This window comes from Filicampus tigris, chromosome 21, assembly GCF_054856515.1.
Source record: "Filicampus tigris isolate MCC_2025a chromosome 21, RoL_Ftig_1.0, whole genome shotgun sequence".
Classification (NCBI taxonomy): Eukaryota; Metazoa; Chordata; class Actinopteri; order Syngnathiformes; family Syngnathidae; genus Filicampus; species Filicampus tigris.
This window is the reverse complement of record NC_141237.1, coordinates 13130086-13266346: the sequence shown is the minus strand read 5'-3', so window position 1 is coordinate 13266346 and position 136261 is coordinate 13130086. Positions and strand designations below refer to the sequence as shown.

The following is a 136261-nucleotide window of genomic DNA, read 5'->3' as shown; positions in this document are numbered from 1 at the left end:
AATAATAATAAAAAAACAATGTGCGTGTCTGAGGTGAGCGTACATTCATTTACTCTCATAAAGCGACCGGAACAGCTATTAGATCATGGAGAGAAAAGGCTGTTGGAGAGGATTGATCAGCTGCCTGTGTATACATTCTCAAGATAGCCTATCAGGGCAGTGTCAATATTCCCACGAAAGTGTGGCATAAGATGGGGCCAAAGGCATCTGAAGAAAGCGAGAACATAAGAAAGAGATTAAAAACCAAGAGGGAAGGATAGAAATGCCTGAATAAAACCTAAGCTTTTAATTGTCCAATACACAGACACAATCTTGTGCAGGTAAAACAATGATGGGGTTTGTTCAACAACAATACAAATCTGTTCCATTTTACATTGATAACGTTCACGCGAGTGTTGAAATAAGAACTCTGAACAGTAAAATGTAAAAACAAAAACACACATACCTAACTATGATACTTCTGACATTGCTTTGCATTGAATTCAAGTAACTTACTGGTGTATATTCTTTCTGCCGGTTCCTGCCTTGAAAAAAAAGGCAAAGGTAGTAGTAGTAGTGATGATAATAATAATAATCATCATCATCATCATCACAATCATAATGATAATCTTCATCTTCATAATAATAATGTACTATTTGTTTTTTTTAACGTAAAGAAATAACACATCTGACACATTTCTCCCATGTTTTGATTTGGAACAGAATGTGTAATTTTCTCATTTGCATTTGTGTGCATGAAAATAAAATCTAACTACCGTAAAAGGATTTTGAGCTCTACTCTTTTTTTAATCACACTACTATCTGATCACAATTGTTCACTCTAAAACCAGTTGGGTTAAAAATAACAATAAAAAAATGGACCAATCCACTACTTGGGTCAACTTTCTGGGTTGTTTTCTGCAAAAATAACCCATAAAATGGGTAGTTTTATACAAAACAGCCCAATTTTTGGGCCCTAACACAACGCAAGAAAGTGGATCAAATTGAGCCAATTTGTGGATGAATCCATTGTTGACACATAATTGTTATTTTTAACCCAACCTATTTTAGAGTGTATATTTCGTAAAAGCAGAAGAAAATTGCACCGACTGCTCCATCTGGTTGAGCGCAGCCCCCTTTGCCCCCAAAGTCGTCACTGCCTTTCTCAACTTACTGTGTGTGACACCTGCAGCCTTTCTAGTCATTTCCCACCTCTTGGAATCCATAAAACACATGAAACGCTCGAGCTGTTAGTCGAGAATCGCTGACTCATGCGCCACGCCTCGAATAATCGCGGTGCGTCTGGGCAAGGCCGGGGAGCCATTAGATTCAAAGTGACAGAACCACGGGCCCATTAGGACTGGGAGAAGACAGATGGGATGAAAGACAAGCCCGCAGCCAGCGGTGGCTCCGCATGGTGCCACCGCTGTTTTGAGAGTGTCGCCTGAAATAAGGAAGGCCATTAATAACCTCCTCACTGTTGCTGTCTGGCGCTTCGTGCAAGGCGCATGGCAGCAGACTGTGTGAAAGAGACCTGAGGAGAAACACTTTGTATGTGCTTTGGCATTTGTGCACACTGTATACTTGTGCAAGGGTTGTATATTTGCCTTTAATTGGCTTGAAAGGCTCTCTTTTCACATACACACGTGTTTGTTTTTGTGCTATGTCTGTGCCACGGTGGTTGGATGGGAATAAGATAGTAGCGATGCATTCAGGGAACACCTCTGTGAGAAGTTATGGTTGCCAGTGGTAATGACTGTTTTCATTCTTGTCAAACCTTTACTTTGGCTTATGAACAAAACATAAACTTTGACAGGGAGGTTTTTTTTTTGTTTTTTTTTCTTTTTTGCACCTCATGATCCAGAAATATGACATGCACATAGCCACACTGTGAAAGTGTTTACCCAAAGATGAAGTGGGCACTTTGGTAAAGAGGGGGGGAGAAGAAGAAGAAGAAAAAGAGCATTTTTCCTGAGTGGCAAGGTGAGTCATATAATTAATAACTTATTTCAGGCTTACATGCTTTTAAAGAAAACCTCAGCCAAATCTTAGACATTCAATTTATATTAGCTACCCATGCCCAACGGGACAGACCCACCCAAAATGACAGCATGCATTTACAGTAAATTACAACTTGAGTCTGTTAATTCAAATTTAAGATCAAGTACTTGAAATGTGTCTATCAAAGAACAAAACATATATAATAAGCAGTATGACCGGTGCATTCTAATCTTGCTTTTGCCATGGATCATTTAAGCTATTTTACAATAACTTGAAATCTGTGTTAATATAGAGCATTATAGATGATGCCAACAATTTGAACAAACAACACCATCTGTCTCCCAGTTGAAAGCATAATATCATTTAATTGAAGAAAAAAGTTCATTTGTGCAGAATACAATATAAAAATTCTACAAAGTACAGCACATGAATAATGTTCACTTTTGATTGACACCGTAATTAAAGTATTTATCAGTGGGTTTATTATTGTGGTTGTATTTTGCAAAGTGTGCAACTATCATTCTGAACAAACATGATCAGCAAGATCAGTTCTGCTTTTAGGCGGATCGAGATGCTTTTAATGATCAAAATGGACATTAATTTGGACCAGATATGTGCCCTATTCAAATTAAGAGGATTCAGAAAAATACATGTAAACACAATGGCCTACTATGGGATTCAAGGACCATTTTCAGTAATGCTAGTCGGAATAGTCACAACAGTTCATAATACAATAAGATGCTTGCTGATGAAGAAGAAGTCGACCCCAAAATTGTCTTTATAATATTATGTTTTATGCCGCCTCACTAGTCCAAACACGACATTCTGATTAATATTGCATTTGTGGAATATGAGTTAAGCAGCAGAATCCACCCATTTTTAGCCATCTCTGGAGGCGGCCATTTTGTCACTTGCTGTCGACTGAAAATGACATCACAGTTGCTCAGGGCTCACGTAACAACCAATCACGTCTCACCTTTTTTCTGAAACTGAGTCATGATTGGTTGTTACCTGAGCCCTGAGCAACTGTGATGTCATTTTCAGTCAACAGCAAGTGACAAAATAGCCATGGACTAAAACGGGTGGATTTTGCTGCTTAACTCATATTCCACAAACGCAATATCAACAGAATGCCGTGTTTGGACTAGTGTGGCTGCAAATTTTGGGGTTGACTTCCCCTTGAAAGCCAAAGAACGTGCATCACACTCAAGGAGTCCACCCTTTGGATGCTTACTGAATTCAAGTGTCATTCATTAGATATGCTGTGAAGCCAAGCGAGCTTGACTGATCTGTTGCGGCGATTCGGACTCAGAAACTCACTTTGTGGCCAGTAAGTGAATAACATATGGAAATATTATTCTTTGCAGGTGATACTAAATCCATTATTGTGGCTGCTTAAATGTCACTCTTTAAATGTCACGTCGTGCAGCTATTCCAACGCCTTCACGGCTACATCCAACTGCTGCAGAAACTAAGACAACACTGTACTCACATTATAGTGAGATGTTTTGATACTCTGCAGCAGTGTATGGCTGCATCTCCACGCCCCCGTTAAATGACACTTCATAACTAATTCATACCGTATATGTGCACGGGTGGATTGTAAACATTATACTATAAGCACATTAGAAATGCTTTGGATCGATATTACAAAACAGCCTCACAGGCTACGTTTCTCAGAATCAGCTGCATAAATGAGCCGGGACCTTCCTGTCTAACCTTCCAGATGTGGGTCAGCTGTGATTGTGTTGACGATAAAATAACAACAATACCAGCGCCCGGGAATGTGGCACCACAAAGCCGAAGATAACAGAGGAAACGGGCCGAGTTTCAAAGAGGTTGGTCTGATCTGGGGTGCAATCAGATGAACTGTGTGTAGAACAAGCTCTTGTTTGTAGAGGAAAGGAAAATAAATGTCAAGAGAGAACTGGAGCAGTGCGCAGGACGCCCTGCACGACAAGAAAGGAAGAGTTTGAAGTTGCATGTTGGAGATAAACCATCAGGCCATGCATTGACAATAGGCTCACACACTCCTTTGCAGTCAGTCGTAATACAAGCTAAAGAATGTGGGATAGCTTGGGACGGAGCCTTGAGGGCCACCAGGTACAAGAATTACTAATAGAACCAGAAAACAAACAGCGCGGTTTTTCTTTATTGCTCTGATATTTGTATTTTATATTATTTCGGGATTTTTTTTTCTAAAAGTACAAACAAACACACCTCCCAATCCTTATTGTGATATGAAGTGGTTCTGTCAGTGATATTTATCTAAAGTTTTCTATGTATAAACATGTTCAGTGTGCATCTGTGCAAGCATTCTATTTGTAGGAAAATACACCTAACATTGCAACAGCTACAGTGGAACTTCCAAAATCATCACAATCCGTGACGCTGGCTGCCTTCCAAGTTTTTCTAATTTCCAAACAATGTCTCCCACTGGAAATAGTATGACGTTAACAAATGTGTTCCATCTTTTGCTAACATAAAAGCTTTATTAATTGTACAGGCAAAGCCATTTTAGCATTCAAAACTGTTATTAAACGGAAGTCAACCCAAACATATCTTTTTCAAGAATATGTTCTATGCAAATCCACTAGTTGAAACAAGGCATTCTGATAAATATTGCATTTGTGGAATAAGAGTTAATCCAGTAGTTTTTAGCCATCTCAGGCCATTTTGTCACTTCTGTCCACTGAAAATGACATCACAACTGCTCAGGGCTCAGGTAACGACCAATCACGGCTGACCTGTTTTCTGTAGCTGAGCCGTGATTGGTCGTTAGCTGAACCCTGAGCAGTTGTGATGTCAATTTCAGTCGATAGAAGTGACAAAATGGCCGCCCCCTGAGAACGGGTGGATTTTGCCGCTTAACTCATATATTCCACAAACACAATATTTATCAGAATGCCGTGTTTCAACTAGTGGGCCTGCTGGGAACATATTCTTGAAAAAAAAATGTGTTTGGGTTGATTTCCCCTTTAACGTTTCAAGGGAAGTTCACTACTGTATAAATCACCCTAAAATTCATTAAAGGTACTCATCCATGTGTATATAGCAAATTGAAAAGTCCCATTTTGACTATACTATAAAAATATGTCGTGGTGATTTATAGGTGTTGCTGAAATTAATAACATATAATTAATTGTATTATCCTGCCTGTGTAGAGATGCCACAAAACAACACAAAGATCAGATAAGATAAGAATGCCTTGAAAGAGAAAAACAAACTTGAGGAGTTAGATGCTCACTGAGCTGAAGTCTTGTGAATTTTGCTGAGGTCTTGTGTGATGTCACACACAATGATCATTTTGACTCTAACCTTTGTGGCTCATTTTTGCAGAAATTTGGGCTTCGATGCCTTTCTGTGACACAATTTGCACTGGGATGACAGAGTTCAAAATATAAAGACTTGCAAGAAATCAAGTGCCGGCAATACACTGTAAAAAAAAAAAAAAAAAAAAAATCATGGTGCAGGCTTGCTCGTGGAGTCTGACGTCATCATTGACCTTTTATGTATTTACAGAGGAGGTTTCAGTTCCACTCTTTTTTTCCACGCTCACACATGAGCCGTTGTAAGGCCAGCCCAGGAGGTAAAAGAGTTGCTTTGTCCCAAACCTGGACGGTGAGCTCTCGAGTGGTGCGCTTCTGCCAATCCCCAGGAAGAGCGCGTACAAGAGAAAAGTATCACCTGTTTTATATTAAACCTGTCAGATTAAATAAGAAGCCAAGAGCATCACAAGGGTGTGTTTGGGTAAATCTCCCGAGGACGTCCAAAACGGCAGCAAGGCACCACGAGGGCTGTTCAGAACCAATTAAAAGTAGATTTCATGACCACTTAGAGGGCCTCTTACTACCTCCTAAAAGTTTTGGTTGCCTTGGACGTGACTTTCCATGGATCCTCTTTCCCATTTGTAGCTGTGAAACATTTGGAAAAAGGGAGCAAACTCTCTCGCAGACTTGAGTTAATGCATTAAATAAATAATGACAAATTGACTAGCTGGCATCGGTGTTACATTATGAGGCATCAATCTTGGCAGGAGCGGCAATAAACTGGCACTTTAGAAACCAGGATCCATTTTTGCCTTCTGCGCTAGATATAATGATGCAACAAGTGTCATAATAATGCAAATGTGCAAGACAACAACTAGAAAGCATGTTGGCTAAAAGGCCACTTTGTTTTCAAGTGACATGTCAAATGCAGCTCATATTGAGAGCAATATACAGCAGCGGTCACATTACCATACTGGAGCTATATTAAGATATTAAACAGCCCTGTCAAATGACTCCATCTATCACTGCAGACAATATTGCCCTCTACAGGGCGCATATGTTAGTCATGCTTGGCCTCTCTTGGTTTTCTTCTTTACCGTGAAAAAAGGCTCAAGCAAAGCAGTACTCTCACTAGGCGTCCAACTATCCGATTTGGATCAAAATTAAACTGTACAGCTTCAGCGGTATCCGCTTCTTGTGCTGTGTATGCTTTGTTTTGCTTTTTTCCTTGCATTATAATTCTTGGATACATTTTTGGCCTGTCATTGCAGATGTAACAATATAGTTGATCTACCAAAAACAATGTCAGCATTTCTGGGCAGAAAGGTGCTCTTGCATGGCCGGCATACTCGTATGACATGTGTCTGGGATGCTCCGGATCGGCATATATTACAGTGTGCGCCACTTGCTGTCAACTTTCAGCAATTTTGCATGGTCATTGAAGAGAGGAGTGGACCATCATTCCACAGGCCACAGTCAATAACCTGATCAACTCTGAAGAGACCGATGAAGGAGAGCTGTTACACTGCGTCACCCCAGATACTGACTGGTTTTCTAATAACTATCAAACACAAAAACTAAACCCATGTGGACAGTACCACAGTGGAAGGACGATGCCATTTTTGTGAAAGGACGGACAACCCGTAAGTACGACTACAGCCTGAATAAAGACAACAATCTACAAGGAACAGTGGAGGTAAGCAATACAACAATCCAGTGTCTTCATTCCGCTTCTGCTGCACCTTAAAACCCAGCTGATTGTCATTCAGCAGATGTGGCACAAAAAAGGCGGAACACATACCGGTACAGAGAAACCGACCTTAAGTTTTGGCAGATTCTTATTTTAAAAAACAACAACTCCATAGCCGATGCCAAAAAAAGACCGCCGTGCATACTATCATCATACAGGATAAAAAAAACCCCAACAAACCACTGTATTATACTCAAATGCTATAAATATTCTTACTGGATTGAAATACATTGTTAAAAAAAACAATATTGTAAACAAAAGTGCAAAAAAATTCCACATTTACCCACTTAAATTTCCACGTTTCTGAATATAGTGTACAGTATCACTTATAATAAAAACATTCATAAAGAAATGACTACAGTGGTACCTCTACTTGCAAACGTCTCTTCATACTAAATTTTCAAGTTACGAAACTCCTCAACAGGAAAATATTGTATCTTCTTACGAAAGACATTCCAGGATACGAGAGGTAAAAATACAGTATGGGCTGCTACTCGCAGCTCCAGAGTTTCCTGAACGCAACATACGCATAGCTGCTCTGCCATTGGCTATTACCTAGCATCTTCCCGGCATCCCATTGGCTAAGAGGGACCTCTACCGTATGTGTCTATGTGTGTAGATAGACGGGTAGATAGATACATATGTGATAGATATGTCTATGCAGTGTCCTCGTCATTCGCCCCTCGGTTCCAATAGTTTGACGTGAATTAGAAACGAGGAAAAGAAAAAAAAGGATAAAATAGGGTTTTTTTTGTCCATACAAACAAAGCAAGAGATAATAGAAAAGCATGAAAAATGGATGTGTTTGGTTGATCTCACCAAAGAATATGACCATAATATATCGACAGTCGCCACGTTATTAAATAAATTCTTTTCAAAACGCCAGGCAAAAAACACTTCTGAGAGAGAACATGAACCAAAGAGGGCAAAAAGCGATGACAGCAATTAAAAGGTCAACGACCATCATTTTCACTTTACTCTATTCTTTGTTTTTTACATTATGCACAACTCTCATTTATTGTGCAATAATCTAATAGTAACATGTATTTGTTACATGTTTTGATGTATTTTTATGCTTTATAAAACATTTATGTCTGAATATTGGGGGGCTTGGAACGGATTAGGGCATTTACATGGAAAACGCGTCTCTAGTAACTAAATTTTCTAATTCTTCCAGAACCAATTAATTTCATAAGTAGAGGTACCACTGTATTTCTATACATCCAGTACTGTATAATAATCATACTAACAATCAGTATTGCCAGTTACTTTGAAAAACTAAAAGTAACGTAGTTACTTTACTGATTACTTTATTTGAAAAGTAGGTTAGATGTGTTTTGAAGCTAGATAACACTCTGTCGACAGCAAAGAGTATGTGATAAACCTTCATATTTTGGTGAGTAGACCAATCACGGCTCAGCTTCAGAAAACAGGTCAGCCGTGATTGGTCGTGAGCTGAGCCCTGAGCAGTTGTGATGTCATTTTCAGTCGACAGAAGTGACAAAATGGCCGTCCCCTGAGATGGCTAAAAACTACTGGATTAACTCTTATTCCACAAACGCAATATTTATCAGAATGCCTTGTTTCAACTAGTGGGCTTGTATAGAACATATTCTTGAAAAAAATATGTTTGGGTTGGCTTCCACTTTAATGACAGTTTTGAATGTTAAAATGGCATTGCCTGTACAATTAATAAAGCTTTCATGTTGGCAAAAGATGGAACATATTGGTTAACTTCATACTATTTCCAGTGGGAGACATTGTTTGGAAATTAGAAAAACTTGGAAGTCAGCCAGCTTCACGGAACAGATTGTGGCGAAGTCATGTTTTGTGATACACGAGTAAATACAGTCTGATTACTTGACTGGAAAAAGTGACATGTTAAATTAGTCGGTACTGGAAAATATGCACATTTTGGAGTAACATGTTAGTAACACGTTACTGGCATCACTGCCTAGCACAAGGGCAGTACTTCATTGTAATTTGGACTGACACCAAATAAAATAATGTGAAACTGAAAAAGACAAGATACAAGACATGACTTGAAATGAAGAACATGGCCTGTAATTTATCAAGCCTTTCAGCATGGGAACGCTGATTAAAACGAAGCGGTCACACAATTGACCTGGTCACTGATCCAAAACATTGACGAATTCAGTGGCCAAGTCTCCAAATTAACTTTAACGTTAAGGAGGAGGCGGAAAAAGGTGTGAATGGAGTGAAAACACAGCCCGTCCCTCTCTGGGGAGCGGAAGCTATTTACTCTTCAGCCAAATGGGGAGACAACGAGTGTGATGAGCTCTGCTCTTTCGGCAAGAAATGCAAAAGCAGCAGAACAAGGCTCAAGAGAAATGGCCCAGAGTTCAGAGCCACTGTGACATTGAACAGACCCCAATTTAGGACACAAAAGACCACCAGGAAGTGGATCCTCTCACTGAAAATGTTACTATTTCTTATCTATTCAAGGGTTCTCACTGCCCTGCTTTGTAAGCATCTGTTCAACTGGCAAATTACACTAGCAAAGCTTTCCATGCGTATGGGTGAAGTTTGTAATTGAGATTCACCCATGTCAAGGGTTAAAAATTTTTTTTTTGCAATGCTTGAAAAAAAGAAGTCATAGCTCGCTTTAAATTCACATGGAAATTGACTAATCATTGGATCTAGGTACTAAACCAGAATTGTGGAAAATCCAGTCTAATCTGATCACTGATCTGAAGTCTGACAAAAATTTGTCTGATTTGACACCCAAACGATGATGTTGAACTGTATGTTTTGTAAGGCAAGGCAAGGCAATTTTATTTATATAGCACATTTCATACACAAGGCAACTCAGTGTGCTTCACACAAGCAAAGACCACACCTACAAGCATTTACAAAGACAACAGTTAACATTTCAAAAGCAAAGTAGAGAAAACAAAAGCAGCCAACAAAACTACAACATTAAAGCGCATTAGCAGAAAACTTTAAAAACATTTAAAAGTAAATAAATAAAAGTGGGTTTCTAAAATATATAAAAGAATTTTTTAAAAAAAAGAAAGATTGATTGAGAAAGATTAAAATTGTCTAGATTACCTTCATCAAAGGTATGAGAAAAAAAGCAGTTTTTAACCTGGATTTAAAAGCATTTACACTCGGGGCTGACTTCACTTCTGTTGGCAGCTGATTCCATTTGCGTGCAGCGTAACAGCTAAATGGAGCCTCACCATGTTTACCTGAACTCTCAGTTCCACTAATTGACCCAAGTCTGCAGATCTCAGAGCCCTACGGGGTTTATATTCAATCAGCATTTCAGTCATGTATTCAGGACCCAAATCATTCAGTGATTTGTAGACCGCTAGCAAAATGTAAAATCTATTCTACACTTAATTGGGGAGCCAGTGTAAAGCCTTTAGGACTGGAGTAATATGTTCCGATCTCTTTGTTCTGGTAAGAACCCGAGCTGCAGCGTTTTGAATGAGCTGCAGCTGTTTGATGCTCTTTTTCTACTGGAGATGAAAGCACGGATACGTTTCTCCTGGTCTGCTTGCAGCATGCAACCCTTCAGTCTGGATATATTTTTCAGCTGATAAAAGGCTGATTTAGTGATTGATTGTATATGATTGCTGAAAGTCAGGTCTGAGTCTATCAGTTCCCCAATATTTCGGACTTGGTCTGTAAATGTAAGACATTTAAGGCACAGCCTATTTTTTTTTCGCCCAGACAATCTGGCATGAACTTGATATACCACCATCAGAATTTGAAGGTTTCACTGCAGTACCATTAGGCCTGAACGCTCTCCTCCACTTGAAGTAAAAGGAGCCTTTCACCATTACCCCGCTTGGTGAAGGACAGAGAGGCCCTCCAACCTTTTTTTTTTTTTATTTTCTGTATGAAGTAAATCACAAACATATCACAAGTGGATCCTCTGAGAGTTCATTCGACCTTAGCTGTTCCACATGGTGTGACCAGCTTCGAGCATGCATGACCAAGGACCCACTTTTCTGACAAATGGGCATATCCAGCTGTTTTTTTTTTTACGCCTCTAGGCTTTGACAGCTAATCAAAGCCAATTCCCAATGTGCCTATTAACATATCAGGCTGATGGTGGTTACTGTAAAAAGCTTCAACATTACCACCAATGTGCCCATGTGTAGGATCTCTTTCAATCGACCCTGCCAACATAAAAAAAACAAAAAACATGCTGACCTGGCGGCGGCACGGTGGTTGACTGGTTAGCACGTCCGCCTCACAGTTCAGAGGTCGTGGGTTCGATCCCGGCTCCGGCCTCCCTGTGTGGAGTTTGCATGTTCTCCCCGTGCCTGCGTGGGTTTTCTCCGGGCACTCCGGTTTCCTCCCACATTCCAAAAACATGCATGGTAAGTTGATTGGATACTCTAAAATTGGCCCTAGGTGTGATTGTGAGTGCGGATGTTTGTCTCTGTGTGCCCTGCGATTGGCTGGCAACCAGTTCAGGGTGTCCCCCGCCTACTGCCCAAAGACAGCTGGGATAGGCTCCAGCATGCCCCGCGACCCTTGTGAGGAGAAGCGGTACAGATAATGGATGGATGGATGCTGACCTGGCATCGAGATGTTTTTCTCCCGCTCACTCCTGCTTATCTTTGTGAGTTCATTATTTAGCAGCTTGTATTTGAATATTTGCCAAGTAGCGCTGTAGAGCTCATCAGTTTGGCTATCTTGAAATGGTTCCCCTTTTAGATATATTTAGTTTCACTTCACAGTGGGTATAAACAACATCAAATCACACTAGATAGTTGCTCTATATTGGAAAAAAAAAAGTCAACGGGCCCAGTATGAAAGTCAAGGGTGCCATTATTTTTGCACTTTTCTATTAGTGTTGGCTATCGCCATTCAGACTGAAAATCAACAAAATCCATGCAAATGTGAGGTCCGTCTTGGGCCATGTCGCCTCTACAAGAGTTGTATAAGGGAGCTCTGCATTTGTGAAAACATTTCTAAATAATAAATAACACGGACATAACTATTTCATCATAAGGTCCAGGCTCGCCAAAGTAACCGTAGTGGCCCATGTTGTTTTAGCAATACCAAGCTGATGCACATTTGCCTGCTTCGTCAATGACCTTGATGAAGGTCTCCCTTCTTTAGAGCGAGTCTCACACATCTCACTCACCTTGTTGCCAGCCATTCATGTATGTCAGGGCCATATGTTGGGCTGCCTGTGTGCGTGCGTGTGCATTCGTGCGCGTGTGTGTGTTCGCTCACATGCAACTTATTTACCTGGTCAAACGAACAAAATTGTTTCCACAGAACAAGAGTGAAATTTTACCACTGCAACAGCACCAATGCTGCTGCTACTACTACCACCATCACTAATAATAATAATAATAATAATAATAATAATATCCTGATTTGCAATTATTTTTATCATATTATATATTATAGTAACTTTCAGGCCCAAAGGGACAAAATGTCTGATTTTTGGCCTTCAGCTAAAGGAGCTACAAATCACTAGAAATACATATATACCTATACCTATATCCTGATCAAATTAAGCACATACAGTACAGACATTCAAGTTGAAGTCAACCCCAAAAATGTCTGTACAATAATATGTTCTATGCAGGCCCACTAGTCAAAACATGGCATTCTGATTAATACTGTGTTTGTTGGAATATGAGTTAAGCAGTAAAATGCACCCGTTTTTGTCTATCTCGGGGGCGGCCATTTTGCCACTTGCTGTCAACTGAAAATGACATTACAGTTGCTCGAGGCTCAGGTAACGACCAATCATGGCTCAGCTTCAGAAAACAGGTAGATTTGTCATTTGCGGACGACAGAAGTGACAAAATGGCCGCCACCTGAGATGTCTAAAAACGGGTGGATTTGGCTGCTTAACTCGTATTCCACAAACACATTATTAATCAGAATGCCATGTTTCGACTAGAGGAACCGCATGAAACATATTATTGCAAAGATTTTTTTGCGGTTGCGGTCTTCGAGAGAGGATGATGAGGTGCATGGTAGAAGTGGAAGACAGCCGCATCACACAAAGAGGATTATGGAGCCTTGACAAATCTGAAGTTTGAGGACACTTCCAGAGAGATTTGCAGACTATCTAAGACAAGCTGTTGGACGGGTGGCAGACTGCTCCGCCCTTGTGAAAATGATACAAAGAAAAAGCTGCTGAGTTTCACCTTGGGATACTTGACAGAATAGTGCTCCTCAAAAGGGCATCCATGTGAGAAAAACATACTTTTTCAATGAAAAGTAGGCCCCTACTCATGAATAAATGAAAGTGTGCACGCTACAGGATAACGCTACGCTTTCATAAAATGAAAACTGTGGCAACCTTCATCGACAGTGTGCCTCTTTCTTATTGCAATATTTGAGAGTGTAAATAGAGGATGTTTGATCCGAGCTCACGGCTGCTTATCTTACTCCATTCTATGAGCCATTTATCTTCTTTTTGTTTTAATCTATATAAGTAATGGCAGCCTGTCATATCAATACACAGTAGCTCAACCATCTGGTGTCTAATGCCAAGAAAATTCCCTGACCATAATTCAACAAACTGAGCCTCTCAGTCTACCCATTGCTTTGGCTGACATCAAATTTGTCTTCCGCGCATTTATTTTAAGTGCTTTTTGATTGCTTGTCCGCAGCATTGTGCCTGTAGAAGCCGCACGCCGAGCGTTTTGCAGTCTTGGTTCTTGCACAATATGTGTGATCATTTAATAGGGCACTGGACTATCTGCTTTTATTATTAGGCAAATCAAACTACATCAGTTCAAGGCAACCTAATAATGAAAAAAAAAAAGCAGTGCTCACACGCACACACATTGAGACAGTCTGAAATTGCATTTCCCTATTAGCGGCCTGTCTGGCAAAAAATATGGAAATGATATTCATACTCATACAGGCAATAACGGAAAGGCAAGGTACAAAGCATGTTACAAATTAGCCGCAATTCAAAGCCCAGCTGTAAATTTGCATATTTTCCTTTAATCATTGGCGCTAAGGATTTGACTGAAGACATAAAGTTAGAAGTTGTCTAAAAACGTAGCAATATATTTCATAGTATGCATTTTTCTTTCTTCTCCCATGAAGAGTCATTAATCATCTTTACCCAGACACACAGCGCCTGCAGACATATGTTTATAGACACTTGCAAAAATAATTGCGAAATTATGTCCAAACTTGTGACTGACAGCACTGATGCACTTAGTATAATGAGATTGACATTTTCATATTGGAAACACAAGTTAGTAGCTCTGGTAATTAATATTTTTTTGTTTCATATTATGCTCCTTTCACCTACCTTAATAAGATATCAGTTTGATGCTGTGCATTTTAATACCGCTGTAGATATAGCATAATGCACAATCACTTGCATTTTTTTGTGTTATTATCTTTGTACTGTAGTTCCTGTTTCATGAAGCTCTTGTATTGGACTTCAATGGATTGCCTCAGTTTGATATTTGAATTTTGTCGTATTTCCTGTTCGGCTAGTTAATTGAAGACTGTAAATGAGGATACGTGGTATAGAAAAGGGATGGCTGGATGCAATACAACAATACAATACAATTATAATGTAATATAACACAGTATAAACATTAATATTATAATACAAATAATTAAATAGTTAAACCTTTTGCTGCCACAGCATCTTGATTCATAACCCATCCCTCACCCGCTTACGTGTCCCAGATGGTGCGGTCCAGAATTTGCGCGGGCGCCCCTATCGCAATGAATCAGCTGACAAATGGTATCTCCCAGCTCCCTCCCTCCCGCCCAGCCTCCCTCCCTCCCGGAATGGACAGCGCCGCTGAAGCCGGGCAGCCTGATCGCTGACACGGGAGCAGGTTGCCCGCCGCTCGCTTCTCCTCCTGCCGGATGTCTTACGGACAGAACCTCGAGTGAGACGTTTGGCGAACGCAGGGTTTCTTTCATTTTCACTCGCTCGCGCTGGGGCTCTCGCAGCGTCCCCCGTCGACCATGGCTTCCAACTTCAACGACATCGTGAAACAGGGATACGTGAGGATACGGAGTAAGAAACTGGGGGTGAGTACTGTTGCACTTGCTGACTAGCCTGCAGGAGGAGGAAGAGGAGGAGGAAGATGTGCTTTGGCATCAAGGGCATCTGGGTTGGAAATTGGGTTTTAATTGCTCCCCTGGAGGACTTCCTGCTGTGAGGTCTTCTAGAGGAGATTAGAGAAATTGTCTCTCATGTTGGTGTAGTTCAAATGATTGACAGTATAGTAGAAACGACTGTTTCTATAATTCAGGAAGTTTACTGACTTCATGTGTTTGGCTGCACTTGTAATTTGTTAGGATATTTTAGAATAGCTTATAAACTATACATCAGCAGTGGGGAACATTTTTCCTGTCAGGGGCCATTTCATTTCTAGTCCCCTGAGGGCCACACTGAATGTGCGGCATTAAAAAAAATATGATGCCAACAACCACAAACATTTATGAGCATGTTGAGTTAAATGTTTTTAGGATTTTTTTTTCTTTTCAGAAAACCCCTGAGGTTGGATTTGTTTTTAGAAGTAAGGACAACATCCTCTGCTGTTCACCAAGCCAGCTATAAAAAAAGCCACAAAGTTTGGTACATTTTTGCCTCCATAAAGATTATAAATGAGTTTTAATCAACATTAAGTTTATTAAGACTATGTGCGTTATTGAAGTTGTAGTTTGCAGTGAAAGCAGTTTCTAATATTTTTGCTTTGTTAGGAACATTACCTGTACGCAAGTCATCATTCCATACAATGCAATATCTATATACAATAGGAGTTTAAATGGCAACATGTTGGACTTGTGTTTAGCTGTCTGTCTCAATGTCCTCAGGTTCGGGGTTCAAATCTCAGCCCCGGCTTCCCTATGTGGAGTTTCCAAGTTCACCTAAGTTGTGTGAGTTGTCTAAGAAAAAAACTCGAGCTTCCTCCCTTATGCCAAAAAAAGATGCATGTTAGGTTAATGACCAGCTAAATTGTTTATAGGTGTGATTGCGAGAGCAGTATAAAATATGGTATTGGTATTGTCTACCATTATCATGTAGTGTAATTCCACACCTTTGGAGAAGTACAATTATAAACGCATTGTTTAATTAATACCTGTTTGACCATGCCAATTCAGCATTATTGTATTTAAGAAGGCGGCTACTGTATTGTGACCAGCGAGTGTATTTCCCCGCACACACAATCTCCCGTGTTTGCTAATAAGCCTAACATTTAAAGTCTGATCATGTTCCATTTTGCACCACGGGCTACAGGTCTCATTAGTGAGGTCTAAGGTTGTAATTACCAACCTGGGGTGTACATCATCATTGTCGCCATAAAACCCTTTGCATTAGCAAAGCATCACGAATCGAACAGACATGATGGAGACCAACGGCTCGACTACTTAAATCAAAACGAACGACGGGCCGCAGAGTTATTCAATTATGCAGCCATCTGCTTTTGCTCATTACGATAACAAAGAGGCACACCTTCCCTCTGTTGAGGTGTGATGATGGAGGCTATGGATTGCGTCATCGCGCAGCTTCATTCCTCCTTCTTCTCATGCTCTCTTTGATGCCACAGTGATAGTCATCGTTTTTAACCTTCTCCGCATGGAGTGAGCGCAGAGCTGTTTAGGAGCAGACGGCGTTGGCTGTTAACATGCAAATCGGCGCGTATAAAGTTTTAGGGGATTGATTTTTTTTGCAGGGGCGATGAACTGAATGCATTTCTAGGGAGCGAGTGAGGCCGTTGGCGTCGCGGTAGCGTGGAGGTGTCTTTTCCCACTTCGCAGCCCAGCTTCTACTCTCTTGGCCGTCTGGCGTAGCATCAGATGAAGCCCTGCTGAGATGGCCTCAGAGGACCCCTGGCACATTTAGCTCTGGGCGCTGTTATGCAAGTGTGTTTTACACAGATTCGGCAAAGTTTCACTTTCGCACCGTCATCTCGCAGATCATGTCAGAAGATGCGCGACGATGTTTCCTACAACAATGACATGACACAAGTCAGCTATGTGTGTATAAACCCAAACATCATGTATTATTTTAAAATGACCTCTAATGACTCAAATACTCACTGCGAAGAGACCAGAGGAAGTTTTGGACAGTCGAAGCAGAGGGTGTGAATTGATGAGCAAACTAGGAATGAATATTTTCTCCTTGATATACATAAATCATAATTATATTTTATATACATATATTATGTATTAATTATACATTGCAAAACTATAGTAATCAGATTTTTAAAATTTTTCATTCAAAAGTGTCTGAAGGGGTTAACACAAACAAAATTAAGTACCCGTGCCACACAGCAATTCCTCCTCATTTCATCTTGATCCTCCTTCTGCTCTTTTTTGCTTTTCCTCCCTGCGTTTTATTGACAAAGTGCAGTCACAACATCACAAGAAAATGGCAAGTGGCACTGACAAATCTCACACAAATTAGCAGAATTGACAAAAGCACCGAGCAAAAGTTAGTATTTTTTTTTTGCAAATAATCGCAAACATTCCCAGACAGGTTCGGAGCAAATGAGAGTTAAGTTTGCATCCCAGAAAGGTGCTGGGTGTTTTCTTTTTAAAGGTCTCTTAAATATCACATTTCAAGGCAGTTGACCTTCTAATCCTCCCACCTTGCTCTCTAACGTAATGCTTTGCCATTCAAAATGCATTAAAAAAAATATGTATTTATTCTTTTATCAGAAGGAACCCTTGAGGTGTCATTACGAAGGATAAAAATTCATCGGCACTGTAATTGATCATTAGCATATTGCATTTCAAAGTTGATGTCAGCAATTTGTTAAAGCAAAGTTCGACCAAAGTTAAATGAAAATGTGTCAGGCATGCCGACTTCTCCATCACTGTTGCCATGATGGGTTAATTAATCATGATAAATGTTTCATTAGCATGCGCATAAAAATGCACTTAATTCTTAATCAGCCCCACTGCTGCTGTTGAGATTGCTACACTTATTTTAATTAAAATCAACTTTCTGCAACTTTTCCACCAACTTCAGAATCCTCTTGATTAACTGATGATTGTGACTTTTGATTCTGTAACTTTTCCCTGCATTTATTTCTTCACGTTTTGCATCTGGACACCTGTTTTGTTGCATGCTTGATCTATATTGCCTACAAGCAGTGATTAACGCTCTGCGGCACTTGCAGCTTGTTAAGGCTTTCCTCCCATAATTTGTCATGTAAATGAGATTTCCAGCCTGAGAGGAGTTAAAAAAGAGACGGTTTTCATGCTGCACATTTTTAAGGCCGATTATGACGTGTTCTTCACAGAATCGCAATGTGAGGAAAAACGTGAGCATTTGGACAGAATGAAATTATGTTTTTGTTTCAATGTTGTTTTCTGGAGCAGTTGCGGGTGAGTTGGAGTCTATCCCAGCTGAGAGGCACGCAGGGTCCACCCAATCTTGTATTAAGCAAATGAAAACGATACTTGAGTAAAAGTATCTTAACAGGAAATAACTATGGTAGAAGCTAAAGTCACCCTGTAAAATATTGCGTGAGAAAAAGTCTTAAAATGCATGAAATGAAATGTAGGCCTATTTCAGTAGTATAGTATAGAGTTTTGATTTCTTTGTATATTTTTAGCCATTTTCATTTTTTTCCAGAGGGCATCCATTTTGTCACTTGCTGCCAACTGAAAATGACATCACAGTGCCTAAGGGCTCAGCTTGCGAACGTCACATGATAAACCCAGAAAACAGGTGAGCTGTTACCTGAGCCCTTTGGCAGTTGTGATGTCATTTTTAGTCGACAGCAAGTGACAAAATGGCTGCCCCCGACTTAGATAAAAATGGGTGTAATGTCATGTCATGTCATCTTCCAAACCGCTTATCCTATATAGGGTCGCGGGGAGTTGCTGGAGCCTATCCCAGCTGTCAATGGGCGAAGGCAGACCACACCCCGAACTGGTCGCCAGCCAGTCGCAGGGCACACATAGACACTGTCACTGAGTGGGAATCGATCCCACGCTGCCCGCACACAACTCAGGCGTGTGTACCACTACACTATCAGCGGACCCAAAATGGGTGTAATTTTCCTCTTAATTCATATTCTACAATCATAATATTAATCCAAATATCGTGCTAAGACTAGTGTGGACGCATCGATCATATTATTGTAAAGAACATTTTTTATTGACTTTCCATATAAATTTTTTTTTTTTTTTTTTTTTTTGCATTATGCCTTCTTCATATTATTTTTCCCATTGTGGAGTCCAAGCTGCTGTGTTTCTAATATTTTGGCCCTTTCATATCGATGAACAAGGCAAGCAAAATATTGACATCTGTGATATGGTATATATTTCGACACCAACGCAAATAACAACCTACATGAAAACAATATAGCAATTTGAAGGCAGTGATTGCTGGGGAAGAAGTCTACGGTATGTGCGCAGCTTCAGTAGCTGCGTTCCGTGACTTTGCCCAAGTAAAAGTGAGAGTTTCCTGCTGAGAACAATACAAATTGGAGTGCACCACAGTGGCAGCGAAGTTGCCACGCCAACAGTTTTGGCCGAGCTCATCAGCGTCCGTCATTGATTGGCTCATTTCCAAACGTCACCATGTGTGAAGGTCGAGGTCACGAGGTCAGCGCTGTGTTCTGCGGAGCGATCAAATGATCAAACGGGGAACTTTCTCTCCTTTTTTTTTTCCCCCCGCCGTTTCTTTTCACCAACTTGACCGGAGTCGATTGCCTACATTAGCCAACTTCTTTGTCTCTTTGTGGGCAGAGGAGACAATGGTGCAGTGTTCGCCAATGCACCGTCAGTCTCACATATGCTGCTTCTTCCTCACCTCTTCTCCCGTTCTCTCACCCCCCCTCCCCCCGCCGAATTGTCTTACCCGCTGTACACCCCACTTTTCACAGCCTCTCATCTCTGCTATTTTATCTAGCCTCCTCTTTTCTTCCCCTTTATCTCCCTCCTCACCTTTCTGTCCTTCACTGCTTTACAGACAGCACAAAAGCATCCTATTCATCACCCCGCACTGCACCTTCCATAACCCCAACGGGCTATTCCCCCTGATACACTGCACAGCCACACACGTACACACACACACACACACACACACACACACAGAGGCAATTTGGCACGGCTCAACAGTGAAGAATTGGCACACACATGCATCCAGCAAACAAGAAAACAACCTACTGCTAGAGGACAGTCTATAGATTCTCAATTAATCTTAATCACCTGGCTTTGTACCATGCACTTTTCCTTTGCTCCATATCTTGGCCACAAGTTACAAAAACAAGTAAACGGGACCCCATGTGGAGGAAAAACATTTAATCTGGCAGTGACACAGCAGAACTCTCAGTACGAAACAAGCGATGCTATCAGTGTTGCAGAAGCGCTGATGACCTTTCAGTCGTTTGACTTTCAGTCCAGGTACTCGTTTCCTGGGTTTAGCTTCATTGGGCTGGATTGGAAAGGTCATCTTTTGAATATTTTCCCACAATTTTGTCCAATCGGTCGCAACAAAACCTCTCACTTTGACATTGAATTAAAGCACAATTCTGAATTCAGCCAACACCACGGTTCAATCATATTGGAGTTTTTAAGAGAAAGTTATTCACGCACATGACTTATGTTGGGTTTTTTTCTTGGTCATATGTGCCTTTATTAATGAATTCATAATTATTTCAGGGAGCCAGCAGGGGCTATTAAATCACTGCTGTGTTTTTGTGTGTGTGTGTGTGTGTGCGTGTGTGTGTGTGTGTGTGTATGGGGTGGGGGGCATTTAAGAAAAAAATTGTCATTCTTAAATATTTCAGAAGATAATCATTAGCCAGTTTTATTTTCTCACAAAGACAACTAAAGAAAATACAAAATGTGGTTTCAAAATGAAAATTATTTTTTAAGGGGGGAAAAGTAATTACTACTACTTCAGGACTTGGATGAGTTGCTGTGATTAATCGAACAATTAACCATCTAGTCTACCAGAAAATCCTCAAGGCGAAATGTCAGGTCACCAGTTTGAACCCTCAAGCACCACCACTGTGCCTATTTGCTGATTATTATATACAGTGGTCTCTCATTTATGTGGGGGTTACTTTCCAAAAATAACCTACATAATAATATAAATACATTTTTTTTTGTTTGTTTACAATTATGGCGGCACGGTGGTCAACTGGTTAGCACGTCCGCCTCACAGTTCAGAGGTAGCGGGTTCGATCCCGGCCCCGGCCTCCCTGTGTGGACTTTGCATGTTCTCCCCGTGCCTGCGTGGGTTTTCTCCGGGTACTCCGGTTTCCTCCCACATTCCAAAAACATGGAAGCTGATTGGACTCTCTAAATTGCCCCGAGGTGTGATTGTGAGTGCGGATGTTTGTCTCTGTGTGCCCTGCGATTGGCTGGCAACCAATTCAGGGTGTCCCCCGCCTACTGCCCGCAGACAGCTGGGATAGGCTCCAGCACGCCCCGCGACCCTTGTGAGGAGAAGCGGTATCGATAATGGATGGATGTTTTAAGGCTGTAAACCTCACCATTAACATTTTCACACATTTCTCTCATTTTCAACACGCTCAAGTTCAAAGCTTAGGAAGAAAAATAAATACATCCATCCATCCATTATCTCATTATATGTACCGCTTATCCTCACAAGGGTCGCGGGGCGTGCTGGAGCCTATCCCAGCTGTCTTTGGGCAGTAGGCGGGGGACACCCTGAATTGGTTGCCAGCCAATCGCAGGGCACAAATAAATACATTATTATTATTATTATTATTATTATTATTTTCATTATCATTGTTATTCTTATTATTTTCATTATTGTACTAATTATTAATATTATTCATATAATTTTATAACGCAACAAAGGACCAAACCTTTTTTTTTCACCCTCCTGTTATGTTGTGTGTCACATTTAGAAAGTCTAGGGAGGAAAAAAAAAAGATTAAAGATTGTCTGCTGGCCGTTTTTTCATAGCAAATATACATTTTTTGGGGGGGTTTTTTTGGCGGAGCGTCAGCTCGCCACAGCACCCACCTGTCGACGAGCTTTCCCGAAGGTCAATATAAGTAGGGCTGGGTGATTATATGATTGAGAATCGTGATATTACGTGACCAGCTGCGAGCTGTGAGCACCGTCAGATGGGGCGGAAATGTGCACGACTGCACCCAATCAGAGTCCAGCTTTTCCTTCACCTGGTTTGCAAGTTGAAGTAAACAGAATCCGTCCAAAAATGAAAGAAGAACCAGTAAACAGAAAGTAACCGAACTTGCAGCTAAACGTGCAGCTGATGGGCAGCCGTGACTTGGCGTAACCTTCCGAAGGTGACGCCATTTTGTCGCCGCTTGTGTGTCGGTATCTCCAGAGCGACATGGAGGAAGACGCCGTGCAAGGTATGTCGTCAAAACAAAGGCAATACAACAAATCTGTTGAACCATTTGAACAAGTAGCACTCAAGTGATGAAGTGGAAAGCAGGATAATGCGAGCAGAGTTTACACACCCTGCCCACGTAAACATTAGCAGTTTAGCCGCTAATAGCTAGCCGGCAGCCACCGACGCATTCCTTATTCCTGAGGGGTTCATTTTTAGTAGCTCACTGTTATTTTATATTGATCTACATTTGTTGTACTGTTGAATAAAACTGTTTGAAATGAATGAAAAAAAAAGTATGCTCATAAAATGTTGAATTACTCTATACTTATGATTGTTACTAGTACCTATGCTTTATAACTGGCAATTTAAAAGCATAAAAGCACCATCATACATTGCCATAGATCAAAATTAAACCCACTGGATAAAAATTACATTAAAACTACGAACGACTTGCTAAAACAGAAAATAGCACACTGCAAATGTAATATTAACTGCAAGAGTCAAGTAAAAGGGACAAATTGGCTGGTTATGAGAGTCCATCCATTATCTATACCGCTTATCCTCACAAGGGTTGCGGGAGTGCTGGAGCCTATCCCAGCTGTTGTCGGGCAGTAGGCGGGGGACACCCTGAAGTGGTTGCCAGCCAATCGCAGGGCACACAGAGACAAACAAACATGCACACTCACAATCACACCTAGGGGCAATTTAGAGTATCCAATCAACTTACCATGCATGTTTTTTGGAATGTGGGAGGAAAGCGGAGTACCCGGAGAAAACCAACGCAGGCACGGGGAGAACATGCAAACTCCACACAGGGAGGCCGGGATCGAACCCACGACCTCTGAATTGTGAGGCGGACGTGATAAACAGCTGCCCACCGTGCCAGTTATGAGAGTGCATTGGTCAAACCAAATAATCATTAAAAATACATAATACCTGTCCAAAGTTAGAAGATGTGGAAATACAATTATAGCAGTGGGAAGTGTGACTGTAAACAATAATCAGTTAAATAATAATCAGAAGTGTACACAACTGACGTGAACTGATGATTCACAGATAACGTTTTTCAAAACAGACGTTTTGGATTTGAGACAGCTGACCACTGCTACTCTTGAATGAATTGAGTGACCTTTTGAGTTGGTGTTAAAAAAAAAAAAATCGAACATATTTATGTATTCTATTTTTATTTATTTATTTGTATTTATTTCTTATTTTATTTTTAAGCATAAGCATTTTTATTTTGATAGTATATCCGTTTCCTAATACCAGATTTATTGATTTATTGTTCATCCCATTTGGCATAATCCACAGAATATGCATTTTTAAAAGAATTAAACATGCATTGTGTCCGCACAGTAATTGGAAGTGAATCAATACATTCACATTTCATAAATATTTATTTGATCACAACAAAATCAAATATGCGGACCTTCATTCACCCTAAAAATATGCACAAAATGTTTTTGTGTTGTTCACTGTAGCATGCAAAACAAGAATTGATCTGGTCTTGACTTTGAACCACTTCTTAGAGTCCATTCTCCTAAATCATCACAACATTATGATAGACCATGCGTTCAACAAAATCCCTGTTATTATCTTCAACTGTAGGAAAACTATTACACGGGCATGCGAGTGCAAACAAGACCACATCAAATCTTTGATTATGACTCACGCCAGAGCTTATCTACAGGAGGCTGGCACAAGAATACAGCTTGGTAGACTGATAAAACATTCACATTAGTTGAATTATTTTTCTTGAAGTCCTTTCCTGAACCCCCAATTTGCTCCATTACTACCCTGGTCCATACCGCTCTCTGTATTAGTAGCTATCAGCTCTTTTATCACTCTTTTGTTGGACTCAGCTGTTTCGACTAACAAGTGGGTATTTGTGCTCAACCAACTGTGGCCTCGACATGGACAGTGCATATTGTCACGGTGTGTGTATGCTCCCCTTTGTTGGCTCAGTAGCACCCACCAAAAACAAAGGGCAAAGAAAAAGAGAATAACGAGCCCATTGTCCAAGATGGCACAGCCGTTTAAGATAGGCTCTTGCCACGACTGCGCACTTACCATTAACAATGACAGGCCGTCTAGATTTGTGCACGTAAGGGAATTTTTCTACCCAGGAACTGTGCTCCTCTGTACAGCATAGAAAAGACCGAGTCAGCAAACTTGCAGCTGTAGGGACTTTGCTTTCTAAACAAGGACAAATGTCACTAATGCGGTATAATAAAATCCGTATATATCCATTTGAGAAATTCCTTCTGATCGCCATTCTATGGGCCACCGTTTTTATTTGCGCTTCATTTTTGTTAAACAAACACCAGACAAACTATCCGCCCTTGGCCCGGATGGATCACATTTCTAACAGGATATAGAAAACACAGTCCAAAAGTCGTTATTCTTACTGATTGATGTGCCTCTATTAAAGAGTCGCTTTCTTGAATAAATCTGTCCGGCCCACACTTAAGAATTTGAACCCAGTGAATCCCGAAAGGCTTTTGTAATTAGTGATGTCGACATCTGGAAAATCTTGGCTGGTTTGAACAACTGTTTGGTTGCCAGCGTATGTCATGTTCGTCAAATAACTGGACTAGACTTAGCATTGAGGCTACGACATGGCTCTCGCTGTCTCTTCTATCTTACTTTTTGTATCTCACAGGTTTGAATCCCTTCACAAGCGCATCACGCCAACTCGTCACCATCCATTACAGCTTTTGCTGTAATGTTTTTCAATGAGCAGCTCTGTAAAGTGCTATATGTGTTAATTCGACTGGAGAAATGACTCCTCACGACTATGTAATAATAGCACGAAAAAAACAACCGTATACTGTATTTTAAAACTTCAACATGTCAACATTGTTTAATAGTAATGAGTTCTGTCTGAGATATAGTCAACTTGTTTTTCCTTCATTTCCACCCCCGCATCTAAGTTTTTATTGGCCATGGATTGTAGTTGTATGCATTGAAAAGGTTATGCTAGTGACTTGGTAAAAATAGTGCTTGCCTTTGCAGCTTTGAGCCACATCTTCCATTTGGGACTTTTGCATCCCCAAGAAAACGCTAACGCTAAAAGCTGCCTTGTGGCTACAAACTTGACCGAGAAACAATGTTTATGACCAGGTGGGACATGGTGTGGCTGCTATTGTTTTCACGCTGTGGGAGTATAGCCTGTTGGGTTTCAGGGTGTCCTTTGGCAGGTTTTTCGATCGCAGATTGTAGGCCGACTGATCTAATCATCTCTGCAAGTCCTAAAATGTTCATTTGAAAGTAGGTTGGAATATTTTAGTGTAAGAAATTAAATCACAGTGGACCAAGAATGGAACCCCGGGGGACTCCATATGCGAATTAAATACGAACGCTTCGAATGGTTTCCCATAAAATAGCCAAGGAGCATTTAATCTTTTAACAAACTTGATGAGCATGTCATCAGTAAGGAAAGTGCATTTCTTTTTGATTACATTTCCTTCCTGTACCACTTCTTAATAGTTCTTGGCTCAGTAACAGTCACTCACAGTTTAATGAATGATGTATAATGTAAGCTGAGTGATTAGGACAATGAGTTTTAGTTCCCGACACACATATTTCACCTCCCACGCAAAACTGTGATTTTAAAGTTCTCGCTCGTAACGTATTGCTACATCGAGCGCCTACACTGGAGACGTACCTTTAAACGATCAGACTGAGAGGAATCTATCATGCTTCCATTAACACCTTCTCTTCATCCTCCTTCCCTGGCCACCCTCCACTCATTAATCAACACGGCAACCCCCCGGGATTCACTCGGCAGTCAAGCTCATGTTGGCGTTAGTGTGTTTCTGCACGCATTGCATTCTTGTATGTTTGCATGTGTGTACCTAATGTGCATTTGCAGACTTGTTTGGTTTCAGGCAGTATTCTGTGACATGACATACTGTAGGTGTTAAAGAAGGGTACATCAGTTATGGGATGTTAATCCAATTTATTCCGATTTTGAGGGTCAACTGTCATCATCACAACATATTTTGTTAATGCTATAGGGTAGTCATTCACAACCAGTGTGCCGGGGCAAGTTAGTGTTATAAAATTATAAAATTTCACTTAATTGGCCAAGAGTATTTATTTATAACAAATAACGTATCTTTGTTCACCCATCTGTGCCAGCGATTTATAGAGACAAACAGAACAAATAAATAATCTTCTATTAGATGGCAGAAAGAATGTAACTGGCAATCTATTTGTTTGGTGGCGTGCCTTGAATTAATTTTTTTTTTTTAAATATATGCCTTGGCTCACTAAATGTTGGGAATCACTGATATAGGGGACTTAAATTGCAGTTAAATCGCAAAGCGTAAAACTGCTGCTAATTGCGAATAGCTAAAAACAATAAAACATGCTAATTTCATGACTCGGACAAGTATAAAAAGAAATGAACCACTGTCAAATGTACAAAAAAAAAAAATAACGCTTAACTTCACACTAGCTTCGAACTTCCAGTGTCTATTTTTGTTCTCCTCTCACAAAAAGCAGTTAATCCTTTGTTGTATTCCCATTTTATGGACTCTAAAGACATATTTTTCCCATTGGCGTTAAATATTAGAGACCCTGCTGTCAAAAGGATATTTCACGCTGGGCTTTTTGCCAGACTGATCAAACTGTTTCAAATTCGGACTCACTGTCATCCTTTGAGTCCATATTCCAATAACTTACAAACAGCCTACTGCATTACATCTGTATGCAGTGTATCAAAAGAACAAAAATACCCTCTCCCCTTATTTTTAAATCACCTTTGGACTGTATATTGAGATCCACCGCTGCTGTTACCTTTCATCAACCTGCTTGCCAAGCATATTCATGCGTAGCCAAATATAGCCTCAGTTTGCCTCTGTCTCCCTGGCTTTAATCCACTCAACATGGTAAACATAATCATGGTCCTGCTCGGAAAATACTGTCAAGATGAAACCTGAGCTGATTTACATGCATTCTTGTTGCATCATGTACATTTACCCACTGTTTATTTTCATGCGGCGCTAATTGTTAGGCCGTGTATTATTAATGTGCTGGCAAAACCTTGACCTTGGGTTTGTGTCTGTGTGGGATTGAGGCAACCAGTGAATGTCACCTGTCCACGTGGGAGCTTTGTTTGTTTCTGTTTGTTTGGAGATTAGTTTGCACCAGCCTCCCCACCTCCCTCTTTCTATCTCATGGGAGTTCTTTTAATAGTAAGGAGGTGACAGTCTATCTCTCTGCTTGGAGTTTGGTAGCCGCCCAGCTCCGCTCCGTCTTGAAACTTTGCAGCTGACTGCAGAGTGTTGCATGCACAACTGCCTTCTCGTTTTGTTCATATCGCATCATTCTAATGAGCAGAAATGACCTCCGAGTGTTGCAACGACTGAGGCAATGGCTTTTTCATATTTCTGCGCCGATGATTGTTCAGGGAGGGAATTTTGAGCAAGGTCTTGCCAGGGGAAATGGAGCACACAATAGTAGCGTTGGCAGCGGCGTTGTGAGCGGATCATTCAAAGGTCATGAAGGAGGAAAAAAAAATGGCTCATGAGAGTTGTAAACATTTGAAAACAGAAGGTCATTGGGAAAAGTTGGTGGGCGATGCAAAAAGGTCATAATATGCTTATTTGCAAGTTGATAGTTTACACTAATTTGAAGATGTATGTGTATTTCTTGAAGCCTCATCTCTCGAAAAGGCAGACTTTGATTAAATAAGTCAAACTATTTTTTTTTTTTTTTTACCACCATCACAAAGAAATGCATCATTAAAACATTGTGATTGATTGTAGATTTTTGGATTTCATTTAAAATGTTTAAGTAACTATTTTTCGACTGTAGGATGAAGGAATTTTAAACTTTTCATGTTGAGTACCTCCATTTTGAAGGCCTTTAAAAGTGTTTGGACAACTGACTCACAGTAGGTTAATTGGCTACGTATTCTCCATTCTCTTGCTACTTGATAGCAGGTTTTGAGTTGACATTTGACAGCTGTTTGACTTACGCTGTGATTTGTGATGGACAAGAAGAGCCAAATGCAATCGAAGGAAAGAAACAGCTCATGATCCAAAGCATACTACATCATTTGTCAAACACAGCAGAGGAGGCCTGGCATGTTCGACATGGGCATATTGATAGAATATGGATTTGGATGTGTATACAACATTGGGTTATACAGTAGATGCATTCCTCTGTTGATTCATTGTCATAGTTTGAAATGATGCTTTGTTATTTTAAAAACATTTTAAATGATTGGGAACATCTTTCTCTGAACGTTCTGAACGCCTGTTTTTATATTGAGCTCAATTTACCATGTCTGTCATGTTCTTCTTTAGATAGCAAATGTTAGAACTATGGTTAATTTTGTTAATGAAAAAAAAAAAAAAAAAAAGACAAAAATATTTGCGTGAACGCATTTTTTAACAGACTCAAACTAGGCAAAACGAGACGAAAACATCCATTAATAAACAATAAGTGGGATTAAATTAGTATTCATTTCGTGCGCTAATAAAGACGAGACGAAAATGTAGTTAAATAAATATAAATAAATTAAATAAGAACTGGGCTAAAATCCATAAAACATTTAGTTCACAAGCAAAGACGAAAATGATATGATTCCTCGGAGTCGATAACCATTCTGTCGATCAAGTGATTCGCGGCAAAAATAACGCTAGGTTGAGTGGCGAGTTCTCGCGCGATTCATGGCAAAATGACGCTAGGTTAGTAGGCGGTGAGTTGCTGGTCACGGCAAAATAACCGGCAAAAAGTGAAGTATGAATAGTTATGCTTTTGCATGGGGCCCAGGAGAAAGAGAAGTTGTGAAATATGGACAGATTTACGCTATATTGACGTGGAGGGAAAAAAAATGCTTGATTTTGAAGGGAAGGGATGTGGGCAGAAGATAGCGAGAAAAAACCTGAAAAGACACATCGCAGTTCACCACAAAGACATTGCGGTAAGTTAACAAAAAGTTTAGTGGTGGTTGTTTAAAACGTATCATTAAACCAACGGCTATAACATTCCAACAATAACGAAGAACAGACCGCAAACTACTGCTGGCTAACGTACTAGCGTAGTTGCCGGTTAGCAAGTTGAAATTGTACTACTGAGCTGCACATGAATGCAAACTAAATCTAAAACTAAAACAATAGATGTAATAAAATAATTTTCCACACTTAATAAAAACAACTTGAACCTACATTTTCATACATGGCATAGTCTAATGTGGTTATTAAAGTCAAATCGTCTCTGTTTTGAACGTCTGGGATTACCAGAGTTTTGTGATATCAAAAGTAGAGGCTGACATTTTTTCGGGAATCCCGTGGGATGGGAGTCAACTTTATTTTAAACACGGACTTGGGACGCTAAAAATTGGACGGGAGCGGTATTATTCAATAGGAACCAAAAAAAGCTCTCAAATAGATGTGCAGACATTTGTAGTTTTCTTTCCATAAGCGTACACACTAACGTGAGCCAAAAGAACTACACGACCCACAAGGAAATTGTGCTTTTGGACGCTTAACACTCGACAGAACTACAGCGGTACCTTGACTTGTGTTGATGTGATTACCGGTAATCAACATCAGTTTCACACAAATGACCAAATTTTTAACAATCAATTCATACCTTATTACACCCAGTTATGAGTTTAGTAGCCTTCATAGTTTGTAAAAATGCAAAGAGTGAAACAGATTGCACTCCAAACGTTCAGTATTGAACTGCACTGCTCGGTCAAAATGGAGCTCGTTTGGACTTTAATACGAAACGGACGAATTGATTTGCTTAGCGTTTGCTAATGAGCAACGATTTGAACTACAAACCAACTTTTCCCCTTGCAATGAAGACATCAATGCATCAAAAATCCATAACCCATTAATAATTCCCGTGGCAAAATGAAGCCTATTTATTACGACGAACTTTTCACCCCTGGCTGTTGCCGTCGGTCGCCGAGTCATTAGATTAGGATGTAGCCCATTTAACAAAGGGGTGTTTAAAGTTCATTGCCCACTCGCGCATTTTGCTCCCTCCTATCTTCCCAGTGGTTCCCTCTCATTTCAGAGCAATATCTGTTGGCCGAAGTGATAATTGCATTCCTCCATGATTTCATGCTGGGACACACGGCAACACTGAATCGCAGCCCACGTCCTGCATAAGGCAGCGTGTTCTTTGTGAGGAAGACAGACACAAACAATATGACAAATTCCATTCGACACTATTCTGTGACACGAAAGCGCTCTTGTCACAGTTTCTTCTTTCGCACACGCGCGCGTGTTTACTCGCCGGCGTCATTTTTGATTTGCGCGCTGAGTCAAGTTAGTTCCAGCGAGGACAAATCTGGCTTGCTTGTGAGCCTGCTTCTTTCCCAGCTATGTGTATCGGAGGAGCAGCCCAAACATTAGTGAGCAAGTACCTCTTCAGGATTAATCCGCAAGGGTTGGTGGGGGCGGGCGGGGGGAATGAACTGCAGCAACGGATGAGGATTACTGCTTTTTGGGCCTCCGATTAAACTCAAATAACAACAACTACACAAAGCACCCTGAAAAACACTCTAGGTTTCATAATGTCCTGTTGCATATTCAAACACTTTGTGGAGCGGCACACTGTGTTTTCGCGGACTTGATTTATATGATAATCAAGTGGTCAGCTAATGAAAATTAGGTTGCGTCATGCAGCAGTCCTTTCATCCTCTCAGTTACCATATTCTTTTTTAAAGGGGAAGTTAACTTAAACAGATTATTTTCAAGAATATATTCTGTGCGTGCCTACTAATTCAAACACGGTATTCTGCTCAATATTGCGTTTATGGAATATGAGTTAAGCAGCAAAATCAACCTGTTTTTAGCCAGATCAGGGGGCGGCCATTTTGTCACTTCTGTCGACTGAAAATAACATCACAACTGCTCAGGGCTCAGATAACAACCGATCATGGCTCAGGTTCAGAAAACGGGTGAGCTGTGATTGGTCGTTTCCTGAGTCCTGAGAAACTGTGATGTCATTTTCAGTCAACAGAAGTGACAAAATGGCCACCCTCAGAGATGACTAAAAACGGCTGGATTAACTCTTATTCCACAAACACAATATTTATCAGAATGCCCTTTTTCAACTAGTGGGCCTGCATAGAACATATTCTTGAAAAAATAAATGTTTGGGTTGCCTTCTCTTTAACAGAGGCTAATTCTCATGTCGGATTTCGGGTCCACAGTGCAACCTTGGACTTTGGACGTTGGAATGCTGTTATGTACCCAGAATATTGTTTTTTTTTTTTTTTTTTTTTTTAAATATGAGCTTCTTATTTTACAATATCGTTAGCTTTTATACAGTATCGTGAGCGTTTTATATATCGCCAACATCCCCGCAATATCGTTATAATTATCGTATCGTGACATCCCTACCAATTATCGATGCCTAAATGCCATTTAAAACATTATTTGCGCTATATTTAATGTTTTTTGATGGCAAAAATTCAAGGGTCAGCTGTAGTTGCTCAATTGTTGGTTCAAAAAACTTAGCAGCCTCAGGCAGTGCAAGTACCAACATCCTGATTAATAAGCCTTTGCCCTCGCTGCTTCAAAACCCTCAAAGAAGTTTGTGCTTTTACGCATTTTGAGTACACTCTCATCTTTTATGCATCGAGTTCATTTGAACATTCAGCCTTGCTAAATGTTTCACATCACCGGACAACTCATCCCAGTCCGTTTTAAGAAAATAACACTGTAGCAAATCGTTGCCGTCCCTCTCTCTTTGCGCCAAAGCCAAATCCGTCTTTGTCTGCGTGTTATTGTCGAACTTGTGCATGGATTAAATGGAAATTGCTGTGTGTTTGGCTGTTTGTGTGCGCAGAGGATTGCCTAGTAAAGCAGTAATACATAAAGAGGTTTTGGATGAGGGATGGCTAAAGAGCAGGCAGTTGTCATGGCGATGACTTAAAGGGAAATTATTCCTCTGTAATAATGTTTTATACATGCATGCGAGCACACTGTGGCCTCTTGTAAGTGTAAGCAAAAGATATAGATGCTAGCTTGGCTGTAATCAATAATGAATAAAATAGGTTGTAATAACTTGAGGTGAGGGTAAATTATCGGCTTGTGATGCCCACGGTGTATGCCTTTCTTCCCGCTTGTGTCTCTCTTCGGTAATCTGCTTTATTTTTTGGTTTTATCTGACAAACCCAGCATATTAAACCAATAAAATATATAATCTTGTTCAAAAGCACATCTAGAACTGCCATCATCATGGACCACGGAGGACTCAACCTTGGTCTTTGCTATAAATATATTTTAGTACAACCAATAAAAAAAAATGTCCTCACACTCCGGCGACAAAATGTAGCACTAATATAGAACATCGTTTTAGTAAGACTGATATAAAATGTCGCCGTCGTACAGCGGGAACTCTAAATTCGAACAACCAAAAGGTGTGTGAGTTGAGATTGGAAATAAGATTTTTTTTCCCATCTCGATTATGAGTGGATCGACTCGTTTTTGAATCAACGCAGATTTCATGCTTTGCGGGGCGTCGTTAGCCGTCCAGTGTAAGGAGTGGGGGGGTGCTACCGATTGGCTCGGCAGCTCCCGACTGCTTGGACGACCATCAGATGAATGAATAACTGAATATCTTGGTCAGCCCAGACAGTTATCTCACTGAAGTCTAACTGGATTTCCCAAGCTCGGACTCACTTTCCCCTCACTGTGCTGGTGCAAAGTATGCGAAGGGCCGACTACAATCATGCTGCTTTGCCTCTATATTCACGTCTGTCTCTTTAAGTTTTCGGCACAGATAAAGGCACTCGCACACACTTATAAGAAGCACGTTGCTTTGTTGTTAGAAATGTCAAATTTAAGTTTTCATAGTCATACGTAGTTTGAAAGCATGTTTCCAGCATCTACAACACGACTCAAAACATCTCTTTCTGTCATGAGCAATTAAATATTACAGAATGTAGTATTTCTACTAGGGATTTCACAATAGTGTCCGCTGATAGTGTAGTGGTACACACGCCCGAGTTGTGTGCGGGCAGCGTGGGATCGATTCCCGCTCAGTGACAGTGTCTATGTGTGCCCTGCGACTGGCTGGCGACCAGTTCGGGGTGTAGTCTGCCTTCGCCCGTTGACGGCTGGGATAGGCTCCAGCAACTCCCCGCGACCCTATATAGGATAAGCGGTTTGGAAGATGACATGACATTTCACAATACTGTATTGGAAATAGTGTGATATTGCGATATTAAAATCGCCACGATATATCGTCGTCGTCATGTCATGATATTAATAGCAGAAAATCTGTTTAAAAGCCCAAGTTGTTTTCCATTTGTGCAGTTCCAGCACCGTCTGGTGGTTAGTTTATTAGTGCAATTTAATTTGATTCCACCTGTTTAACATCCACGCTCATCGCCAGATGAAGGGCAACGTAGCACATTTGAGTTCCTCCACAAATTGACCCGATTGACCCGTGTGTGCGCATTAACAAGTGCTGTTATTCAGTACAAAAACAGAATACTGTATAGTGATTTTTTTTTTTTCTAAATGAGCTCTCTTATTTTTTTAATTTTTTTTTTTTACAATATCGTGAGCTCATATACAGTATCATGAGCTTTTTAATCTCCCCACAATATCGTGCTAATTATCGTACCGTGAGGTTCATATCGTGATATTATCGTATCATGACATTTGTATAACGCGACATCCCTAATCTCTACCCATAATAATGTAGAACGACTGCACAAATTTCCTCTGGCGTTGTTTTGTCATGTCAAAATCAAATGAGGACTTCTAGATGTAGACCGTGTGCAACCTTTGTATTAGCTTGTTTGTGAGTGGCATTCACATGCAGTGATTATGAAAATAAATTCAGGTACGTGACCGGGTTGTTTGATTCCAAATCACGTATGGAATGATAACAAATGCAAGGTTGCAGTAAGTTGTCGTTTGAGGATGGGTTTTTTTTATTTAAAGTGTACCACAGGTAGTCGATAAAATGCTGAATCCACCAATGTCAGAGGGTCATAATGTCATGCTACGGCTATTAATTCATTTTAAAAGCATCATCTATTATGAATTCACATACCGAGATACGATCAATTGGAATTCCAACACTAAAAAGCTGCACTCTGCACTTCTGCGCGGTTTTTCCTTTAATGAATGATTCGTGTTCATTTGAACCTGGCACATTTTCCAATAATCTGGTCACTGTGGCTCTCTGGGTCACATTAACTCAGGACAAGGATTTAGAGATTCAAGAGTGGCAATTATCTTTTCAGCAATCTTTATTTCCTCGTGGTCCTCATTTCTTTCATGTCCCCTTTTAAGTTACGTAGAATTTTTTTTTTTTTTCTGAATCGATGACCTCTCTCTTTTCTTTTCTTTTTTTTTTTTTTTAAACCATCTGCCCTTGTAGTCCTTGTCATACTGGACCCTTTTCTTTCATTATTTCATTGCCACATTGTGACAGGGATCCTTTGAATCGTGCCCCATAGTCACACCAAGGCCCTAACAAATGAAATAAGGCTCTGCAAACGATATTTTGGCAGTGGGTTGGCTCATGCATGTTAGATGAGAATGCCTAATCATGCATATAAACTGGAGAGAGAAGTTGGCAATGGCAATGACAGAAGAGACACGGGGAGAAAGTGAGCTGGGGGCGATATGTGTTCTGATGTGTCTTGAGGAAGGAATAGGGGGCAGTGATTACTTGCTGCTGAGGTAGCACTGCATTACACACATGAGGATTTGGAATGGCCCAGATAAACTAATCTATGATTAACTGGAGCACGGCTGGCTCGCCATCCTGCCAACAGCTGTAGTCGGGGGCGAATTACACAATTATGGGATGTCCAAACATTTTACATGCAGCGTAAAATATATTTAGGTACACGGGGGGGGGGGGGGGGTTGCGTGTGTTGTTGGCAGGTTGAGTGTTGCGTGTGAAGTCATAGGTGACAGTCGTACCTGGGGAGCGGCGGTGCTAATAAGGCAAACATATTTTGTGACTGCAAGATAAACGACGAAATGTATGAGCAGGTACTTAACAATATTCCCATGATGGATTATGTGGAGAGGGGAGGCGTTCATTCTTATTTTCAAATTATGCATTTTTACGAATCCGTCTGAATGTTGGGAACTTTTGCCACTCGAGTAACATATTGCGCAAATGATGCCTGATGTCATATTGTGCTTCTTTAGACAGCAAACTCCTAGTTGAGACTGATGCAACAGTGCCTCTGTTGGTCGCAGCCATGTAGTGCACTTAGTTGTGTAGTTCCACATAGTCACCCAACTCAAATATATTTCTCACTTCACCTACTAAGTACCAGAATTGAAATGGCCTAGATTCTGCCCATGTACAGAACGACAGGCTGAAGAGAAAACTTTAGGCTCTCGTAACCCTACTAAAGTGCTAACTTTTCTACATTTGAACATAGCATTTAACATTATATTTACCACCTGCGTTGAGATCCAGTGCCTTTGAACAATTAGTGACGTAACGATTCACTCAAGCCCCGATTAAATTGTCAATTTCCAGTTCACAATTTCGATTGAATTTTAAAAAAATCTTTTTTAAAAAACAAAATCAATGACTCATTTTAAAGCCAAACAATGTTTTTATTTTAAGATCTGCATTTTGTCCTTGTTACATTCAGTAACTTTACAAAAACATTTAAAATGAACTAACAATTTAGTTTAACTACAATTTTGTCTTGTTATCAGTGTTTTTCTAGTGCCAAAATAAACATGAAAATAAACAAATGCACAGTAGATTTGACTGTTAGCATCACAAATCCTTTTGTGATCAACATTTCGATAACAATTCTTTTATTTTTTTGCATCGATTTCAAGCAGTTTAAACTTATTTTAAGTAGATTTTCAATTAATTGCTATATCGTTATAACAATTGCCGTTTCAAGCTTCTATTGTTGCAACTCAATCAGGATGATTGCGAAGAGCAGAAATGTATGCATAAAATATGTAAACTGCTGAAACAGTGCAACAATTGACACGGTTTACCTTTGCATTTGTTTCCGTTCATTTAAAAATATCCCCACAGTCGACATGCTAATGAGTTGCTTCCCATCAAGCCTAAGAGTTTTCTGGGGCTCTTGTGCAGGGTATTTTGACTATTTTCAGTGAGTGCAGTAGCAATCATCTTTAAATTATACTTTGCTGGGCACAGGAATCATCACGAGGGTAAAAACCCTTCCCACCTTTGTCAGATTTTCTTTGAAAGATCCAAAGAGGAGGCGGCACATTTGTGCCTCCAAGGTAATGCATTTGCGTTTCAATATTCACTCATACACTGGAGAGTCCAATAGACTGCTATTTTTATTCTCCTGTGTGATTAGTCATTCACTTCAAGAGGACTGTCATTGGAAATCATTCTCATCTCTTTCGACAGCTCCTCAGTTCGTCCAAATGATGAGTGATTTGTCTGTTTGGGATGAATACGGGCCATAAATTATTGAGAGGGGAGACAGTTTCTCAATAATTGCACAAGTATGTGAAGTGAATGAGACTTTGTGTTTTTGAGACCACTTAAAAATGATTAAATGGTTTCTAAATTAGACAAGCCACACCCTCTTCCATGTGCTAGATTCTGATAATACAACACTGTATATGGGGTCTAAATTGAGCTTTCAATGATTTATTGCTGCAATTATCATCCGCAATACGGTACCGAAAGCAACGTTGTCCCAGACGCAAGGAAAAGCAAAATTGTTAAGAATTGTATGGATCGTGTTAAATTGATTATTGATTAATCCTGTCTTGAAGCAGTACAAACAAAATGGAGAATATGGTTTGGCTACAGCTAGCAGAGGCCTTGTTGATCTAGTTGCAAACATTTTGCTGTCTAAAGAAGTTAACAATGGGATGTTGAGCATACCGTCACGACATTATGTTGCGCAATACAATACTGGCATCAAAACAAGAGTCAAACGATAAATTGATTGTTTATTTTCCAAGATCAAGGCAATTTAATCAAATGCCCATCCCTAGGATCCGCCTCATTGATTCTGCAATTCAACATGTTTCTACTTTAAACCGTCTTCTGTCTTTCCAGATTTTAAGACTTCATTGACTTCTCCTGGCTGAATCCTTGTTTCACTCAGGTGAAACTAAGCATCAATAAACTGCTAAGTGCAGTCTAAACTCAATTGGAAGGTTCTGTATTGTTATTGACACATTGTTTCACCTCGCATTTTAGACAATCCAAGTCTTCTGGTATAAATCAGTGCATTGTTTCATTATCAATATGAACTTCCTTTAGTTTGTGGAGGTATTCATCCTGAGATAGTTATTTGGGAACTGGTATGCTTCCCAGTTCTAATCACGTTTAGGCTACAGCCTACCTTTTGTGAGATGTTTTTTTTTTTTTTTTTTTTATTCGTCTGGTCGACCTGGTTTTCATGAACCTGCCCTACTTTGCCAAATGCCTCCTGAAAAGTATTTGCCTTGCTTCAGACAGATCTCCCCTAAAAGTGAAAAGATTGTCCTTGAAATGTTCTGTGCAGCTGGCTACTTTCACTGATGCCCATTTTACATGCTGGCAAGCTCGGCATGCTGATGTTGTTGTTTTTCCAACAGTGAAAAATCGTCCACAGATGCACCTCAGAGCTGCAAAATGACTCCCCTCCCTCACTATACACTGTATACAAACCAAATGACGACTTTCTTTGTTGAATTAAATGTATATCTTTGTGAAATCACCTGAAGCGGATTTATATTTTTCTCCCTGATATGAATCAGAATTAAAAAGTTGACATAAAAAAAAAACAACAACTTAGTACTTTAAGTTAGGGCTGTGCAATTAATCGAAATTCAATTACAATTATGGTGATTACACTCCACGATTACGGAATTAGCATAATTGTAAAAATGATTATTAACATGCATCTATTTCCAACGCACACAAGCAAATCACAATTTACATTTAAACATTTTCTTGTTTTATACCAAAAAGGAAATGATCGTTTGAATAATGGTGATTAATATTTTTTCATAATCGAGCAGCCCTACTTTAAGTACAATTACACTTGAATCAATGTAGCTATCTATGCAATTACAGTACTCCCCCCCCCCCAAAAAAGCGTCAGATGTAGGTTTTTAGTCCGGCATCTTATTTACGAGCCACACACATACATGCATCAAGAAAACTCATTAAACTCGAGTGTTGAAAAAATATATCTTTAATAAATCATTCTACGATTGTGATAATTAAGTGTGAAATTTTAATGACCCAATTTGTATTCCATTGTTGTGTGGGTACATCCCATTGCTCGGAATGTAAATCTGCTCATTATTTTTGATGGTTTTGACCCGCTGATTATGACCCCCTGATTTTTGCTGTTCACTGAAATGCTCGTCTCATCTATTGGGTCACATTGCTAATGTAGCCAGCCAGAGACTTCAATACGTTGGCTTACATTTCACCAGCAAGTTTGTGTTGACTGGGAGGAGAATTTTAATGACAAACCTCCACCAAACTATTAATCAGATTTGGGGGCCGGAGCCTACTAAGAAGATGAAGGGGAAAGGTAAAGTTGTAGAGTTCATGTTTATTTGTTGAGAATGTCACTGCCAAATGCCGCTTCTTTTATCTCGTCCCAAAATAAGCACGGAAAGGACTTCTGGAACGCCGCTTGCTCAGAATTGAATTCATTCAGATTGGTTGGTGGTGTGGATCGCTAAATTCAACGGACTCCAGATTAGCCGGCCAACAAACTGCAGATTTTGTGGCGTTCAGTTTGTTCCAAGTGTCAAGGTATGCATATAAGGGTGAGAAGGGAAGACATTATAACAGAGGATAATAACAACCATGGGCGAGTGGCACTATGCAGCAACCACAAATATTTTAGGAGGTAAAAAGTCATAACGTAAGCCAACATTTCTGAAGGTGAAACTCAGTAGATGATACACGGCACGCAATTGCGACTACCAACATAATAATACGACAGCTTGTCAATAGAGACAGACAAAGACTGAGTGAAAATGCACATTTGCTCATCGAGACAGCTGCGGAAGACAAAGGGCAATTGAAAGAGCCGATTAGGTGATACAGAAACGGCATAACAAAAAGAGACCAGAAACTACAATTAAAGTACAAGCAAATTTCAATTGTTCTCTGACGGCGTTCTTTTTCTGAAACGTTTCACGGCGGGGTCGTTTTTGAGTAATCGTTCACCGAATGGGAGGAAAGCGCTCGATGGCCCAACGGTCTAAGTTGCTGTTGCTTATGTGGGCATCTATTTGTTGTGCGCTTCTTTGCAACGATGTGGGCTGTTCTTTCAAGGCTGGCTGAGTTGGCCCCTGATCTATTATATTCATCCAAACCACATGCAACCTTGATGTAGGCCCAGACGTATTTCCAAGACAACGACTTTCCCGATAGCAGCGCTACTTTGTAGAACGTTGCGGGTTCGCCGCTTGCCAAGCCGTTCTCCTTTGGCCGATGTAGCGCACGGTTATACAAGAGGGGTGGAGGTGGAGCTGCAGAGAAAAACTCCAAATTATAGACCAGGCGCATTTTATTTTGAGCAACGCTGTTCTTTTTATCATGACTTTGTTTTCAGAATTTGACGCGCGCGCGTATATGCACGCGTTTTTGTAGCTTGTGAATTGGTTTTCAGCGCCACGCTGCGTGCCCCACAATGTTCTGGCATTAAATGAGTCACATCAAACCAGCAGAGCCTCATTCACATCTCTGTAATTACAATCAGTGTAAGACCCACCAGCAGCCTGAGAGTAGGTCTGCCTTGACAAAGAATTGACAACTGTAGAACAGACAAAATTAAACCCTCTCCATTCATACCCCCTAGTTCCTATTATGCACTAGCTATTTTATTGAGCTTCCTTTTGTGCCGGTGTAATTACTTAATCTCAGCACTCCTAGGGTGAATTACTTTGTGCGGCGTGCAGGGCTCCTCTGACTCCAGCTCCCACGAGGCAATGTAGGATTGCATTTACTGCTTAAAAAGCACAGATGGGTTATTGTTCATTGTCAGTATGGATATTCTTCTTGGGTTCCTCTAAAAGCTGATTAAATTTTTGTGGCAACCGGAGAAGTACAGTCGGAATTAAGATTTTAAATCATTATATAATATGGAATATCGTCACAAAAAACACTTGTGTCCATTTTTTTCCCCCATTTTTCCTATTTTTACGTGAATGGTGTTTCCGTGTCACAGACACCGCATTAAACATGACTTTTTTTTTAGTTCAAAAATGTGATATTTTTCACAGGACAGCGATGATATGTTCTATGCAGGCCGACTAGTCTATACATGCATTCTGATTGATTTTTTGTTACAGATTATAGCTAAATCCACCCGTTTTTGCTAGCTCAGGGGGCGGCCATTTTGTCACTTGCTGTCGACTGAAAATGACATCACAGATGCTCAGGGCTCAGATGACGACCAATCGTGGCTCAGCTTCAGAAAACAGGTGAGCCGTGATTGGTCGTAGCCTGAGCCCTGAGCAACTCTGATGTTATTTTCAGTCTACAGCAAGTGACAAAATGGCCGCCCCTTGAGATGGCTAAAAACTGGTGGATTTTGCTGCGTAACTTATATTTCACAAACACAAATGATTGGACTAGTCAAGGCGCATAGAACATATTGCAAATAATTTTTGGAAGTTGACTTCTTCTTTAAAGCATCTTATAAAGCCTATGCAGGGATTGATCCACAGTGCATTTACAGAGTGTTGCGTGCAGTATTTTTCTGTTGTTTGCTGTTGATAATAGGCCTGGGCAACACTTAACTCAAATGGAGGCCCATCAAGGCTGACCGATAAGGACCCAGGGATCCACTCCAGTCAATTACTATTAAAGTGCCAAGTTGAACTCAGCAGGCCTTTTATGAAGTACTGCAGCAGAGTAAACAAATTAATTGTGCGTCTATGGTTTCTCAACACAACCGCATGGCCCGAGGAAAACATACATCTGGCAGAGTGATAGCAGCTGTCTCCACCAGGAAATAGAAGGATCATGTTCTTAAACATAGAAAACTACCATGGACTCACTGTAGGCTACTACAGTGTTGGATCTCTATCAGCTTTTTGCACATTGATTGACCATTTGGAGAATGCTGTTTCAAGTAGAAATCAACCCAAACATATTTTTTTCAAGAACATGTTCCCAGCAGGCCCACTAGTTGAGACACGGCATTCTGATAAATAGTCTGTTTGTGGCATAAGTGTTAATCCACTCGTTTTTAGCCATCTCTGGGGGCGGCCATTTTGTCTTCTGTCGACTGAAAATGACATCACATCTGCTCACAAGGACCAATCACGGCTGACCTGTTTTCTGAATCTGAGCCGTGATTGGTCGTTGTGAGCAGTTGTGATGTCATTTTCAGTCGACAGAAGACAAAATGGCCGTCCCCAGAGGTGGCTAAAAACGAGTGGATTAACACTTATTCCACAAACGCAATATTAATCAGTATGACCAGTTATCAAGAAAATGTATCCAGTTGTCTATCCCTTAATACGGTACTCCAGATCATTTCAAATGGATTACACAAAAGTTTGAGGTACATCAAACATGAGGTACATGTTGTGTATTGCGTGCAGCAATACACAAAATTCACGATTCGGTTCCATACTTTAGTGTCACGGTTCTATTTTTGATATTTTTTTTATGAAGGTACCGAACAATCAGTGTTATAGACATAACGAATTAGCGTTAAGTGATATCAATAACAAAATTCGTCCGATCCGTAACAATTGGTATATGGTATTTGCTATACACATACGCATATCGTTGCACCCCTAAACAAAAAGTGTCTTTCTTTTTTTTTACTTGCCATTGTTGAAACTCTTGTACCTGGTGATAAACAGTACAATTTGTTACATTTTGGTTTTTCGCAAAGCAAAAACAAGAGATGTAAACACATTTTTAAAACATTAGAAGCCCTGACATATTGTTGATAAATTGACTCGATTTGTTTCTAGTGGAAGATGAATAGAAACATATGTCTGCTTGTGCTAAGCTGTAAATTTGACCTTCAAGGCAAAGAAACCCTGCACTCAGTATTTGTCTCATCTTCAGCTAGTGGATAAGGCAGAGTGATCCAGTAATCAATACGATGTACAATAATCTGCAGGCACAGTGTGACTGTGTGCGTGTGTGTGTGTGCGTAATGTGCTTTGTGCAACACTTGAACCACTGCGAAATGAAATGAAGCAGGACTTTCATAACTCTCTAGTTAAAAAGATCTTGATGCATCCAAACACATTTGATCCATTCATGATTTACTCATTAAATGTGGAGCTTCAATGAATAAACAAAATATTATTTTGAAATAATTCCCCGCGAGCAAAATAATTCTGCTAATGAAACATGAATTCATCTCATGGCCATTTTAATTTTGGATGACATTCATGAATATACAATTTAAGGTTTAAAAACACTTTATGTAATCCAATTTTGGGAGAAGGGATTCATATACAAATGAAAGCAATTTGTTGAAAATGGCTGTAAACAACAGAAACTACGATATTTGAATTCGATTTTTTTATACACCAAGTGCACTAAAGTCCGATCTGTTAATTTGATTGTTTGACCAAGGACAGCCAGTCCAACATGCACATTGCCTACAATCCGTAAGACTTCCAAGGGTTCACTTGGTTGTATTATGCCGCTTGAGCAAAATAATCTTTCCACTGTGCATAGAGCCCCCCCCAACCCCCCAAAAAAAGCTTTGCACACGATTTTACCCAATACCCAAGTATTACTATACGCTATATGATAAAAGCATATAGCGTCTTGGCTTTATTTCAGGTAGTTAACTACAACCTTTCTGTTGGCAGATCTTTCGAAGATGTTGGCTGGTATTCAAAAAGGCGTCCAGTAAAGGGCCACGGCGCTTGGAGAAGTATCCTGATGAGAAGGCCGCTTACTTTAGGAGTTTCCACAAGGTAAAAAAAAAAAAAAAATCACACGGCTGAGTACAAACGATACGAATATTCACATTTTTAGAAAAAAAAAAAATATAGTCTCTGTCTGTACATTAAATGAAACTATTTTACTACCTTAAAGGACAACAACAGATACCCATGAATAAGTGTATTCCCCAAAATACAGAAATAAGTAAGAGATCCCACCTCAGAGTCAGGGAATTGAAATTTTTGAAATATTCCAGACTCACAATGTTCCGAGTCAAGGTCAACCGCGCCCCGGCCACGTTATACACAGTGTTGATGGTTCACAACTTCGCCCTGCTGAGACGTCAGATGGTGGATCAGAATTTCCTTGGCCTGCCAAAAGTACCTGGTACGACTTCTTAAGCCACGTCAGACTGGCATCGCCACCCCACCATCGGATCCAACCCACCACCAGGTGGTGATCGGATGACAGCCCCGCCCCTCGATTCACCTGAGTGTCCAAGACTTGCGGCTGCGAGTCCGATGAAACGACCACACAGTCAGTGCTCGAACTCCAGACAAAGGTGTTCTGCTCCTGGTGACGTGCGGTGAGATTCAAGGCTGTCAAAGTCAAATTTACAAATCTAGTACGAATCTAATGACCGTATAGTTTTTGGGACTATTTGATTGGCAACAATTTATCAAATAGGGTTATACTGATCTCCTTTTTAATGTCATTTCAAATAACATCAGCAAGCGCTTCGATCAAATAATGTTGTATTCTATTTGACAAACTAGACAATAAAGTGCCACTGCATACAAGAGTATACAAGAGCTCAACGTAATTGCCAAGACTAGAATAGTCTGTACTTTCATTACTTGCAAGAAATGCCAGTTGCTGTTTGGCAAGGAAGCAGGTGGCATTGATGAAATATTTTAAAATCTCTCGGTTCTCTCTTACCTTCACATTGTGAATGCTAATGTTGAGTCTTCGTTGTCCGTCCAGTGCTAAGTCTATCCTGGAATTCCCAAACGTCTTCAGAGCGATCTGGCTTTGAATGTGAGTGGTGGACTGCTCAGATTCAAAATCTAAATCAAACCGTGTAGGTCCGGCGTTGGTCTTCCTTTATGTATTACCTCCTGCTTTGATCGAAAGTCCATTTTGAAAATGGAGTTTCAAAATGTAATCCTCCATTCTATAGTAAGGCTAAGTGGGCGGGGAAAACAAAAAAACGAATGATGGGTGGCTGCACTTGACCCGCTACCATGCAGTAACTTATCAAATGGCTGAACCTTTCGCCGCTACCGAGTCATGCCCCCTACCGTGAGGCTGGAGAACTGCAAGCCTCAGACATTGCCTTTTTTTCGCCGTTATGAGATCGCACAGGTTAATAGAGACGCAGACAACTTGTTAATAAAAACGCATGTACGTTTTTAGTTCATATACCAAAGGTACAAAAACAAAACAAACTTTATAGTACAAACCACTGTATAACTGACAGCACGTCACCGTCTGCTACCAAGGGAACGTATGGACGCACTTATGTTTGAACGTGGTGTTCGTTACGGGCAATCTGTGATGAGCCCAGATGTCCATTAAAGTACAATTGTGGTTTACTGTTTCGGAGGCCTCGGGGGTGTTCTTAACTTGTCTTTGACTTAGGAACTGTAATCAGTAAGACATCTTGAACTGTCTGACGTTGTATTGTCCTCAGAAAGCACGATAAAGTAGAGATGACGTGTCGATCCGCCCTTTGCCTCCATGCACTCTGATTGAAGCCGCTCTCTGTCCACTGCATCATGTTGTCACATGGGCCGTCCCGTGTGGTTCCGCACAGCCCTCCACCGCCCCACGGGGCTTCTCATACAACCGGTGCCCAAGTGAGCGATGGGCATGCACATGCACCAGTGCACTTGGTAATGCTTCCTCACAAAGATCAAGAAAGGTCCCGTCTGAGGGCTTCATTTGACGCCACTGTGATTTGGGAGGAAATAGGCTGCACTGGTGGCTGATTTACACACTCAACACAAAGAGGATTGGCTTTCTTCACCGCTTTTCGCCCCATCTCCATACTCTCTCACTCTCTTTGCCTGAGTCGGTACAGACAAAAACAGAAATGCTGAATATTTTTAGCCCCCCCCCGAAAGCATGTTTTGGGGTTTTTGTTTTGTGCCTCTCTAGTCTTCCTGACGATTATAAAAAAGAAAAACAATGCTATGCTGGAATCTAAGTGGTGCAGGCAAAGCATATTGGTGCTAATATGAGATTAAAGTCAACACCTTTCAATGCAAGAAAAAAAGCATGAAACATGAAAGTCGGCAGGGATGTGAAATGGGACTCATCTCAAATGATTCCCTTTTTTTTTTTTTTTTGCCTGAGGCTGGGAAGGGAACCAAATATTTTCCTTTCATATTCTGATACAAACACACACGAGTAGATGGATGCTAGAATTCACGGCTCGGAAATTCCCTTAGTTGATGCGTACTTTGTTTCCGCTTACCTGAGGACACAACATTGTATCTACACGTACATAAAATATTTTCATACCCTCTTGGAGGACGATAAGAACACCCAAATTGCATTTTTTCACATTTTTATTATTCCCTCGTAATCTCTCTGTAACTTGAATCACAATCGTAGCCTGTCTTTTCATAATTTATTGTATCAGAAAAAAGAATGTGTGGTCTGCAAATCTTGTCTATGTTATACAGTCCAGGCTTTTAATCTTTAAAATGTAGCCCAGCTAATTCATTCCCAGCCTCCTTGGCAAAAGGCCTGCAGTTGGACTACAGTAATGTAATATGCGTTATTGTCAAGGCTGAGTCATGTAGAACAAAACAGCCTTTAAATACGGGCGATATTCAAAGAAATATCACCTTTTTGTTTTGTGTTTTTTCCATTCTCCATCGATCTCCGTCTTAAGGGATTTAGATGCATTTGATTGCACTCTTTATTATGAAATGGTGCAGAGGGGATGCAGGTAGTCATATGGGGCCTTTAAAGTGGATGTACGCGTATGCCTTGGATACTAGATACTTGGAGACATTGTTTTTGTGCAAAAGCCTCGAAACTACAATTGCGCTTTCAACAGAGCGGCACAAGAGGGTCAATTAAGCGTCATTGCCGCCGTTGACTGCGTTCAACCGAATTAATGTGCCGCTGCCAATTCTGTCCTGTTTAGATCACTGAGCTCCATAATATCAAGAACATTAGCAGGATGCCGAGAGAGACCAAGAAACACGCCGTGGCCATTATATTCTGTGACGACGCATCCAAGACATTTGCCTGCGAATCAGGTGAGCGATTTGTTTTGTCGCAAGAAATTTACAGAGATTTACAAAAACATTCTCTAGTTGAATTTACTGTATGTGTTGGACAATTGTGATTATTTGTTTACTGAGTTCTAAAAGGAGCGTGCATTGTGTGTGTGAGACCCACAAATGAAAGAAATATAATACCACACCCAGTTGATTTATTGGTAAAGATGCTCTAAAATGAATTCAGAGATATGTTTTGAAATGCTTTATAGAGGTTTGAAGATAATTGCTGAAAAGAATGAGAACTACGCACGTAGCACGTGGATTTTTTTTGGGCATGGCTAAAGCGGTTTCTAGTGATGAAATTTGCAAGTCCCGCCTCCCACACTATATAAGAACTTGAGCACCTTTATGTGGAATAATGGTTTTCCTGCACAATTGGAAGTGACTTAGTTATTATTACTAGGCCCATTCAAACCACTGCAGTGTGCAGTGAGCTAGCTAGCTAGCTATGCCGAACAGCCCTAAAATGCATCTATCATGGATGCCACAATTTACAGAACCGCTAGGTGTTATTTTATTTTTTATAGACAGTATATTATATTTCACAAGCAAGGAGGTGGTACCGCAGAGAAGACCACAACCTTGGCGCCAGCTGAAAGAAGCCCCAGAAGTCTGTTAGCTGGCGAGCTAGCTGGTGGCTAGCGCCTCTAGTCATGGCATGGAAAGCCCCACAAGGATATATTCCAGCCATTTTCGCGACTCAAACATGTAGGGATATGTAGGCATAAAAAAGAAGCTGGATGAAGTAGCACTTATTTTTCAGGCGTGGTTTCACACATTTAGTGAACACCCCCAAAGTGTTTGTGAGGGGAAACAATGTTTTGATTTTTCACAATTTTAAAGTCTCATTTTATATCCTTGATAATTTAGTTTAAATTTAGCAGCGTTGTTAACAACACTCTTCGCTGTGGTGTGTCAAACTTAGAAGACATGTTTACTTTCATTTTTTATGGACTTTAAGAATTGTGTCGCAGATTGCAGAGGGCACAATTTATTCAGGCCTATCTAGTTTGCTGTCTTTATGAGATGTTGTACATATTGATGGATAAATCAAATTAGATAAAGCAAATTAGTGTAGAACAACTTCTCATGACTATACACAGTAAATTTCGTAGAGTTTTACTCTAAAAAGACTATTTTGTGTCCCACTAAACAGTCAAATTTCAGGGTAAAGTTTTCAGCCTAAAATTTTACTCTCAAGTAAAATTTGAGAGTAAAATATTCAGCGTAAAATTTACTCTGGGAATTTCACGCTGAATATTTTACTTTTGAATTTTGTTCTGTTGACTGGGTCTTTTTAGCGTAAAATGTACTCTACGAAATTGACTGTACCTTTGGTTTTATCTTCTGTGTCATTCATGTTTCTCATTGAGAGTAGATTTGTACATTGATTTGCACTTTACAAGTCAGTACATTTATTTGCATTCTCTTTTATGTTTTTATACAATACAGTGCTATTTGTATTTATTGAAAATGTAAAATACTGATCCATGACTAAACTGAGTTTTTAGCTTGGTTATTGAAAAAAAATCAACAGTTTAAGTCAAGGTACCACTGTACCAGATTGGTATTAAAAAAAATGCTACTCTCGATCGAGGAAATCTGCTGTCCTATATGCTGCCACAGCTAGAATAATCATCCTTTTTTCATAATACATTTTCCGTATTTTCTCTCTGTGCGCATGGTTTGTTTTCTTGGGTTCGCCACCCACCGTATTTTCCTCATGCATAAGCCTGCGCCCTGCCTCTGTTTGTTTAGCTCCTTTTCCACTCGGGCCTTAAAAGTGCAGGAGGCACTTACAGGCCATAGAAACTCCGAAAGAGAGAGTGTGAATCGGGGGAGGTATTAAGTAGCTGCCTCCTGTGTGTAAATGTAGTTATGCTCTCTGATGTCTGTGAATGAAGCGCTTCGGGCACCGACAGACCATCCGCTCACCCCGCTAAGCTGTGCAGATATGTCCCGCTGGAAAGGCATAATGCAAGAGAGTGCGGCATGAATGAAATTGAAGATACTGCCACTGATACACACATACATATGATCTAATATTCTTTGATGAAGAGACACAGAAACATGACGGCGCTGCGTTGCTCATGCACTTCCATATGTGTCTCCGTACACATCACTGACCACGGGTACGCATCCCGGAATCCCGCAGGGATTTGGAGTTAAGGAGCTGGCAAAGATAAACAACTGCTGCTTTTGCCTCATTTCATACATCGGTGGCTCCCACCAGAAGCTCACAAGAGACAATTGGAAGTCTTCTCCAAGGAGAACGTGATCTGTTCTGACTCATCGGGAAAGAAAATTGGGATTCACAACCAAAACAACCACAGAAACGTACTCGTTTCGAATAATGAGATAATTTATCCATAACTAGCCTGGTATTAAAAGAAAAAAAATCAGTCCAACAATAAATAACGTGGTGGGAATTTCATGTTTTTCAGACAAAACTTTTCCCCTTCTATCTTTCTTCAAAGACTCTTTCCCGTTAGTTTTACATCAACTACAGTATTGAGATGCATCCCTTAATCAGTAAATTAATCAATCAGGTTATACCCATTAGCCCCTGAATTTAAATTCAGCTTCACCTTTCTTGGACATTTTGGATACTGCCTCTGACTGTGTGAACTGTTTGAGAAAAGCTCGTTTCTGTCCAAGCATGACTATGCAACGCTGCACCAAGGTGTTTGGTGCGGAGGAACCTAACGGGGAAATATATTTGGACTTTTTTGTAACAGTAATGGCTTTGAGACCCCATCATTTGTTCACATACTAGCATCGTTTTTCGAAAGGGTGAAAAAGAGTGTTTTTCAGCATCTTTGGCTTCCAAACAGTTTCCCGTTTGCATTTCCACACAAATTAACAAGCTCAAGACTTCATTTTGTTTTTATCGAATTTGGGAAATAACTTATTGAGCGCCCAAGTGATGATTCATTACTTTGGGACTGTGGACACATCTTGACCAAGGTGAAAGGGGGAAAACTTGCTGGCTGTTTTAAACTGTCACAGTGATGAGACTGATTTTACTTGAGCTCAACTTCAATGCGGGGAAGATTTTATTCTGAAATTCATCTCACTGCAATTTGTGCCCACAGTTTTATGAAGGACATCATTCATGATTAAGTGCACTGTTGGGTCGGGCTGATGTATTGTTTCGTCATCTCTTGTAACTTAACTTTTTCTGCAAATAGAATTAACAAACTAGTAGCAAATATTGATTTTTAAAATGTAAATACCAGAGCTGGGCACTTGACCCTTTTTTGCAGGTCCGGCAACAACCCTCCACCCTTGACCTGGGTACCCTTCCGGCCGCGACCCCCCGCCCCTATTCATAAAAATGATCACCCCCCTGCCCCGTTCTGCCCCCCGGCCCAAAAAAAAAAGTGTCCGTGACTGACGCCGCCGCGGGAGAGATGCTAATGGCAGAAGCTTTTTAAGGATCATTAGCTGACTAATTTACTTTTCGAACCTGCTGTGGACACGCTTCAAAATGCGCCACTAGTACTTGTGTACATTGCGAGCCCCGGGGTTGCTTTTGTCGTATTGTCGGACACAAGTTGTTTTGAGTCGGGGGGGGCGTCGCTTCAAAAAGACAAGAGACAACAATGGATATCGTGCCTACTACAACCATAAAGGGACCGAGATGACTCGACTATGCATTTAATTTTATTGCCAAACTAGTTTGCTTTTGGAGCAGCAACAAGCTGCGTGCTGCATCCTTTCTCTCCTCTCTGTGTGGGAAACTGTATGTCATCGCAACATGTGACATAATGGACCGATCAGAGCAGCAACAATTCCTGATGGGTGTGTGGCATGTGTTGCAGACCTTTTCGCCAACAGCACAATGCATCGGTCACGTGAATCAATGCGGCAGTTGTCGATCGCCCCGATGCGGGAGTAGAAAGAAGCCTAAAAAGAAGCCTAAAAAGGCGCCTTTCACTGAGTAGGCTGAGATGAAATTTGGCCGCCTCGCGACCACGTCAAACGCATGAGGGCCGATTAGTGGGCCGGACTAAAATCCACTTCCGGCCATGCTAATAGTCCAGCCATTTTTTTAAAATTTGTCACCCCCGGCGCCCAAAATGGGCATCCGGCCGGGCCGGAGGGTCCGACTGGTCCGACCCAGGGACGGACTGCCCACCTCTGGTAAACACCCATGTGCTTAGAAAAAAAAAATCCAGCAACGCTGTTGTCAAGATTTGAAGTCACCTCGAGTCGATTTGAGCGGAAGTAAGAAGAGGATTGCAAGTGTGTCTGCAAGTTGAAGACTGACAGTTAATAGAACTCTAGGTTAATGTGTTTTTTTTTTTTTTTTTTTGTGGCATCATTAATTATTCATTTTTACAATAAAGCGGTTAGTAATCAACCACCGGTTGTCTTCCTTTCATTGTCTAAGCAGGCGCTACAGTATATTGTCTGTCTGATGAGAGAATTTATGGTTGCTTGTAAACTATTGTTGGTACTTTTTCAGATGGACGAGCATTAGACAGACATGCATATTTTGGAAATGACCGCGTGACTTATTTTTTAGTAAAATATTTCCACACACTGGAGGCACCGCTGCAAGTTTGCTGCGCAAAGCCATGACCTGTTAATTTTAGAGAGGCATTTGTTGTGTTTAATGTCAAAACATGATTGGCTAATTATTATTGTTATTGTTATTATTATAATTATTATTAAAACCTGATATAGGCTAATAGATAAATAACAAGAGCGGATTCGGAATCAGTGCAAAGAAATTCTTGTAAACAAGCACATGTGCAAACCAGTAGTCCACCGCCAGCAATCCATCAATTTTCATTTATAAATTGCATTTCATGCATCAGTGTGTAAAACATTTAATACAATGCAATAATATTACAAACCAAAAAAAAGTACAGGGGTTTGTAGAGGGGAAGTCAACCCTAAACGTTTCAAAAATAACATGTTCTATGTGCCTCCACTAGCCTAAACACGGCATTCTGATTGATATCGTGTTTGTGGAATATGAGTTAAGCAGCAAAATCCACACATTTTGTCCATCTCGGGGGGCGGCCACTTTGTCATTTACTGTCAACTGAAAATGACATCACAGTCGATCAGGGCTCAGGTAACGAGCAATCACGGCTCACCTGTTTCGTGAAGCTGAGTCACGATTGGTCGTCACCTGAGCCCTGAGTAGTTGCGATGTCATTTTCAGTCGACAGAAGTGACAAAATGGCCGCCCCCTGAGATGGACAAAATGTGTGGATTTTGCTGCTTAACTCATATTCCACAAACACGATATCAATCAGAATGCCGTGTTTAGACTTAGTGGGGGTGCATAGAACATAGTCTTGTAAAGAAATTTTTTGGGGTTAACTTCCCTTTTAAATTTTAAACAGGAAAAAAAACAATTCAATATGGTTTCCTACAGATTTTCATACTTTGTACCTGCTGTAAGGCAGTGTTTTTCAAACATTTTTGAGTCAAGGCACATTTATTTCATTGAAAAAACACTGCGGCACACCAGCAGCTGAAATTGTGAAAACATTTAACAATATAAGTGTTATATTGTTTATATTAGCATTTTTTTAACTTTGAAGAATTACGTTATATTATAACGTCTTCAATAGGGATTAAATAAACACAAAAATTGATACTTAGTGTGAAACCTGGGCCTGTTTGGATACACGTGCGTCACTAATTCGCTTGTCTCTAAAAAACAAAGACAATTAGTTACCTGCTGCTGCCACCTGCTGGAATGGAAGAATTCAACAATGTAGCAAAGACATGATTACGCTGCCGGGCGCTAGACCGCACAGGCACACAAATGAGATAATTTCTCACGGCACACCTGACAATATCACACTGATGTGCCACGGCACACAGTTTGAAAAACACTGCTGTAGGAGATGGGGACATACACCCTTATCAAATGCAGTTATGGCTTTTGAAGAAATTGTCGATTTCTGTGGCAATGTTTACTATATTGCTGTAATAATCACCGGAAAACATAACAACACATAATGGAGACACATGTTGCTTTACCAAGTTGAAAAACAAATACATAATCATCTGATGTGATTATATCAACTCGTTATTTATGTAGCTGCTCTGGTAAACATTCTCAACAGAGATCATGGATCGGATTACGTTCCGTTGTTGTCGATGATTGCTAGCCTAGCCTTAATGCATTGGATGCTAACCTGCGGTCATTACAACGCCGTGCTGTTGTGTGGCCACATGCAGAGCTGGATGCGGAGGAATGGTGTAAGCTGCTGAGCGTGGAGTGCCTGGGCAGCCGTGTCAACGACATCAGCCTGGGCGAGCCAGACTTGCTAGCAGCGGGGGTGCAGCGGGAGCAGAACGGTGAGTGCCCAATTAGCGCCCGCATACACGGACAACCTCTTCTGCGTAGAGCAGGGCTGCCACTGTTCAATTAGGACTGCCTCGCGACGACCCCTTATGTCAATACCGTCCCCGTTTTTACGCTAGTAGATTTTTGTTCAGCTTCCGAAGTATGTGCCGTGGGGAAACAAGAGCGCGTATCTGCGTGGGTGCACAGGTCACACAGGCTGCGGTCAGGGCTCTGTTCCAGGCCCTAATGCGAAGTGCTGCGCATCACTGGCCTCCCTCGTAATGAAGCTTGTCACCGAGATGGATGAGATTATGCTTCCATAGCTGTGTGAAATAAACGTGCTGCTCCCCCACATATTCCGCTCACAGGAAACGGAACGGAGCTTATGGAGTTCGGAAAGAGGGAAAGGCAACAGACAATCATAAAAAGTGTGCCTTCAGTAAACATCAGCTTCAGCGTGTGATCATTGTCATTTTCAAAATGACTTGGATGTCAAATTTCATGGCCCCTCATGACATCGCTGTTGCCGTGACAATACAATCCGTAAAGTTACCGCTGTGCGGGAGAAGTGAAGTCAAGAGGCAAGAGCCTGCAGTCGTGTTTCAATTAGTAACCCCCCCCCCCAACCTCACCGAGCTGCAGGAGGCCATCATTAGATCAGAGTAGCCTAAAAATACACCGAGCTACGACATGGCTATTTTCTATCCACTGCAGACATATGGCTTATTTTGGAGTCATTGAGTGTAATTAGTGAGAACCCATTTAGATTATTGAGAAGCCCCCACTGCCTCTGACAGCTGAATGGGGTGGAAGAGGGAGGGAGTCATGCACATCTTTCCCAAATCTGGGACGGCCGGAAGGTAATTCATGCAATAATATATTCATCGTAATTAGATAATGTTGAATTTGCAAGCGTGGTACCAGTCCAATGTTTGGGTACACTTTTTATACAATATATACTGCGGGGTCCTGACTGTACGGCTGTGTCGCTCCTACAACTCCAATGTAACCCAATTTGTATAAATTGGAACACAGTCCCGCGGTATCATAAAACTATGCTAACACAATAGTTGTACTCAACATTTTAGGTTTACTATATTTTCACGTACGTTTCAAAAAGGTTTCTGTTCAAACCTTTATCGAGGTTCCAAAAAAAAAAAAAAGACATTTGATGAACACTTAGGCCTACTGCGCAATTATTTTCAAGTTGGTGCCGATGGTGGTGTTTGGAGAGCTAAGCATTGTTTTAGGTGGGACATTTTCAGAACCACCGATCCATATCAACAGCAGATGTATTACCCTCCTGCTTTCTATACATTAATTAATAATTGTAATTATTTTTAAATTATATAATAATTTAATATTCTCTCTCTCTCTCTCTCTCTCTCTCTCCCCAAAGGACAGTTTTCATACATGATATTATATAATAATATTATATTATAATATTACAATATTATAATATTTTGGTTAGGGCTTTACATGGGACAGAGAGACACAGTTTTATGTAAGATTAAGGGCTCACTCTGACAAATAATCCATCACTCATCATTTTGTCTTAATCCATCCATCTCTCATGCGAACGTTTTGTAAAATTCGAACAAAGCCTCATCCCAAAGAGGTTTTAGCTTTGATGTAGGATTTGATATTTACAAATACACAGCTGTTTTATTTTCAGGAGTGAATGAAAATGTGGATTGTGCCAACACTGAATGATCTGTTTACCATTGAGGCTTCCGCAGAGGCATTTTGATGCAGCTCTTGTGACTTCAATTATTTACGTCTGATAGTAAATCTTCGAAGGGGAGAATATCTGTGCGTGTTTGGTGAGAGTAAATATGCTCCGACTTGTTCAAATATGGGAATCGCAGGCCCTGAAAAATTGGAATTTTTCCACTGCGAGGTGTCTTTGAGAGGAACTGAATATTTTAGTGGGGAATTATGTTATTTTGCAAATACATTTATACAGTACTAAAAAAATAAATAATTGCTCTTAAATTATTATGAAAATAATGCGCCATATTTCTACTTTTACAGTAGCCTAAGGGAATTCATTTATTCCACTACAGATGGGGAAGGTGTCTCTTAGTTGGGAGACCTTTATTAGGAATAATATTAATCAATATTGGTAGTATACTGCAATTGAAGTGAAACTGGAGTTTAAAGCCAAGAATTGAAGCAGACTGGACAGAAGAACACGTGATCACGTCATAGTGACACCTGTGACTGCCTCCACATCAAGGTCATCTGTAGTACTGCTAGGAACGTTGACAGCAATTCATCTGAAGGACTCTTTACGTGAGTCATCTATTTTGGAAAGACGATGTCGACGCTGTGTTAGAAGTGCATCACGGCTTTTGAGTTTTTGACGCTACCAATGTTGGTTGAGTTTTTTTTTTTTGTTTTTGTTTTTTTTTTGCTCTCCACTGTAAATTTCAGTTTTACAGATGCCATGCCGGTTGTGTTGTGATAAAATGATTAGGGATGGACCGATTGTCGGCCAGGCCGATTATCGGCACCGATATTTGGCTTTTTGACGAATATCGGCATCAGCCTTTTTTAAAACTCTGCTGGCCGATAATAAATCAATTTAAAACTGTGGAAATCAAAACAAAGATATCTGAAAGTTTTACGTTTCTGTCATTTTGACATTTTCATTTTCTGTCTACCTGGAGCTATTGCGTAAGTTTTCATCTATCCTTTTTAAGACATGCTGACAACCCTGGATGCTCCCTGAATTTGTTGTGAGAATTTTATAACAGAGATGTTTTTTGTCTTGAAAAAAAAATGTCTTGAAATAATAATAATAATAAAAAAATTAACATTATGCAAACCTGAAACATTGTTCAATAAACATGTTTAAAGGGGGAAGTCAACCCAAACATATTTTTTTTCAAGAATATGTTCTCAGCAGGCCCACTAGTTGAAACACTGCATTCCCATTAATTTTGCGTTTGTGGAATATAAATTAAGCAGCAAAATGCACTCGTTTTTAGCCATTTTGTCTTCTGTCGACTGAAAATGACATCACAACTGCTCACAATGACCAATGAGAGCTGAGCTGTTTTCTGAATCTGAGCCTTGATTGGTCGTTGTGAGCAGTTGTGATGTCATTTTCAGTCGACAAATGTGACAAATTGGCCGCCCCTAGAGATGGCTAAAAACGAGTGGATTAACACTCACTCCACAAATGCAACGAGTGGGCTTGCATGGATCATATTCTTGAAAAGAAAAATGTTTGCGTTGACTTACCCTTTAAAGACGTTGCAACAAAGTTAAGAGTAAATTTTTCTTTAGAGTTTAATGCCAATATTTTCCTTTTTACTGAAAATGAATATCGGCTCCAAATATCGGTTATCGGCCTCCTTGACTACTGAGAATCGTTATCGGCCCTGAAAAAAGCATATCGGTCTATCTCTAAAAATGGCGGCATAAGTCAGTTAAGGTAATCATTCCGCTTATTATTTTCTATTGTCATTTTTATAGTTAAGTGGGCGACGTACCCATTGGTTAAATGTACATAGAGGTGACAATTTGAAAGACCCTCACATCGATTTTCTTTTGAACCTTTGCAAGTCCCTAATCTTGCCATTTATTTTTAGAGCGTTTCAACGTGTACTTGATGCCCACCCCCAACCTGGACATCTACGGGGAGTGCACCATGCAGATCACCCACGAGAACATCTACCTGTGGGACATCCACAACGCGCGCCTCAAACTGGTCATGTGGCCTCTCAGCTCGCTCCGCAGATACGGCCGAGACTCCACCTGGTTCACGTTTGAGTCCGGAAGGTGCGTGAGCTTTCGAAATATATACCGTGTGTCTTGTCGTGGTATCGAAAACAAGTACTTTGGAAGTGTCAGAAAAACTTCCCAACTAAAATGGATGTTTAAAGTTCCCAGGATATCATCATGTGCTGCCGAGGCCTTGGGGCGACGGTTTGACTCAAATGTACTCATGCATGCATGCGCGTGTGCGTGCTCTCACATCAGCGCGTCTCTCTGGAAGCGCGCAGTCAAGCGTGCGCTCCGAACAGCGAGCGCCGTCAAAGTGTGTTTACTTCCCCCTCCCCCACTCCCCCCGCCCCCCCTTTGTGTCTGCGTGTGTGTTTCTTCCGGGCGCAGGATGTGCGACACGGGCGAGGGCTTGTTCACGTTCCAGACACGAGAGGGAGAGATGATCTACCAGCGCGTTCACTCGGCCACCCTGGCCATCGCTCAGCAGCATGAGAGGATGATGGAGGAGATTGAGAAAAGCTCTCAGGTACATTCATACTATCTACGCTTGTTAATGTCACGCAAAGGTGATTCACATTTCACCTATTTCACTGTTTTTTTTTTAAACATTTGCATACAAAATTCTAAAAACAAATGACTTTGAATTACAGTTCACACACTACACTGCATGTATGTTGCACATGGTCATTAAGTACTTGACCGAGCAATGAAGTGTGTGCCGCTTATTCGAAGCTAATGTTGTTAGCTAACGCTAATGAAAGGGGGGTAGCCCGCATTTGAAAATGTTAAGATTTGCAAAGTGTAGCATATTGATTTGTTTGTATGTTTTCTAACATGTTCGAGAATTATTAATAATTATTGTGAGGGATCATTGACGTAATCAGTGTCTTCGCATATATGACATTAATTACGCTGGTCAACAGAAAAAAAAATATATACAGATGGCTTTATGTGTCCCTAAATATATTGTTGGCGCTGATTTAAAAAATGTCTTTCCTTCTAACACATCATTATTAACTCATTTACTGCCAGACATTTTAAGACCCCCTTTTGCGCTAACGTTTGAAAAAAAAAATAGAAAAAAAATATATAAATACATTTCTGGGACTGAATGGCTGGACTGTGAAAAGACAGGTAAATTCGTCAATGGCAGTGAATGAGTTTGTACGTTTATAAATGCTTGCGCAATACTGATTTGACCATGTGTAGTCATTTATAGCTATGACGTTTCAGTAAAAAATTCCACCTGTTGCTGAACCTAACCCTTACATCATAAATATTTTACTATATTACATATTATTATTATTATGAAAACATGTACTAGAGAAAATATAAGAGTAAAATTTGTCCAGAAAAATTAGCTTATAGAGCCTTTTTATTTTTTTTTAATTCAGAAGTGTGTATGAAACTGGTAGCCCTTCACACTAACCAATTAACTGCGGTAGTCAACCCAAACATTTTTTTTTCAAGAATATGTTCCCAGCAGGCCCACTAGTTGAAACAGGGCATTCTGATGAATAGTGCGTTTGTAGAATAAGTGTTAATGCACCCGTTTTTAGCCATCTCTGGGGGGCGGCCATTTTGTCTTCTGTCGACTGAAAATGACATCACAACTGCTCACAACGACCAATTTGCTGACCTGTTTCCTGAATCTGAGCCGTGCTAGCCGTGCTATATCACTGGCGTCACTTATTTCAGAGCTCCCACGATCGTCTGCATCCGCCGTTACGGCTTGAAAAAATTCCGGGACAGCCGCCGAGGGCTCACGACACCACCACATGTATATTCTGATGCACTTCATTGGCTAAGAGACCGAGAATTGGATTAAAAGAATACGAAAATGACATATACGCTCTCCTGGCTCTAATTGTAGAAAGATGCAACAGCGCTCCCGGCTCTAGTGGTAGAATCGTGGTTCTCAAGAAGCTCTCACTTTCAAAAAGGTGACACCATTTCTTCATGATAGTGCCTCTGCATGATTGTGTTTTAAACCGCGTCTGCGAAAATGGCTTTGGATTTCCCCAAAGCCTAGCTGATCATGAGTGATGAAACGATGCGCGGGGGTGGTTATTAAGGACAAATTAGCCCCACTGTCACTTAAGAGTTGGGCGGAAGTGCAAAATGGCTCGCTCACAGACACGTTATCAAAAATAAGAGGGATAACAGAAGGTTTATTTGGTTGTTTGATTTCACACTCGATTGGTTGGGCAGGCACGGCACAGACCCTTTTCACATAGCGCAGCTCTAGGAAAAAACACTCTTTACTAAGTGAGCCCCTCATGAGCGAGCGGTACATGACGGAAGGAAAAGAAAAAAAAAAAGGAGAAACCTTGAGTAGAAGCGCAACTAAGTGTGGGGTGGCCGTCAGCCAGAAGAAATTTGCATTTAACGATTTTTTTTTTTTTTTTTTTTTGCGATTTAAGGGTGCTTTTTCTGACAATTTGGTTGTACTCGATTTAGCAGGTTTCACAGCTACTAATATTGTACATAGACGGCTGGATTCCTGAACGTAAATGTCCATAATAATCCAAGCATTAGACTTAATTTTGCAGGCGTACCTAATGTCCAACGAACGTATCCAGAAGCCCTCGGACTCCCCGCTGATGCCATCCTCTCCTTCCATTTCTTCCCTCTGCCCTCCTCCTCCCCATCCTCAGTATTCCTTTATTTATGTGGGCCCGCCTCATGTTTGATGAGCCTTGACCATCTGGCCGAGCACTCGGACCCCACCATTTGGCAGTATTTATACATTTTTAGCTCCACAAATCAACTGACCTCACATCCCGTATGTAGCAGCCTCTGTGACGTCATAGCGCCGCCCTCCGCGACTTCTTCAATATTCCACATGTTCCGTGTCTGCGGAAGCAAACAGTATGACCCCCTTCCTTGTCAATCTCCTTGCAGGTGCGCTCTTCAGAGACGCTCAGCAAGTCCATTTCCCTGCCCCGCAGCGCCTACTGGCAGCACATCACGCGGCAGAACAGCGTGGGAGATCTCTTCAGTTACCAAGGTGAGCGCATCAACTTTGGTCACTTTCGCGCTTATTCCATTTTTTTTTCACGTTTTCTTGGTGAGTGGTGGTGGGGCAGGCCAGCCGCCACTGGTACAAAGCCAACTATTCAGCTTTCCTTTTCTTCCACGAAATCTTACAAATCATTCATTCGTTCAACTTTGACTTACGCTAATGTGAATCATCTTTGCGAAATCTGTGTCTTGCACTGACAAAGAATCACAATCCTACTTAGTCCAAAAAAAAAAAAAAAAAAAAGCCTATCAGTTAGGGATGCTCCGATCGATCGCACCAATAATGATTGTCCGATTTTCGTGAAAAAGGACGTGATCGGCCTATAGGATTAAAGCCTTTTATTGCCGTTCAGAAAATCCCATCACCCGCAGCTCATGCTTCGCAGCCTACAGCCATGAGAGACCAGCCTGCGTGCAGTGATAAGAGAATGTTAAAAACTGTGTTACTAAAAGCTGTTTTTTCAATTATCTTTGTGACTGAATTAATTGTTGTATTGTGCCAGCAACGGTTTTGTATTTCTTCATGCTTTCGAAAATATATATGGATTTTTGTCAAAATTACGGCAATAATATGGCTGTTTTTTATTTCAGATAATATTGCAGAATAGCAGTCACAATAAACAAACGGAAAGATATACAGATATTGCACATGATCGGAATCGGTATCGGCCGATCTCACTCATGCATGATCGGTATCGGTGTCATAAAACCTGATCGGAACATCCCTACTATCAGGTTAATTATGTACCTTCTGCCATCTAGTGGAAGAGGATTCAATTTTCTGCATGTCATTACACACCACTGGCAGAAATAAGGTAAATGGAAAAAAAAAAAAAAAAAAAAAAAAAGATACATTATTTGAAGTAAATAAAAAAATAATTTTCAGACCAATTAAGCGAAATTGGATTCCCACAGCACACCCGATGATCACTCATGGCACACTAATGTGGCACAGCGGTTAGCAATCACTTCTCAAGATTCGATTTTTGTCTTAGTTTGAGTACATTGGTGGTTTCGTAGCAAGTGTTGGCGGTTGCTCATTAACAACGGTCCCCAGTCCTTTTGGGCAAGAACAGCCGTGTGGCAGTGCACCACTGCGCGCAAGATGAATATCCAATCAGCACAGCCAATTTGCTGAGTCATCCTCTGATTGCTTTTAAACAGGTCCAGACGACTAATTAAGGCAGAACACACACTTGTTTATTTCTCAGCCTGAGTGAACCTGCTCGGGGCAACATTTGATTTGACAACTCCATCACATATACTTGCAATTTATAATAGAAAACTACTTCAGAAAAACATATATACAGAGATGGGCACTTTAGCCTTTTTTGCCGGTCAGTCCTCCGACCCCGTCTGTCCTCGACCTTTAAAAGCGCTTCCATTCTCACATTCCGTCAGTTGAACCACTAGAGGGCGGACTATGCCTGTGCAATGTTACTGCAGGAAACGCACAGGCAGTTGATCAAGGCGGCTCCGTGGTATCGCAGAAGAGAACAGTGGTTTTGCTTTTTAAAAGAACCCAACACAACACGTAAGTCGGTACTTGACCCGGTTAGGAACGAATAGAGGGACGGACGAAAACCCACTTCCGTCCTTGCTTAGTCTGTATTTTTTAAAAGACTTCTCGTCCTCCGTCCGTCCACAAAATGAGTGTCTTTCTGGGATTTAATCAAACAATTAAAATGTTTTAACTAATTAACCGCAACACTTTCCATAATTAATCGCGATTAATCATATTTTTCAACTACAATTTTTTACAAAGCTTGGAACCGATATTTACTTCAGTAAAATCTTGGAATTGATATGGGAAAATATTAAAAGTACATTTTGATTCAAAGACTGTTCTAATAGCTTGCTTTGATCCTTGAATACGATTCTTTTGCAGTTTTTGAGCCGACGTGAGACTGACTGTTTTCTGCTGTTTTCTGGTGTCTATAATATTTTGTGTTTTAATTTATTGCTTTCAAATTGTTATAGTATTGCTGTTTTGTTGTTGTAATGTAAAGTGCTTTGTTACAGTTGTAGCTGTTATGAAATGTGCTATAAAAATACATTTGTATTGCATTGTGTTGTATAAAACACAACCGTTGAACGATACGCCAAAGACGAACAACTAATATGGTATTTGAATTTGGCTTTTCAAAGTGTGCAAATTATTTTGGATTTCTCCAAATGAGCCGTCGAGCAACTTTTTAAAGTAAAATGACGTCAAAGTCCGTCTTTGCGACAGTGACTCTCCTCTAAGTTGGGCTGCACAGTGAGCAGAAGTCAGCTGCTACAGGAATGAAATAAAACTGAGTTAACTTTTTTTTTTTTTGTGCGTTAATAAATTAAAATTAATCTCCATAGTTAATGCTTTAACTTAACTGTATATATATATATATATATATATATATATATATATATATATATATATATATATATATATATATATATATATATGAACATTCATATATATTAATGAAACTTTTTTTTCTGCTTTGTCTTTGCTTGTGCTCAGCATTGTAATAGAGCACTTAGTTGGATCACGCGGGACTGATAGCAAGAAATTTCACAGCGAGGAAGTAGGTCTCAAAGGGTGACAACATGATAAGACTCATCTGCCACCGGCGACGTGGATCATAGCAAAAGCAAAGTATCGGGGGATTTTCTTTCCCTTTTTTGTATTTGAAAGGGAATGCGTAAAGATGCCAGGATATAGAGGGAAATAACTAAAAATGTATGATCCTCTTGTGATTTTTTTTTTGCAGTATTTTAATAATTATTTGTATATTTACATTACATTTTAACCACTTATTTATTTAACTAATAATAAAACCGGTCCAGTGTAGGTTAAGATACTTAAGTAGTCATCATCAGGAGCAACATTTTTGCCTCCCAAACAGGCACCTGAATAATCCACTATTAAAATTTTAAATAAACTACAACATAAAAATAAAATATGGATGGTCACCAAATTGCTTATTTTTTGTTGAGGTTGATTCAAATATTCACTGAAACACTGAAGGGAAAGCGTGATCTTTTTCGATACATGTATAATGCAAAAATATAAAAATGTAAACGTCTGAGTTCCACACTAAAAATGTAAATTAAAAAGTCTTTGCATCATGCTTCACAGAGTTTGATGGGAATTGTTTGAGTACTTTAATGAGCTCTTTTGCCAATCTCATCAATTTCCAATAAACCGACGCCCAGTTGAATCAGTTCATTTAGTTTTAATTGCACTCTGGATGTCCATTATACAGTACAATATTGTTTTCCACCCTTACATTCATCACCTGTCTATTTGTGTACCATGGAGTATTAGTGGCACAATAAAAAGCAAAGTCATTTTTTTAAGATAAAAAAAATAAATGCAAGTGAATTTCAAAATCCAATCACACACATAATGCATCTGAGCCGAGAAGCCACTGGCTTTCTCTTGATACATTTTGATTATCAACAATATTAACACTTCATTCAATCAACCGGTGAACATTCATTTCAAATTCCTCATAATCTGATTATATTATGTAATTATTTTTGAGGGTTCTTAAAAAGTTGCAAATATGTTCACTGACAGTTTTTACTTGTCCCAAAGAGTTTTCTCGTCACAAAGAAATTTTGACCATGTTCAAACGTTCATGCAAAGCCAGTAAAAGTCAATGCCGAGGGCTTCCCGAGTACTCAACATCAACAAACCTCAATTTAGCGAACGCTTCCGTGAGCGATAAAAATTCACCTGTAGTGACTTCGGGTTGGTCCAAACTGCAAAGCTGTTGAACGCTGATGAACTCACGTCCGTCTGAATGCGACCTGAAATGAAAAGAAAATGTTTAGTGACTTTTGGGACACCCTGTATACACTTTAAATTTCAATACATGGATGTAATCTTCATGCCTTGTATTGGACATCCAATACAACAACATCCTTACAGAAATAGATTTTTGCAGATCACTACTTCCTGTTCTGTATGTGACGAGCATGCTCGATTGAATATATTAGAACGGGCACTTAACAGCCCTTCATTTTTAAAGCAGGGTGGGCAAACTTTTGTGTTTCAAGGGCCACATTCGATTTTGAAAACCGACTGATGTGGATGAGGTTAAAAAAGATTGAACGTGTCAATATGTGTAGATACTTTATTTGAATCCCATTTATTTGACTTACGATTGAATATTATGTACTTTTTAATCAAATAGAAGAGGTAAAATAATGTATTTTACTAATATTTTAGAATGCGTTATCAAGTTCTTTTGATAATAACCCATGTTTATTATTTTTTAGATCATAGAAATTATGTAATGATTCAAAAGTATACGTGTAATACTGTATAAATAAGATAAAAGGTAAAAAAAAAAAAAAAAAAAAAAAAGGTTACATTGTTTTATTTAAAAATAAAGACAAAGTTTGACATTTTTTCCATCACATTTTCTGTGAAACCAACCTCATACTTACCCCAGTAAAGTACCATCACAAGCAGCCTCGTCTTTTTCTCTTTTCTTTTAGCGAGCAGCATGTCGATGACGTTCATCCCTAGAGCTCAAACCTTCCCCAACTTTTTGTCCCACGAGCCCGAACGGGAAGCGGAAGAAGGGAAGGTGGGAGAAGGGAGGCGGCGCCAGGAAGAGGCACCGTCGCCCTCTAGTGGCCGAGCGGCCACTTGCAGCCTGAGGCCGCGTCAATGACGACTGAGGCTGGGCTGACTGAGGACACTTGTTGGAGCCCAACGCCACTGTAGACGCTTATGTACAAATGTATGTTATTGTATGACGTCATTTACAGATTTGGTCGACCTTGTTTTGTATGTTGTGTGACAGAAATAGCGTCTTTAAAGACAAACCCTTGTTTAAATAAATGTCCTTTTTATGTCAGAGCCGGCATAAGAACGCGTGACGTCATGGTGAAGTGTCCAATAGAACACCTTATTAAAGCTGACATATCAGTCTCATTACACTGTATTTAAGATACCGCACATTAATGCCTAATTTCGATTTAAACTAGCTAGGTATTTGTTTATTATTGTGATTGTAGTTTGCACTGGAGACTACATGTGGCCGCTGCGTCCTTTAATCCGGCCCACCGGAAATACCAATTGAAAATATTGGAAACAAGGCATCTGAAATTAGTGATAATAATTTGTATTGACTGTATAACACACCTTTCAAGGGACCCAAATTAAATGAATGTTATTATTGAAGGGAATTAAAAAAAAAAAAAAAAGCTCTATTAAGTTGAAGTTTTTGCACATATAAATACAATTTGTAGATTAATGTGTTTGGTGACAAACAAAGAACATGTAACAAAAAGTACAGATCATGCTAGAAATGCAACACAATAATAAGTAGTTTTGCTGAGGAAGCCAAGTAAAATCAAAATACATAAAAGAAATTGCCCAACCCAGTCTACACCCGCCCCTTCCTCTTTCCATTTTCTGTCCTCATGTAAGAAGTGCCTTCAGACCCACTGCGACCTCTTGTAACCGTCTTATTGTGGCTTGTTCTAGTGCACATGAAAGTTAGCACTGTCACGCCCGTGACACACCTGCTGGCACATTCATATCTTTTGTGCAAAAAACAGAAATGATGACATCATAAAGATTTTCAGTCCTTTTTGTGGCAATTTATTTGAATGTTATTATTTAGTTTGTGTCGAACTAAAGCCTGTAGGACTGGATAGAAATGTACAAGCGCTTCATTGTTCCACAGTTCCCCCCTTGTGTCACTTTATTTTGTGTGCGTGTGTTTTATTTAAGCAAACCTGTAGACATTATGTTTGTTTTAATGTATAGTCAGATTACATCAATAGCACTTTGATTATGTTGCCGTTTTCACTCAATGTAAATATGGGTTTTGATGACAGAGGTAATAAACTTGAATGTTCTCATGTAGCAGTCGTCTTCTCACTCAAGTCTTTATTTTGTTTTCTCCGGTCAGAACATGTGACCTGGACAATGGTACACACCCTTCAAAAGACAAAAGGTAGAGTAGACAGTCACTGAATACGCGGTGCATCCTTTTAATCATGATATTCTTGAACGTGACGGTACGGGAAAAGAAGTACAAAGATGGCTGTGTTGTTCCACGTCTCAGTAGACTTGTCCACAAATTTCGCTCGCCCACCACCGCCGCCATTGCTATAGGAGAAATAGATCATAAAGGTTCAGTGTGTTTGGCGTTCGCGGCAGGGATAGAACTATAAAATACACATGATTTTACATGCTCTCTCAATAGCATAGCCAACAAAGATGTCATTGAATGTAGTCATGTAGATATTTTATCCATCTATTTTTTGGGGGGATTAAAATTTGGATATGCATTATTTTACTTGGTCATGTTGCTCTGAATGTGGTATTAAGGTGTTCAAATACACGGTTCCGTTTCAACTGATCCTCAATCAATTCTTTCTTCGCTGATATAAAAAAAAAAAAGGTTGGGTGAATTAAAAATTTCAAGGCAACAAACAATTCAACTAAATGTTTTAAGTTTTGCTGTTGCGAAAAATGGTTGGCCCTTTTGTAGAACACCAACTTAAAGATAAATCTAAAATTGCTTGCTTTGTTGCGCTAACTAACATTGTTGCCATAAATATCAGTAAAAGATTTTCCAACTTAAATTACCGTTTAAGGCCCAAAAACTAAGTTTTAGTTTTAGTAACCCATTTCTGAGCAAATATGACCATTCGGACGGTAAGAGAGAGTTATGTAGTTTTCCTGGCATGTAAGGTCCATTAGTGGCAGCCACCCCAACATTGTTCTCAAATAAACACATCACAGATCATTATTCATTCTTAATTATTTGCCACTTATTTGCACCCACGTCACTCATTCAGTGCCAGATATTTTCAGACGTTCCTTTACGCTAACACTTAATAAAAAATAGAGAGAGAACAAGAGAGAGAGAAATAAATGAGTACCTTGAGTTGAGTGGCTGGAATCTTAAAAAACGTATAGATACGTCTTTGGGATTGAATGCTTAAATTAGCAAATATAGTGCATAGTTATAGTAGGAGGTCTTACCGGTGGATAAGATGGGTGCAGCTTAGCTCTGCTCTCTTCTCGTCTGCTCTTCTTCCTGTGGTGTTCATCAAACGCAGATGAGCACAAAATACATTTCATGAAGTTTCTCTATTAAATGCAATCCATTTGAACACAAGACACACATTATAGACATATTATAGAATATACTTGGTCGGCAATCTCATGTGCTCAAAGGCCATATTTGATTTGTAAAACCAAGTCATTCAGATAGCAGATTAAAAAATAAAAAGTATAAAAAATATTGGATAAATGTTCATTTTAGTGATAAATGTATGCCAATTCTTGTTTTAAGTTTATCTTCCTGACACTTCCTATTGTTTTTTACCTATTATTTAATAAAACTAATATGTGAGGTAAATATTGTATCTGAATACAAACTGTCTATTTTAATAATAAAATAATTCAATCCTAATTGTTATGCTTTTATTCGTAAATCTATTTAATCATAATTGACTTTTTTAATAAAGTAAATGTTAAATAAATCTTACATGCATATGTACAACAGTTTATTTACCGCCTCAAAAATGGGTTAAATTTTCTTTTCATTTACAACCAGTCAACTATTTATTTAAAAAAATATACGTTTTAGAAATACTTTTTTTTTTTTATTCCTACTGCTATTACAACTGCTAAATCAGATAACCTTTATTAGTCCCAAAATGGGGAAATGAGCAATATTTTTGCAAAGAATTTGCTACTGCTACTACCACTACAAATAATAATAAATATATTTTAATCAACCAATCTGAAAGTGGAAAACATTCAAAATTAATGGAACAAATAATACAAGATAACCCTCATCACGTAAATACTTGATGGGTTGGAATGGATGGGAAAGAAAACCAAACAAAAAAAAAACGTGCCCACTTTGCCCACCCTCTTACCTGCGCCTCAACAAGACGATGAGTAGGACGGTCAGTAAAATCAGTCCGGCAGTTGCAATCACCAAGTAAACATACATCATAAACACGGACAGTCTGAAGCCACCTGAGAATGACACGACAGTCAACATTTGTCCAAAATGGCAAATAACATAAACGCAAATATACTCATCGGCAGCCAGATTTCACAGATATACATCCATACTGTATATCGCCCTAAATTTGAATTTATAATACAATTTTTTTTTTTTTACTATTTACTCATTCTCTGCCACTGACGTATTTATTTGTCTTTTCAGAGTCCAGTCATTCAATTCAAGGAATTTATTTATATTTTTTTCAAATTTGATCAAACGTTAGGGTAAAAGAGGGTCTGAAAATGTCTGGCAGTGAGTGAGTTAAATATCTAGCAGTTTTTGTTTGTTTGTTTACAACATGCGGTAAGACTCCACACATTCATCTGTGAGAGTGTTATATCGTTGTTGTGTGGAAAAACACTTATGTCCAATTTTGGATTTTTTTTTAAATGTTCACATTAATATGATGTCTACAACGCGGAAACACCATTCACACAAAAATTAGAAAATTGAAAAAAAAAAAAAAAAAATGGGCATAAGTGTTTTTCACAGGATAGCGACGATATGCTTCTGTGCTGCTGTTTTGGTTAGCGACTGTAAAAAACAGAATTAAAGTATCCGTGTGAAAAAGACATCCTCTAGGAACTGCAATGATTAGTTACGACACATTTTTTCTGGTGAGCGAAGGGAGGCATCTATTTTTTATAGTCTTGTAACAAAGCCATCAATAAAACATTTGACAAGGTTCACAAGTTGAAGTTCGAACTTTTACCCGGCGATGACACCGTTACCAAGACGGTGTTAGTCTGCAGGCCGGCGTCGGTGCTGAAGCTGCAGCGGTACAAGCCGCCATCTTCCCGCACGACGGGACTCAGCTGCAGACTGACATCCAGGCTCTGCTCGCAGCTGACCTGTCCACGCTCGCTGTAGTCTTCCATCAGCACGCCGCCGTCCACCCGCTTGCATATGCCGATGATGACCCACGCTTGGCCCGGCGCCATGTGCTCCACTATGGCCTGGTGCACGGTGGTGCCGTTGTGGGCGTGGTTGCACTCCACGGTTAGGTTGCTGCTGGCTTCTGCCGTCACATGCGCGTCCGCCTCCATGACCTCGGCGCTGTCTTCTTTATCTTCCTTCGGGGGCTCGTCTACATTCACAGGAAGCAACTTAACAAGGGGCTCGTCTACATTCACAGGAAGCAACTTATTAATGGGATATCCCATTTGGCACGACGGCAAGTAAAGGACGCATTCGACCGTTACCTAAATCCTCCACCTGAATGTTTCTGATCCAGGGACCTTGGGGGAATGTTTGGACAGAGCAGTGATAAACGCCAATGTCCTGGTGGGTGACGTTCTTCATGGATATGCTTCCGTCCATCGGCGTGCTCCTCAAGAATTCGATCCGCTCCCGGTAATGGTAAGTGGTGGCGACTCCGTACTCTGGGTGGAAAACGGCTATGGAATTGGTGTCTGGGTCTTTGGTCCATGACACCATAGTGAGGTTTCCGTCCCAGGGGCACAAGCAGTCGAGGATCATCCCCTCCTGTAGGTGGATCGTGACAGTCTCGATCTCCGGGGCAGTATCTGCACAAGCTCCTTCATTTGGTTGAACAACATGACAACTTTAGGAAGAGTCAAAACTAGGGTTAGAATAGTTTGGGATTTTTCATTATCGGGAGTTTTTATTGCATTTTTGTTTTTTTAAATTCAGCTCGTTTTAATTCGTCTTTAGAGCAGGTTTGTTCATTTTTATTTTTTCGAAAATAGACCTTGGGAACATGCTTTTTTGTTTTTGCCGTACAAGAATAAAATATAATTGCACATCCACTACAGTAGGTGGCAGCAGTGTGCTAATTTAATTATTTTGTCTTATTCAAATCTTTTCTGTGATAGACTAAAAAAAAAACAAAATAAATTATTCTTTGTTGTAAGTTGATCCATGGTTCTATCTTTTTTTTGCTTTCTTCTTTGTTGATAAGGATACAATGTAATGCAGAGGTGTACAGTACTTAATAACAGAAAATAACAAATACAATAATAGCATTTTCACTCATGCAAGGAGCAGTTCATACACTACACGTGTGTGTGTGTGTGGTGCAAGGACACAACCAAACAAAAACAGTGTATTCCAGCAACCATAGTCACTTGAAAGTGGCTCTGGATCTTGCCCAGCTTAGCTGACCCTGGTATGGTCATAGACACCTGCTTATTATGTAAAGTAGTCCCATTTTAGAAATAGTTGGATAACTACAAGCCTACTTTAAAAGTCTTCTAATAAAAATGACTTTACTTGATTTATGGGCTTATTTTCTTCAATTGGATATTCCACTCTACCTAAAGATAGTTTTAAATCAAGGTGCACAAATGTCCCTGATCGACTATAATAAACTCAATATGGTTTGTGAATAACGGAAACTGGGATGGGAAAATATGGGATCAAGCCCCGTCTCAAACAGCAAATATTAGTGAGCAATTGACACACCCATAGCCAGATTAAATGAATGAAGCACCTCCAAACCTAGAGGAGTTGAGACTGAATCAACAGTGCCTCTGCTGGTTGCAGTAAGTACTGCACGCTGTTTTACCTCAATAGTTTGAAGATACAATTAAGTCATTCACTGCCATTGACGTATTTATTTGTCTTTTTCACAGTCCAGCCATTCAATCCCTGGATCTTATTTATATTTTTTTCAAATTTTTTCAAACCTTAGGGTAGAGGTGGGTCTGAAAATGTCTGGCAGTGAATGAGTTAACCAATAAACAAATGCACACAGTAACCAAACTCTTAATGATCAACAAATTGATTACCGGGCTGATCCCTAGTTTTAACATACTTGTGATCAAACTAACACAACCACAATCAAAAATATGGATATAGTAATTTGTTGTGTTTTTTCACACAAGGAGTGAAAAGCACAAGATTTGAATAAAGCAAACAACAACAACAACAACAAAAGTGACAATAGCGGTTGCACACGGCTGAGCTCAATGACAACTAACTGTTAGAATAATTATCGACTATTTTGATTCTGATAAATGACTTACAATGAAAAATAAAATATTAAGCAGAAGGAATGATGAGGTAAGAACTGCCGTAATATTTTGCATTCAAATAAATTGCGCATTTAGTTAAGCACTCTTGTGATTAAAACCAAACAAAACAGCATTTTTTGCTCCGTACCTTGAAGAAAAGGCAGTAAGACAAGTGCCATGAAGTACCAGCGCTCCTTTTGTACGACTTCCATCTTGGGCCGGCCGAGGAGAATGAAAGCTGCATTGATGAGACGAGCGGAACGGCACCCGAGATGCGACTGCCTGCTCGCTCTTGGGCCACAGAGACACAGCACACGCTTCATGTTAGCTTGCCGCTAGCTCATCGCACTTGCACACACACACACAAGCACTTTATCAGTCGGGGTAGAAAGGAGCGGGTGGGTGATCTTACGACACAATCGAGCAGACTGGATGCAAAATTGGCGGAGCAACATGATTGAACTTGTATCGGTCATCACAGCAAATTCTGAACAGCAATGGCACAAAAAAAAAAAAAAAAAGCAAAAATGCTACATACCAAGATGGATGGGGGGGGGGAAAGTTGGAACCATACAAGTAGCCCATTTCAGCAAAAAAAAAAAAAAAAAAATCCTATGAAAATAAAGGTGTATAAATACCATTTAAAAGTTTAAAAATGCATGATGATAAACTAATTTGATTTTATAGCGGTTTATAATTATAAGGGTTAGCTGATTTCATCTTTTTGTATGAACCCCCCCAAAAAAAATGTAAAAACAGGATTTAGCTACGTTACAATCAACTGTCTCCATCCTGACTACTGCCGAGGTGCCCTTGAACAAAGCATCGACAAACTACAACCCCATCCTTGTTCCATCTTTGTTTGATTAGGGATTAAAATCTGCAATATGAACTAAAAAAAAAAAAAAAAAAAAAAAAAATCTTGTCTGAAGTATAATTAAGAAGTAGTCAAGTAACTTAAAAATGTTGCCCATTGGCACTTTAATAAGAAAACATTTGCTAAATATGGAACATGGCAATCAATATACAAAATGGAAATCATGTGTTCAGCAGCTGGGAGAGGCTTTCAAGGCACTTTGACAAGTAGGCGCATAACGGCTCCTCTTGGTTCTCAGCATCTGTGATGTACAAATGAAATGAAGAAAAAAAAAAAAGGCTTAAAGAGATTCATAAAAATATTCCAGATCAGTGGCGGGCATACGAATCAAAGCGAACACGTACCCTTCTTCGACATGCGGTGGGCTTCTTCGATCCTCAGTCGAACCGCGGGACACTTCAGAGTAATCTTGGCCTTGGAGGGGAAAAGAAAAAAGAGGAGGACATTTTGTGTAAAGTTGAAGACCAGCATCGTTTTTATAATGTAGACTTGATCATGTGGAGGTAAAAAAAAAAAAAAAAAAATGGTCAGCTGCATTATAAAGACTTCCCAAAATTCATCCTGCTTTTATTTACACTTGGAAATAAATGTATGAGTGTGTGTGTGTGTGTGTGTACCCGTTGGTTATTATGAAGCAATGCCCAAAGTGCAGACGCTCCTATGCAGCACATCTCCATTTCCTTACTTTCCAGACAGCAGAAGAGAACTGTCATAGCTTTGTCTGGAGGGAAAAGAATAGAAAAGAACACGCAAAGTACGATCAAACCAGAACTGACAGACGCAGGACAGCACACACACAAAAAAAAGATTGTTTTCTGGTTTTGGGTCCAAAATAGGTGATTTGAGTGAAACCAACCCATGTTCGACTGCTTATTATTAAAAAAAATGAATAAGGTAGAAATAAACTTTATTATAAGGAAGTAATGAGGATTTCCTTTCAATGTGACCACAAATTGACAACAATTGAAGCCCTTTGAGCGTTTCCTGTGATTAAAGCGGAAGTCGACCCAAACATATTTTTTTCAGGAATATGTTCCCAGCAGGCCCACTAGTTGAAACACGTCATTCTGATAAATATTCTGTTTGTGGCATAAGTGTTAATCCACTCGTTTTTAGCCATCTCCGGGGGCGGCCATTTTGTCTTCTGTCAACTAAAAATGACATCACAACTGCTAACAACAACCAATTACATCTGACCTGTTTTCTGAATCTCAGTCGCGATTGGTCGTTGTGAGCAGTTGTGATGTCATTTTCAGTCGAGAGAAGTGACAAAATGGCCGCCCACAGAGATGGCTAAAAACGAGTGGATTAACACTTATGCCACAAACAGAATATTTATCAGAATGCCGTGTTTCAACTAGTGGGCCTGGATCGAACATATTCTTAAAAAAAACATGTTTGGGTTGACTTCCGCTTTAAGGTCTATATAAACAAATTTAATTTGTCTTGAATATGAAATCTGGGCCTGCTTAGTTGACCACAAAGCTAATATTCTGTTATATCAAAGGCAACAGGTTAATTGGACCTTTTGCCATTTAGTGGAAGACTATTTTATTGTTCCATTTATCACTACGCGTCAGTGGCATAGGTGGAAGAACATACATACATTAATTGAAGGAAATAAAAAAAATTAAAAAAATCGGAATCACTGCAATAAGCAGCCAAACAAAAGGTCAATCAATGCTCATGCAGCTAATGAGTCCAAATAGTAATCCCCTTCCTCCCCTTTTCATACCGTTGGCGATGACATGAGGCTTGTTAGCGGGACAAAAGCAAAGGTTGTGAAGGGTGAGCAGCGCGCCGCGCCGATGCGGCGCCAGCTCGACCAGCACTTCCAGCGCACCCGTCACCCGCAGGATACTGTGCTGGCCGTCGTCCGAAAACGACAGATTGACCAGCAGGCTGAGCCACGGCCCCATCGGGCCGCCCGAGCCGCCGCCGACACCTGCGCCCCTGGCTCCGCCCACCTTGGTCACGGGCACCGAGGTGAAGGCTTGCAGGAAGTTGTTCTGGGAGAGGAAAAAAAAAAAAAAAGCTATTGAAAGCAGAGAAAGAGAATATTTTATACATTTTACAAATCCCATTTGGCCAATCAAACGACAGCAGGCTCCGCCCAACCACTACCTTCTGACTTCGCTAGCACAAAGCTTACCTTCTGCAAGACTCCCCGGCAGTCGCGGGACATAACCAAGTTGGAAAGCAAGGAGAAGGAAAGCTTCTGGATGGCGCTGTTGTCAGGGGCGACGCCTGAAGCCAACTTCATGATGGAGTGCATTAGCGAGCCACTTGTGCTGCCTTTCGGTCCGGACGCCACACCTGCCCCCCCGCCACACACAGAGCTGCATGCTGGGATGTTAAAAAAAAAAAAAAAAAGGATTACAAGTCTGAACAGGGGAAAATCAACAATTAATTCATCAAGTCAAACCAAAAAGGTTTCGAAGTATTACTCTCTTCCTCGCTTTGGGTGGCGGTTGGTTGCTATGACAACGATAGTAACACCATCCAGCAGCACCAGAGTTGCATAATAATAATAATCATTTCAAAAACAAGCCGCCCGGCTGCACGGCTGCCTGCCCGCCGCACCAAAACATCTTTGCACGGCTGCACGGTTGTCTGAATGTGTGTCATAAATAATGAAGAGGAGAATTTCTGCACGTAGACAAAATATTTTCTCAACCTTTGCGGGAAGTCTAGACCCTGAGTAAAGCTCATTAATAACACAAGGCCAGTGAGTTTGGAGGAGGTCATACATGATAACTGATTGAGTTTTTTACAGTGCTATCAATTTAATTCAGTTTAACAGCGGGATATTTGGAAAAGTAATCAAAAGAAAAAAAGAAAAAAAAACAGCGCGATTTAAAATAGTTTTGAAGTAATGTTTTTTGTTTTTTTTTCCCAAGCCGGCAACAGACTTGTTGAATGATGCTGCTGATTGGACCACCAGGCGACTTGTTGGTCATATTCATTCTAGTAGCGTTACATATGTATGCTAATGTTAGCCTCGGGCTCTCTCAACACCAATCAAGGAAAATCTTCATTATGGATCTATTTCTCGCGGTTATATAAATAATTTGCAGCCAAGTAGGGTTGTTTTTACCACATTTCGTTTTTCTTTTTCTCATCTTTTTAATTTTGACAATTCTACGCCTAAAACAATGTGTGTCAAAAGTATGCACGGATTCAAACCGACTGACGGCAAACAAGGCCTTAGATGAAAGGCTTGAGATGAAACATTCGCTTTTGTCTCCGGGGACAAAATGATAGCCGGAGGGCGGCTGGCGTAACATTAAGCCTAACTGCACGCAGCCTCAACACAACCTGCGCGGAACGCGAACCCTCCGGGGAAATACCACCGGCTGACTTCATTGCTTTCCCATGCCTCGGAGCTCTGTGCTTATATGGGGGTGGGGTGGTGGTGGTGGTGGTGGTGGTGGGGGGGGGTCGCGGGTGGGGGTCTACAGTGCCGGCCCCCGCTGAGGAAGCGGTGCCAATCACATCGAAATAAAGACGCGAAACAGCGCCAGAAAAGTGTCTCACAAGTCTCGCAAATAAAACTTCCGCTTTCCCTCGCACAAGTGCCCCGGCGCGTGCACATCAAAGGGACCACAAGCTATTTATCAAAGTAACATTTCCCAGTTTCCTCCCTGTGAATCTTGCCTTTTCCTCTACTGAAAAACTCCCTTTTTCTTACAAGCCTCTCGGCGTTCAGACTTCCAATTAAACCGGAATACTGATTAGCGAGGCAGAAGAGAGAGGCTCCAAAAATCATCTCCCTCTGGTGTTGAAACCTGCGGTGGCGCGCACAGCTCGACGGCGTCTCCTCGGCACACTGTGGCCATTGTGGAGCGTTGGCCTTGGCACTGGGACACGCAACGCTCGGTGGACAATGAGCGCATTGGACAAATATGAAGCCAGGCACAGAAGACACAACCGAGACACAAGAAACCTGCGGGGCAGTCGGCGGTGTAGACGCAGAGGAGCTCCAGCACCGCCTCCATGATGGAGTCGTCCAATAGGAGCCAAGGCCAAAGGGCGTGCGACGCCAGTGTCAGGCATGTATCTTTGGCCAACACCTACGCAAACGGAAAGCACAAAACCGTCATACATTGAAACAGGGCATTCGGATTCGTATTATGTTATGGAATATAACTAAATCCACCTGTTTTTAGCCATCTCAGGGTGCGGCCATTTTGTCACTTCTGTCGACTGAAAATGATGTCACTCTTGCTCAGGGCCCCGCTGACAACCAATCGCGGCTCAGCTTCAGAAAACAAATGATCCATGATTGGTCGTTACCTGAGCAACTGTGATGTCATTTTCAGTCGACAGCAGCGACAAAATGGCCGCCGCCCGAGATGGCTAAAAAGGGGTGCATTTTGCTGCTTAACTCATATTAATTATATTGCCTTGTTTCAACTAGTGGGCCTGCATAGAACATATTCTTGAAAAAAATATGTATGGCGTTGACTTACTCTTTAAAGTATACTTGATGTGTATAATCACACGAAGGCCAAATTCACTAGTTGCGCAAAGAAGCACCCACCCCCACCGATATAACCTTTTTTTGCTCTGAGTGTGACGCTAGCTAACGAATGCACTGGATGAGTAACTCTTTTAGCTTGTGAAGACGTGAGTGGAGCCATACACATTTTGAGGGGGTTGGTGAGCCTCATTTACAAGCACAGCGTTGGGTACTCAGAGGAACCATTTTAAACCAATTAGCAGCAGGGAATTAAAAGGCAAGACACAGAGGCTCACTTTGCAATCGTGGTTGTGGTAGATAGCGCTCCGCAAGATCTCCACAGTCAGCTTAACCTCCTTTAAGTAGCCTTCTTCCTGATGATGTGGAAAAACACAGTTCAAATTAAGCACTTGCACGGGCATGCACAATACTTGCTAGCTAAATGCGTGTGGACAATCACACCTCAGTCAAAAAGTGCAATCACGCAATTCCTCCCAGAAACAAAGTGAAGACAAGAAATGAGCACAAGTAAAGCTAGAATTAGTATCATATAACAAAATTCTTTTACGCTTCTGCATCAGTATTATAAATGCAATAGGTCACCGCATAGAGTTGTCGCAGTTCGGCATTCGCAGTCAACTATTAGCAGATTTATTTTGGAATCTATCCACTGTTATTGTTACCCCCAATAATTCACTTTTTGATTAAAAAAAAAAAAAAAAAAGAATTATACCCTATCCCCCACTTATTGATGTTCTCTTTCTCTCCCCACCACTTGTTCTCTCTCCCCCCCACTTGTTCTCTCTCTCCCCCTCTCTCCCCACCACTTGTTCTCTCTCCCCCCCACTTGTTCTCTCTCTCCCCCCCACTTGTTCTCTCGTTCTTTCTCTCTCTCCCCCCCAACTTGTTCTCTCTCTCTCTCTCTCTCTCTCTCTCTCTCTCTCTCTCTCTCTCTCTCTCTCTCTCTCTCTCTCTCTCTCTCTCTCTCTCTCTCTCTCTCTCTCTCTCTCTCTCTCTCTCTCTCTCTCTCTCTCTCTCTCTCTCCCTCTCCCTCTCCCTCTCCCTCTCCCTCTCCCTCTCCCTCTCCCTCTCCCTCCCTCTCCCTCTCCCTCTCCCTCTCCCTCCCTCCCTCCCTCCCTCCCTCTCTCCCTCTCTCCCTCCCTCTCTCCCTCTCTCCCTCTCTCCCTCTCTCCCTCTCTCCCTCCCTCCCTCCCTCCCTCCAAAAGTGATTTTCTTAGTTTAGATAAATAAAACAAACAAACAAGGACAACAACATTTTGGAGGTGGGAGTTGAGTCAACTTGAGTGCACTATAAAAGTTTTTAAGTAGACCTTGAGCCATCAGCTAAGTGTTTCAAAAGAAAAAGGTAGTAGCTACATTTATGGGACTGCAAGGTACTGTCTCCAGTCACTTTTTACGACTACTTGTAAATGAAATTTGTGAAAAATTCCCACTTTGCTGCTATTTTTGATCACTTCAATGTTCTGTCAGCATGTGAGTTGCACCTGGGAGAGTGTGAACACACCAACACTGTTTAGGGAGCAATACACAACTTTACAGCAAAGGTCACATTCAGTTTTGATCCTCACCTTTTTACGGTGGGAAGGTTTGCCGTTTCGGACGGACTCCAGGTTGAGCTGAGAGTGAGTCTGCTTCATCTGCTCCACGCAGCTGTCAATTAATCCCGCTGTAGCAAGCGCACACGTCAATCCACCCACATACACCCCACCCACACATGCACACACACACAAAACGACAGTCGTTACATAAACAGAGAAAATATAGGAATTTCACATAGCGCTAATAAAATAGCAGGGGGTTGTGAAAATGTGAAAAACAGACTAAGATGAATCATTTCAGAACTTTTTTACACCATCAATGTGAATTGTACCATGACGATTTCAAAACAAAGCCTTAAACAAAACAATCCAACGAAGGTTTTATGCAATCATTTTCTTGCATTTGGGATGATTTACAGTTTACAACAATTCCGTTTTGTTTTTTGGTCATGTGCAGTACTAAAGGTAAGTCAACCCCAAAAATTTCTTCACAAAAATATGTTCTATGAACCTCCACTAGTTTATACATGGCATTCTGATTGATATTGTGTTTGTGTAATATGAGCTAAGCAGCAAAATCCATTAGTTTTTGTCCATCTCAGGGGGCGGCCATCAGGTATTTTACTGCTTAACTCATATTCCACAAACACAATATTAATTAGAATGCTGTATTTTGACTAGTGGAGGTGCAAAGAACACATTATTGCACAGAAAATTTTCGGGTTGACTTCCCTTGTAAGTTACACGCCTTTCAGAATTATTATTATTAATTTTAAAAAGTTCAAGTTTATCCATTTATCCAGTCAACCCAAACATATTTTTTTCAAGAATATATTCCCAGCAGGCCCACTAGTTGAAACATGGCATTCTAATTAATTTGGCGTTTGTGGAATACACGATAAGCAGCAAAATGCACTGGCTTTTAGCCATCTCTGGGGGGCGGCCATTTTGTCTTCTGTCGACTGAAAATGACATCACAACTGCTCGTAACGACCAATCACGGCTGACTTGTTTTCTGAATCTCAGCCGTGATTGGTTGTTGTGAGCAGTTGTGATGTCATTTTCAGTCGACATAAGTGACAAAATGGCCGCCCCCAGAGATGGCTAAAAACGAGTGCATTAACACTTATTCCACAAATGCAACGAGTGGGCTTGCATGGAACATATTCTTGAAAAAAATATGCTTGGGTTGACTTCCGCTTGAATGACTTCAGTGCCACCCTGTTCTTGCCAAGACACATAAAAGAGAAATATATAAGAAGAACATGGGAGATTGTTGTCGCAGCTAGCTAGCTCTTGTCAAGAATTCCTGTGGCTCCTTTATGTTCCTGTAGGCCTCTTTATAGTCTCCTTGATCAGTGTTCTTTTTTTTTTTTTCTTTTTTAATTGCAATGTTCACATTATAGCTTATATTAATTAATAAAGTGGCTTAGTGTTAAAATGATTCTTCTTGGTCAAATTTGGACAACACAAAAAATGCTTTGTAGACATTTTATACCAACAATAGGAGTGTGTTACAAAAAAGGCATGCTACCTGTAGCAGCGTGGTTCTGTGCAACAGCGTTGCTGGCCAGTAGAGCCATCAGAGCTCTGGCTGTCAACTTTTTAAGTGGATCCTGAAGAGTCCTCCTTTCAAAACTCTACAATAAAAAAAATAAATAAAAAAAAACAGCACCCAAGCAAGATATGCGTGTATTTTTTTTTTTGGAAGCATGACCGCACAGCTTTGTACATGCTGCTCCTCACCTGCAGCAACACATCACAAAGATGGCTCGCTGGCGGGCCGCTCAGCACGTCAGCTAAAGCGGCGCCGTGGTCCGAGTTCAAAGGCCTGACTGCTCCTCGCCTTTTTGTCTCTTCTGCGAAAATGCTGCAAAGGAAGTGCAAAGCTCCTTTGTGCAGATGGGGCTCCGCAAACTTCTCATGCACGCACAGTGAAAGTGTTCCTGTACACAAAAGGAGGACCAAAGCCCGGAATGAACAAAAAGTCGACAAACGATAAATCCGGTGGCGAGACATCTTCATCCGATATTTAGTCATTATGTGATATTGCACGCTGACGCATCATTTCATCCACGCCAAACTGCCATAAACAAACCCTGGCATGAATGCAGAAAAAGGGCTCAATGTTCATCTTTTACTGGATTCATTAAAAGTCCCTGCTGTGTCATCTATCTGGGGGAGCCATGAGGAGCTGAGGTTGTTTAAGGACTAGTAAGGGAAGACAAAAGGCATAGTTGTGATGCAAACACAAACACGGGAGGAAATACTGGACTGGGATCTGTGTTCGGAATGTGACTAGGCACCAAGCGTATTGTTACTCCCGCCACAAAATTACCGCAGTCTAAAATAACACAAAAAGTACCATTTCAATCAGTACTTTATTTTAATTTCTGTGTTTTTTTTTTTTTTTATGTAAATGAGTTGCCCACAAAATATATCCGAAATATTTTTCAAATTGAATGATAACTTCTCTTAAATGATTGTAAAATCGTGTTTTGAATTTATTTGTTTGGTGTGGGATCAGCTCTTGCAGCTTTTGCAAGTCATCCTCACTCCAATTCTTGTTATGTATCTGTCTTGCACAAATTTAGATATGTGTTCCCAACGTTTGGGCTCTCCTAATTTTGTGATTATCTTTTTTTTTCTTTTCACCCGAAAAAAAAGGAAGGACATGCCATTTTAACTTCCATTCATTTTCTACGGCGCTTTTCCTCATTAGAATCACGGGCATACCTTCGTCCGGGGCATCCAATCGCATGGCACATAGAGACAAACAACCAGTACCAGTCACACTCAGATTCACACCTATATACTCTTCAACGAACATAACTTTTTTTCGAATCTGGGAGGAATCTGGAGTACCCATAGCAAACCACTGCAAGCATAGGGAGGACATGCAAACTACACACAGGAGGAATTCAAACCTGAGGCTAACCACTTGGCAACCATGCTGCCCATTTTTAATTTTTTCTTCTTTTTTTTTTTGCATGTCCATGCCTTCCTCTTTTGACACTGTCAATCCTCTCCAAAGGGGAGCTAATGCCTTATGATTACTGCTATGACAGCTTTTCTCATCCATCGACTTTTAACACATGCATAACAGTACCTGTGAACGTCCGCCAGTGTCTCCCCAGTGCAGAAGAAACAGATGGGTACACAGTACAACTGTCCCTCCTCACCAGAGTAGCCATGAGCGTAAACACATCCGCCCAACATGCGAGGACATTGTCCCGCATGCCTGCATCTGGGGTTTAAACGTGACATTAAGTCAAATAAATAGCTAAAAAAAGACTAAGAACAGACGGACTCTTTATGAAGGCTAAAATGACGTAAGCATACATATAAATAAATAGCAGCACGGTTTATGATGATTATTAGGGCCGCACCTAATCCTTCCGTGTTGAGGGTGAGTACTGCCACAAGGGTGGACAACAATTGTTTCAGGAAGTCCAACTGGCCAATCAGCTCATGATTGAGGGAGACACAGGACTGCAGCAGCTTGGAAAAGCCAGACAGGAAGTGAAGAAGCGTGACGAGCTGAGCATGCACAAGAAGAAAAAGAAACAATTAAATCCCAAAAGTGAAGGTGTCCACAGACAACCCACTGACACTTATATTATATATATATACACTTATATTGCATATTATTAGGCCAGAAGTGGGACGATACAGTTCTACTAATGCGCTGAACTGTGTTACTAGTGAGGACAAAGAGCATCCTAGTACGAGGGCCTTAAAGTGAAATCAACGCGAACAGATTTTTTTCCAGAGTATGTTCCCAGCAGGCCCACTAGTTGAAACACGGCATTCTGATTAATATTGCATTTGTGGAATAAGTGTTAATGCACTCGTTTATAGCCATCTCTGTGGGCGGCCATTTTGTCACTTCTCTCGACTGAAAATGACATCACCACAACTGCTCACAACGACCAATCGCGGCTGAGATTCAGAAAACAGGTCAGCTGTTATTGGTTGTTGTGAGCAGTTGTGATGTTATTTTCAGTCGACAGAAGACAAAATGGCAGGACGAAGGACCAGAGATGGGTAAAAATGAATGCATTTTGATACTTGAACTTATATTACAAAAACGCAATATTTATCGGAATGCCTTGTTTCAACTAGTGGACTTGCATAGAACAAATTCTTGAAAAAAATATGTTTGGTTTGACTTCCGGTTTAAGCAACGAAATCCACCCGTTTTTAGCCATCTCTAGGAGCGGCCATTTTGTCACTTCTGTCGACTGAAAATGACATCACAACTACTCAGGGCTCAGGTAACGACCAATCACGGCTCAGCTTCAGAAAACAGGTCAGCCGTGATTGGTCGTTAGCAGTTGTGATGTCATTTTTCAGTCGACAGAAGTGACAAAATGGCCGCCCCCAGAGATGGCTAAAAATGGGGGGATTAACTCTTATTCCACACACGCAATATTTATTAGAGGGCCTTGTTTCAACTAGTGGGCTTGCATAGAACATATTCTTGAAAAAAAATGCTTGGGTCGACTTCCGCTTTATTGATATCAAGGATGTCAAATAAACGCTCAAACGGCCTTCCATGCTGTTTGATCTTAAAACTGCTTTTGATGTCACCTGACTCTTGATGTCTTCTCTTTCTCCAGGAAGGATGTTTGGTGCCTTCATTTCACTGAGGCAATTCTCAATTGGCCCAATAGCCACCAAGCTAAGGGAAACGAACATATAAATATTGAAATGTATCAGAAGATCTGAATTTGATTCTTAATTCAACAAATTGAATTTAGCCACTTTACCCCGCCAACGCTTTCAAGAGCTGGTTCTGCCGGATGGCCGTCAGGGTAAAATCTGGCAAGATGGCCAGCAAATTCATCAGCAGGCCACAGTGGGCCACAAGAAGGTCAGGAGTAACCATGACGACAGGCTGTGTGGACGAGGGCCGGCATGGTTGGAGGTCTTGAGAGGCAACAGAGTCGCTGGTGTCAATGTCGCTTTGGCCTAAAAGAGATGTCATACAGCCACTAAAAATGAGGCGACAGATAATGCGATAGTAATTGCAATTGGTTGCTGTTGTGGACTACGCGAATGATTGGTTGCCAATGTGTGTGTGAAAAAAAGTCTCATTTGAAAGAACATAACAGTAAGGTGTATTTTTTCCAGTTGTTTTCGTTAGCTAATTTCACTTTTTTTGGGGGTTGTTTTGTTTTACTCACGCAGGACCTGTTGTCAGTTCGGTAATGAATATCCTGTCAAAATTTTGCCTGCAGCAAAGCTGCGCCCAATGTTTTTTCATTCTCTCAGTATGTGCACTATGGGCGAGTTAAAAGAGAGAAACTATTTTGTGTGCAATGGTTTTTTTTTTTTGTCATTGTGCCCAAGTTATAAAATGAGCATTGTATATACAGTGCATATAAAAAGACAAAACACTGCTGTTCAAATACCAGGTTTTTGTGATATGACATTTTTAGACCAAAACAAGTAACTTAAAATATTTTTGAACCATGAATGTGCCCTGTAACTTGTGCAAAAAAAAAAAAAATCTTTTTGACTGGGGAAGTAAACACATGTTAACTGGGACTAAGCACACATCTGTCACCACTTAAATTGCCTTTGATTATCCCAAAATAAATTCCAGATCTTCTAATAGCAGGCTTTTATTGACAGTTTTTTTCTCTTTCTAGCAGAAGGATTTCGAACTGTTCGAATAATCCCTTCCACCTTGTCTATGGCCCCAGGTCCATTTGATGAAAAACACCCGCAAAGCATGATGCTTCCAACACCATGCCTCACTTTATGTATGCTGTCCTTTTGCTGTTGATCAGTAATGTGTTTGCACCACCTATTTTCGGGAAATATGGCCAACAACTAAACTTTAAAACATTTCCCACACGTGCGTTTGGATTCTTTTGCTGACTCCCATTTAACATGAGTTTGAATGTGATTTTTAATTCTGAACACAGACATATCGCAGTAATAAGAGGGTGTGAACAATTGTCCAACCGCCTGTTGTCTATTTTTACTTCCCCTCTGAACAATTAAAAATAAAAATAATAAAATTGTACTGTTATAGTTCACATTAACAGTGGAAAAAGTTTTGAAATATATATATTATTATTTATTTTAATTTTTTTTGTACTGAAGCACATTCCAGAGTATATATTTTTACTGGGATGTCTTTTCTTTTACTTTTTAATCAGTACTTTAACTTAATGAATCTTAGTGGAATGAGAGTTAATCCACTTGTTTTTAGCCATCTCTTGGAGCGGCCATTTTGTCACTTCTGTCGACTGAAAATGACATCACAACTGCTCAGGGCTCAGGTAATGGCCAATCACGGCTGACGTGCTTTCTGAAGCTGAGCCGTGATTGGTCATTATCTGAGCCCTGAGCAGTTGTGGTGTCATTTTGAGTCGACAGAAGTGACAAAATGGCCGCCCCCTGAGATGGCTAAAAACGGGTGGATTTTGCTGCTTCACTCATAGTCCACAAACACAATATAAATCAGAATGCCGCGTGTCAACTAGTAGGACTGCTATTCTTGAAAAAAATGTGTTTGGGTGTTTTTGCCAACTTTAAGAAAATTACAAAGTAAATATTTCAAATTCACACACTTATAGTATTGTCAGGGATTTCAAGAGCGCAAACTCTGGGGTACCTTGCGCCATTAGCCTGTTAGCAGAAGCATCTGCTGTGAAGCTCATGGGGGACGCAGCCCTGGAGGTCTCAGACCCTGAACCTCTCACCTGTAAGAAACGACATGGATTTAAATTCAAATGTTGACTTGTGTGTTAGTGGGTACACACTGAATGGAAAAGAGCAAGCTAACCGTGGTGCTCGACGTGGACAAGGAACTGGGAGGTCTGCTGGAATTTGCGGTCGGTGCTGCTGCCGCGGCACTTCTCCAATACTGCAGAGAATTGTCCGAAACTGGACAAGCACAAACGGTGCATGTTGGCATAGATTCATAAACACTTTTTAAGGTTACATTACATTACATTACATTTCATATGTCAGCAATAAACTGAATTTTTACTCGTAAAGGTGGTTAATTGAGGAAAAATACATACCGTGGACGGGTTTAATGAACAAAATGAAGCACATTCTGTATGTTTGATTGTGGCCCTCTTTTTAACAAGTCATAATACAATACCATACAATTTTATTTGTATAGCGCATTTCATAACAGATAGAGCTGTAAAAAAGCACTTTACATACAATAATAAAAAGGCTGCAATACAACAAGTGGAATCAATCTTTAAACTTAAACTTTTAAATGCACATGCCCAGTTGTTCAAGCCTTCAGTCCTTTTTGCCATCTGCCAACAAGGAAAAACTAACAACATGGTGTTTGATCCATGTATCGACCAACACATTTTGTGGTTCAATTAGAATTGGAATTTAATTATCATGCTGTGAACATCACAAGACCAAGACGACACGAACAATTGAGCAACAATACTTGTTGTGAATTTTGCTGTGTGAAAAGCACTGAAACATTGAACAGTTGGACATGTTCATTTACAAGTTTAGAGAGTACAATTTAAAGCGAAAGTCAACAAGAACATTTTTTTTTTCAAGATTATGTTTTATGAAGGCCCACTAGTTGAAACATGGCATTCTGACAAATATTTCGTTTGTGGAATAAGAATTAATCCACTCGTTTTTAGCCATCTCTGGGGGCGGCCATTTTGCCTTCTATCGACTGAAAATGACATCACAATTGCTCACAACGACCAATCACGGCTCAGATTCAGAAAACAGGTCAGCCGTGATTGGTCGTTGTGAGCAGTTGTGATTTCATTTTCAGTCGACAGAAGACAAAATGGCCACCCCCAGAGATGGCTAAAAACGAGTGCATTTTGCTGCTTAACTTATATTCCACAAACGTAAAACTAATCAAAATGCCGTGTTTCAACTAGTGGGCCTGCTGGAAACATATTCTTCAAAAAAAATTTGTTTCACTTGTGCATTTTAGGGTTTCTCCTGAAATTTCATTTTAAGCCCAAACAGTTTTTTTGAGTAGTGTTTCAAATTCCAGCATCAAGCACGACACTTTATTCCTGCTTACGTGTGCTTTGGAATTTTTAATCATACTCTTACTTTTTTTTTTTTTAATAATTATATAAAGATGTACTGTAACACGTACATACAACAGATATACAGTCCGTAAAAACCTACCAGTTGAAGCACCATCCAGAGGCCCAAGTTGACTGGCGGCCCCAGCAACAGGTTTTTGGAGGTGAAAAGTGTACCTGCCTCTGTGACAGGCAGAGGCAGACACAGCAACGTGCTGGAAATACTGACAGTGGTAAAGCAGAGCCTGGAGCGCAGGAAGACCAACCAAAGACACGCCGGACACCTCATTGTGGACGCAAGGGTGCTGGCGGAGTGACAAACAGAAAGATAAGCACAGTAAGTGTGACGTTTATTTTGAAAGCTGGCGGTCGGCAGAAAACCTACGCAAGCATGGAGGGAATATGCAACCCCAGCGCCAGAAGTGCGAGCCAGATGCGCTAACCACGAGCTCGCCTCGCTGCCCTGAATTTTGCTCGAAATGTCTTCACATTTGAGATTTTCCATCGGCAGATTATCATAAAAATGTAATGCTAATGGTAAAAATATCAAGCTGATGCGTCACAAAATGACGCCACTTTAAAAACAACAAGATGGGGCAGCATTTCTCATGTGTTGAATCTGTTTCCAGACCTTTGTGTTTGTCAAAGAGAGAGCTCACAGTGGTCATGGTTTATTCATTTATTTGTCTCTTTGGATAAACACCCCCTCTAAAAGAAATATCTAAAACGCCATTGATGTTCCGACAGAAATTCTAACTTTGGTGTGAGTGCTGGGGGGCCTGAGAACCCGGCAGTGCTTCAATTCAAGCAACTCCCCTTGCCCTGAACCCCGTGGGGCTCAACAAGAGAGGAAATGGGAGTTAGGAATAAAAGGTTTCGAGGGTATAAAGAAGAGGGGTAGGGAAAAAAAATTAGAGAGACACAATGAGAGAAAAGTGTTCATGGTCCACAAAAAGCTTTTTAACTAGCTGGCAGAGCTGCTGACCTGCCAGCGGGAGTCCTTGGCCTCTTCTGTATTGGCAGGCATGGGCATCACCAGGAGGTTCTGCAGGATAAACGCAGCCTGGACACACAACCACAGCGAAAAGGAAGAAATAGGAACTGAGTGTGTCAACAACAGCGCCCTCTGCCAGCCTTTAGCTGCTATTACATGACTATGTTAAAAAAAAAAAAAAAAAAAAGGCAAAAAGCTATGAATGAATGTTCACGTTACGCTTAAAGCTTTTGGTTGAAACATGACATAATGGACTAAAATGTGCAGTAATGAAGGTGCAGCATAATTAAGTTAGCATCCGTTCAGAGTACAGCTCAACAAGTCAAACTCACAGCTCAAAACTGGGTTTCTTTACACTTTTTAAACTATTATTTTTCACAGCTAGAGCAATCGTTGGTTCTGAAATATGGTATTAGGACTTTTTCGGAAAGAACATGAAAGGCGAGATCGGACACAAATGTCATTGTTAGGGGTCACACCCAGCATTATAGCTGCCAATACATTCATCGATTGAGTTATACAGTGCATAGGTTTGTTTTTTTTCTGTAAAAGCAATAAAGTGAACGCCCACATATTCAGGGTTTGCCATTCGTGAATTGCATTGTTGCCACAGTTACCTTGACAAAGTTACTTTGTTACTTTGATGATTACTTATGATTCAAAGTAATGTAGTTAAGTTACTGATGACTTGGTTTGTAAAAGTAACTAATTACTTTATTTGTGTCATTCAACAAATAAAAAGCTGACAACCAGTTTTGACGATACTTCATTGGAGTACATTTTTAACAGTGATGTTTAAGAAAAAAGTTTCTTTTTTTAATTTTGCCAGTTTTTTTTAATTAAACATAAAACAAAGGCAACCTTTTTGACTTAAACGTCGAAGTCAACCCAAACATATTTTTTTTCCAGAATATGGTCTATGCAGGCCCAGTAGCCTAAACACGGCATTCTGATTAATATTGCGTTTGTGGAATATGAGAAATGCACCCATTTTTAGCTACCAATCATGGCTCACCTGTTTCCTGAAGCCGAGCCACGATTGGTCGTTATCTGAGCCCTGAGCAACTTGGGTGTCATCTTACGTCGGCAGAAGTAACAAAATGGCCGCCCGAGCTAGGTAAAATGTTTAAGTTGACTTCCGCTTTAACATAGTTCATTATTCAGATTTGAAAAAAAAAAAAAAGAGTCATTCTCGACTTAGTTTAACATAAATGTTTTTTTACGGCAGTCTGTTTTGGCCTGACATATTTATTTAACTTAACATTGTCATGGCATCAAACGTAACATTTATTGTAGAATGTACATTGTTTAGAAATATAATGATTACATTTGGGGACCACCGTTTTCATAGGGTCGAAATATGACATACTGTACTTACTGTAAAAATGGATATGTTTGGGTAAGGTTACTTTCTAACACGTCACTGGCGAATTCATTTTATGGGAAGTTGCAACCTATTTTGTTGGCTGTTTTTGTGCTCAAGCAATAAAAGCAACAGAGACAAGGAACCGTGTTGAAGTGAGTTGAGGGGTTTCATTTAGACAAAAGTAGTGCTTTGGCCTCATTTTGTGCCATCTTAATGCCAGCTACAATATTAACATTTTTGAGTGATTCCTTAACTCCTTCCCAGCTCCGCTCCATGAATAGTGGGCGTTCGCTGTACTTATTTTGATGAGGCTTTCTGGACAACTGTGCTTAGTTTTGGATATGTAACAAAATAGGAACATGAAATAGAAAGCAATTTCTCTACCTCTCTCCGGACCATGCTGCTCTCATGCTGATCAAGCAGGATGTTGAGCAACGTGCCCCACAGGCCTCCGCTGATGTTCTGGCAGCTGGCGCACAGAGCCTGGCACCCGCTCTCCATCGAGGACAGAGCGGCGCCTAAACCCAAACTGGCAAATCTCACCTGCGGGGCAATTGGGAAGGATGTCGACAGAAATTCAATTCATATAATAATAGGGATGTCACCATATCTGCAATAACGTGATATCGCGATATTGAAATCGCCACGATATATCGTCGTCGTCACGTTGCGATATTAATAGCGGCAAATCTCTTTAAAAGCCATTTTCCATTTGTGCAGTTCCAGTACCCTCTGGTGGTTAGTTTATTAGTGCAGTTGAATTTGATGCATGACTGGCCAAGCCTATTTCTTTCTGAATGCTGTTATGTACAAAAAGAGAATATTGTGATGTTTTTTTTTTAATTTATAATATCGTGAGCTTTTTGTATATCGCCAACCTGATTATCGTATCACGCGGTTCGTATCGTGATATCATATCGTGACATCCCTATATTAAAATGAAAAATAATTCAAAGGAACCACACACATGAATGAACAAAAAACATCCCTCCATTTTCTATACCACTTGTCCTCACTGAGTATCGGCGGAAGGCGGGGTCCACCCTGGATTGGTCGGCAGTCGACGGCGGGGATGAGCAAACATCGATTCATCATTTTATATACGGCCATGACGGCAACCCATCGAGACTTACGATGGCGCTGAGCTTACGAGTTATGTGCGAGCTTATTTTGGGCAACAGAGCGAGAATTGATGCGACTCGCCGTCACGCACTCCTTTTTCTTTATAGTCTAACCCCTTGTGATGCTCTTTTGGGGTTTGAGCCGGTCCCCGAAAGCCAAGAGTCTACAAATGATCACTTTGTGACAGAGAGAGTTTATGAAGACGAGCTGGCAAAACAAGCAGAATACAAAAGACCCCGGCTGACTTTATATCTCCTAAAATGCTTCCTTTCTGAAAATGGGAGGCACGCGAAAGCCTTACCTCTTGGTCCCGGTCCACCCAGAGTGGGACAAGCCAGGCCAAACCCATCTGAGAGGCATTTGGTTCTTCAGCGGAGCTCTCGTTCCCCAAAGACCACATGGAAACGATGTCCTACTCCAGACGTAAGGAAAACATTTGGTTGCTTGAAGTTCATGTTTTAATAACGTGCAGCCTTGCGCTCGCAGAATATCAATAAGCCACGTTCCCCCTCAAGGTCAAATTCAAGCACTTTCAACATCAGTATTAAAACCTTGCCGCATGAATATTTAGAGGACTTTACTGTATTTAGTACCCTAAGTCATTTGATCCCTTGTTCTAGCATCACTGTGACGATAATCGGCATTATTTGTCATATTTTGTTACATCTCATGGCGCATCACAAAAAAAACAAAAAAAACAAGACAGTTTAAGCATTTAACTCATTAACTGCCAGACGTTTTCAGACCCTCTTTTACCATAACGTTTGAAAAAAATTGAAAAAAAATATCAATAAGATCCTAGGATTGAAAGGCTGGAATGTGAAAAGACATATAAAAACGTTTTTGGCAGTGAATGAGTTGTTTGGGGAGTCTCATACATTGCTGGTAGAGATAGATGAGGAAAGATACATTATTAGTAGAAGATAATTGTTATTATTAAGTGATAAATACAAATTTTCAGACCAATTACGGGAAATTTGGCTAATTTCCTGGTTGGGATTTATTAGCTGCCTTTAAGATGGCAGGAGGTGGTTATTTGGGTAATAATTGAAATCAAGATTATTCAAACAATTGTTTATTATTTATTTATGTTTAAACATAAAAATTATTAAAGACAAATTCATGTAAGTAATTTCCTTTTGGAACAAAATAAATGTATAAAATCAGTTATTGTAAAATTAAAAAATAGGGTGCAAATGTATAAATTCAAGTATGATTTCCTTGTGTGAACAAACTGTGTGTTGGATATAAATCAATAATGATAATATTTTTACGTGCCAATTTTACAATCGTGGAGCGTAATAATCGTAATTGTAATTGAATTTCGATTAATTGCACAGCTCTAATGTTTATCACTGCGTCGCACTGTTTTCTAAAATTAGTATGATGCAGTAATTCGAAATTAGAACGCCAATAACACACAAATTAAATTACTACCACTCAGGCAGTGTCAAACTAAACTGAAAGTTATCATCCTTTCATATTTCATACAATTGTATTGATAGCATTATATTGTGCACGTGGTCATAATGCTGTGCCTGGCAAGTGTGCGTGAACTATTATGTCATACGATATAAATCACTTTCAAGTACGCTATAATGTTGCAGCGCATGACAAGTTGACGCACGCGCAGCTCACCTTTTCCTTGCTCTCTGTCATCATCTCATGAGACAAGTGAAGCAAGCAGACGACAGCATTCTTGGTCACGCCTTTCCCCATGAACGACATGGAGTTGCCGCCCCACTTCACGTAAAACGAGGAGATCACCTGTACGGACGAGAGAGGTCTGAAAGTTAGCTCCAAAGTTCGCTCATTCCGACACCAAAGTAAAACAAACACTAGAGATGGACCGCTATGTTTTTATTTCAGGGCCGATACCGATTATAAGTCGTCACCGAGGCCGATCATCGATATTTGGAGCCGATATTCATTTTCAGCCAAAAAAATAACATCTAAAAAAAAAAATTACAACTCTTAACTTTGTTTGAATGTATTTAAGATAGTGCTGTCAAGCGATTTTCGTTAATCGATCGCGATTAATCGCATTTTTCAACTACAATTTTTTTACGAAGCTTGGAACCAATATTTACTTGAGTAAATTCTTGGAATTACTGTGGAAAAAAAATAAAAGTATATTCCGATTCAAAGACTGTTCTAATAGCTTTCTTTGATCCTTCAATACGATTCTTTCCCCTTTAAAATACAGTTGAAAGATACACCAAAGACGTACAACTAAGATGGTATTCGAATTTGGCTTTGCATTTTGGATATCTCCAGTGAGCCGTCAAGCAACTTTTTAAAAGCAAAAACCACATAAGGTCCGTCTTTGCGACAGTGACCCTCTAAGTTTGGCTGCACAGTGAGTAGAGGTCAGCTGCTACAGGAAGTAAATAAAACTGAGTTAACTGAGTTAATCTTTTTTTAGTGCGTTATGAAATTTAAATTAATCTCCATAGTTAATGCTTTCATTTTGACAGCCCTAATTTAAGCGTATGTTTATTTTTCTTTTTTTTTTCAACATTTTTTTTCAGATTTTCAAAATGTTGATTATTAGAATTTTTTGCCAATATACACCTTTGTTACAAAATTCTAACAAATAAGGGAGCTCCCAGGGTCATCAGCCTGTCTTACAAAGTGAAATGAAAACTTAAACAATAGCTCCCAATATTTTCCAAAAGAAAGATCTCCAAAATTTCCAAATGACACAAATGTTGAAATTTCACTTTGTTTCGATTTCAAACAAAAACAAAAAGGTGCAGAATATTGCCAGGGTCAGTAAAATCTCTTATAAAGTTAACTGAAAATTGACATGAATAGCTCCTTGAAGCTAACGCAGCTAATAAATGGATCTATTATCGGGCATCAGATTTGAAAAAAGGCACAGATAATTATCGGCCCTGGCCGATAATCAGTCCATCCCTAATAAACACCACGCTGCTCAGTTGGATGTCAGCATATGCTCATCACGAATGCAAAAGGCAAGCTTTAATACAGCCGAGACTAATTATGCTGTTTTTGATGTACCATCAGAATGCGGGACTGCACTGAAGAGCAGATGAAGAGCCAAAGAGCCAATCGCTCAGGCAGTCTGCGCAGCTTTAGGGCTCTTCTGAGCCAGAAGGAACGCGCGCAAAAAAGGTGCGTGCGCGACAACTAAGCCGGCGAGTCGGGTTTGTGATTGTAACGCGGGGGGGGGGCGGACACCAATGACGAGGAAACAGCCCTCACTCGTTGCGTGATCTTCATTGATATTCACAACCCACACGGGCAAAGTGCTATGTTAACACGACAAGCCGTTCCGCGGGGGCTTTCATTGTGGTTCGGACACACGGCTGCTGCGCAAGCTGGTGCGCTGCTCCGTGTTACGGCGTCATTTAAATGGGCTGTGGAGCAAGTGAACAGATGGGGCGGGCAGGCTTGATTAATCTCATCAGTATCTCTGCGTTGTGCCATATCTAATCAATGAGATTTTTTTTTTTTTTAAACCAATTTCAAGTCCCATGACTATCTTTTCACTTGGTTTTAATTAGTTCCTCAGAAAGTACGCTGCTTCTTAAAACAGCACTGTAAATTCGGCTCTGTAAAGTGTAAACTCTCTAATATCGCTAATATAAGAAGCTAGCTGGCTTTCTTACTGCCATGCTATGTAACCGGCAAGTCAACAATTGCAGACACAAGCGCACACACACAGCGTGTGCTTGCAACATAAAACATCAAACTACATTTACTCAGTAGCCGCATTGTTAGTAAGACTCAGAACCGAATAAAAAAAATCTGCCTTTACAAAGAGCAGTTTTCAAAGACTTGACATGTATTAATGTCAAATATTAAGGCTGGAACGATTCCCTCAAGCTCCAATTCAATTGGATTTTCAGTTCCCAATTTTGATTCCATTTTTTAAAATCTTTCTTTCGAACAAAATGAAGGACTCATTTTCTAACCATTTTGTCCTGGTTATAAACAGTAACTTTTTGTTACTTTACAAAAAAATCCCTTGAAAATTAACAAATAATTTTGACTGTTTAACGACATTTTTGTTTTATCAATGTTTTGTTAGTGCCGGAACTAAACATGAAAATAAACACATTTACACTGTTATCATGACAAATAATTTTGCCGACAAAATTTCGATATTGATTCTTTCGATTCTTTTTTAGAATCGTTTTTAAATCGATTTTGGATAAATCGTTACATCCCAATTAAATAAATAAAATCCTATTAGGCTTCTGAATTTTATATGCTATTTATCTATTTGAGAACAAAATATTCATACATTACATGAAATCCATGCCTCTGTGACAGCATCAATCAAAGTCAACATTGTCATCTTTTTGAAGACAGACCTTTTGGATCTCATTAGATGTGACAGTGTCAATTTATGAATTATCTGGTGAGTGGATGGCCCCAGACAAAAACACACACCTCTAGCAGGCCGCTGAGATATTTGGCGCAGAGGGAGGCGGGCGACAGGTCAAGGCAGTGCATGCTCCAGCCAGACTGCGCCGTCAGGCTGACGATGCCCTGTAGCGTCCTCTCCAGGCTGGGGAGGCCATAGAAGTGTGGGGCGTCAGACACCCGCAGGCTCTGAAGGAAGCGGAGTGCCAGCTGGCTCTTGAAAGGGCCGGCTAGTGCCAAACATAGCCTGCAACGACATCGGCCAGACAAAGCAGAAAGTATAGACATAAAGAGCTAGTAATGGAGGATGCAGGAAGAAAGATCAATGCTATCGCCTTAACCCATTCAGGACTAAAGCGCCTGTCTCAACAGCTCCCCAAAACCTAAGGTCGGCTCTGGAATTACCCTCCCAGTTCTCCCAGATATTCAACACTTACAAAATGGTTCATATCTCGGCCCTGTAGCAGACAGAAACATAATTCCAAAAGAATTAGAGAGTTTGGACGTGGCTTTCACACAGAAGAATTTATAATTATTTACTGTTTCAATCGAAGATGTAAAAATAACGTGTCAGTGCAAGAGAAGCGCTATTTTAAATTAAAAAAAAAAAAAATCGAGTGGTAATTACCATCCTCTATTCTGTTACAAAGACGCAAATATCGTCATTGTCTACAAACCATATCATATCACGTTCGACTGGTTCCACTGGTCATGCTCGTCGTCGATATAGCACTGCCGTTACTTATCAGAGCTCTCGGCGATGGACGGCGTCCGCCATTAGCCTACCTACGGTTCGAAAAAATTCCACGACATCGTCCGCGGTCTCGCGACACCGTCACGTGTATATTCTGATGCATTAAACTGGCTAAGAGACGGAGAATTGGATTACAAAAAGACGCAGACGTATCTGCTCTCCCGGCTTTAAAGGTAGAATGACTCAAAAGCGCTCTAATGGTAGAAAAGTGGTTATGCGCTCCGGTCCTTAATGGGTTAACCTTGTTTTGGACAGAATCTTACCTGTCCGAGGTGTGTGTCAGCTGACAGAGCACGTTTTTAAAGAGGCTGTGGAGCTCTCGCTGTAATTTCTGGCTAACGTGGTTCTTCACTTCCTCTGGCTCCTCTGGGTGTTGGCCTGGGCTCACAGTCTCCACACCAGGCAGCAAATTAAGGAGGGACACTGTTTCCTAAAGGAGTAGAGATGTAACGATTAATAGAAAATTGATTAAAAATTGACTCAAACGATGAATCGAAAAATGTATTCATCGATTCAAAGCGACTGATCGAAAAATCGATTCAAATCGAACTCAGACATCTCAGCACTTACAAGTCAGCAACACCTACAAAAGACATAACATACCTAGGTCATTTGAATATAGTAATTTAGAGCGATAAAAATTGATGCCTTTATTTTTTTTTTCCATTCCAGATGCATACCACATTTGAATGTGTAGATCAAATTATGCGCTTAGGCCAAGCATCGTTGCGTCTGTGGATGGCTGCAGCACCACACCAGCGCACAGAGACAAGCATGGTGGCGAGTTTTTAAAAAATCGAATCGAATCGAAAATCTGGAACTGAAAATCGAATCAGGTCTTGACTGAATGGTTACATCCCTATAAAGGAGTGAAGAACAAATAAGTGGAATCAGTACGAGAACTAAATCCATGGATATGAACCCACGCTATCGCAGAGGCTTGGGACACCTTCCCGGCCCAAAAAATGTCACAAAATGGTACCAAAGCTAAATTGTTATCATCGACAAACAGGGAATAGGCGAGTTTTTAACCAGACAACAGATAATTTGGGGATGCACATTGATTTTGGAACCACTGCGGAGATAAAAACGGCAACTCGTTGTTGGCGGGATTTCAGTCTGCTTTGACTACTGTAGCGGTGCCCTTGAGCAAGGCAACCAATCCCCACCCGCCCAACTTAAGAAATGCAGCAGCATGTAAGTTGAATTTCAACATAAAGAATTCAAATAAAAAATGGATTACACACATGCTCTCACTCACGCACACAGAGTGTGGAATTGTATTCGTAGAATTGGAGGAAAAGAAAACCACGCGTATGTGGCTCAGTGAATTTATTAGCATCCTTCCCCTGAGTCTGGCCTTAAGTGGTGACAAACTAACATGAAGACAGCTCGACTGACCTGAACAAGCAGCAGAGGCGTATATTTCCACTACATAGCCTGTTACAGGGTCACTCAGAGTTCACTGCTGCGAGCGCAGTTTTGAACTTTCACTTTCATTTTTGGGGCCGTTTGCGTTTTGACCATGAGGTTGCGCGTTCCAAGTACGCCGCCAAAAGAAAATTGGACAGTGAAACATTGGATTTTTGTTGGACCTGACTTATTGGGAAAAAAATGAGATATTAATAAGAATCTGATTCAATTCCGAAACTAACAAGTGCTAGCCGCACATATTTTCCTCCAGGCAAAAACATAAAGAACATAAATCCAAGCCCAGGCAGTCATCAAAGCCGCGATTGTTCATGCGCTTTTTTTTTTTTGTTTTGTTTTTTTTGGCGAGGGAGTAAAATATTTAACGTTGGTATTGTTGCTTTGATTACAGGTACAGTATATCACCATCTGTGCTGGAGTGAACAGTTCAACTGGATTACCAGAACAGGGGTGCACAAACCGCTGCTTTGCTGAGGTTTTCGACCCCCGAAAATATGCTGCCTACCACATTGAGAAGCAGCTCCAACATCCAGCGCAGGTCCTTGTCCTCCGGGTCAGACCAGTGTGTGCGCGCATGTTTGAAGTATGCGTTCAGAAATGCAACCACGTAAGCCAGCAGCCTCTCATCCTCCACCGAGGCTGGATGCACCTGGAGAAATCTGGTGGGGGGGGGGGGGGGGGGGGGAGTTTCAAGAGAAAAAAAAAAAAAAAAAAAAAAACAATGAGAGAGCGTTCAAAAGTGAATCCATGTCTTTGTGTCATTATGGCAATTTAAAGCAGATGCACACAATTTCAAACAGTTCATACAAATTTAAGGGTTCATTAATCGTATCTCCCTTTGACTGCTTTATCAATGGATGGAGAAGAAGAAATTGCCCTGCTGAGCCATGAGGACATTTCATTCATAATTGTCGCCCCACGCAGTTCTGCAGAGTCGCAGAAGCAGCCAAGATAATGGTAGTCATAAAAAAATGTGACTTAATTAGCTTCATTCATTCAGCGAAACAAGACATACTGAAGGCTATACGGACAATATATTTAAGCCACACCTCTTAATTCAACTAAATCAAGGATTGGACTAAATTCCACTAATTTTCTTGTTTTCGGCTAAATTCATGAACATGATGCAAGGATGAAAAAAAAAGTATTTTATGAACATTGAAATGATTCGGGCGGGCAGAACATTTGTGAGCTGCCTCGCAGTTCTGCGTTTGAATCTTGGCACCGGCCCACCTGTGCAGAATTTGAATATTCACCCCATCCTTAACTCATTCACTGCCAGACATTTTCAGACCCTCTTTTACCCTAACATTTGAAAAAAAAAGAAAAAAATATATATATAAATATGTTCCTGGGCTTGAATGATTGGACTGTGAAAAGACTAATAAATTCGTCAATGGCAGTGAATGAGTTAAGTGGTTTTTCTCGAGTTACAGTCCTTTCACACTACAAAAACATTCATGTTGTGTAGTGAAGACTCGACATTCTCCAAAGGAGTAAATGTGAGTGTAAATGCTCGAGTCTGACAAAAATATTGATCACGATTATTTTGCTAATAATTGAAATCACGATTATTCAAACGATTATTTATTTCTTGGGTACAAAACAAGAAAATGTTTAAACCTAAAAAAAAATATATATATATATATATAGCGACAAATACATTTCTTTGAAACACGATAGTTATGTGAGTTCATTTTGGACCAAACAAAATTTATAAAATGTGTTATTATAAAATAAAAAATAAAAGTGAAAATGTATGATAAGTATGATTTCCTTGTGTCAACAAACATAATGCTTTGGATATAAATGTATATTAATAATCGTTTTTTTTAAGGATTATGCCAATTTTGTAATAATGGAGTGTGATAATAGTAACTCTAATTGAGTTTCGATGAATTCGATAATGGCCTTTTTTTTTTTTCCAATTGTTTGTTCAGTGCCATTGACTGGTGACCTGGGCGACAAACAGTAGCGAAAATGGGGCTGATTAAGAACAGTTCTTCAAGACATTTGTACAATTCTGCCCCCGGGACCCAACCTCAAGTAAGCAGAAGTGGTTGAGTGCTCTTTTACACTTAAATTATTATTAAATTTCATACAAATAATGACATTTTAATTTTTCGACTTTGGAGGTTGCAATGTGTGTGTGTGTACCTGGTCACGGCAGCCTGCCAGTTGAGCGAGTGCAGCGTTTCTCCACACCTGTAGGTGGCGGTGTAAGGAACGGACATTCTGTCGATCGTCAAGTAGACGTTAAGCCTGGAGAGGGCGGCGATCACCGAACTGTGTCCCTCCGCCATGACCGCAGCCTGAACGCAGTCCTGCAGGGCGCTGGGAAGGTGGGTTGCTCGTAGGGATGCCACCTGGGCCTCCGAAAGCTTCAGGTCGGCATGGAATCTGAGGGATGAACAACGACGCACGATGCATAAACCGATAGCGTGAAATGTAGCAATCAAGCTAGTTGAACTCATTCACTGCCATTGACGTATTTATTAGTCTTTTCACAGTCCAGCCATTTATTCCCAGGAATTTATTAATATTTAAAGAAACATTTTTTTTTTGTTGCAAACATTAGGGTAAAAGAGGGTCTGAAAATGTTTGGCAGTGAATGAGTTAAACTGAATTGGAGCCATGCCCGTCTGTTTCAATTCGGCCTCATATCAGGGAACGATATCAAACATTTCAGTACAAATCTTCACAGGAGGACACACAGTGGCAACGTCACTCGTTATCTGGAACATTTTGTATTCTGTGTTTAATGTTACATAAATATTTGTGTATCCTGATCTTTAAATCCATCTGATTTACTGTACTCAAAAACCTGTTGATGCAGAAGTGGGCCTTATTTGGACACAGTGAACTACTCTTGATTGTGGGGGATACTTTCCAGATCAGGTATAGACCGATTGTCGGCCGGGTCGATTATCGGCTCCGATATTCAGTGTTATATATCGGCATCGGCCTTTTTAAAATTCTGATGACCGATAATAAATCCATTTAAAACTGTGTTTACTTCTAGGAGTATTTATTTCAATTTTCAGTTCACTTTATAGGAGATTTTACTGACCCTGGGAACACTAGCACTTTTGTTGTTTGAAATCAAAAAGATAAGTGAAATTTGAACATTTCTGTCATTTTGAAATTTCGGAGGACTTTAGTTACTGTAGAAAACCATATGGTGCTATTGTTTAAGTTTTCATTTAACTTTTGAAGGCATGCTGATGACCCTGGAAGCTCCCTTTTTGTTCGAATTTTACAACACAGAAGTGTATTGGCAAACATTTATAATAATAATACAATTTAAAAAAATCAACTATGCAAATCTGAAAAAAAATTCAATAAATATATGCTTAAAGACGTTTAAACAAAGTTTAAGATTTTAAAAATTTTTTTAGATTTTGACGCCATTATTTTCCCTTGTGCTGAAAATGAATATTGGCTCAAAATATTGGTGTCCTTCACAACCAATAATTGTCATCTGTATCGCCCCTGAAAAAAAAAAAAAACATATCGGTCTATCTCTATTCCAGACCCACCTTATGTTTGGTAAAACACGTTTTAACTCATTCACTGCCGTTGAAGTAATTATTAGTCTTTTCACAGTCCAGCCATTCAATCCCAGGAATTTCCCAGGAAAGCACCTCCCTCATTCTGTCTTTGCGTTTACCTGATCTTCCGGCATGCAATAAACAGCCAAAAAGTATATCAGGGGGTGTGGCTCTCCTTTCCCACATGCAATGGGAAATCGCTCTAAACCACAGGTTTCCACAATATAACGGAGCATATTTCTTTTCAACGCAAGTAAATGGCTATAGCTGCATAATAGGGATGTCACGATATCCAAATGTCAAGATACGATAATCATCACGATATCGTGGGGAGGTTGGCGATATATAAAAAGATCACGATACTGTATAATAGCTCACGATATTGTAAAAAAAAGATTTTTTTTAAAAGATGATAAAAAAAAACCATCACAATGTTCTGTTTTTGTACATAACCGCATTCACAAAAAAATAGGCGTGGCATCAAATTAAACTGCACTAATAAACTAACCACCAGAGGGTGCTAGAACTGCACAAATGGAAAACAACTTGGGCTATTAAACAGATTTGCTGTTATTAATATCGCGACATGACGACAACGATATATCGTGACGATTATAATCTCGCGATATCACGATATTGCCGATATTGTGACATCCCGACTGCATAATGAAGAGAGAAACATCCGATGTTAGGCATAGCAGCATAGTGCATTACTCAGCGCTGTTGCTGGAGCCACAGGAATCTTCAAGCAGGTTGTCTATACCGCAGCGCCATGCAACGTTCCAGACCACCTGCAAGGCTTGACGGGCAGGGGCTAAGATCAGCAGATCTGAGGTGGGCATCAGGACGCAACGGTACGGGCTGACAGCATGATGGCTCACAACCCGGAAAGGAATGTTGTACCTTGATGGGTAAAATAGACAGTTAAGTTAGACGCAAACAGTTGTGAACAAACAAATGAAGATTGATGGCAGCAGTATCAAAGTTTACCTGCGAACTACGGACAGCGGGAGGGAGAATGTCGGGAGAGGGTCATCGTTGGGTGACTTGTCCGACCTGCCCCAAAAATTACAATAAGAGGTCATGCCGAGGGTCTGAATGGATCATATGACATACTGGAAGCAGAGGTTAAAACTCACCATATTGCCATGCTGCTTATTTCATCAAAGAGCAGCAAACTCATTAGGACGGCAGCCTCGCCCCTGTTGTTATTGTTTGCCTTCATGATTAGAGATGCTATGCAGAAAACACAGCATACATTGTTTCTTTATGTAATGCTGTATTCTAATTTCTTGATATGTAAATTTGGGGTATTTGTTAGCTGCAAGCTATAATCATCAAAAAATAAAAATAAATAAAATGGTGACATACTTCAATCAGTGCACAGTAAATCTATATTATGTATAAAGCATATAATTAATATTATTCCACTATATTATTATTTATTGCGATGCAGCCCTCTCTGTACCATAATAGCAGTTGAACTAAACTCATTCTCACTTCAATTAAAACGGCTTTTCGGTGTCGTACAATCAGCGATGGAAACATGTCATACGACTTCTCCATCCATCCATTATCTCCCGCTTATCCGAAGTCGGGTCGCGGAGGCAGCAGCTTCAGCAGGGAAGCCCAGACTTCCCTCTCCCCAGCAACATCCTCCAGCTCTTCCGGAAGGATCCCAAGGCGTTCCCAGGCAAGCCGGGAGACATAGTCTCTCCAGCGTGTTCTGGGTCGTCCTCGGGGTCTCCTGCCGGTGGGACATGCCCGGAACACCTCACCAGGGAGGCGTCCAGGAGGCATCCTAATCAGATGCCCGAGCCACCTCAACTGGCTCCTCTCGACGCGGAGGAGCAGCGGCTCGACTCTGAGTCCCTCCCGGATGGCCGAACTTCTCACCCTATCTCTAAGGGAGAGCCCAGACACCCTGCGAAGGAAACCCATTTCGGCCGCTTGTATCCGAGATCTTGTTCTTTCGGTCATGACCCACAGCTCATGACCATAGGTGAGAGTAGGAACGTAGATCGACCGGTAAATTGAGAGCTTCGCCTTTCGGCTAAGCTCCTTCTTCACCACGACAGACCGATACAGGGTCCGCATCACAGCAGACGCTGCACCGATCCGCCTGTCGATCTCCCGTTCCATCTTACCCTCACTCGTGAACAAGACCCCAAGATACTTGAACTCCTCCACTTGGGGCAGAATCTCATCCCCGACCTGGAGAGGGCACGCCACCCTTTTCCGACTGAGGACCATGGTCTCAGATTTGGAGGTGCTGATCTTCATTCCGACCGTTTCACACTCGGCTGCGAACCGCTCCAGCGAGAGTTGGAGATCGCGGCTTGAAGAAGCCAACAGTACTACATCATCTGCAAAAAGCAGAGATGCAATACTGAGGCCACCAAACCGGACCCCCTCGACACCTCGGCTGCGCCTAGAAATTCTGTCCATAAAGGTTATGAACAGAATCGGTGACAAAGGGCAGCCTTGGCGGAGTCCAACGCCCACAGGAAACGAATCCGACTTACTGCCGGCAATTCGGACCAAACTCTGGCATCGGTGGTACAGGGACCGGACAGCCCTTATCAGGGGGCTCGGTACCCCGTACTCCCGAAGCACCCCCCACAGAACTCCCCGAGGGACACGGTCGAACGCCTTCTCCAAGTCCACAAAACACATGTAGACCGGTTGGGCAAACTCCCATGCACCCTCGAGGACCCTGCTGAGGGTGTAGAGCTGGTCCACTGTTCCACGGCCAGGACGAAAACCACATTGCTCCTCCTGAATCCGGGATTCGACCTTCCGACGGACCCTCCTCTCCAGCACCCCTGAATAGACCTTGCCGGGGAGGCTGAGGAGTGTGATCCCTCTGTAATTGGAGCACACCCTCCGGTCCCCCTTCTTAAAAAGGGGGACCACCACCCCGGTCTGCCAATCCAGAGGCACTGTCCCCGATGTCCACGCGATGTTGAAGAGACGTGTCAACCATGACAGCCCCTCAACATCCAGAGCCTTTATGAACTCCGGGCGGATCTCATCCACCCCCGGGGCTTTGCCACCGAGGAGCTTTTTGACTACCTCGGTGACTTCAACCCCAGAGATAGGAGAGCCCACCTCAGAGTCTCCAGGCTCTGCTTCCTCAGTGGAAGGCGTGTCGGTGGAATTGAGGAGGTCTTCGAAGTACTCTCCCCACCGACCCACAACGTCCCGAGTTGAGGTCAGCAGCACCCCATCTCCACTATAAACAGTGTTAATGGTGCACTGCTTCCCCCTCCTGAGACGCCGGATGGTGGACCAGAATTTCCTCGAAGCCGTCCGGAAGTCATTTTCCATGGCCTCCCCGAACTCCTCCCACACCCGGGTTTTTGCCTCAGCAACCGCCAGAGCCGCATTCCGCTTGGCCTGCCGGTACCCGTCAGCTGCCTCCGGGGTCCCGCAGGCCAAAAAGGCCCGATAGGACTCCTTCTTCAGCTGGACAGCATCCCTTACCGCTGGTGTCCACCAGCGGGTTCGGGGATTGCCGCCACGACAGGCACCGACCACCTTGCGGCCGCAGCTCCGATCGGCCGCCTCAACAATGGAGGCACGAAACATGGTCCACTCGGACTCGATGTCCCCCGCCTCCCCCGGGACGTGGGAAAAGTTCTGCCGGAGGTGGGAGTTGAAACTCCTTCTGACAGGGGATTCTGCCAGACGTTCCCAGCAAACCCTCACAATACGTTTGGGTCTGCCAGGTCGGACCGGCATCTTCCCCCACCATCGGAGCCAACTCACCACCAGATGGTGATCAGTTGACAGCTCCGCCCCTCTCTTCACCCGAGTGTCCAAAACATGCGGCCGCAAGTCCGATGATACGACTACAAAGTCGATCATTGAACTGCGGCCTAGGGTATCCTGGTGCCAAGTGCACATATGGACACCCTTATGCTTGAACATGGTGTTCGTTATGGACAATCCGTGATGAGCACAGAAGTCCAGTAACCGAACACCGCTCGGGTTCAGATCGGGGGGGCCGTTCCTCCCAATCACACCTCTCCAGGTCTCACTGTCATTGCCCACGTGAGCATTGAAGTCCCCCAGCAGAACGATGGAGTCCCCAGGTGGAGCGCCCTCCAGCACACCCTCCAAGGACTCCAAAAAGGGTGGGTACTCTGCGCTGCCGTTTGGTGCATAAGCACAAACAACAGTCAGGACCCGTCCCCCCACCCTCAGGCGGAGGGAGGCTACCCTCTCGTCCACCGGGGTAAACCCCAATGTACAGGCGCCAAGCCGGGGGGCAATAAGTATGCCCACACCTGCTCGGCGCCTCTCACCCTGGGCAACTCCAGAGTGGAAGAGCGTCCAACCCCTCTCGAGAGGACTGGGACCAGAACCCAAGCTGTGCGTGGAGGTGAGCCCGACTATATCTAATCGGAACCTCTCAGCCTCACACACCAGCTCAGGCTCCTTCCCTGCCAGAGAGGTGACATTCCATGTCCCAAGAGCTAGTTTTTGCTGCCGGGGATCGGACCGCCAAGGTCCCCGTCTTCCGCCGCCGCCCAGCTCACACGGCACCCGACCCCTTTGGCCCCTCCCACCAGTGGTGAGCCCATGGGAAGGGGGACCCACGTATCCTTTTCGGGCTGAGCCCGGCCGGGCCCCATGGGTGCAGGCCCGGCCACCAGGCGCTCGCCGTCGAGCCCCACCTCCAGGCCTGGCTCCAGAAGGGGGCCCCGGTGACCCGCGTCCGGGCGAGGGAAAACGTGGTCCATTAATTTTTCTCATCATAAGGGGTCATTTTGTTGTTCATACGACTTCTAAATATGACAAACCACAGAGTATTGTTAAGCACGCTGACAAATTTCAATGATTAAAAAAAAAAAAAAAAATGTCATGCATATGAAATTAAGCTGCAAAAATTGTGATAAATCAAGCCAGTCTCTCCACTCTCGACTGCCGCTTCTGCTTCTGCTTGTGAAACCACACCACGCTGAATTGTCAACCAAATACCATTACTTGCCACTACAATCTAAAAAAAAAAAAAAGGATTCTAATTCATCGAGCGACTTTCTTAACACTTACCTACATTTTTGAGCCACCATAAGTCAAAATCCGACTAAGTGAGAAGACAAAGACCGACCTAAAAATCACACTCGTTCCTGTCAGCATGCGGCAGAATGGTAATTCTTGTATTGGCTCTCATGGGATTGTGCAACTGTGAGTATGTCACAACATGGTTCGAATCTATGCGTCTACAGACAGCTTCATATCATTTTTGTATCCAAACGTGCCTGTGCTCTTCCCCACATATACGCAGTCACAAGTTTATTCATTAATGAGTTGCCTTTCTAAAATGATGCACCTCGGAGAAGAGTGATGAGCAGCAGGTTGCCTTGCGCCAGGCTGTTTCTCAGAGACGGATCAGCATACACCAGTTTTCTCAGGATACACACACAAGGCTCCAGCATGCAGTCAAAGCGCTGAGCAAATGGACAACAAATACATTTAGTCGGGATGTCACAACATCGCGATATTAAAAATCGCCATGATATATCGTCATTGTCGTGTCATGATATTAATAGCAGCAAATCTGTTTAAAAGCCCAAATTGTTTTCCATTTGTGCAGTTCCAGCACCCTCTGGTGGTTAGTTTATTAGTGCAGTTTAATTTGACGAAAGTATTTGCCACCTAAAATGGATGGAGGGATGTTTAAAGCGAAACGTCAATGCAAACATATTTTTTTTCAAGAATATCTTTTATGCAAGCCCACTAGTTGAAACAGGGCAGTCTCATTAATATTGCGTTTGTGGAATAAGTGTTAGTCCACTCGTTTTTAGCCATCTCTGGGGGCGGCCATTTTGTCTTCTGTCACCTGAAAATGACCCACGTAATGACCAATCACGGCTCAGATTCAGAAAACAGGTTAGCCGTGATTGGTCGTTGTGAGCAGTAATGATGTCATTTTCAGTCGACAGAAGACAAAATGGCCGCCCCCAGAGATGGCTCAAAACGAGTGCATTTTGCTGCTTAATTTTATATTCCACAAACGCAAAATTAATCAGAATGCCGTATTTCAACTAGTGGGCCTGCTGGGAACATATTCTTGAAAAAAATGTGTTTGGGTTGACTTGCGCTTTAAGACCTGCAAAAAAATAACAGAATATTGTAATGTTTTTTTAACAACCGTTTTTTTTATCTTTATTTTACAATATCGTGAGCTTTTAATATACCGCCACAATATCGTGATAATTATCATACGGTGAGGTTCATATCGTGATATGATCGTATCGCGACATCCCTAACATTTAGCGTTTAACTGTGGGGAAGAAAATGAGCAGTTGCCTGTCCAAGTGAACTGTTTCGCTGGCACGCCGGTGACGCGATGGGACAAATAGCACCTGCAGACAGCTCGTTGTATGTCTACTTCAACATAGCCAAACACAGCGTCTGACTCAAGGCCCGGAGGGCTAAAAACACAGCCGAGCGGGGCCTGTCTGACACTGTTAATACAGGCCATTTCATCTTTCTATCATCCACGCCTCAGCGGATCTGCTCGACATCCACTGGCAACAAGTGAACTTACATGTTTACATCAATGAGGTCATGCAAGAGGAAGTTATTGTTGACTGCACACACCCGCCCAGGATTCCTTCCATTTGGATTGAATCACGGCGGTGTTTGATGGTTTATTGTTTTGTCAAAGCAGGTCCGAGTTTACCTTATTACCGTTGACACTGTCAGTCATGAAGGAAATAACTCTCTCAGTTATTCCAAGCTTCTTCAAGACTGGATGCATTGTTGTTGCTACAGAAAGGGAAGAGATAAAAAAAATACACAGGTCATAAAGATATGCTTAAACTTCCAAAACAAAATGTAGTGGCAAAGATGTGATATCACCTTAACTTTTCGGCTTTTTTAATCACACATGCACATATGATTCCAAATAAAACTCAGAACAAGCTATTTTCTATCTTGTGTTCTGTTCTGTTGGGTTTCAACTACTACTATACCTTGCACAAATTCTTGTAAAATTACAATCAAGAGGGAACAAATAAGTCCAATAACTGTTAGTTCAGACTCCATCAACCGATTGATCGATTCATGAATTTTTTCAGACTACAAAGGGTCGCTTTTAGCTCTGACTCTTTCAACAAAAGCGGATGTCGCAAAAACATGACTGATGGAAAACTTGCCCAACCTGAGGAACGTTGTACTGTACAGCAAACTAATCGAGACTGACTTGAGAGTGTCTGAATTGTGCACTCCATTTCCAAATGTGACTAATCAACATTCAATTCCACACAAGGGACATAACGGCAACTGAATAATTTATTATTAGGAGTCATTTGTGGGTGGTGAAAGTACATCCTTAAATGTAAAAATATACTGTATGCTTGACTCCATGAAATGATGTTTTCAGTATGTGATGACATGTTCATAATTTAGCACAACTGGCTATGCATGGTTTTACAAATAGATGATTAATTTCTAACCTGAAGCAGGTTGAAAATTTGACTCGGGCAACCTGCTAAAGTGAAATTAATGAATGCTCTGTGTCTTAGTTCATACAATGAAACCAATTTGAAAAAAAATTCCCCCACAGAGAGAAGTCAGTGGTGTTGCAGTCGTTTTGCCTTGCAATTGTTTGCTTCAACACTGTGATGAGAGCGAGACGGGGTGTGTTGTGAAACCAATTTAGAAAGCAGAGAAGTAAAGTAAGCAGTGGCCAAGAAAGTAAGCAGTCAGCAGTTTTTCTGGAGAAACATAAATGCTTCTTCTGGTTTGACAGCGTTCAGGCATATGCTAGGAATCGGCGATGTAGTAAACTAAAAGGTGTTATTTAAAAGGTTTAGGAGAATTACAGAAAAGAAGCGTAAGGAGTTTTTTCGAGAAAGCTCACCCTGCAAAACCACGGACAGCTGCTCCGCAGCAGATCTTCTCAGAGCCACGTCAACAGTGTCTGAAGACAGCATGCAGAAGAGCTTCTCCACCGCCTCGACCTGATTTGCATCAAACGTACAGGTACACGCCACAACTTTAAAAGATAAGGATTGGAATTGAAAAGATTTCTGAATCAGTCATGGGGGAAATCAACATTAATGTTATCTAGTCAGTATTTTTCTGTGTTGATGTCAGATGACTGAAACATTTTCAGTTTTGGTACATTTCCTAAAATATTGCGAACACTGCAAAAATGCTTTAAAGTGGAAGTCAACCCAAATATATTTTTTTCCAGAATATGTTCTATGCAGGCCCACTGGTTGAAATACGGCATTCTGATTGTGTTTGTAGAATATAAGTTTCAAAATGCACCCACTTTTAGCCATTTCAGGGGGCGGCCATTTTGTCACTTCTGTTGACTGAAACAAAACAAACTGCCGTAAAGAAAAGATTTATGTTAAGCATCAAGAATGACTTATTTCTTTTCAAACCTGAATAATTACCTATGTTAAAGAGGGAGTCTACACAAACATATTTAGCTAGCTCAGGGGGAGGCCATTTTGTCATCAAAGTTGCTCACAGCTCAGATAACGACCAATCACGGATCACCTGTTTTCTGAAGCTGAGCTATGATTGGTTGTTACCCATCTTTAATCGACAGAAGTGACAAAATAGCCGCCTGTTTTCTGAAGCTGAGCCACGATTGGTCGTTATCTGAGCCGCAAGAAACTTCGATGTCATCTTCAATTGTTCAGAAGAGACAAAATGGCCGCCCCCTGACCTAGCTAAAAACGGGTGGATTTCTCATGTTCCATAAACACAATATTAATCAAAATGCCATGTTTAGACTACTGGGCCTGCATAGAACACATTCTTGACTTCCCCTTTAAATATCATTTTCTTTGTGCAATGAAGTGAGAGCTAAGAAGCTAAGAATCTCAAAACAAAACAAAAAAAAGCCAGAATGCTCAGGCGAGAGACTCGTGAAGTAATAGGACTGTGCCAACATGTTAACGCAACCTCACGACAGTCAAGACGGACTGACGCCAACTTGGCTAAGCCAGGGAAACTCACTCTGTTCACTTCCCAGGAGTCTGTGTATGTATTCCGGCCAAATTTTAAGTTTAGGAAAAGCAACTGCATTAAGGATATTTTTTAGTTGTAAATCTCACATGAAAAAGGCAAAAGACACTGTGTATCATTTTTCATTTGACAAAAAAGTTCCACAATCAAAACTATTCATTTCTCAATACATGTACTGTAAATTTTACGATCATCACTGCTGAATTGTGGCTGACTGATTAATCATGCCGCACTTTGAAATTCCAGAATGAACCTAAAATGCACTATAAACTTTAGCTGCGCATAATTTCACCTTCCATCTGTCAACCTTTGAAAGCACTTCTCCAGGCTTCAGAAAAAGCAGAATGGCACAATTCATAGCAGGTGTTTTGAGGTTCACATTTTGACATTATCAGACCAGGACGACACCTAACAAAACGATCAACAGTACTTCTCTATAGACAGACTTCAAACAGGATGTTCTCAGAGGCAAGTGGCCACTGAGTTTGGAAACAGATTACAGAAACTGAGAGACGGGAAGAGTCACTGAAAGGTATAAAAGGGGACGTCTTGGAATTTAAATAAAAAGTCGATTTGGAATTTTGTCATTCAGCTTTTTGTTAGCATACAGCCGCTTGTGTGTGCAAGTAGTGAAACATTGAACGGTTGTACATTCAAACGTTGAGTGAAGGTCAAAGTTCACCTGTAAAGGAACAAATCAATTTAGGTTCATCGTGAAATTTCACCCAAAGCCGATTATGCCCAACCTTTTATGAGTAGCTACTGTATATCTATTTATACCTTCAGAACGGACTTGCTGTTGGTGTCAAGAGTGACGTCCACCACGTATCTGATGCAATAGAGACTGGGAAGTGAGGAGGTCACCGACTGGTCCAGCTGCGGCCTGATTATTTGACCATCGTCTGCTCCAGTAAGGTGCGCCATGATGTGTTGTACCGCTGCTATTCTCACCCTGTTTACAACAAGCAGAGCACTTAATAGAAAACCCACCCAAGAAAATAATCATCTTCTCTCAGCATGACCACATAAATCAACTTTAGTGTTGTCAGGAAGAAAGCCTTTCATCTTCATTGTGGCAGTACACAAGCCGCCACAGAGGCAAAATACTCCTCACATAATCGCTAACAAAAGCATCAAGCTGCGCAGACAAATCTGTTATGTGTTCAAAATTCACCGGAGCTCATCGACTGGCCGGCTGTGAATTTCCATTTCCATCAATATTCATAGACTGGGACCGAGTAGCTGTTTTACACAGACCTCGCAAAGCATTTAGATGACTTGATGAGCCGATTGGCCGACAGCAACAGACTGTAATAATATGTCCATCACAAAAAGTCTCAAGAGCTTGTCTGGTTTTCTATTAAAAAAAAAAAAAAAAAAAAGGAAAAAAGGACCCTGAGAGCCAACTAATCACTTTGCCTAAGCCGAGGAACTGAAGAACCATGCTATTAGCATACGGCAACACACACACACAGTCTGTGCAGGAATATGACACGCACACGCAGACCCATACAGGGAGACATCATTAGAAATGTTGACTCACGTGGGCTGTCTGGTGAAAAGAAGTCTGAGAGCTGCTTTTAACTTGGCTGTGCTTGGAAACGTGTCGTCTCTCGCCACCTCCGACATGTCACTTAGCAGCAGGACACAGCTTCCCAGTGACTCCTCGGTGCTGGCGTAGCCCTACCTCACACACACACACACACACACACAAACGCACGCACATATTTTGAAACAGTCTTGGCAGACAATGAAGGCAGCAATGGGGAATTCCTGCTAAGCAGCACAAGAGTAAGTAAAATATGCAACACTTTGATTACGGGCGCTTTCCATTTTGTCACTAGTTGACGGGATGGGCACATTTCTGAATGGGTCCCCTTCAATTAAATCATGCTCGACAGCCTCGTCACAATCACATGCATATTTATAAGGAATTTTCAAGCTTTCTGCTGCCTGACATGGAACAATTAATAGCAGCATGCGCCCACCCCCTCCCCGCCTCACCCAAAAAGGAAACAATAAAACAGGACTATGTAAATGAGACAATAACTAAACATTGCACTCTGGCAGCTCAATAAACAGCCTTCGTTGGTCCATTAGTGCTACATTTACACTTTTGATCAGATATTTTCATTATGGGGGCACATCCAACACCCCCAACCCTCTTTCCCCATTAATATCAGACAATAAATTCTGAGCATTACACTGCTTTGTGAGCTGTGCAGTGCTCATACAATTTTTCAAGAGCACAAAACCTGTAATATGGCGATGACCCGGCAAAGTGCTGCAATGAATCTGTCCCAGCTTGATGTTGTCATCATCAATCGTCCCTTGAGCAGGAATAGTAGGATATCCTTGGCAGCGACATTTACCTGTAGATCACAGGTTAAGTGGTGGAGTGACATTTAGCACTGTGGATAAAGACAGCAGGTAATGCAAGTGACAGATTTTTAAATGTCTAACGCTACGTGGTGCTGGCAGTTTAACGGCCTTAATATAATGTTGGAGAGCTTTACTAGGCCCGTGATGCACATAACTGCCGCGCGGGCCTTTTTTTTTTTAATTACTATTTCTGCTCACAACCAGGACCTAAACTAACATCTCTAAAAAGTGATGGCTGGCCAGAGTCAATTTGCAACCGACGACCTTGCCCTAGGATCCTTAAAATGGCTAGAATTAACATTTTAAAGGGACACAGCGGGGTGTTACAATAGATAATTAGACTTAGTCCAGAGTTAAGTCATCTTCAAGGTCAGTGTTAAGCTAGTACATCGACAACTTGACTGTTATCGTTCACTTATTTGGCTCGCCCTTAGAATGAAATGCACGGAGCGTCTTGAAACGCGTGTAATGTAATGTAAAGCGCTCGTGTGGACATAAAATATGACTTCAAACAAAAGGTCCCTAAATGTGTGTGGCCTACCGTAGAAAACGCTGGCATTAAACACAATTGGGTCATTCATCTATCAAAAACAGTGTTCTTGAACTGAAATGGTAAATAGGATTTAAAGCGAAAGTCAACCCAAACATGTTTTTTTTCAAGAATATGTTCGATGTAAGCCCACTAGTTGACTAGTTGAAGGCATTCTGATAATTATGCCGTTTGTGGAATAAGAGTTAAGTTTTAACCATCTCTTTGGGCGGCCATTTTGTCACTTCTGTCGACTGAAAATGACATCACAACCACTCAGGGCTCAGATGACGACCAATCGTGACTCAGCTTCAGGAAACAGGTGAGCCGTGATTGCTCGTTACCTAAGCCCTGAGCGACTGTGATGTCATTTTCAGTCGACAGAAGTGACAAAATGGCCGCCCCCAGAGATGACTAAAAAGGGGTGGATTTTGCTGCTTACCTCATATTCCACAAACATAATATTAATCAGATTGCCGTGTTTCAACTCGTGGGCCTGCTGGGAACATATTCTTGAAAATAATGTGTTTGGGTTGATTTCACTTTTAAGCGTGAAGAAAGTTGGATGACTTTGGTGGCAATTGCTGCATTCGAATAATATAGGAACAACAGTACCGCGGCTGAAATATACTTTAAACACCAATAGTATTCCTGTGCTCGTACAAGAATTGTTTAAAAGACGTTTAGGGGAGGAATCTTAAAAGTGTGCAAATTTAATTTTTGCTCTACGTTCTCTCAGCCACTTTCCTTCAGATGTTGTTTGAAATGTTAGTCAGCGCTCACTAAAGGAACACAAACGGATTTTACAGATTTTTTTTGGGCTGAGGTGCCTCAGGAATATTTGCGCTGAGCAAAAAAATAAAATGTGTGCTTGCTTTGATACACTACAATAATCCCTAAAAGACAAAAGGTAAGACATAAATTGTGACTGTTAGCAAAGAATGTACTGATATGACTTTTGGCCGCAGTTAACTCAGCCATCCTCATGTTGCTATTGTTCAAAACAAACAAAATTCTTGCATCGAAATTGCAAAACAATTCCTGAAATGTTGGAGAAAATCGCTTGAAAAGTGTGAATGGTCGAATGCCAACCGTTATAATCTGAATTTGCTCATATTAAAGGCACCTTAAAACCAAGTCCATATTGTTATTTTCTGTTTAAATAACTCATCATCGCATAATATACATTAGTTTAAAATTGTGACAGTAGAACTCTGAATGAGTAGGTTGCTTGCATTGATACGTAGATGTGTTCCATGTAATTGTGAAAGTTTAGGAAAGAGCTGGTCAAACCACTCAACGCTCTTGGCCTTAAAATGAGTTGCTGCAGGCATATATAAAAGACTACATTGAAAAGACAGAGATATATTTGCCCACCTTCTCTGCAGAATCCTGGAGGCCAAAGGCGCTTATTTCATACAGCACCTTGTGGTGTAGAAGGAAGTTGACTCCGCTGCAGAGTCCTGATTCTTGTCGCGACATATTCTGAATGCCGAGGCACTCCTGTGGGTAGTGCAAATAAACACCATACAACTGCAACTTTATTTGTTTTAAAAACACTCAATAAAGCATGTTATTATTTATGAGTGGTAGGCAAAGTTAACGTGTAGTGCACGCAAGTAACGGCATCTTTTTTTTTTTTTTTTGCCATGACCGCTCATTTAAAGCGGAAGTGAATCCAAACATATTTTTTTTAAAGAATATGTTCGATGCAGGCCCACTGGTTGAAACATGGCATTCTCATTAATATTGCGTTTGTGGAAAATTAGTTAAGCAGCAAAATCCACCCCTTTTTAGCCATTTCAGGGGGCGGCCATTTTGTCACTACCGTCGACTGAAAATGACATCACAACTGCTCAGGGCTCAGGTAACGACCAATCACGGCTCAGCTTTAGAAAACAGGTCAGCCGTGATTGGTCGTTACCTGAGCCCTGAGCAGTTGTGATGTCATTTTCAGTCGACAGAAGTGACAAAATGGCCGCCCCCAGAGATGGTTAAAAACGGGTGGATTAACTCTTATTCCACAGGCACAATATTTATCAGAATGCCATGTTTCAACTATTGGGTTTGCATAGAACATATTCTGGAAAAAATATGTTTGGGTTGACTTCGACTTTAAACACTGCCTGCCTGTCTGTCTGTCCGTCTGATAAGACACCATTGCTCTGACCTTGACGACAGCTAATGCGCACGTGTAGGTTTCTATCTTGACGGGCAGCAATGGATGAGACAGCAGCTTGAGGAGGAGTTTCTGACTCTCCGTCTGGAGGACTGGACTGGGCTGATCAAACTTCCACCTGATGGCAAACCACATCATTTCAAAAGACTATTAATTTGATTGAAGCACATGCGGTGATTAACGTAATAATCTTAAACTCACAAATAGGAACAGAAATGAATGCATTCCTTGACGAGCGGCAAGTGTTCATGAAATGGAAGGCCTTCGATCGCCTGTTCCGCCACCTCCAGTAGCTCCGGCCAGTTCTTCTCTCCCTTAATAAAGAAATCATGTGTTAGCTTGAATTGGAGTGGCTGGACGTTAACCTTCCATCTATCCATTTTCTGTAGTCCTGATCCTTACTGGGTGAGAAGCGTGGAACACACAGAAAGGGGGAAAGCCACATTTTTAGTCAAACCTTTAAAGGGGAGGTCAACCCAAACAAATTTCTTTCAAGAATACGTTTTATGCAGGCCCACTAGTTGAAACAAGGCATTCTTATAAATATTGCGTTTGTGGAATAAGAGTTGATCTACCTGTTTTTAGCCATCTCTGTGGGCGGCCATCTTGTCACTTTTGTCAACTGAAAATGACATCACATTTGCTCTGGGCTCAGGTAACGACCAATCACAGCTCACACTGAAGCTGAGCCATGATTGGTCGTTACCTGAGCCCTGAGTAGTTGTGGTGTCATTTTCAGTCGACAGAAGTGACAAAATGGCCACCCCCAGAGATGACTAAAAACGGGTGGATTAACTCTTATTCCACAAACGCAATATTTATCAGAATGCCATGTTTCAATTAGTGCGCCTGCATAGAACATATTCTTTAAAAAAAATGTGTTTGGGTTGATTTCCACTTTAAAGTTAAACACTTCAAAAGTGGTACAATTTGTAGAGTTTTTTTTTTTTTTCCCAATTTTCTTTTTTAACATTTTCTTAAGTCATTCACTGCCAGACATTTTCATACGCTACTTTACCCTAACGTTTGAAAACATTTGAATAAAATATAAATACGTTCCTGGGGTTGTCAATGGCAGTGAATGAGTTAAGCTCGTTTTCTATTCTGTGAAAGTGGAAAAGTGTGATGATAACCATTGGAAACATATAAATTCATTTCCCAAGGATGTGCTACGTTGAACATACAATTATAGTGGTGCCTTGGCTTATGAGTTTAATTCATTATATCAATTCTCCCCGATGAAATGAATTGAAATTCTGTTCATCTTGGATGTGTGTCTTTCAAGAGATGAAACAGAGAGTGACGTCAAGGCTGAAGCTGCTTGGCCCACCTTGGCAGGTTGCGTGTGACTGCCTCGGCATGAGTTTTGGCCTAAGTGTAGCTCCTTGAGAGTGTACTCATTTCAGATTTGTGTGTTTGACTTTTGTCCCGATTCAACAAAGTGTATTGGACACTGTAGCTCTCCTTATTTTTTCCACACACACAACCAAGCAGCGGCATATATGTGAAGCTCATTTGTAACTCAAATGCACACAACACAAAGCAAAAAATAAAATAAAAAATAAAAATCAACCAAGCTGCTTTGTTAATTCTCAAATTGGGCCACTTGTATCAAGATACCACACAGTCTATAAAATATATATGGTGCTGTTTTTAAGCCACCCAGCATCTCAAATTGATTCAGCAATACATATAAAAAGCCACAGGGTGACAATATCATTCTGTTAACACCTTCTGGTTCCTCAATATGCCTGTCTTTAAAAAGTGAGTCATTGCGCTTTATTTTATTTAACAGTAGCTAATTTCTCTGTACAATTATATAACAGTTAAGAAAAATGTTAAACATAAAACATTGCCAGTACATGTAGTAAAGCAGCCAGGAAATTAAGTTACTTAATAGTATTCTTGATGGCAACATTTATTTTGGAACTTTAACCAGCATCAGAGAATGGATTGTGTTTGAATTGAATGTAAAACTGTCAAAGTCCCGCCAGTGTATCGGTGTGTTCATTTCACTACATGCGCATCATACCTCATTCTGTATCTCCTTGAGGAAGCTGCAAGTGGATTCCATCCACTGAGCAGCACGGGTCACCCTCCTGTAGAGCTCATGTCTGTCAGAGTTTAACTGCTCCAAGTAGGCCACTGCAGTCTCTTGCATGCTGGGTAGCGCCATTCCAAATGACTTGTCCAGGCACAGGTGAAAAATCGCTGTTACTGCATTCTCTGGGACATTACCACTAGCCTGCGAGATGAAGCATGGAATATTATTATTAAGAAATCAACCATTTTCAGAGTTAGGTTAACACACACACCTTTTCAAGGGGAAGTATGGTCTGCAGGAATTTAATGATGAAGACTGCCGAGCCTGTGTATGCAACTCTGTGGTGAACTTGAGAACCGATGCTATTGTCCTGGTGGTAACTCAGTACTTCTGCTAGTAAGTCCAAGCATGTTTGCAGCTTCTCCTTCTATAATACACAGAGGCAAGAATGTCGTTGTCACTTCACACACAATGCAAAGACAGTGGCTGACAGCCAAGGGAAATACTTGCTCAATGCAGACATGAGAAACTGAATGTAAGAGAGGATTTGGGTGTTATTTTTGGACAAAATACAGATGCATCCATCTCACAATGAAGAAACCAGAGCAGTCTATTCTCAGACACTTTGTTCTGTTAGCAACAGTGATTGGTTAATACCAGTAGGGGGCAGTAAGTGTCCTGTTTATTCTTTGGCTGGTTAACTAAGACAAGCGCATTCCCAACGGACAAAAAACCCAAGGTCTGCCACACAAAACTGCTCTCCACATAAATATGACAAAACAGGCCACAAGACGTTGAATGGCATGTATTAAACAGCAGAGGGCCTGAGGGCCCTCCTGCTTGACAAGTGTACAGTATGAGCCCAACAGCAGAGGAACAGAAGCATAAACGGTGGATGAAAATATGGTTCTGAGGCAAAAACAACAACAAAAATACATGTGTATTATACAACTTTTCTTGGCATTTTAAAAATGGAAAAACAAATCTATCCATTCATCCATTTTCTACAGTGGGTCACAAGGAGCGAAAATCCATCCCCAGCTGACTTCTGGCGGGCGCACTACATGCTAACCATATTTATCAAATGGTATTTTGGGTTTCATATTGTTTTGTTTTGAAAATTCACGTGGCTCCATTGCATCCAAATCTTGAGAGAAATCCCATTATATCATACCTGTCAACGTGTACGTTTTCCCCGTATTTTATACGTTTTTTTGATCATCTCAAATTGTGTACGGCGTATAACAATTTTTGGAAAGGAAAAAAAAAAAATCAATTAAAAACTCCCTTTTTGTTAGACCGATCTCGTCTTGCCCATTTTGGCTCTAATCCGGAGCGTCCGTTAGCGATTCCGAGTGCAGACTTCGGCCGACTTTCACGTCAAGTCCCAACCCCCCATGCCCCCCGTTGAGCGATTATATATAGAAATATCCGTTCCGTTTCCCCCACCTCTGTGTAAGATTAAAAATAGATACTATGTAATATTATATGCAGAAATGTACGGGCAAATTACAACTTTTGTAAGATTCAGCACAGCTCAGGGTTGACAGGTATGTTATATCAACACTATGTACACTGTGTAAAGCCAAAATGGCAACTGAAATCCTTTGGCTCACAGAACATTAGTTGCAAAATGGAATGTTGTGTAGCATTCAGTATTTCATTCTGCCTAATCACACGCATCAAATCCGCACTGACTCTTGAGTAGCGTATGCCTACGTGTTTGTGGCAAATTGCCTGGAGGCAAAACCCAGTAGGCCGGCCCCTCCCCCGTTCAAGTAAGGCACATCCATTCATCTGCATGAGAGGCTGTCACAAGCTGTGTTTTGACTTGCCAGCTCCATCCCCACCAGGCTGCGATCGTCCCAGACCAGTTCGCAAATGCTGTCCCCGAGCAGGAGGACGGTGTCGAACAGCAGCTCCAGAACACGACAGAACACATGTGAACCATCTGCGAAATGCAAGAGAATGAGAAGGATTTTGGGGACAAGTCAATGGTGGATTATTTAAAAAAAAAAAAAAAAACTCTTTTCCAAAATGCTATAGATCGATTTTGCTGACAATTATTTACCCAGAACTGCACATTTCACACTCCAGCACTCTCCTTTTTTGGGGCGCTCTGAATAACCGAATAGCACATTTGAACAACGCTCTGAGTTTCCAAGCAGCCGGAGTGCAGCAGTGTGCGCTCAGAGTATATTTCTGAACGCATCCCTAATCGGCAGCAAACAAGTTCCGGTTGGATTCAAAACTTCCGCTTCTAACTACAGTAAAGTTTTAGTTGAACTTTTTAGTTTAAAATGGCTTACCTTAACTAGAATCCCACGCCACATTGTGGCCAAAGTTCTAATCTTAGTTGCTTATTTGCACCTTTTGGTGCTGTAAATATAAAATATATGTACAAATCCTTGCTGTGGCAGAAGCCACATGATAAACTATCGATACATCGCACATCAGTCGACTACTTCTTCTTCTACTTTCTGTTGGCAGTTGGCAATACAGTACTTATGGTGCATTGCCGCCTGTTTCTGTAGCAAGCTAAAGACCTGTGGTGGCCACCTTCTTTAGCATGCCAAAGAAGACTTTGGCTTTGATGAGGAGGCAGCCTTTGTTAACTGCAGTGTCTGACAGGCGTCTCTTGGCCTCTGAGGTGAAGATACACAACTGTTTACTCTCCATCTTCTTGGCTCACAATGATGCAGTCATAGCATGCTAAAGACCTGTGGTGGCCACCTCCTTTAGCATGGCCACCACCGGTAATGCACCTGTGCCAAATCAAAACATATTGGGGAGTGTGTGGCTTCATCATTGTTACAATATATATATTATATATTGTGTTTTAGAACAATACTTAACCATATAGATACTGTGTAAGATTATATACAGAAAATGTACGGGCAAATTACAACTTGGCCCGTACCTGGAGGTACCTCTGGGTGAAATAGCAAAAGCTTGAGGTGAAAATGTCGCGAGCTGTACGTATTGCATCGGATACATTCAAGTGATTCTTTTGATCCCAATAAATTCAGGTCCTCTTCCAATTGTCATTTGTTGCGATGGTGCGGTCCAAGTTGGGTTTGAACGCATCATGTGGCGGACCTGTTGTGATAATCAACTGCACATGGAACGAAGACAAATAAACACTATCATCATGTTTTTCGGACTATAAGTCGTTCCAGAGTATACGTCGCATTTTGTGGGGAAATTTACACTTTACAAAAACCAAGATCAAGGTGCTGGGGCAAGTGAGAGGGAGGAGCGAAGGAAATGTAGCACAGCAAAAAGTGTGTACTAATTTGAATAGCCTGGCAGGATCTACTGAGCTCTTTTGCCATTTATTTCATTTTTGCAAAGAGCTCCTCATTTGGATATCGAGAAGAGTGTGAGTATGTGGAACACAAACACTCACCTGTCTTAAGCAGCGGTATGACATGCTCCAGGGTGGCAACAGTGAACTGAGCTAAAGTGAGCTGCTGCAACCGCATCTCTGGATCATCTTCCAGACCCTGGTCAGGTAGCGCCAATCGGCCCACATCTGCAGGAGGTGTCTGGCTGGCTGTCTGGGCTGCGACTGCACTTCTGTGTGAGCTGCCACTAAATGAACAAAAAAAATGGGAGAGAAGCCTTAGCCACTCGAGTATAAAGACAGACGTCTGAGATGTTAGGGGATCATGAAAGTCAACACACAATTGAATATCAAGACGCATACCTGTTAGAACCTGCATCTCCATCTTGGCCATCTCCCCTGACCCTCTGACCTGTTCCCCCGACCACTGTTGGCCGAGGAGAGCACTCTGGGGAAGAAGCCTGCGAACGCTGGGTCGCCTGTGCTTCCTGGGAGTAGGAGGAGTTCTGGGACACAGTATCTAAATAGCCAAAGCAAAGAAAATCACATTTATAACAGACGACTATTTTTTCTCTCTCTCTAAAGATAAACCATTTTAATGCGGCAGATTTGATTAAGTGAATGCTGAATAAAGTACTGTACCGGCACTTCCTGAAATAGTGAGCTCCACTCTAATAAACGGAGTGGTGGTTCAAGTGGGAGGGGAGGAGTGGGCCATTTCTCCATATTTTCTTTTATTAAATGATTCTAAATCTCAGCTTGTTGCCACATTCCTTTAACTTGAACATCAGAATTGAATTCATGCAAAAGACGCAAAATGCTGTCACATTAACTCACAGGCGCCACCTCCTTGCTTGGCAGAGTGGAAGCTCGGATCTCGATGAAAGCGCAGCCTCTGCCTCAGCCCCACGCAAAGCTGCCTCAGGCAGGAGAGCGCCTGCAAGTGGAGGTAACGTGCCTCACCTTTACCCGACCCCAGCCTCAGAAGGGACAGAAGAGTCTGAAGACAGGAAAAGACATCGTCAGAGAAGGCAATATATAATGACGTGAATGATTGAGGTTATATGTGTGAATTCGCGTGGGTGAGTGCATTTTCTTGTTGGCTCTAAGATGAGGTCGTGCACTATTGGTCTTCAAAAACAAGGGTAAAAATCTGATATGGAGAAAATCTGTAATAAAGGTCAATATATAAAAAGAGCAAATGAAGTTGAATTATTGACGATGCAATTTAGTCCCGTAAATCGAAGCTAAAAAATACGTGAAGAAACTGTCTTTTTAACGATTAGACTTCAGCCAGAAAGTTCCCTTGCACCGGTATTGCTTGAAAAATTGATTTTATATTATAGCTGGAAAGGTGTAGAAATGTGCTTTGTCATACTCAGAGGCGTTTCCAGTTTTTGGGGTACCTTACTGAATAACATGAGAGGGGCAAAGCTCAGGACTGCATCTCATTAAGATTATGCAGGTGGCTACAGAGTGTATTTTTGGGAATGGGCCAGCGCTTTATGTTTCACCCAGAGCGACTCAAGAGTGCACACCTTTGCAATATTGGGCCTCTGGAGGAAGATCTCAGCAGGGAAATCCTGCATGATGACATCACACAGTAGCTCACACGTGGACCGCACCAAGTTGGGGTTGCTGCTTCTTAAAGAACTTTTTGAAAAGAAATGAATTTGAAAAAGTTGAATCAATCAATAATCCGAAATGTCTAACTGTATAGAAAACAAACTACATTCATTATTGGAGTAAATTAATTAATCATGCCTAATGCAGAAATTCATTTATTAGGCCTATATTATCATATAAGAAATACTGTACATAGATTGCATCTCACCTTTCATTGGAAGATAGAATGTGTCTGTCAGTGTTTGTCAAAGTCAGCCACGGAAACAAAGAGAACTTCAAGCACTTCACAGCCTCATGCACTGTAAAAAAAAAGAGGTGGATGAAATAACAATGCAACATAATGGGGAATATAATTAATATACAGTACAGAGGAATCTCCAAAGTTGAACCACACAAAAGTGATACAATTCAGGGTTCAGCCACAAAAACATCTAGAAATTAGGCCTGGAACCTCAAACATTTGAAAATGCCGTGACACTACAGCACAGTGAGCATTGAAAAGATTAATTTTGAAATTATTTTGCTTTTCTTTGACTTGTTTGTGAGAGCAAAGTGTGATGCTAACCACAGAAGGTGACAGTATCACACTGCCAAGCCCCCTGTCTTCAAAGTAGTATTGTTTTACTTTATTTTAGTATCATTTACTTTTAGTACACAACGGTTGACTTGTCTTTACAACTGCATGAATGAAAGTCAGGAATGTAAAAAAATAAAAATAAATCCCTTAACATCCTTTTCCATATTTGTTTTGAAGTCACGACAACTGTTTAATAGTATCAAAAATAACATATTAACATATTTATAACTGATTCTGTTCAACTTTGGAGGTTCTATTGTATGATGCATTGTGCAATGGAAAGTAAAAATCAGTGCCTGCAGTCTTCAGCGGAGGTACATCCACATGGTTGAGCATGCTCTTCTGAAAATAACCCCGATCAGGAAGAAGCTCATCGGATGCTAAATCTGTGGTTATTTCAGAGGTGACACCACGTAGGATATTCATAAATCAATCTTTATCATTATTGAAAAGATTTCACAAACTATTTGTTGTAGCTTTGCAGCACCTGTTGGAGATTTATTATGGAGTCCATGCGTGTAGACTGTGGTGCAACAGGGGATTAGCTCAGGCAGCTGAAACAGCTGGTCCAGGGTTGCATCAATGACAGCTCGAAGTCTCGGTTCCACGTTAGCAGACAGTTGGGAGAGGAAATCCTCCGCCTCTACATCTCTCAGCATCTGGGCTGCACTTGGATGCTTAAAAAAAGGACAAAATAATGAAAGAAACAAGAAACAATGATGAAATGAATACAGAAGACATGACCTGCTCTGTTATCTACCTTGGATAAAGTCAAGAGTAAATCCAGAACTTCTTCTTTCATGGGCACCTCCGGGAAATTGAACCATTCCAGGAGATACACAAACAACATCTTTTCTTGAACAATGTCTGGGATGGAAATCAGGGAGTGCTTCAGTTTACACAGGATGCTCTTCAATGCCCGAACTCGTATCTCGACCAAAGAGTGGCCTGTTGGTCACAAAAGTAAAACATTCCATTTGTAAAGAAACATCAAGTTCTTGTAGTTGCATTTTGACCTCAATAGCAGATAAAAGTTGTGCATTTATGAGTTTTGCTGCCTTAGATAACTCTACTGGATTAGCCAGACGAACGCGTTTAAGTATGTTTCAAGTACACATACGAGTAAACGGTATAACATGACATACAACATGATAAATAAACAAAGAAAACAATGTTTTGTTTTGTTTTATAGTTTGACAGGAGGCAACGATCACTGCATGGTGAAAAACAGCTCACCGAGCAACCTTTCTCCAGCTAACCATTAGCCTACCTATTTTCTTGATAATGCCAGATAATTCCATATTGCGTGGTCACTGCTTTTCTAGTTGTTCAAACCAAGCCTTATCCAAGCCAAGATGCGGTCCAATCGTGTAGTTTAGTGAGTGGACGTCTGCGTCTGCGAGGGTCACAAAGACAGCTACCCGGGTTTGTTTTCAACATCCGCGCCAGCGTCACTCCACTTCCGGGATAGGGTGGGGATGCGTTCATGGCCTTCAAATGTGTAGGAGAAAAAACTAGCAAATCTCGTTTGCTAAACATGTTTTTTTAGGTACAACTGGGGAAAGAAATGAGATCAAATTCAAAAAGTCAGCATTTACAAAGCTCTTAATGGATCTTAATAACAATAATTCCAAAACATTGTGTGACCATTGTGAAGTTATTTTTCAATTCCTTAATAATCATCATATTTATGGTTAAAAAATAGCTAGAAATTTGAACGTCATTTAATTAAATCATTGCCGCACTACAGTATTAGTAGTAGAAGGGTGAATTTACGTTTCATTCTGACTGACACTTTCGACCATATTAATCCTAATCATCGACTAGGCCTACCAATGTATTTTCATTTGAAAGGTCCTCCACAAACGCTTATGCACATTAGGCCTATGCACATTATTGCACATGATGTTACACTTCAGATGAGATGTGAGTTTTATGATTTGACAAGGTGATAATTAATAAAATTGGCTGCATGTATCACATGTTTGATGCTCACCTTGATTTTGTTTTTATTCACCTTGATTTTGTTTTAATTTTTATTTTTTAAGGGGGTTTAAAAGTGCACGATACTTTCCTTTTCATTCAAGATTACCTGATTTAAAACAGTTGTTCTTCAGGCATGGATATTCACATTAAAAGGGTGATTCTAAATAATGAATGGGTGAGTTTTAAATAAAATAAGGCCAGGGTGTACATCCTAAATACCACCGGCTGTCATTTCACAGTCCTTCCTTGTGCAGTGTCAGTGGTCCTGCCTTGGACCCGGAGTGTTGACAATCCTTCTGTTCCAGCCCTCCACTACAGTGCCAAAGGTAAGAGACGCTGCGGAGGAAGCCCGCAACACTTAGTGAAAAGAATCAAACGAAAAGCAAGTGCTAGGTATTTTGTAAAATAAATAAATAAAATAGATAAATAAATACTGCCTTATGGTTTCTATAATGACAAAGGTATCTAATAAAAATGAAAGTCTTAATTCTTAAGTTTTACCTCCACAAGTATGTTTTGTTCTTTCTCTCATTTGTTTTTGTGTGATGCCACAACAGAATGGTACCAGTGATGGAAAAGAAGAAAACGTATGATGTTAGCTATAGAACAGGTTATGGAATTGCCGCGACATAGGAAAGTGTCTGGTTGCTCAGTAAAATATTTTCAATGCAATTAATTAGATACGGTATCAATTATGAGCAGATGTTAAATAAATCCCAGCAATACTGTACCTACAATATAAATTGTCACATGACAAGTATCACGGTGTATGACAGTTAAAATGTTGCCTGCATTGTACAGTTAATAAAGGTTTAATGAGAGCAACAGTTTGAGTCTAACTGATAAATTCACTTAACCTTATTTCTATGGGAATATTTGTTTGGAAAAGGAGCAACTTGGATGTCAATCAACATCATAAAACAGAGTGGGTTTGACTTGCAAAGCTACACTGTATTGATTTTTTGGGGGGGGAGAAACAATGTATACAGGATTGTGTCAAGTTGCATTCTGTTTGACTGTCTGGCTTCCAGTATCAAGTGGAGTAAACTTTGTTTGTCAGGTCTAATTTGGCTTGTAAAAACAGGCTCATGTGTTGTGGTGTCCTTGACGCATCATTTCAGAGCTGCCATCCCTCCTTCCCGCTTCTTCTTGCCTTCCTCCACTATCACTTTCCCTCGTGTGCCAGCATATCACGAAAAGGTAGCCTGATCAAGCCTAATAAGGCCCAGTAATTAGAGTGCTCGCAGAGAGCCTGTCTGCCTATAGCAGCCCCAAGCAGGGTGGGGAAGGACTGCCATACACTTGACAGCATGGAAAAAAAACAATCTGATGTTCAGCAGAAACCAAATTAGTCTGGCAGTGGTAAACATCATCCCCTTTAAAAACAATACTGACACTAATTAGGCAACCAACGTTTAGTTTGCTCTATCAACTTGTAGTTGGAGAGTCAACTTGATCTTTTTCAGAATACAAATTAAAAGGTCCTGTAAGCACAAGTCACCATACTGGATCAGACTCATAAACCACAAATAAGAAAGTTTACTCATTAGTGAATAGGCTATTTGGACACCGAATATTTTAGAGCAATTATTTTTCTCATCTAGCTTCCTTGGATACATTGTCCTGTCACAATGCGATCACATCGAAACCACCACTCTGGTCACAGTTTGTTTTAAAAAGAAATTAGTTGCAGTGCCATGTTTTCGCTACATCAGTTTCCCCAAACTTTTTCAGCTCAAGTCCCAAATGAGAAAAGTACTCAAATATATAATGCTGTATAAAACTTGACATATACTATATGAAATATTGACAAACAATACAGAAGACATTAATTTACCACAAAAAAACTTTAGCAAACTATGATAATTACAGATTAATAGTGGATTGATTATCGTTTATCACACGAAATAGACAATATTTATAAGAAAAAGTAAAATACATTTTAAAATAAAATGAAATGAAGAGATACCATTGTTCTGCATAATTCATATGTTTAACGTTGTAGGAAAAAGTAATAATCATATCTAGTCATATCTCGTCTCCATGTTCTATATACATTTGTGACTATTTTGTTATTACAATTGTAAGTTATTCATATAATATATACTAAAGGGAAAACCCCCCACTATTAAAGCATTTGTCAAGTCAAATTTTTATTGAATTTATCAATATTTATCAACCAAATAAATCCATCCATTCAAGTTCTATAGTGCATATCCTGACTCGATTATAGGTAGGACTAAAGTAGAGAAAACACACTATTTCTATTGTTGCACAGAGATAATAAAAATAATAATTTGTCAACATCTGCACAATATAATATGTGCGAAAGTACATAATATCCATGAACATTCCACCTTTTCACCGATATACAGTGAATGTATTAATTTTAATTTCATTACACAAATCATTCCTTTTGGTTCAACAATTATTTAAATCTGTCACGCTTGGCTCAGTGTTTTTAATAAAGAGCGATTTGCTGTTTGTTGTTGTTTTTTCCTAGACACAACATATGTTTGCACCAGTCTCTTTATGTTCACTGTTTTTATTGGATAGGACTATATTTGATAGGCATCTATCTATATTTTGTAGAAGTAGAATGTTTTTATTTTTCAAACTGTGCACCAATTTAATGAAGCGTTTGTGTGCGTGCTGGCTCCATCCCAATGTGCCGCCTGCCTCAACTCAACAGGCAACAAAGGAAGAGGCCGGGAGCTCCTCAAGTGTGCTAACCTAGTCAGTCAGAAAGGTGTCACCTTATTGTGTCATGGTATTGGAGAATATATCACCGCACCTTTTTTCCCCAGACGTACTAACCCTGGACATGTAAACGCTGATGCTATTGCCGTGGACAGGGAAGCGGAAGAACTGCAAGGTAATGTTATATTGTTGTCTGATTTCGACAACAAGCGTGAAGGAAACTAGCTGATTGGCTTAGGTTGGTAGGACGCTAACGTTAGCTTAGGTATCTTTCGTCAGCTAACAAAGGTGGAAGAGCGGTCCTTTATTTCAAATCGGGATGTATTTGTTGTTCTCGTGAGCTTAACTGGCGGGGTAAAGGTTTATTCCACACGGGGATGTTTTACAATGCGACTGGTTAGGATTAATTTACATTGAGAGGAGCAAATGTGCTAACTAACAATGTAGCGCGTCGTAGTAGCACATCTGGCAGTTTTCATATGTTCTACTGACACGCAATATCCAAGAAACAACCAGTATTTTTGTCGAGTGATCATTGAAGGTTGTTCTAATGTTTGCTATTGTCATCTTAGATCGGGACAATGTTGTAAAATGCTAACTTTCATGTATAAGTTTAAGACATGCCTCTAAATGTGTAGGCCCGTGCTAGGCTAGGTCAGGACAAAACCTTGATTCTGTTTCCATAATGAGATCAGCCAAGGAGGAGCAGGTTATATAAACCACTAGTTATTAACTCGCTGGTAATAACATGGCTGGTAAAACGAGAAGTGTTTGTAGAGTGGTAACAAGCTTTCTTTTTTTCATAGCATCAAATGAAAGGTGCTGGAAGTGGAACTTCACCCATTCAGTCAAGTCGAGTCACATTTTCTCTGCTCATAATGGTGAGTAATCGGTCTGCAGCTGTCTTATTAGCACCTTTTTTGGTCTGTTTTTATCTTGTCGTGTGCATGTGTGTGTGTGCGCGCGCTGTAATTTAATCTATCACCATCATGAATGCACCCAAAATTGTGAGAATTGTCTTTCAAACCACTTCATGGCAAATTGCTGAGTATTTGAATCTAATTTATTGAATCTGTAAATTTCATGTTTAAAGACTTACGTTACAGTGCAAACAAATATTGTAATTTGAGTGTTTGGAAATGCCGTGTGTGCAGGTGTTAAACAGTCATTGAATTAAATCTAGTCAGCAATGGTATTTAAATGACATAGAATTGCTAAGTACTTGAACTCTTTACTTTTTGCAAGTCTAAATATTTTAGTTGGAGTGTTTAGAAATGTCAGCACTCAATGCCATTGTGGTAGAATATAAATGGAATATTTTGCAATCAACAATAATTGATACCCACACCCTGCTCTAAACCTGTTCTAAAATACGGTTGTGTTTTATACAGGCCACAAAAACTTCCATAACATGACTCAGCAAACTATCTGTGAAATAAACATTATCCAATCTATAGCTCTCTTCGCACACTTGCATACACAATAACAATATAGCCATCACATTTATACAGAAGCAGATTGTTCGGTTTATAATTAAGTTACTCGGGTGAAAACAATGCTGTCGCTCCCTTAAACTTAATTTGTCTGCACATACGTATAGATTGTGGTTGTTTCTAATCGTGCTGTGTGTACGTTTGTTTTTGTTTTTGTTTTCACTTTCTGAAGGGTTTGGCGGCTCTGCTGTATGCATGACTTATGTGCGACCTGATGGGAGGATACTGTGGCTAGTACTTTCATCAGGATACAAGGAGAGACATCTCATGCCCCCCTCCTTGGCGGCGGGCCAATCAGAATGAAGAAGATCAGCCTTAAGACCATCCGGAAGTCGCTGAGCATAAAGGGCAAAGAGGACGGCGACTTTGTCATGCTCCAGCAGGCACCCGTGGCCGTAGAGTTCTCAAAGGACGAGTCCCTTTTTGGCGGCTGCTACACCAAAGACCTTTCTGTGTGTGATCTGGGTGGCGAGGAAGACAAAGGTGGGCAGAGTAAGAGCCGCTCAAAGAGCGAAGGCCTGATGGGATCACTGAAGAGAAGGCTGTCCGCCAAGCAGAAGGCAAAGAGCAAAACCGGGTCCTCAGCCATTGGCTCGACGCACGATGAGGACACCTTCTCCTCCTCTTCTGTGCCCATCACCTTCAACGAGGTGAAAGCCCAGAGACCCCTAAGGTCTGCGTCGCTACGGAGTCACCACTATAGCCCCTCGCCATGGCCCCTGCGACCGGTCAACTCTGACGAAGCTTGTATAAAAATGGAGGTCAAAGTTAAAGCCATGGTCCACTCTCCTGGCCCCAGCCCCAATTTAAATGGCATCCGAAAGGAATTCAGTGACTTTCAGATGGACGGGCTGTTTCAGGACCAACCCGAATCCTTAAAAACCCTCCAGCAGCCGCAAAACGGTGAGCTGCATCTAAATATTGACGACAATGACGTGCCTGTGGTGCTGGGGTTGACGCCCCAAGACTACATTCAGTACACAATGCCTTTAGATGAGGGAATGTACCCAGAAGGGTCCCACTCCTTCTGTCTGGACAGCGCGTCTCCTATGGAGGTGGCGGCCGAGGCGGACGCCGGGTCCCCGCTGATGGCTCAGGAACAGGAGGAGCATGAAATGGTTGGCGCTTTGCCTCCAGATCTTTTCATGGACACCTCAGTTAATAGTCTTCTTCTCGGTTCTGCCGGCGTCATGCTTCAAAGCTCGAGAGGAGAGGGCCCGCCTCCCCTCTCGCCCCTCCTGCCTCCCATGAGCGGTAACGGTCGTTTTCCCAGGACGTTCTCTGGCTTCGGCTCCTCGGACAGCCAAGTTGCCGAGAGAGTTCGACACCACCTCAACTTTGATCCAAATTCGGCTCCCGGAGTCAGCCGAGTGTACGACTCCGTCCAAAGCAGCGGGCCCATGGTGGTGACCAGCCTGACCGAGGAGCTGAAGAAGCTGGCGAGGCAGGGCTGGTACTGGGGCCCCATCACACGCTGGGAGGCGGAGGAAAAGCTCATCAACTTGGCCGATGGCTCCTTTTTGGTCCGAGACAGCTCGGACGACAGGTACCTGCTCAGCCTGAGTTTCAGGTCACAGGGCAAAACCCTCCACACCCGGATCGAACACTCCAACGGACGCTTCAGCTTTTACGAGCAGCCGGACGTGGAAGGACACACGTCAATTGTGGACCTCATTGAACACTCGATAAAAGACTCGGAGAACGGTGCTTTTTGCTATTCCAGATCCCGCTTACCGGGATCTGCAACCTACCCCGTCAGACTCACCAACCCCGTGTCTCGGTTTATGCAAGTGCGCTCCCTGCAGTACCTTTGTCGTTTTGTCATTAGACAATACACAAGGATAGACCTTATCCAGAAACTGCCCTTACCTAACAAGATGAAAGATTACCTACAGGAGAAGCACTACTGACATACACACACACAGGACAGTGGTGGCTATTTTGCACTTTTTACGTTCAGTGAGGTGTACAGTGGTCTCTCGTTTATCGTGGGGCTTATGGAATAAAAGTTAGCCGCTAAAGGTGAACTCCGCGAAGTTGAGTTAATTTTATTTTCCTACCCTTCTGAACCGCTTGTTACACTTAAAAGGGGAAGTCAAGCTAAGCATAGTGTATTTTTTTTTCAAGATGAAACAAGGCGTTCTGATACATATTGCGTTTGTGAAATTGCGTTTTTAGCTATCTCCGCTATGTCACTTCTGTGACATCACAGTTGCTCAGGGCTTAGATAACGACCAATCATGGCTCAGTTTTAGGAGACAGGTGAGCTGTCATTGGTCATTTAGCTGAGCCCTGAGAAACTTTGATGTCTTTTTAAGTCAATAGAAGTGACAAAATGGCCGCCCCCCGAGATAGCAAAAAAAAGGTGGATTTTGCTGCTTAACTCATATTAGATTAGACAATATGAATCAGAATGCCTTGTTTCAACTAGTGGGCTTGCATAGAACATATTATTGAAAAAAATTATGTTTGGGACGACTTCCCCTTTAAAGTAGAAGTCAACCCCCAAATTTTCTTGACAGTAATATGTTCTATGTGCCTCCACTAGTCGGAACACGGCATGCTGATTAATATTGCGTTTGTGGAATATGCTATCCATCTCAGGGGGCGGCCATTTTGTCACTTTCTTTCGACTGAAAATGACATCACAGTTGCTCAGGGAACGACTAAACATGGCTCACCTGTTTCCAGGCCTGAGCAACTGGAATGTTATTTTCAGTCCACAGATGTACAAAAATGGGTGGATTTGACAGCTTAACCCATATTCCACAAACGTAATATTAATAACCTGTTTAGACTAGTGGGGCTACGTCGAACATAATAATGTAAAGACATTTTTTGGTTTGACTTCCTCTTTAAATATAATGAAGAAGAAGCACTTCCACTGGAAGTAGTCTAGGCAACTAACTTTTGTTTTGCACAACAAATATTTAAAAGGTGCATTAACCAAGAAGGATTGTACGTTTGGCTACAATGCAACATGGGGTACTAGTTAAGGTAAGCCATTTTTGAGATAAAAAGAAATACTTTAACATAGTTTTTAGCCTACATTTCTTCGTCCTTGACCCCTGCTGGGTTGCACAGCACGTTGGAAAGTTTCATTTCGACCGCTCAGAGCATTGTTGAAATGTGCCGTTCGCTTATTTAGTGTGCACCAAAAACAGTGTGCTGGTGCGCGCTCCAACTGGGGACACAGTGCGCCGGTGTGTTAGGCAGTCCAGATGGAAACAGTTCAAGCACGACCTGCTGATTGGTTTAAAACATAAACTGCGTTCGGGAAGCGTGCTCTGCTCTCTGAGTAGTGCATGGGCGTCGGATTTCCGAACACGCCCCTAGTGTCAACAGTCGTTGACTTTCCAAGTCTGACTTTCCAAGGAAGAAAAATAGCAAGAGCACCTGCAAAATAGTGAGTTAAAACTACAATAGATGAAAATCTAATCACAAATGAAAACCCGCGATAAGAGTGAAGCGGCAATAACCGAACTGCGAAGTAGCGAGGGAACACTGTACACGACGTTTACACACACCTAACCCGTGATTCGACGTGATTCCTTCTACTTGGAGGTCAACCCCACACGCTAACTGCTACAATAAGTTATCCCACTTGCACAATGAAACGCTGAAACGAGGCCTACATAAAATCCCAAATGAAAGGCAACTAGTGCATTGATATGTATTGTTAAAATGAAGTTGGTGAAATAAAGATTTCACATTGATGTTTTTTGGGCTTAAAAAACACCTGCAATACCTCTCAAACCGATAAGTTGTGAGCATCATTTTTCTAGTTCATCACAATACATGTTTATTAGCAGTCATTCGTGTGAAAACAACTTTTCATGTTATCATGCATTGATTGTTGAAGGAGACTCCTTGCAAATGCAATTTATTCGCCAGATGTTTTCCTGTCATTATTTAATCCCAACATAAGTCACGATGTGAAAAAGGTGACCTATTACAAATGTTGTCCACTGTGTGTCAACTGGCAAACGCTTTGGTTTTGAGGTCGAACCTGAGAAAGCACAAAGCTAAACAAGCGTATACTTGGAGATCTGACGGTTACTCATTCATTGCAAATATAAATGCCGCATGACTATGAAACAATCTTTTCATTTTTTTAATGTATAAAATTCTGCAACGACGTGCAAGTAGCCACGGTTTGCGGCTGTCCAAAATTGAGACATTTGAAAGGATTTGGTCATGCACATTTGAGCTTTAAATTAACCTCTGGTTATATAGAGCCATTCTATATTATGCAAGTCTAACGGTACTGATGATGCTGGATTATTATTATTATTTTTTTCCATGTTGTGCTGTTTTTGGAAATGGCATTGTGTTAAATTTGTGCTCTACAAATAATTGGGACCTATTTTGCTTAATAGTGATTTATCAATATTTGTTCATCTAAATCAAGTTCCTAGCAATGATGAGGCACATTTATATTCTTACTTTCCATAACATCAGCTCATCCCTGATTGGTGTTCTGATATAGTCGACCGCAATTTAGGACTTTACAAATATGGATCTCTTTCAACATAAATGGTAGCTCAAGATCATTTAGAACTATACTACCAGTTGAAAGTTTGGACACAGTTTTTCAGTCAATAGCAAGAGAAAGTATACGCATGTAGTGTGTTTTGCTATTTGTTTGTTGAAAATCTAGTTGAGCATAATAGGTCCCATTTTAAAGTATTTTTTGTTGAAAGGAGAAGTCAACCCAATATTTTTCTTTATAATAATATGTTCTAGTCTAAACACAACATTTTGACTAATATTTTGTTTGTGGAATATGAGTTAGGTAGAAAAATTCACCCATTTTTGTCCATCTCATGGGCCGGCAATTTTGTCATTTGCTGTCAACTGAAAATTACATCATAGTTGCCCAGGGTTCAGGTAACAACCAATCACGGCTCAGCTTCAGAAAACAGGTGAGCTGTGATTGGTTGTTACCTGAGCAACTGTGATGTCATTTTCAGTCGACAGCGAGTGACAAAATGGCCGCCTCTTGGATGGCTAAAAACAGGTGGATTTTGCTGCTTAACTCATATTCCACAAACGCAATATTAATCAGAATGCCGTGTATAAACTACTGAAGGAGCATAAAATATATTATTTTAAAGACAATTTTGGGTTTGACTTCTCTTTTAGGAATACTTCACAGCAGCTAGAGTGAAGTACTTCACTGCTATTTTTAAGTCTGCTCATTTGCGATGTTGTGAATACTTCAACGGTTGACCTCAATGAGATAAGATGTCACAATGGATTTCGCCACATGACGTAAACCCAACTAAAGCTTTGATGTGTTATAAACAGGTCATCTAAGAACCTAATAGCAGACCTGTCGTCACTTGACCTGAATCTGTATGCAGTGACTCCTGTGTCTTAAAGTCTGACCTAGATCAAATGGATTCCCAAAATGGTGTGAGGTCTGTGTGAAAGGATTTGGGAAATCCATGGTTGGCATGATGTCAAGCTCTCAGCTCATGACAATTCCATTACAGTTGCATGGCTTCATTAGAACTGAGTTTCCCCAAAACAAAAATAAAAAAACTCAAAATACAGCAGTTCCTGCGGGGAAAAGGGAAAAGCACACACTTCATTACAAAAGTGCTTTAAACGGATTACTTGATAGGGAATTCTGGTTCTGCCGGTTTTGACATTAGCGGCCGAGCATTTGGAGACGGTCCCTCATACAATGATAATAGCGTGTTGGTTTTAGCTAGCTGGAAATGTTAATGTCTGAGAAATGAGGAACTTTGAATGATGTTGCATGTGAAAGGTAGCGTTTTAAAGCATTTGCCTTGTATAGGAAGGAAGGATCTCGCTTCTGCTAACCGTTTTTTCTTTTCCGATCTGTAGTTTTTCTTTTTGTGACATTTACCATATTGGGGGAATTGCGCTACACGAAAAGCAGTGTGTTGCTTGTTTGGAATAGATTTAGGAAAACAATCTACGTTGACGAATTCTTTTGCACCTGGATACTCTCATGTGACATCCTGCCAAGAATTGTCCTTCACAGTCGCACGGTAGTCGCTATTTCTTCATGTACGCGTTTGGTTAACTATATACTGTATTGAGTTTGGTGTCATACAATACGTGCGGAACATGAAGGGGAAGGCACCAGCATCCTGTCCAGATAGGCGGATCATGAATGTGGATGTAAAATGTGAAAGTAAGATGTTTTTGATAACAATGTTCTTTCAATTGTATTTCTGTTTTGATTTGGTTGTCACATGATTGACGAGCGGGAACCCTTTTCGTAAAGTGTTGCTGCTGTGATCGCCCCCTCATTGATTAAGCTTTGACACCTTTAGTGTGTGATTCCAGATGTTGATGCCTGTGCAGGCTGCTGTTCCGCACTTAACAAGTGTCCCGTATTTTCTGTGCATCCTGATGAATGAAGGTGATCGTTTACAACGTTTTTTTTTCTTTTTTTTTTTCTTTTTTGGAAATGCCCGTCCCTTGTCTATGTTTTGCTGACGTCCATCAAATATATTGGTACAAGACTTTGTCATGTGTTCTACACATTTGTGCTGCTTACGGTAAAACGATTGCCTTTCTTGTATTTAATAACGGGGGAACTAGAATGTCGCAAATATTGATGTATGTACACACGATGGTGTGTTGTCATTTTGGGAGAGCAACGCAGGTTTGGAATTTGTTAAAAAGTATAGTTTACTTCAAAAGAGCATCAGTAGTGATTAGTAAACACTCTCTAGAATTACTAGTTCAAACCAGTTTACATTGGTTGTCAACTTTCCAAAGTAGACAGACTTTTGTAATTTCTTTTGTTAATCAGCAGTGATTTATTGCACATTTTGGATACAGTTGGTAAGAGTTTTTGTATCTGCCAATTATAAATTATAAATAAAAAAAACTATATTCTAAAAAGTATTGTTTTGGTTTCCAGTATTTTTATTTTGTTATTGTTCATACTAAGAGTTCTCACAAAAGCAGAAACTGGACAGGTAGCACTCTTACTATTAACATGAGTTCCCTACAAAAGTACTATTAGGGTCACACTGGACAGAAAAAAAATGTGAAAAAAGTTATAATGGTGCAGGAATGAACAAAGTTAATGTCAGCATTCCCATATTTATCATCTGCAATATGGTAATACTATTCTTGTAGATTTTAATGTTTTTTAGAGTTTTCCATTATTACTTTTATTTTTAATTGATACATTATTTTAATTTATATTAAATTATGAGTTTGTTATTTAGTTTTTCATTTTTATTTAGTTTGTTTTTACAGTGTGGCCACAAATGTCCTCTTTAGACCTTTTTCACACCATTATGTATTCTACTAATGGGAGAGTATAGGGAAGTTTTATCCAGAAACATAAAGGAAAAAATGGGGAATTCTAAGAAATCCAAAAATGCTTTCCCCCATTTTATTTAACATCACAACTATATTTCCATATACATATCATCCATCCTTAACACATTCACTGCCATTGACTAATTTACACGTATTATCACAGTCCAGCCCGTCAATCCCAGGACCTTATTTATCTTTTTCTCAAATTTTTTCAAACTTTATGGTAAAAGAGGGTCTGAAAATGTCTGGCAGTGAATGAGTTAACATTGGTTATCAATATTGTGCCGCTAATTTGCACTGTTTGTCCCCTAATTTTTGCATTTCCACACAAATGGAGGGCATCATTAGCAACTCTTGGGTTCATGCGGTCGCTACCCTGATCATGTCAGGTTTTGACTTGGATGTGCTGAAAACACCATATGCATGGCGATGAGGAAGGCAGCCTTTGTTAACTGCAGTGTCTGACAGGCCTCTCCTGGCATCTGAGGTGAAGATACACAACTGTTTACTCTCCCTCTGCCTGGCTCGCAATGATTTATTCATAGCACACTGGTAGTCGTATGTCATATGGAGATGCCTTTGCCCCTCCCTTCAATGAAAACACCCTTCTCTGCATTGCACTTTTAATTTTCAAATTTAACACAAAGCAAGTTCAAGTTTCAATCTCAGGTTTAGTCAGAAAATATGATGATGAATGACGTCAATTTTCCAGATGTCATGTTCAAGGTTGTGCTGTTGCCATTAAAAAAAAAGTAATGACACTGATCAATTACTGCCAACCCATACAATCCATTGTAACTAAAATGTTCAAATACTTTATACGCTTTGACACAACATATGGTGACGCTAGAGTCTCATTCCTTTGAATGTGAGTCCGCTAACATTGTGTATCACCTGCTGTACATCCAGTATTCTCTTAACTCTTGGAATAATTTTGGCTAAAATGTAATCCTTAGATCGCTGATGTGCAATTTAAATGCAGGGGGGGAACACAATTTTTCATCAGTGCTACTCGGGGGGCGACGCCCGACCATGCACATACTAACCAGATGTATGACAACAATGCAATTTTAAGTATGGATAAAATACTTGAATACGTGCTTGTAAGATATTTTATATCTCATCATACAAAACCCCCCCAAAAAAACCACTATCCTAACCCAACAAGAAAGGATTTGAAGCAAATAACAAAATAACCACATATTGTGATACATCTCCCAGTGCAAGGGGCTTTCTTGCATAAAAACTGCCATTCAAGAATGGCACAAAACAACCGAACAAGAAACCAACCAAGTGCATAAACTAATTTTGGACAGTTTTTCCACAAAATCAACCCATTCAAAATTGTAACATTGAGGTGCTACGTTTGTCTTGCATATCCTTCCAAACCCGCAAAAAAATGTTAGGCCTTCTTATGTTATAGTATGGGGCAGTATAAGATCTGGTGTAAATGTGGTGTAAGCAACTAAGCCATGTCTGTCATCTAGTGGTGAACGGTGATATCAAAATTTAAATCAATGCATATTTGCAGTTCGGCAGCAGTGTGTATTCACATATTTTTTTCTTGCACCCGCAAACTGTATTTTTGCATTTTTTCTTTTGTTTTTTTTCCCAATATTCTAAAATACTTTGGGTTTTCTGGAGTTTTTTTGTGTATCCATTTACGCCCCATTTTTCGTGGAAAACATATAATGAATGTTTATCAGCATTTTTGGGTTTGAATTTTTTTTTACCCTCAAAAAATGTAATTTTTTTTCCTTTGGGGGAGTTATGGGATTAATCAAGGGGCCACTCAGTGTGGTATGTCATTTCCTGCAGAAATTCTTTTGTAACCTTGGCCAGATCTGTGCCTTGCCACAATTCAGTCTCTGATTACCTTGGACAGTTCCTTCGACCTCATTATTTTCATTTTCCCTGACAGGCACTGTGAGCTCTAAGGTCTTATATAGAACTTTCCCAATTAAGTCCAAACAGTTTGATTAAACACA

The 136261-nt window shown here is 40.8% G+C and overlaps 3 protein-coding genes and 1 long non-coding RNA gene across 6 annotated transcripts; 2 read left to right on the top strand and 2 right to left on the bottom strand.

Annotated features, from left to right (window-relative positions):
* Positions 1-14758: 14758 nt before the first annotated feature.
* Positions 14759-65390, top strand: dok6 (docking protein 6). 2 transcript variants are annotated; one of them, XM_086020570.1, is made up of 8 exons: positions 14759-15018; positions 43066-43173; positions 46302-46416; positions 52651-52770; positions 56359-56548; positions 56882-57020; positions 59399-59504; positions 64010-65390. In XM_086020570.1, the coding sequence occupies exons 1-8, from the start codon at positions 14953-14955 to the stop codon at positions 64186-64188; spliced, it is 1023 nt and encodes a 340-aa protein (XP_085876696.1). In that variant the 5' UTR covers positions 14759-14952; the 3' UTR covers positions 64189-65390. The 2 variants fall into 2 exon arrangements, with proteins under 2 accessions (XP_085876696.1, XP_085876695.1); XM_086020569.1 differs by having other exon boundaries at positions 56359-57020.
* LOC147127678 (uncharacterized) lies at positions 45090-64338 on the bottom strand. Its single transcript, XR_015084234.1, has 4 exons — positions 63959-64338; positions 63243-63316; positions 59270-59350; positions 45090-45210 (listed from the first exon to the last, which is right to left on the bottom strand). It is a non-coding gene; the product is annotated as an uncharacterized LOC147127678 (long non-coding RNA).
* A 59-nt stretch (positions 65391-65449) lies between the features above and the next one.
* Positions 65450-122232, bottom strand: rttn (rotatin). Of its 2 annotated transcripts, XM_086020568.1 has the most exons (54): positions 122048-122232; positions 121538-121725; positions 121265-121454; positions 121074-121163; positions 120409-120499; positions 120113-120227; positions 119412-119574; positions 118938-119094; positions 118638-118822; positions 117064-117179; positions 115500-115655; positions 115217-115429; positions 113386-113498; positions 113176-113302; positions 112383-112508; positions 110350-110466; positions 109638-109777; positions 108875-109046; positions 106971-107070; positions 105789-105874; positions 104433-104550; positions 100234-100330; positions 100085-100150; positions 99809-99997; positions 97701-97943; positions 96049-96202; positions 94376-94542; positions 93386-93605; positions 90602-90730; positions 89265-89375; positions 88226-88384; positions 86467-86544; positions 85585-85786; positions 84233-84333; positions 84062-84149; positions 82203-82404; positions 82024-82114; positions 80820-80970; positions 80540-80677; positions 79177-79376; positions 78965-79070; positions 77461-77558; positions 76168-76245; positions 75356-75482; positions 73562-73755; positions 73145-73418; positions 72027-72130; positions 71750-71823; positions 70681-70814; positions 68760-69095; positions 68270-68644; positions 67424-67526; positions 66519-66573; positions 65450-65636 (listed from the first exon to the last, which is right to left on the bottom strand). In XM_086020568.1, the coding sequence occupies exons 1-54, from the start codon at positions 122076-122078 to the stop codon at positions 65589-65591; spliced, it is 7686 nt and encodes a 2561-aa protein (XP_085876694.1). In that variant the 5' UTR covers positions 122079-122232; the 3' UTR covers positions 65450-65588. The 2 variants fall into 2 exon arrangements, with proteins under 2 accessions (XP_085876694.1, XP_085876693.1); XM_086020567.1 differs by lacking the exons at positions 65450-65636; positions 66519-66573; positions 67424-67526; ... (1 more) ...; positions 68760-69095; positions 70681-70814 and adding an exon at positions 71486-71650 and having other exon boundaries at positions 71754-71823.
* Positions 122233-125407: 3175 nt separating this feature from the next.
* socs6a (suppressor of cytokine signaling 6a) lies at positions 125408-133847 on the top strand. The gene is made up of 3 exons (XM_086021376.1): positions 125408-125638; positions 126270-126344; positions 127129-133847. Exon 3 carries the CDS (start codon positions 127256-127258, stop codon positions 128864-128866), a length of 1611 nt encoding a protein of 536 aa, XP_085877502.1. The 5' UTR covers positions 125408-125638; positions 126270-126344; positions 127129-127255; the 3' UTR covers positions 128867-133847.
* The last annotated feature ends 2414 nt before the right edge of the window (positions 133848-136261 follow it).

Excerpts from the sequence above, each read along its gene's own strand:
- rttn (XM_086020568.1), bottom strand. The coding sequence starts at position 122,078 with ATGGAATTATCTGGCATTATCAAGAAAATAG. Across the intron at positions 113,303-113,385 it reads ATTCATTTCTGTTCCTATTT|GTGGAAGTTTGATCAGCCCA; the intron begins GTGAGTTTAAGA and ends GTTTGCCATCAG. Across the intron at positions 85,787-86,466 it reads CCAAGGACTCCCGCTGGCAG|CACCCTTGCGTCCACAATGA; the intron begins GTCAGCAGCTCT and ends TCACTCCGCCAG.
- dok6 (XM_086020569.1), top strand. The coding sequence starts at position 14,953 with ATGGCTTCCAACTTCAACGACATCGTGAAACAGGGATACGTGAGGATA. Across the intron at positions 15,019-43,065 it reads TACGGAGTAAGAAACTGGGG|ATCTTTCGAAGATGTTGGCT; the intron begins GTGAGTACTGTT and ends TTCTGTTGGCAG. Across the intron at positions 46,417-52,650 it reads GACATTTGCCTGCGAATCAG|AGCTGGATGCGGAGGAATGG; the intron begins GTGAGCGATTTG and ends GGCCACATGCAG.
- socs6a (XM_086021376.1), top strand. The coding sequence starts at position 127,256 with ATGAAGAAGATCAGCCTTAAGACCATCCGGAAGTCGCTGAGCATAAAG.